This window comes from Centruroides sculpturatus, unplaced genomic scaffold (assembly GCF_000671375.1).
Source record: "Centruroides sculpturatus isolate CEXI.00-Female unplaced genomic scaffold, Cexi_2.0 scaffold627, whole genome shotgun sequence".
Lineage (NCBI taxonomy): Eukaryota > Metazoa > Arthropoda > Arachnida > Scorpiones > Buthidae > Centruroides > Centruroides sculpturatus.
The window spans coordinates 1-127,965 of record NW_019384929.1 but is presented as its reverse complement, the minus strand read 5'-3'; the positions used below and the strand labels follow the sequence as shown (position 1 = coordinate 127,965).

Genomic DNA, 127,965 nt, shown 5'->3' with positions numbered 1-127,965 from the left:
ATATTACATAACACACTTGTGTCCTAAAGTACTGCATGCCTAATGAGTTTATATGAATCAGCAGAATTTTAATAAACCTATAATAAAGATAGCATACTAGTGATAAGTAATAACAAATACAGAAGAAAAATAAAAGCTGCAAAGTTTGGTTTACTTTAATTTATTCTTATGCAACAGACATGTACTGTACAATACAATACTGTATGACTTTAGCTGTGTTAGAATCTGCAGTGCTATCTCGGAAGCTGATAAATGATAAAGATCAAAACATTGGTCAAGGTGTTTTCTTTTCTTGCTCTGTGGCCTTTTACATTTTGTAAATAAAGGTAATTTTGTATTACTAGTTGTACAAGTCATGTAACTAATTCTAGTACTTTTGTGTAGTTTTAAAAGAGCTTCTAAGTTCTACATTTTGTTTTTATTCAGATTTTACAAGTTTAATTACAAAAAAAAATTCCATTTTCTGCTGTATGAAACTAAAGTAGAAAAATAATCAAAATATTCTTACCTAGTAAATAATTCCTAATTAACATATTTTATTAAAACTTCATATAATTTTAATTTTACTAATATTTAATCTAACAATTTATATTTTAATTTGTTGTATGAGGTCTGTTCAAAAAATGTGTGGACTGTTTGAATTGCACGGCTCCAGTTTGTTCCAGGGGAATCAGCTTGGTGTCGCTATGTTTGTACAGATCATTTGGTGATAAAGCTGTTTCCCAATTACAGATATCTTTATTTGTCGATTAGCTATGCGGTTTTTAGTGAAGTGTGATTTTTTCATTTGTCGGATTTCAGAATGAATGACCTGATGGAGCAACAACTTGCAGTGAAATTTTGTGTTAAGCTTGGAAAACCTGCAACTTAAACATTTGCTATGCTCAACCAGTGGGTGGGTGAAACGTCCCCCAGACCCAAAAAAGTTTGCCAAGTTCGATCCAATGTCAAGGTGATGCTGACAGTTTTCTTTGATGCTAAGGGTGTTGTTCACCACGAGTACCTCCCCAAGGCACCACAGTGAACCAGACTTTCTACATTGAAGTTCTGAAACGTCTGAGGGACGCCATCCATCACAAAAGGCCAGAAATGTGGAGGAGTGGTGATTGGTTTCTCCATCATGACAATGCTCCAGCCCATTCAGCCCTCAGAACTCATGAGTTTTTGGCTAAACACTCGATCACTGTTCTTACCCACCCCCTAATCACCTCACCTTTCTCATTGTGACTTTTTCTTGTTCACACTTAAAAGACCCTTGAAAGGAAGAAGATTTGAGACGATTCCCGAGATTAAGGCAAATGAGACAAAGGCGCTGAAAGACATTACAAAAGAAGTGTACTAGGACTGTTTCAACAAGGGGAAACACCGGTGGGATAAGTGTACACGTTGGGAAGGAGAGTACTTTGAAGGGGACCCAGACATGTAACTTCTACATAAAGTACATTTTGTTTTATGATGTCAGTTCACATATTTTTTGAACAAACCACGTATGTATAAAACCAAAAACTTATCAGACAATTTATTCTTGTACCCTTCTACATGCATTAAGAAATTGTTAACCAAGATAAAGAATATATCAATTCTCTACAAATTTATTATAATAATCATCCAAAAACAATTCTAGGTCACCTTTTCTTACATTAATAATGTACAAAATTCAATTTTCAAACTAAACATGTTTGAAAATTAATAATTCAATATTGCAAATATTTAAGGATTGTTTGAATGTATATTCATTTCAACATATACAAGCAGTAATTTATCAAAATAAATTTCTCACTGACATACTTTCAACTAAGAGAATGTTAAAAAATGAGATAAGCAGTTTTGTTTCTACTCCAGAGTAATTTGAAATTTCTAACTCTGTGAATTTCTTACAGAGTTACGTAATTTGTTCAAATTAAATGAATTATGAAACACCCCTATTTCGATACTACAAACTTGAAGAAAACCCAGAAAACTCCCTCTGGCCAGTCTGTTGGCCAAACTCGAACCCACCATCAAACTATCAGTGTTTGATGGTTTTATCTACTCGGTTACTGGTGGCCAAAACATACAAAACACCGCAAGAATCATAAAGACAAACAACATATAGGTTACCATTAACCACACAGGAATTACAATTGACTGTTTTTCCTAAGAAAATTATATATTTATTGTAGTATTTTTATAAAATTAATAATGTCTCGATAACTTTGAGTCATCATACTTACTTTTTTGTCCAAGATAAAAGCAGTTTTGAAATTTCTATCGACAAGAACTCTTCTAAGACAGGAGTCGAGAACTATATAAAATACAATGTTTCACAATAAAATATAAATAGATACAGAATAAATTTGTTGTTGTTATATTTTATATACAGTTGATACATGCTATATAAACATTATACAAACTCTTTTTCTTTCTATATATAAAGTATTCCTTATATATGTATAAGGAATTGCTATGTTATTATATATAATCTTCAGAATTTTATTTTATTATAATGCTTACAGCCTTACTTAACATGCATTTAATGATGATGCAGTTTAAATTATATAGTTTATTTAAAAAAATATAAATTAACTTACTCATAACTAACTTATATAAATATCTACATGCAGAATAAAATCCCAATACTTATAAATGATTTTCCTGATAATTTTAATTAACTGTAGTGAAGTTACAATTATTAATTTTAAACCTTTTAAAAGTTAATTAAAAATGATTATTATTAATTAAAGATAATTACCAAAAATTGTATAAAAATTCATAATAAATTTAATCAAACAACCACATGGCCTTTGCACATTTTATTATTGTTGAGAAAAAACAATCAATTTCAAATCATGAATCGACATTCATCAGCTGATTGGTTCATTATTTGTATTCAAATTATACAATACGACACCTGTCGTCGAAAATATATATATATATATTACTTCTGTTTAAATAAATTAATAAAATTAAAGATTTTAACAGAAAGTTGATTGATATGTGTGTTTTTTTTTTACATTAATAAATTTGCTATTAAGAAATAATTTCGTTATGGAAGAATAGATTTTACTATTGTCTCATGAATGAAATTTTAAATTTGTTTGAAATTCAGTTTTGTTTAATGGATGTATATACTGTACTTAATTTTAAAATAAAAAGTAATCTGTCAATATTGTTTATAGATATATTTCATTCAATATCAATCAGTTAAAAACCTAATTAGCCATATAAAAAAATTGCCACTAGATGGTGTTCGTACGAAACATCCAAAAATTTCTATATATAGTCTATATATGTTACCGGCAAAGTTCGAAATCCGGCATTCTATAGAATGCCTAGGCGCTGTATATAATGCCTAAAACTAGCCGGCAATCTATGAAACGATTCATATTTTACAAATTTCCTAGGCATTCTATAGAATGCCAAATGAGAAACCGGCAAAGTATGAAATACATCTCCATTTCTTTTCGAATATCACGTGGCAAGGCACGTGACTTTTAACGCACGCCCCAGGCTTAGAATTTGTCAGTTGCACTTTGCGGTTTGTTCGGGAGTGTCAAAATACGCAATTTTACTTAAATTTGTTCAACAAAAAATTAGTTTGAAAATGGAGGAGCAAGCTGTAGTGTTGGAGAAAGTGACATGGTCTATAGACATGAAACAACGATTCGACGATGAACTGTCCAAAATTCGAGTTAATGCTGAAAAAAAAAAAAAAAAAAAAAAAACAGTATTTTCTTAACCAAACCTACTTACCAGAAGTTAATAAATGATGTACAAAAAGCCAAAATGACTACTAAAAAGGAACCCAGGAACTATTGGTTGCTGAATCGCTATGATGTGATGATTGTAAAAAACAAAAGTAAACTCATTTATCCTGTTAAAGAAGGCGTCAGTGCTATACAGTACTGACTCAGAGTTATTTCACGTACTTCATGAAGCTCACTTGGCTATTGGACACGGAGGACGTGATAGAATGTTGAAAGAACTTTTAACCAAATACAAAAACGTTATACGTCATGATATTGAACTGTACCTTTGCATCCACCTTTGTGAACCTTGCCAGAAAAAACAGAATGGTATTAAAAAGGGCATTATTGTGAAACCTATGATTTTTTCCGAATTTAATTTCCGTTGTCAGGTAGATCTTATTGACTTTCAGTCTCAGCCAGATAGAGAATACAAATTTATTATGGTGTACCAAGATCATCTCACAAAATTTGTGATTCTTAAGTCTCTAACGTCGAAAAGAGCTGAAGAAGTAGCCTACAACCTAGTGGACATATTCTCGTTGCTTGGAGCGCCGTCTATATTACAGTCTGACAATGGTAGGGAATTTGCCAATAATGTGGTGACCAGCTTGAAGGAGTTTTGGCCAGCACTGAAGATCGTCCATGGGAAGCCTCGCCATTCACAAAGCCAGGGTCGAAAGAGCTAATCAAGATATCGAAAATATGCTCTGTACTTGGATGCAGGACAACAAATCTGACCGCTGGAGTGAAGGACTACGTTTCGTTCAATTTATGAAAAATAGAGCTTATCATTCTGGGATCAAAAGAACACCATACGAAGCTCTTTTTGGCTGCAAACCTAAAGTAGGGCTTACATCGTCTTTTCTACCAGAAGATGTTTTAAAAGACATAAATACAGCGGAGCAGCTAGAAAAGGTAATAGAAAGCGTCAAAACAATGGAAAAAGGTGAAACTAATCAGATTATGCAAGAAAAGGAGCCTGTTTTAAAAAACATGGATGAGATTAAAGTCGTTAGTGGATTAAACCAACATGATGAAGACATGCTTACCGAAGAGATTTCCGTTTCTGATACCTGTTGTGTGTATGTTTAAAGGAAACGAGTGATGAACTTTCATGCAAAAAATGTCAAAAAATTCATACCTTCTGTGGCCATGCTAGTAAAGATGATGAAATGGATATTTTGTGCACCCTTTGTTTCAAAACTGAAAATGCTATTGAAGGTAAAATAAATTCTAAAATCAATCTGGAAATATAAGCCAAAAAAATGAAAATGAATTCGGAAAAAATTTCCCACTGCTTCTTTGGGAACTACTGTGCGAGTTCCTATTCCTGACATCGGCAAGGAGCGAGATATATTAGCAGTTGCAGTCGCGCAATATATTAGCAGTTGTAATGAGTGTGACAGAGTATGGTCTTCTACCGACTTGGAACTTCTGAAGGAATTTTAAAACAAGTATATACGAGATCACAATTCACTTCATGCCCTAAGAACTTGCTTAGAATTGAAGATATTCCTGACCATGAAATTCCTCTCAGATCAGTTGCAATTGCTCAGTACAGTGGAAGCGACCAAGGATTCGTCAAATGGATGTATAAAACAAAGTGCCAAAACATGAAATGTCTTTGCGTGAAAAATGTAATGAAATGTAATTCAAAATGTCATTCAAGCCTACCATGTTGCAATAAGTAGGTTAATTTCAATTTCTTACTTTTTATATGAAAATTTTGTTTTCCTTAATAAGAAAGGCATAAATTTTGTTTTGTACAACTTTCATTTTTCTCATGTACTTTGAATAAATTTTTTTAAATGGCACTCTCATTATTTTTCAGAATAACATTTGTATTTTCGAGGAATGCACGTCATTTATATAATAGCCTTATCGAACCTTTTTTCATACTTTGCCTAAATAGCATTTGTCATTCTATAGAATGCCTAGGGAAAGTATGTAATAATTCTCATATTTCATACATTGCCTAAAAACGCCGGGCATTATACACAATGCCTAGGTATTCTATAGAAAGCCGGCTTTTCATACTTTGCCGGTAATATATATAGGCCTATATTTAATTCTGTACATAAAAGTTCCGTGATTTTGTTACAAAGTGCTATCAGATTACTTTCACATAAAGAAAAATTGAGAGTTAGACTCGTTTCCCTGTTTCCGTACAATATATAAAAACCTAGCCTGAAGTCGTAAGTATGTGTGTAACATAAGTAACGGTGTGAACACGTGTCCTAGAGGCACGTGTTCACACCGTTGTACTCAACTGTTTGTAAGCGTAAAGATCATTTACATCGCTGCACATATATGGGTAAATTGGTCGTACATCTAGGTTAGATTAGCCTAAATTTAAAAACAAAACATACAATTTCGATTGGATTATTTGCATACGTCAACGCAACACGTGAGCGATCTGGGTGTCCCGGGAGGACTTTATAAGAGAAGCCAGCCCCTATTTAGATACTACAAACTTGAAGAAAACCCGGAAAACTCCTTCTGACCTGTCTGTTGGCCAGACTCGAACCCACCACCAAACTATCAGTGTTCGGTGGTTTTATCTACTCGGTTACTAGTGGCCAAAACATACAAAAGTAAGTTTATAAACACGTGCGATCTCGTAGTAAACAATATGATTGAAATTCAATTTCCGTAATGGAGGCGACGAGACTCTTAAATTACAAGGAATGTCGGTACTGTTTTTGAAACAGTGATGATAAATGTCTCGTGCTGTAATCTCGGGATGTAATTGACGGTCCATGCTTTTGCTGAACGCGATTTTTGGAAGAAAGGGATTGTCTGCTTTTTCTGAAATTGGCTTCTTGCCCACAATCCTTGACCTCCAAGATTTGCTGACTTTTTATCACTCAATTATATTCAGGTTGGATAATTATAATTTTAGCCTGTCGGTGTGTTTTTCAAATATATTATGAGAATAACCATATTCTATTTTTATATTTTAATTGATCCTCTTGCTTAAAATGTGTAGCCGTTTCTGAATAACTTTCATTTCATTCAACAAACAAAATTTATAGTCCAAGAGTGCTTCATTAGCAGCACAGAGCATTTGCCAGCGGTGTGTGTTCGATTAAATCCATAGAACAAAAATGCTATGATTAAACGACAGAAATTACCACTGCACAATTCTGGTAATTTCTTTTGCATCTCTGCAATTGATTTGATGTGACAGACAGATGGTAACTATATTATTCTTTGCTCCCACATTTACTATTCAAAAAACCACCAGATGATCGTGCCCGAGCATACCTGGTACTTCTTTTTAAGCAGGGAATCACTTGAACATTGTGGACATCTAAGTTGGACTTCAAACTATGCATTTCGGCCAAAAAATTGAGAAAATTCCTTCTTGCAGTTTTTAGCCCGTAAAAAATGCCATAGACGATAGAGGTTCAAACTCGGAATGGCATGACACTTTTTAATTTACGACTATACCTATTATAGCTAAGATATTAACCTACTGGACAGGAAATCCAAGATTGAATTCACGTAAAGAACTCCTGGAATTATTCATGAGTGGTTTGTCCCGCATATAACGGGCCTTACCGTCACTATCTGGCCATCCTCATTACGGGCTTGGTCGAATTCATGGTAAGTGTGATTCTTAATATTTTCTTACTATCCACGGATGCAAAAAGAGACTCACTTATGTGTACTAAGAAACATAAAAAGTAAAACCAAACATTATTTATCTACCCTCAGACATTACACGATCTAGCGAGCATTATTTTCTAAGTTTTTAATAAATTGACCGTCAACAATTAACGTTTTTCTCCTAATCTTAAATTACGGTTAGTGTTTCTTTGCGGAATGTTCGCATTCCGAATAATAAATGCATAAATGTCCACACTGTTATCAGCGACTTTTATAATGCAATAAAACAGAGGTGGGCAAGCAAGAGTTCGGGTGGGAGCCGAAATGTAGGTTTTGCAAAATGCATGGGAGCCGCAGTTCTGTACTTTTTTATTCTGTACCACAGTTCTGTACCGCGATTTTATTATATAATATAAATATAATATAATATAAAACAAATATTGAATTTTTTTAATAAACATATTTTCACAAAATTGTGGTAATAAAATTGTAAAAACAGTAATAAAAAGCAGAAATTAACACTTTCAGAAAGAGCCGCATGTAACTCAAAAGGAGTCACATTTGCCCATGTCTGTGTTTGTCACACAGACATGGGCAAATGTCCTATGATGCCGAAGGGCCCCCTCTATGCTTCGGCATCACAGGACCGAAGGGTCGACATTGCGTCGGCGAAGACTGCAATGACAAATTTATCAAGACTGACACCACTGTGTCTTATGGGTAGACACAGAGACCGTTACGTACGCGTTTACGCGCGAGCAGTCGCGTCTGTGGGCGATTGGACTCGGGATGGAAACCGCTTGAGGAAGTGCACCCAACACAATTCTAACAATAAAAAAATTCATTTTTTAAACTAGTTCTACAAAAGGGTATTTATCTTAAAGTTTCTTCGCGAGAACCGAGTTGGAGAGAGAGCTTACATAACATCGCGGGTCGTTATAAATACCTGAAGCACTACGTACGGATTTCCAGATGTCTGTGGAGTCGTTGGGGAGCCTTGGGAATGTCTCTGTTGCCTTGGATGGCGGTTAAAGTCTATCGAAAGTTGAGATCCATTGGTTCTTCGTAGGTGTTCCCGCAGAAACACTGGATATTCGGGAAGAGCGCGCGGTGACGAGCGATGATAAATCCTTTCGGCTGGCACACAGGGAATATTCTCGCGGACTCTCGACCCCTCTCATTGTTCCTTCAGGTCTCCTCTTTATTTCCAAGTCACGTTGTCGTTTTCCACCAATAGTGAATTTTTTGTTGTAGTTCCCAGAGACACATTCTGAGTTCCCTGGGAAAGGAAACGACTCCGGGAAGAGAGATGCACTCATCCTCCGGTAATAAAATGTAAAAGGTTTTTTTCCCTCTGAGATTTAAATAAATTTCCTTTTCAAAACGAAAAATGAATTTTCTTTCAAAAAATTCTCGAATAAAATTGTGGGTTATTTTTCCGAAATCCGACCTCTCACATCTGCAATAAAACCTTTCTAAGACGAATTCTTCCAAAACTGAAAAATTGGTCATCAAGGAGTGATCTTGTCAAAAGTGTGACGAAAACAGTAGTGTAGTATATATATATATATAATGATAGAATATATATATCATAAGTTATTTAAGGCGGAGAATTAGCGAAGCCTCTTCTTTGTGACTTAGAAAATCGGGTTCGTTCTCTAAATCTGTTTTATCGATTCTGATAAAACTTTGACATTTTCTATTAATTACTATGAAGAATTCAAGAATGAAATAAAAAATAGTGGTCCATGATTTCGTTTACGAGATACAAGGTCCTGACAAGATCGTGTGCGACAAAGCGATTCCAAGGTCGCTGGCATGGCCTCTATGGTGGCTTAAACTTATAGAATTGAGTTCGTTCTGAAATCCTGATGGGCCAATTTTAATTAAACTTTGCCATTTTATATTGATTGCGACGAAAAATCCACAAATGTAATAAATATAAATGTAAAATATAGGTGTCCGTGTCCTTGATTTCATTTTCGATATAAAGTGGGGTCAAAGTGACATTGTGCTCCTTGAGCACGCCTAACGAAATTTAGGAGTCAAATAAAAAAAATAGCATTGTGAGCACCTGAAGGAAAATAAACGCAAAAAACGAACAGAACACAAGAACAACGTATTGATTGCTTTTAGTTTTGATTTTTTCGAATACGGCAAGGCGTTTCGAATACGCATGGGCGATCTGCGAGAGGAATCTTCTCGGGAGATCCTTTATGGAAAACTGGCTCCTATTTATGTGTTAATAAAGATCCTCATACACAACAAAATAACCATTTTAACAAGCAGACTTCAAAAATTAACGTACGTTACGCCTAATCATTTTCTCATTTATCAACCAATATCCTGTACTGCAGCGGTCCCCAACCTTTTTATCGCCGCGGACCGGTCAACGTTTGATAACTTTACCGCGGCCCACTGAGGGGGGACGTTGATTGTTCATATTTTACATTGATTTAATTTAATAATTTTAATTTAACTGTATTTAAACGTGCCTTCAAAATAAAATACAATTACACCAAAAAATGAATATAATGTAATTTAACATTTTAACTCACCAGAACGCTAAATCAATGAGAACCCTGAGCTTGTTTCTTTGCAACGAGACAGTTCCATCTGGGAGTAATAGAAGACAATGACACTCGAAGTGTGTTTCTTATATCCAGTTTATTCCGCTGTTCCGTTGTCTATTAAAAGTCGCACAAACCGGAGACAAATACACCATAGTAAATAAAATGGAAATAATTTAATGTTCTTTGGGCGGCCCGGTACCATTTGATCCACGGACCGGTACCGGTCCGCGGCCCGGGGGTTTGGGACCACTGCTGTACTGAAACCATTGATACTAATAATCTATATAACAGTCTCATCGCGATTTGTGCAACGTACAGTACAGTACCTTTCATTTTACCAATTTCCATTTCATAATAAAATTACTCTATTTCTGCATGGTCAACATAACGTCAAACACAGACGAATAGATTAACAGAAATTTCCAAAATTAAGAGTAAGAGGTTTACTAATTACAATCCAGTCGGTCAGGCCTATAATGGGAGTAGCCAGGTGATGAGAAACAAAGCCCGACATATTCACACAGACCTGTCATAAAAAAATTCCGAAGTTTCCTGTCTCGGACTCGAACCCGGATCGACTGAAAACGGAAGATTAACGCAGTCGTTTCAGTTTAACGATTGCGTTAGATTCCTTTAATACTACTTCTCAGACTGGATAAATCCTTGGAGGACGAAGATGAGGATCGCTTTAATATTGCCTACTTTTGTAAACATTTTCCCCGTTTCAAACATTCAATCAAAAATATTTTAATATTTCTAACATTTTAGTTTATAAAATGTATTCAAAAATTTTTCTGGTAAAACGAACCGTAAAATTTTTCGTGTGTAAATAACATTAGCGAAAACGAAGAGACAGAAATTCCCTGAATAAAATTCTACATGATGATAGTCTGCTTATTTTAATAAAACAGAATACAGTAGTACCTCGGTATACGTCTGCTTTAGAATATGTCCAATTCGGAATACGTCCTGTTTGGACGAAACAAATTTTGCTCGGTATACGACTTTTGTTCGGTATACGACATAATTCAATTATACGCGCCATCAATGAACAAGTAGCACTATCGGTGTACTAGACCAGACTAGACGTTCGCGGTGCAACGGTTTATAACTTTGTTAAATTTCTTCTGATTTTAATTCGTAAGTAAAATTTTATTATTTTTATTAATCACGAATCGCAAAAAGGCAAATGAAAAGCGACAGAAAACTAAAAAAATGACTAGAATCACAATGGAACTGATAAAAGAGATTGTTGAGAAATACGAAGGTGGCACGCGTGTTCGAGATTTTAACTGTTGCCTACCGTATTCCGAGAACGACGATATGGACAATCGCGAAAAATAAAGACATTATTAAATGTGCTAACGTTGCGAAAGGGGTTAAATTAATTTCTAAACAGAGATCGAAGACATTAGATCATGTCGAGAAATTGCTTTTGCTTTGGATAACTGAAAAACAGTGCTGGAGACAGCGTATCGGAAGCAATTATTTGCGAGAAAGCTAAAAAGACACACGCTGATCTTACGAAAAATCAAGCAGGAACTAGCCAGGAAAGCGAGGTGTTTAAAGCCAGCCATTTTTTTACACGAGAACGGATTAATCATTTTTACATTACTTCTTATGGGAAAGGTTGGTTTGGTATACGTCCAATTCGGTAAAGTCCAAACATCGGAAACGGATTAAGGTCGTTTACCGAGGTTCCACTGTATTTGAGAAAGTACAGAAATGCCCAGGCCGGATGACCGAGCGGTCAAGGTGGCAACTTACCGCTCTGGGTGACCCGGGATCGAATCCGGACGGGTCGTTCGGGGATGGTGTGTCTAGATATGCTGGACCTCGTCCCTCATCACCCGGTCGCCCCATTGTGGGCCTGGCCGAACCCATAATGGGCCTGCTATAAGAGGCCCTCCTAGTGCCCACAGGGCAGAAAGAGTATTAAAAAAAAGTACAGAAATGCGCCTCTGGTGGCAATTAAATGCAATACGATTACCAGAAAAAAATAAAAGTTGAACGGAACACCTCTGGTGAGAATTAGACAATTTTGAATTTACGTAATTGTGAATAGTTAATTAACATAACATTATTATTATTAATTTCATCTAGCACTATTTTAATTAGTTTACTTTTTATTTAAATAAACCGAAGAAGAAATACAAGTTTTATGAAAACATTTTATAAGTAAATAAAATTTTACATATTTTTGCTACTGAAACAAATTTTTAAGTGCATAGTAACTACCTAATACATTAAAATAAAATTTACAGCATTCCGTATAATTTAATTATTGCATTTAATATTTCCTGTGTAAATTAGTACAGTATATAACATGTATGAATAGGTATGTAATCCCGAACAGTGCTGTAGAAATGAATAACTGTAACGTGGGCCTCACTACAGTGACTCATTCCTATACTTAAGGTCCTCCAGAGTAGCAGGCACTTTTACTGCCTATTTTTTGAAAATTATATTTTTATTATTAATTAATCGCTAAATTTTACTATATCTGTGTCGAAAATAAAAGAATTTTAAAGAACATTTGATGATATGCATAACTCTTACTGCACTTCCATTTATACACCAAGTTCGAGCCAAAAGTGCGATTATTCATTCTGATGAATATTCAATCTCAAATCAAAAATGTAGAAAAGAGTTTTTAAAAATTAATTATATACTCAAAATTTCCATTATTTTTGCAAAAGCACGTAAAGCAAGGTAATTTAATGTTATTAATTTTTAATACAGCATGATATTCATTTATATTGCCTTGCATTATGCAAAAACATGAAAACTATAAACTGTACTTTCTAATTTTAAATAATTTAATTGTATATAATGAGTTTTTAGCTTAATATTTCTTTATATATTCGGTTTTTTATTTTAAAAAAAATGATGATTATATATGAAAATAAAACAGAACATACTTCGGACATACAAAAGTTGCTAAATCATTCTCTCATTCTCATTTATCAATTATTTTCAAGAAAATTGATATTTCCCTCTGTCTAAATTTAAAAAAAAAAAAAAAAAAAAAAAACTTTAATAAACTTAAGGCAGAGGTGCCGACATAGATTTTTTCAAGTCAAGGTTTCTTACACGCGCGCCAAAATAAACAATCTTGCGGCTGTAAACTTTACATTTATATATATTTAAAACGTGACGCACTAATGACTGTTCGCATTATCATTACAGAAATGTAAATTTTAATTAAAAACTTTTCGTATTCCCATCCTACATACGAAACAAAAAAGGTTATCGCCGCATTTGTACGGGATTTATTGCGATTTTATTCGCTGAATTCTGTTAACTAATTAAAATATTTCCGGTTTTTTTTTTTTTTATCTCGAAACTACCAAAAGTAGAAAATGATCTCGTTGTAATAAATAAATCACAGATTTAAATCGATAAAAATCGGAATCGTCAAAGTTCCATATCAATAAAATTGCTACGTTACCGAATCATGAATGAGTAAAAACTATCATTTTGTAAAGCTTTCCACAAAATGATGGGTTTTTGCTTATTCATTATTTATCAAAATAGTTAGATAAAGGTTTATAAAATGAAATTTCAGTCATTTATGATATTTTAGGTGATATTATACACGATATCGTCGGTATCGAATACGTTCATTCATGTAGAATGATATTGTTAAAAGTGGAAGCATTTTTAAACGTTAATAACAATAATTATTATTATTATTATTATTGTTATACTCCAAAGCATCAAGCCTATATAATTTACATCAAATTTTTATTTTTTTAAAAAATAAAAATTTATATCTTAATTTATTTAATTAATTATTAATTTGAAGGCTGGCAACATTAAATCTGAAGTATTTTACTATTGCCATCTGTTGACTAACAAAGTAAATGTCGTGCAAATTTTTAAAATATTAATAAATCAATGTATTTTGAGTGGTAAAAAAAATAAATAACATAATAAATTATAATCATGTTTCAAATTTAATTCCCGTCATTATTTTTATTGCTAAAAAAATTCCTTGTAAGTGTGTTATCGGGGCAAAGTTTTGAAATTAATTTACTGGCAAAAAAAAATATTTGTATTTAAATTTTATCTTAAATAAAATTAAATACTGCTATAAAAATTATTATTTTAATTATCATGATAAATTAAATATTAAAATTAATGTAATGTAAACAAGTAATTAAAATTGTTTTTAATACGACTAGCGATATTAAAAGCAATAATGTTTCCAACAGAATATTTTTGTGTGTATTTTTTTATGTATTAATTATTATAATTAAAAAATATTAGCAGGAAAAATAAATTAAGCAACTTACTTACGGAGTTTCCGGAAAGTTTTGAATGGATAGCGTGATGCATATTATAATGAACATGGGACGAGATTAGTCCGATCACGTGACTAATTGCCTATTGGTTGAAATTTTAAGTATATTTAAGGTCAATATACAAAGAAATCGAACCGGTTTCTACTTATATATTTGTCACAATTAATATAAAAATAGATTTAATTTATTATTTAAATTGTTTTGTCAATTTTTATTTAGATTGTATTTTCTTACTTCTTTCTTAAATATTATTACTAATTAGTATGAAAGAAGTATTAGTAAATAATAAAAATGTTTTCATAATTAGTTTTGTAATTTAAACACGTTTAAGTCACGTGACTTGATTTCAGTTTAAAATGTCTCTTCATGTTTTTTTATTTTTTAAATTTAAAATATAATTACGTGAATATAATTAAAATCAATATTTTAAATTTATAATTATCTGGGAATTTTCGAGTTACAAACACTTTTATTAGGCAATTTTATCTAATCTACTTAAGCTAATATCACGTGACTAATTCGAATTCGGACCTGGTATTCCAGCTTTATCCGTAAATATTACAATAGAATCACGTGACAGATTATTTGAATTTCAGATTTATCTACGTACTGTACGTTAAATAATTGCATGACAAAATTCCACTTAACAGCAAATAATTTGTTTATTATTATTTTATAACAAATTACATGAAGTTTTAAATATAGTTTATAAATATACAAAACATTTTTTTTAATAAAATTAACCATTGAAAATTATAAAATCGATTTTAATTGACTATAATTTTTATAAATTATAGCCCAAGTTGTTTTAATAGTTATTATTACAGAGGATAAACGATTTTTAAAATTATTATTGCATTTTTGTACACATGAAAATAAAATAATATGAGTAAAAATGTTAGTTGTTCACCTTGATCTGATGTTTAACATATTTTCTCCTTTCAATATTTGATTTTACTTCAGATAACTTGTCTAAATTAATAAACACTATATAGTAACTAATGTTTAACATACTCTATACAACATAGATTTAAAGTATGTGCACTTAGTTCAATGAGATAAACATAAGTAGAAGAATATATAATGCCCAATGTATACAGTACTTATCTAGATTGTGTATTAGTACAGCGCAGTATATACAGGAATTTAATTATTCTATTTAGCATATATGTACTCTCTTATATACAATCATGTTGCTAATATATACGTTATTAAATTCTGTATTAAATTCCTTTATGTTTCAATGTGAGTTGTATTTGTTGCATAATTATAAAGATCAATATATGGGATCGTCCATAAATTACGTAACGCTACTTTTATACTTTTTACTAATATCCTATCTTTCCTAACGCTCCATAACTCCTCGTGTATAACACCCCAAAATTACATAATGCATATAATACATAGCATGGGGTATTAAACGTTATGTAATTTTATTAATTACACAACCCCAACTCTTGTAACGCATCGTAATGATTTTCTGCATATCCTCCCAACCATATCTGCGTTACGTAATTTACGGACATTTCCAATATTTATAAAATAGAGAATAATTTAAAAGTAATCGCATTGGTTGGTTACGGGAAACGGATATTTTAGGGAAAATATTGTAGAATTTAAAAATTTAAAAAGTAAATTTTGAAAGGTTGAACTGTAATGAACCTGGATGCGGCGCCATCTTGGAAAAATTTTAAGTCTTCCAAGCGAGAGAGAAATAATGGCTGCACTTCCGGTTTGCTGGAGTGCGATGTTTGACTTGTATTATTGGCAGATTATACATCACGTGTCACAGATGAAAATCTGATTGTGATTGGCTACGTGAGACGTTTTTCGATGTTTCCTTCTTCCTTTATTTATTTATAGATAAGTATAGGCCTATGTATTATTATCCTATAAGCAAGATCCTTTGTGTCCTCGAAATTAATAGGCCCCAAATAAGAAATAATTATGCATTAAATTTCATTTACTAAATATTAAATGGAACATTAATGAAGGTGAAATTAGTTTAATGTTAATTTGCCTGTGAATATAACGTTATATATGTCGAAATTTATAATTGAACTAGTTAAGAATACATATAAACTATATAGAGATATGCTGTATATATTTTCTAAGACAATAGAGTAGAATTGATCCCGGTTTTACGAACTAATTCCCGGGAATCCCGTCGTAAAGCGAACCGTCTTGTTTCCCATAAGCTACGTGATAAATTGAGATTACATTCGTGGAAATTAAATATTTTAACCACATAATACGACACTTAAATATGGCGTTTTTCAGTGGAAAATGTATAAAATTGGGTATGTATATTTTATATAAATTTATATTAATACATATTAATACAGTCGAACCTCTGAGCAGCGGCCACTGACGAAGAAATAAAGATTATCGTTGTTAGGAGGTTATTTTGTATGCATTTCAAAAATTCCTGAAAAAAATGGTCGCCGTTTAGAGGTGGCCATTATTGGAGAAGCTCAACCTATAAAAAAATTCAAATTATATTTAAAAAACCGGATACATAAACTTGTTTGTGCTATGTTTTTTCCCCGTAAAAACCTAATGTTATAAAATACTTCTAACCTTATAAATACAATTGAATTTTTCTAATGCCTTTTTAAAATTTAATAAATGAAGGGAAAAAAATATATGTAAATATCTTATTTATATAATTTCCGGTTATATCCCGACGGGATAGAATTTCATAAATATAATAACTGACACGAAACCATTATCATTTGATAAATTTCTAGCTTTGAAAAAATCTCTGACTTGAAGATGTATGAAGGCTGTTAAATAGAAAACTACGCTATTATATAAAAGTTAAACGCTTTAGTTAAAACAATAATACCTGATGTGTGTTCAGTGCAAAGTACACATTTATCAATAATTGGCATTATACTACCGTATCTGTAAATACAACTTAGCAATACAAGCTAATAAATCATAAATACTCTGATACGATAAAGCGTTGTAGACAGACACAAAGCATTCTTTTTTTTGGCGCCTTTGTGCTTTATGATCTGTTCTTTCAGACATGATTGGTAATATAAAAGAAAAAGTATTAGTACGTCAAACGATTATCTGACCTTATTTATACGGCCATAATCGTAGTTTCTTCTAAGTAATGAGATAAAAACTTTATTATATCTGGAGAATCAATCTGTTAAGCAGACAATAAAACAGAATTACTTACATAAAAACATTTTAAAAAAACGAAAATATTACTTGTATTATGTGTTTAGAGATGTAAAAATAACAGAAAAAAAATAATAAATAAAAATAATTAGGCTACATCAAGAAAAACATTTACGTAACAGGATATTAAATTTAATCTTTAAATATTTACAAAATTTAATTTACTAATTGGTCCTTTTACTGTGTTTATTGTGATAATTCATTAGAATTAGTTTATTGAAATTACAGGAATATTTTTTTTCTTTTTTTTTCCGCAAACAAAATGTTACAAAATACAATTCGTATACAGGTATTTAATTTAAAAAAATAAAAATTAATTGTAATTAAGAATGATTATTCAAAAAATAGTAAAATAAATTATAATACAAACAATTACACAGCCGTAGTGAAGGAGTCATTTCCCAACTATGGAGGACTCAGGTTCGAATCCTAGTCTGAAATCTCAATAATGGACAGTCTGGTTCTAACTTTCATCAACTAACCGCCCAAAATGGATCCAATCAATCGTGAATTGAGCCAGGCAAATAAGTGGGCCTGGCTGAACTCACGATTGGCATAGAAAAAGTCCGTCTTAGCGCCCATAAGGCCATTTAAAATATTAAATTAAATTAATTACTATTTTTTGAATTTTACAAACTTCTCTTTAACTGAAATTTGTACAATTAAAAATCTAATTTACGCTTTTAAAAAATCTCAATTATAATGAAGAATGATAAATAAATTTATAAATTATAATACAATTAAATTATAATTTATAATTTTAATCATCATTCTTGATTACAATTAACACATTTTTAAAAGAATGAATTAGATTTTTGATAGAGTTTTAAAAGTTCTCAGCTTAAAAATCAAGGCATTGACTTATCATTAGTTAAAGTTATATTTTTAGATATAAAATAAATGTTTTTGTAGACTTTAAAAACAGTAGCTTAAAAATAACATTTCGTCACACTTCTAAAGATAATAAACAAGAGGTGTTTTTTTTTTAAATTAATGCTATACTTAATTATAATTAAAGTCTTAAAATACATATATAAAATATATTATACATACTCCATAATAGAAAGATAGTTTTAATTAAACAATGCATTAATTACTAATACTTCATAGATCATGTACAGGTACTATACAGTGAACTTAATGTAAAAATCCAGCAATAACTTATAGTGACTTTCCCGGCGAAAAATTTTAAATTGTGTGGCGCCATCTGTTACGATATTTTATTTTAAAACTTTTTATATTTTTAATTATTATAAATTAACAAAATGCTTAATTTTGTGGTTAGGAATGAGTTTTATAATAATAATAAAAGAATTGTAAATGCTAATAACGAATAAAATCTTCATTAAGTCCGACCCCACTCGAGATATAACACGTGACCCCTATCGCCCCACTTTCTCAATATTTAAGCATCAAAATCTAACAGTATCGATCTCCCTAATAAAGAAACCGCCCTGAAAAATTTCAGAAATTTTCGACAAAAGGCACGAGAGTTATTAACCTTCAAAATATGTGTACAAAAACGTGTCCGTCTCATACACATACACACAAGTGTGCATGTGTGCTTGTACTATACATTCATACAGGGGAGATTTCTGTATGTACAGTACATACAGAAATCTCCCCTGTATGAACACACAGAAAAAACCCAATTTTTTGCATTTCTGGGTATAAAAATATAAAATTCTTCGAAGGGGTCATGTTTTGACCCATCGCCATACTTGCCCTCTGTTATATATAACACCAGGAAAAGTAAAAATGTTGACAAATAAATATATTTTAAACCAATTTTTAATAAAACTGTAATTCAAATAATTAAATTTTATATTGTATTAGATATATGAGATAGGGGAAATAATAATAAAAGCATTTATTATTTATTTATTTATTGTAAATTGAATCCATCTCTTATATATTTTTCCAATTTAAAGATTCAAATATCCACAATTTTTTTAAATTTTATTTTAGTTTTTTAAAATGACGGAAACATAAAATCGATATTCCGCCATTTTGTTATCGGATTGAAAAGAATTTTTCCTTATTTTCTTGATAATTAATTATTATTTTTATTATTTTTTTTAATTTCAAAAATTGATTTATTTTATAAATTATTTTTCTAAACAATTTTCTTCTCGGTAAAGTATTTATCAATTTTCACAGGAATATTCCCTAAGTGTTGCATGCATATTTTTATATTTCTTCATACAATTTTCCCTGAAAATATTTCAGGGAAAATATTTCAAAAATCTTTCTGTAAATTACAAAATTTTATTTATAAATATTTCAAAGTAATTTTATTACAGGAATGTTATTTCTTTATCAGAATATTTTTCTTGTTCCCAGAATTTTATTCGGGAAATATTTATATATTAAATATAAATTAAGCTAAATAATATTTAAAAATGCTACTGACTCTTTCCTAAGTATCACGGAAATTAGAATATTCCCTATATTCCCTATAATAGCACAAATATTTCCTATCCATTATGAAATTGGGTAAATTTTTCCCTAAACCTATCTGTAATTTTATCTGCTGCTTTTTCCCCNGTGAATTATTCGCGGTTGAAGTAGAGCAGAACGCAACCATTTCCACCTAACTGGGAACAAAAAGTCCATTATGTTAGCAACACACGTATACTAACATGGCGTTACACCTACTACACTACATAAACAGAAAAGTTAATGGAAAAACCATAATTTTCCCATTAACTCTCGGCGTTTAACCTATAATTATTCGATAATTTACACTTCCTAGTAAAGTAGAACGGGTTAGAAAATTAAGATTATCCGTGTAAACGATGAAAAATCTATGCAATGTGAACGATTAATTTGTATTGTATTTTTAACGGGATCTATAAACTCGTCATAGACAGTGACCTCTTCTCAAGGCCACTCAACTTCCATTCAGCACTCTCTCTCCTCTTGCAGGTGTGGGGATGAGTCATAATAGAGTTGTGTGTAAGAAATTCCACAGTCACAACTTTTATAGTAATTTGATATAAAGGTTATTCACCTTCTATACGAACAATAGTATTCGTGTTTTTATCGAATTCCCACAATTATAATAATAATAATAATGTAAATATATTCGTTTAAAAAAATTCATTTATTCTACATTTTATTACTTCTATACTTTTGTTGTTTAGTTTACATTCTGAATTTAAATATATGTACGCGACATGATAGGTTATTGTGGTGGTGTCATTACTTCCAGCCAGATAAGTACCTGTTGAGTAGAGTCATGTAAGTTGAATCTGTTTTTTCCTCCCTCTTTCATAAAAAAAAAAATTCTGATTAAAGCTCAAATCTCTGCATGTTCGTAAGCAATAAACCTTAGATAATTAAGAAAAAGCACTGCCTAATCTCCTAGCTATAACTGTTTATCTTAATTAGAGGAGTAATTTCGTTTAATTAAAAAAAAAAATGTTATATCTCTTCATCTAGAGCAACATTTATCATCTTTAATAATGAACGTTGAATTAAGAGATTAGTAATTTCACCACAATAAATGATGATAGCATCTCTGTAAGATCTTCCAGCGACAATCATGGCAAACGATAGCATCCCAGCGCGATCTTCTGCACCTGGTCTGTCGAGATGATAAGGAATGCAACAGCTGTGCCTACAATATGTCATGACTCATATTTCCGGCCTATTTTCACTAGCTTGACTAGACAGCAGGTGACCGAATTATGGACATGATTCTAAAATACACTTTCTCCTTTAAATGTCTTTAACAATGAGTACGTTCTGTTTGTTATTACGAGCCTCATCTTTTAACTAACAACTTAAAAGAGATCTCGTTAACTGCAACCTAACCTTAATGGTGTGTGGCATAACACATTCGCATTATATAATCAAAAATGGACGGATGTTATCGTGTGTACACAATCTTAGGAACTACATTTTAAAATTATTCGAATATATATATTTGAATAATTTATTATTTTAAATTAAATTTAAAATGTTATGTATATAAAGATGAATTTAAAAAAATTGAGTTGTATATAAAAATAAATTGCTTAAAAGTATAAGTTGTATAATGGCTCATGTAAAAAGTTCATTCATTAAATTTGAAAAAATATTTTTAAAAAATTACAAAAGAATGTATTCATAGTAAAGTTTACAATGAATGGATTTTTGTATGTATTCTTTTTATAAAAGTCTTGCTTTTTTTAAAAAAAAAAAAAAAAAAAAAAGAAAAAGCCTGGACGATGATGAAAAAGCCATGATAATTGCATCAACCAATCAGAATAGAATATTTTAAATTTCAAATATTTAAATTTAGTCACGTGGTTATTTTATTCATATTTTTAATGTATTATTTTCTAAAAAAAAAAAACTTTATTTATTCTTTATATTGATTCGTTTTATTCAATAAGCAATAAAAGTTTTCACCGATTATGAATAAAATTAATTTTAAATGTTTTGAATTTTTGTTATCGTTGTTACGATCGATAATACGTAACAAAATTTCAAATATTCGAATTCTGTAACGTCATTACTAATCCGCATTAATGAATAAATATTTTTCTGATTGGTTTATTTTTAAAATATCAAAAACGAACAGGAATTAAATACAAAAATTTTTAAAGTAATATATTATTGTCATTAATCTTAATTAATTATTAATTAATATTTTAAAATTGTAACAAAATTTAAAAGTTTTAAATACGTAAACATTACGGGAAGACAATCTAACATTTGGCACAATTAACGAATCGATTGGTTTAATACTGATTTTCATTTTATACTAAATGCAGTTTATTAAATTTATTTTCATATTGGAAAATAAAATCAATAACAGTCTCTTCTCGACGACGGAATTGCATAAAAGAAATGCAGTCACGTGATTTCTCAAGAAGAAAAATAACGAATTTTTTTTTTTTTCTAATCGTGATTGGTCAATTTGAAATATTTACAATTAAATAATACTTTCGAAATGTTAGAAATATTATGCGTGATGTATTAATAAATAGAATGAATTTTTATGTATTAATTACTCTCTCCAGATTTTTTAAAAAATATATATGATGTTTACGTCATAATTTAAGCCAGTTACACAGAATTGGAAGATAAAATTTACGATTAAATAACTAGAATTCTAAGTACACTTTGGTATAAACGATAACTTTAACAACTGCTAAACTTTCCTTGGGCATTTTCTTATTTCTTTATAAATAATTTGTGTAAAAACTGTACTAAAATTATATTCCTAACTTTTTTCAACCGATATTTGGGCTATTGATTATCGTTCGACTTGGAAATATTCTTAATGTAGTAAACAAACAAAATCCATAAATAAAATTAAATTATTTCCTTAAAAATTACCATAATTAATAAAATTAGTAAATGGGATAAAATTAAATTAAATTCAATTATTTAATTATCGTCTGCTTAGATTAAATACGTCATCTTGAAATAACCAATCAGGCGTGAAAATCGTTAAGCGTCAGAAAATTTTAAAATTTCAAATTAAACTTTATTTTTACTTATTCCAACGACCATTTCTGTTTTCTTTCTTGCTATCCTATTAGTCTATAAACTATTATAATGAATTAATAAATTATTTACGGATTTTCTAGGCACTAAAATACTGTATCTTCTATTCTATTACGCACACAATTAACATTTTTTTTTTAGAATTTTTTTAATCCACTGTCCTAATGTATAATTATTACTAAATCTCCACTTACACAATATCTACTTTATAAGAAATAATCTCGATTTTTATAAGGTATAAGTAAACCTTTGTTTACTCTCTGATAATCCTTATTTAACTCAACAATTCCAACTTTTTCCGGCGTGTGCACTCCTCCGAACCCATTCAAAAAATCAATTATTCAGGTACTAATTATTGCTATGATATCCTCACTTGTTTTTTTTTAAATACATGTTTGACGAGAACATAAGGAGAAATTCAACTATTCGTACCATTTGGACCCCATAATTTTAAATGACTAACTGTTTGAGCAAATCTTTTACGTATGTACCCTGAAATAATTCACTCCTCCATAGATACCTTCAGGAATTATTATTACTATTGTTTAATATTATTGAATTCCTAAATAATATGATCCAATTCTTACGGTAATTTCAATGGAAATTACCTTGTTTCTCGTTTAAACTCGGTAATATACTGTACATACATGTATATATGTGTGAGTGTATGTGTATTCATAAGCTATAGATTTGATCTTCTTGGTAGTAATATAACTGGGGATGTTCTTTTAAAAAAATGCACAGAAGGTAAGATGGGTACAAAGTAATTTTATTAAGCAACGTGCCCTCTTAGAAGAAGAAAAAGAAGGAAAAAAAAAAAAAACTAGAAAATCTTGGAATCTAAACGAAATTGCCAAAGTAAAACACATTAAATTATCTCCAGGCCAAACAAAAAAAAATTTACAGCTACTTAAGTGTATTAATGTGGAATAGAAGAATATATAACTGTTTAAATCCGTGGATATGTTGTGATGAGTGCTTATTCTTGATCAATAGTTAGAGATAGAGAGAGTTAGAGTTAGAGGCAACCTCTTAGAATTAGAGGCACAAAATACATTTAAAGCTTAACTGAGGCACTACAGAGTAAGTCAACTTGATTTAACAGGCTAAGGTTTTAAGCGGTAACAAAGCACCTTTATTGCTCAATACTTCACAACTAGATATTGATCTAGCAGACACCAAGGAATTGAATTAATGACTCCTTTGTGTAATTTGCAACATCACAAACCATTAAACTTAGGTTAATCTTTGAAAGACGTTTTAGTTAGTCAGAAAAGGGAAAAAAAACGCGATATTTTACTTCATGTGATAAAAACCCGATCATAAACTACTAAGGGATGCTACCAGAATAGTAAAAATGTGGAAATATATTAAATACAATATTTTAAATTATTTAATTTAAGTAAAAATTTATATATATAACCTATATATTTTATATATTGCATCACCTGTTGATTTATGGGATAAATGATGAAGAATTTATTAATTTAAAATTTTTATCACAGATTTAATATAACGTGATAGATTTTTTATACTGCAGAAACCCAATGTAACGAATAAGAGCTAACTCAAAAATGCAGGAAATCCTTAAGCTTCGCTTAATTTCCTTCCAGCAAAAATATTTTATATAAATTTTTAAATTATAATAAAAAAAATAAATACGAATAACAATAAATTTCGGAATTGTTCAAAAGATTTTAATTGCTTATGAGTAAGATTCGTTTGTTAAAATTGCTTTACTTAGTTAGAAAAGAAATATTATCTGAGACGTTTCTTGTGGAAAATGGCTTTCATCAATCATTGCCGTAATTTCCAATCAAATTGGGTTCCTCCCTGAGTAATTACGGCGAGTGAAAAGTCGATAATGTTTTCACTTGTTTTATGAAAAAGAAAAATATATTTTAAAAATTTTTCAGCTTTATCATTTAAAATTGCTAAATTTTTTCTTTCTTTCTTCATTTAAACAATACTCACACCTTTCTCGGCTCGAGAATATAAATTATGTTTAAATATTAGTAAAAGTCAACTTAAAATGCATCTTAAATATTAAAACTTAATTTAATTTACGATTTATTGGATGGTTTTTATGAGTTTTGCTTCATAAAACTAAAAATATAAAAAAAAATATCCAATTGCCGCCGCCGATGATAATGAATGAGGTAAGCCAATTCCTTATTAGGTTAATTTAGAGTTTTCTGGTTAGGTTAAATTAGTGATTTTGTTGCCGCTCGTAGCCAAGTTATCGCGTATATATATATTTCCCCCCCCTCTCTCTTTTTTTTTTAATTTTTTAGTTAACTTAATTCACGTTGACTTACTCTGTTCACTATTTTCAATGGAGATATGTCCCACGAGTTTCTGCCACATCAGGTTCTTCTCTTTCGGGAATTGGGAATAGATCTGTAGAAACAGACCTTACATAGCTGTGACGTCTTCGATGCCTGCGCCTTTGACGGCGAGTAATGGAAGCCCATGATGAAGTCGATGATGGTGGCCCGTCGGGCGAAAGTTTGGAAGACGCTGACGACTCTTCTGCATTTGGGACCTTGTGTCTATGAAGGACACATTTGGCTTGAGAACAGAGCGGGGTATCTGCGGGTGCAGAATGACTTCTACCCAAAGGTCTCAGTGGTGTTCGGGGTGTAGCTCCTTTGGCTCGTCCAGAATTTTTTAACCTTAATATTTTGACCCTACAGACTTGGCATCTTAATGGTAGTTTGCGTTGTAGCAGGGCTGTTTGAATGCTTTGGACTAGGCATTTCCTGCAAAGCACTTTATGTCCGCACGGATGGGTTTCCATCGTTGCCTTAGATGTGATGCATTGAACACACTAAAAGAAACAAAGAAAAAAAATATATATATACTTAATAGAAATTTAATTATTCAACAAGCTATAAATATCGCATATATGAATATTTTCATTGGTAACCATACCGCCATGTTTAATCAAATAAAGCACCAAAGAGAGAGGAATGATAACAAAATCCATTATTCTTAATAACTTGTGAATGTTTTAAGTTAAAGTAACTAATAAACTTAATGCATCGACGTAACACTAAGAGAAATAATAATTAAATAGAAATGATTTAGAAGCGCTGTTTATTGTTAATGATAAAAATGGATGAAGATCGCGTCGCGGTGTGTCGTCACCATTGACAATGCGTTAAATCAATCATTACTCTCTCAAGGGACGAAAAATAGTAACTACAACCTCAGTCGAACCGACATCACTAATGATCGGAAGGCGTTCTCTACTTTATTATTGTTGAAATCTCTCAACCAAAGCGGGACTGCAATCTTCACATTCCAATTCATAGTACTTCGAATTCTAACGCTTTTTATTGATCTAAACTGTTGAATCTATTTCTACAATAACAAATTTGCATTTTGAATCAGAAATATCTGATATACGATATCTAAAATGCTTCGTATCAATAGACAGAATAATGTTTTAAATATCAATCGATTTTTTTTTTCGATGAACATTTTCGTAAATATCAGGATTTTTCAATTTTATTTCAAGAAAATCTTATAAATATACAATATATCCCGTTTTAATTCCTAATAATGCACTAAATCTAATATTTAGACCCTAATATCGTGTTTTATTCACTTTTTAATAATTAAAAAAAGTCATTTTTCGTCTACATCAAAGATGGCGACGGTCAACGGTGTAACCTGTATACTTTTTTCAGAACAAAAAGTAGACGGCTCCCGAAAATGTTTAGTGTCTGTTATTAATTTAATAATAAATTAATATTACTAATTTTAATATTAATATTTGGGTATTAAATAAAATAAAGTGAATTATAATTTTTATATTAATATGCAAATCCTCATTTGTTTTTATATTATTTAGCAATAAATATTAAAACCGGATTAAAATTCGAATAAAGTAGAAAATCTTTTATGTAATTGCTATTATAAATCCAAAAAATAACAATTAGAGAGTAAAAATCGCAACACAGAATAGTTAAAGCGCGTCAAATTAATAATGGCAGAGTGATGACGGTACAGAAAAAATACTTTTCAGTAATTTAAATTATAAAGTAGGTTTTATCAACGCTTGGATACACCACTTAAATTCAGAATTCATTCGCCCATAGATTAAAATAAATACTCGATATTAAAATTCACTTTTATAAATATTAATTCGCAAATACAGTATTATCCTTTCTTATTGCGCAATCCGTTAGCAGCAAATACTGAAGACGGGTTGAGAAATTTATTTGAAATGCGAGTTGCTTATGCAAATATTAATGATAATAGCCTACTTACAAGTTACGGATGTTCACTAACCCCTCAACCAACTACATATTATAGGTAATATAAACACATATTCTAATATTTGCAAATAAGTTTATCCAAAATATATTATTAGTTTTTGTCTGAGATAAAAGTTATGTGTTTGTTTCACACATAATTAACACAAATAAACACTGAAATTTTCATTCAAATATACTCAATCGGGTGTTCGGTAGTGTTTTTGACAGGTGGGATTGATGGAATAAGGCAGCGCAACCTTGGGCCATCTGCCAAGGGGAGACCTCATCAAGGAGGGCTTTTTATTGGCGAACTGGCGGCCCCATGAAGAAAACGCGGAAAATTCCACGTGCCAGCCCGTCGATCAGGAGAGAATCCTGTGTTTTTGTTAATTTGGAAGTGGCATAAAGAATAATCATGGCCGTTGAAGGCTTATGTGGGGTCCGAAAGTAGAGCAGACCCGTTTTGCTTTTTTTTTCTTATTTTTAATAAATGAAATGTGTAGAATGTTTCCTCATTAATAAAAGCAGTCTTAAAAATTTTATCTTCTATTAATAAAAATTAACACTAATTCATAGAGGCATGAAACACTAAGGCCCCTAAGTTTCCTTCAGGCCCGGGGAAAATTCCCCAGCTTTTCCCTCTGAGAGTAATGTGATGTTTATGCAAATAACATAAAATTTTGCCCTCAAAGGAAAATTAATCAAAGAATCTCTGCAGTGTATTGTCTGTTTCGGAATGACAATATCGCCTCGGGTTTTTGAACATTTTCGATAGCTATAGTGGATAAAAGAAATAATGTTAAATCCTTTATTGTTCTGAAGTCCGTGATGTTCCTTACACCCTATTTCTTTGGAGAAAAATGTCCAAAACTACTTTAAATTGTAATATAGGCTGCATATATAACAATAGCTCCTTTAATATTTACATTTTTCGAAACGAATTTCAGACACGCTACCTCTTTGCACTCCATTATCATACTAAAACCACCTCCTTTAACCTTTTAAACGGGAATTTCACGGAGCGATACCGGCTTTTAAACCCAATTTATAAAGATTCTACGCGATAAAAATGTTAAATTTTTGTATAAATGATCCTACTCTTGCCTCGTAGATAAAGGCTTATGTATTTTTATACTAACAATTAATAAAATGCCAACCTCCCCAGAAAAAAAAAATTATCTGACGAGTTATCGTATAGAAACTCCCTTATTTTTGCTCAGTGGGTGGTGCAACTAGAGAGATCTTCAAGACCCTACAATGTGTGTACCTCACTGTAAATTAGCAACCACGTGATAAAAGTTCACCCCTTTATCCAGCAATATGTAGTTTTACTGATTGATTGATCAGCCTTTACTATTTTAAAAACCCTTAAAACCTTAAGTATATCATCCTTCTCTGACCTCCCTTATGGCAGAAACTGAAGTCAAGGGACGATAAAGATAAATTACAGTTTTAAAGAAGATTTCACTAGGTAAATAAGATAACACGATAAGTTTAAATTGAGTTATGTGATATTTAAAAGCAGGAAATATATAAAATGTCGTAAGACCGCGAAGGGAAAGTAAAAAGAAAAAAAAAAAAAGGAGTAGCGACTTGATAAATTAAGATATATAAAAAGAGGAAATTCCATTATCTTCTGATCGAAATTTCGTGTAGAAACCTTTTCTACTATTGGTTCTTATCTCTAATCATTTCTTTTCACCATTTAGAGACTTAATTTGAAGACGTCAACAGATCTTTACGGGTTCGACTCCTCGTCAAAGGAAATAAAGAACGAACACATTCAATAAACCTTTTTACCAATATATACACGTTATTATCGTCATCCATGTTTAATTTATTAAATCTGATAGCTGCAAATTGATTTATAAATTTAATTGAAAGGATAAACCAAAACTTATACACGTATTCCTCCATATTAGCGTAATTTCGATTAATCTAATTAAACCTAAAACGGTATCTGTTCGCACTCAAATTGAACCTAATCTGTTGAGATTGTTACGGGCATTTTTAATGAGATTATAATCAATCATTGTAGCAGATGTATGTCTGTGCGTATTTATATAGCTGATGTTAATTAATTAGTTAGAAATAATCAGAGCAATAAACATTACCGAAAATGCATTAAGAGAGGCCATGTTTAATTGATTGGCAAATGTTTAGTTTTCCTAATGATTGCTTCTGTACCTATTTTTGTTCACTAAATTAATCTGTAGGTGGTGTAGTGTTAGTGATACATTATTACCCATTTATAACACAACTAATTTGTTCATACAGTAACACGGCGCAACTCGTTAGAGGATAGTGTATCTGTTATTTTAGATAAACAAGAGTTGTGTGTGTGCTGTAAATAACAGTAGATGATCTATAAATTTTAAACGGAGTAATAGTTTTATAGGAAATAGCTAATAGTAATAAAACAGAAGTAGAACTTAATCCTTAAGAACTAAACACTAGCCCAGAAACCATTTAGTGGCCTTAATCGATCAATTTACTTCGGCCTTCAGTGATCTATTACACATAATAGCTTACTTCCCAATCGGAAATTTACATTTAAATCCTTCCGCCTGTAAATCTTATCAAAACAATACGAATGTTAAAAACAGTATTGTCTTTTTAAGACATTAATACTGCACTCGGTTGCTTCTTCAGTTTGAAGGGTTACATGTCATATCGTCTGTCGTATTCTCTTGTCAACGCGATATGTCCGACATTGTTAGTGTCTATACGAGTGCATCACGGAGCAAAACAATAATATGAAGCTGATTGAAGGCGAATCGAAGGTAAATATACAATTACAGATAAAATAATCTTGTATGTCACTGCAGTGACATACTACTCTTGTTGTATCTGAAATACCAAACTTAGTATCTAGTACTTGATCAAAATGAGCTTCCAAATGGATTTCGAGTTTATGTATTGTTTTAAAAACACAGAAAATTTTTATTTTTATTTGCCTTCTTTTTATGTATTATTACTCCGAGTAAATGAATAGAAAAAGATAAAAGTAATTCTTGTATGACGTAAGAGTGGCGAAAGCATTTTCTTTAGTAGTAACTAATAGTTTATTTAAATGATCATGTTCTGATGGAAATGGTGTGCTTCTCGAGTTGAAGAGAAACCTATTAATATCCTTTTACATTCAGAATCATTTGCCTAAATTGCCAATACATCGAGGTTAATACGTTTAATGTATGTTTGTATGCGTGTTGTGACAACTACCGCGATTATAGCTAATTACTTTTTATGATTAATTATTCATGTAATAGCATATTATACGAATTTACTAATATGTTAATCCCGTTAAGATTCTTAAACTGTTTGGCCTTCTACAAATGTAACTATTTGGTGTAACTTCGATACGCTTCTGTGATTTTCTAAATGTTATGTAAATGTTTATGAATACGATACGACTCTTATCCATTATTTTATACTTAAAGGAAATGGGACACAATTTAATCAATAATTTGACTGTAAAATTTACTTATTTATTTATTTATTATAAAGAATAACTTATCAAAGCACTGAAATAATGTTATTAAAATGAGAACAACTGTTTTCGAACCCATTTCTATGGGACTGACCTGAATAAATTGGGTTTGTATAAACCTGTAATAAATTTTGTTTTAGATTAAATTCCAATTGAAATCCTTGAAAATTATAAAATTTAGTTTTATTTTTAAATTGAAGAATTGTTTTAAAATCTACAAATTGAAAAAAGTGCATAAATATGGATGCTACTGGCCCAATAGACTCTACATTGGAGCGTAAATATGACGTTACAGATTTCAAAGACTGTGAATTGAAGCATAAACCTGGATGCTACAGATCCTAAAGACTCTGTATATTGGAGCATAAACATTTATGTTACAGAATCCCATAGATACACACACACACACACTCTCTCTTTCGTATGTGTATATAGATATAAAGCTTTTAACCTTTATAGTAATTTTTATACTCACTAAACTCTATAAAATTTATAAATTGTTATAACCCATATAACCCATAGAATTGTAAACAGTATAAGTATACTGGAAAATATTATAGACCGTAAACTTTTCCAAAAATTATGAGTATAACCTGTCTAGCCCCATGTAAAAACTTTATAGGTTTAAAAAGTATATAAGTGTTTATCGTGTGATAAAATTCATATTAAAAAAGTCGTAAAATAATATAAGATTATAAAATTTAATACAAAATTATGAAGGTTATAAAATTCAATAAAATTTTTGATAGCTATTAAAGCTCGAAACCATTTTACAATTGCGATGCTGTATAAAAAACAACACGTAGAAATTTTGCAGGATTAAAATTTTAATGTTATAAAAATCTTAAACTATATTATTTTATAGAATGCAAGCTTATAAAATGCTCACAAAATTAAATTGTTTAAAAATTTGAAGCCCTTCAACATATAAAAGGCCCTTCCTCCCCTACCAAATAATATATTTAAAACAGAGGCCTTAACTGTGTATGTACAGCTTGAGGCCTTAAGCTGCAGCTTATGTATTCCTGCATGTTGAGATGATGAAACCGTTGCTGTATTATATACAGCACGCACAGTACAAAAGAAAAATATTATTTTTATAATCATGTGTGTTACTACTTTGTTACTACAGTAGTAATCTATAGCACAGTTGAATAATATTTTGTCAATTTTCAAGATCACAGTTCTGTTAATGAACACGCAAGTTCGGTTAACATTTTTTTTTTTTCTTTTGTACGAGTATAATTCAACTTGTCACGCGAACGCATGCTTTAACGTAGACAATGGCAAGAATAGGAACCTTTTTTTGTGTTTATTTTTTTTTTTAAATATTATAAAAATACAATTTTTTGCATGCTTACATATAAGAAATGCATAATTATATATAAAATTTTAAAATTCTTTACATAAAAGTTCAGAATAACATCAGCACTTAGTAGCTGCACTGTATTTACTGTACTTTACAGAAAATGTATCCAAAGTAAATCTGGCTTTTATAACCTAGAAATGAAGCTTAAATTTACGTATTTAGAGCATTAAAATCACTAAAATTTCAACATCTGATAAAATTAATACGCATCATCGCTCCTCGATACGATTTTTTAAAATATTATACTGGATAATTATCCGTTAACATAAAATATCACGTGTTTCTATCTAGTAATTTATCGGGAGGAGAACATTGCATATGGAGAAGGTTAATTAATACGCAATTTACACTTTATCGCTTCTAATCCCCCAGAGAAATTATGTACTGATAGCATAATAATGATATTATAAAAAGTAATTATATTTCGACGCATCTGTTATTTTAAAAATCGGTGGTAACCCCTCTACAGTAACAGAAGACGCCATTGTTTAAATGCTAAACACCTAACAAAGAATACAAGGATCAAGTGTAACGTTAAAATGATTCATCCTGTCCTAATTGTTGTAAAATAATCCCATCAAGTTGTACTGCTGTATTAACAAATTAGTAGAATATTTATTGTATTATGTTAGAATTATAACAGCATTAATGCACTTTTTCTAAACAAAATATCATGTTTTATTCTCACGTTTTATGTCCGAAAAAAAGAACTGCCAATTTTTGCCGCGGAAGTTCAAGAAAACACTTTCTTTCGAAGTCGAACAACATTTTTCCATTCTCAAAAATGGCGGACAGTACATTTATCAATTTTTCTCTTACGTTCAAGCAACTCAGCTGTTGTTTATTATTAAAGGTAGCATATGCCAGAAGCGTTAACAGTTTAATGATGCATAAAATGGGATGAAATCGTAGAAAGTGTATGAAACATTCATGAAACTATCCGCATTTTAACTAGGAAATAATGTAACTAAAAATGAGGAAGAAAGAAGGTTGATGAGTTATTCTGAAGCACGTTTAATATTTGATAAACTTTAAAAATATTCAAAAAAAAAAATATATATATATATATATTGAAGGGAAAAAAGTAATAGCAGTATCAATAAATATGACATTATGGAGGTAGCAGAATCGGAGAAGATCAGTCGTGTCGTCGAAGAAAATTTATTTTATTTTTTTATTTTTTTCAACATAAAATTTTATAAATGACTTTCTATATTACAGTAATAAGAGTTTAAAATTTTTTCAACAATTTCTAATATAGTTATATAAGTTATTATTATTTTCATCACGAAAAGTTTAAATCATATACATTCACTTTTACAGTTACGCTTCTTTGACTATAATAATTTACTTTTTAACAATTTTCTGCAATAACAATTTTCTAAATATAATTTTCAGTCATTTTTATGTAAAATACATAAAAACCTGACTTTAGAATATTTTTCCCTATAGCTAAATTGAATTATTACATAAATAATTTATTAAACGTAATTAAAATATACGTACATTAAGTTAAAATATTTTTCCAACCGCTTTAAACGTAATATAATTGAAGCTAATTAAGTCATTTCAGCTTATTTAAATCGAGAATTAATCGTATTTAATTTTAAACGTGTTTAAATGCTTCGTAATTGAAATTAACATCGTGATTTTAAACATAATCAATGTGTGATTGAAATCGACAGCGTGATTTTAAATATGTTTAAGCATCTAAACACGTTGATTTAAAATATATTCTATTTAATTATACTTAATTGTAATTAACGGCGTGATTTTAAATAAAAACATGAATGTAACAATGTGACCAAACACGCTTAATTAAATATGAGCTACGGTAATTCACATTAACAGCATATACTTTTAAGCATAACTAAAATTCTGTTGGATTGATATATTATCACCTAAAATAAATCATATTTATTTTAAAATGCGCTTAAACGTTCCGTAATTGAAATTAACTCACGCTTTTAAACGTGCTTAATCATCCTAAGCCGTAACTGACAGAGCAATGTCTAAGTGTATTTAATCATCCTGTGATAGAATCGGACACCGAGATCTTAAATATGTTTAAATATCTAAATGACAATGACAAAATAATTTACAATATATTTAAATTAATTATATTTAATTGAAAATAATAGCATGATTTCAAACGTAACACAATGTTTTAACTTTGTGATTTAAATATGCTTAAACACGTTCTAATTAGAATTAGCAGCATATTTTTAATCATAATTGAAATTCAGTTCGATTTTAAATTCGTTTTAAGTATGCCAACATATAATTTAAATTAAATGTATTTAAGCAGTCTAATTGAAGTTAACATTCGAACTATGCATCCTATTTTTACGACTAAATATAATCGAAGAAAAATAATGTGATTTTTAAATAAATCTAAACAGGTAATTTGGAATATATTTAAATGAAATATGAAACTTATTAAGTAAATGTATTTAAGCACCGTTTAACTGAAATAATCTTCATTAATTTAAATATATTTAACTACGCAGTTGACACTAATACATTAACATGATTTTATTACACATCATCGTTACAGTGGAACTAAGAAAGTGATTTAAATGCATTTAAGCTATTAATTGGAATTACTGGAGTGATTTAAACGTGTTTAACTGTCAAATCGAATCTGGCAAAGTGATTTAAATACGTTTAAGCATTTAAATGAAATTAGTAAAGTAATTTAAACGTGTTTAAACATCAAATCGAAACTGGCAAAGTGATTCAACTGCATTTAAGATAGTTGAAAGTAATAGCACGATTTAAATATGTTTAACTGTCAAACTGAAACCGACTAAATAATTTAAATGCGTTTAAATACGTAATCGAGACGAACAACGTAATTTAAATACCTTTAAAAAATTATTCTAAAACTAAAATAAACATTATATAATTTAAAATTTAAATTTAAAAAAAAAAATTTAACGAAGTTATTAAGGCGTGATTTTAAATTTATTTTAAATATCCTCTAACTGAAAGTGGCATGATATTAAATTAATAAATAAGAGTCAGAGGAAGGCACAACCGGCGCATTAATATTAATTAATTTAATTAATATGTTATGCATTAAACAGCATTTTTTAAAATAAAAATAATAATAACTTAGATTTTAAAACTGGGATACAATAAACAATAATATCATTCTCAATAAAATTATTTAGAGTTAATGTTATTAGGGACATTTGGAGCGCACGCCCAATTGAACAGAATTGAAAAAAAATGTCGTAGAAGTAATCAATCAAAATTATTTTTATTTAATAAAAAAATACTTTAAAATATATTTTATTAAGGTAATAAATATTAATTTAATTATATTATATTTTGGCATAGGAATATGATCTATTATAATAAAGATAATTACATAATGTAAATAAATTTAAGCGGCAGGTTTTTTTTATTATTTTTTTATTATTATTTTTTTAAATATTCTTTCTTATCTTTAATATTATAAATTTCGTTAAGTAGCATTTATGTAATAAATGTAATTTTAATTATATTTAATAAACAGATATATGACCGATTTCGTTACCGTTTCAAATGTCTCATATCAGTTAAATTATGGCAAATTTAATAGTTTTCATATCAGAAATTCATCTTTTTATACCTTTTTTTAAATGATAAGAAATTATAAAAATTCGAAATATCCTTATAATTTGTTTAATTTTTATAAATAATATTTAAATAATCAATTAAGCTCTGTTCTTCCGTTTTGTTTCTAGTTTATTTCTATTGTTAGAAATATACAGCTTGAAGTATATTTAAGTCAGTTAACCGAGTTGTTTGTAAGTAGCATGCTAGCTAACAGCATTTTAAATCTACAACGGTTAATCGATTTTTGGGCCTCCCTGTATATATATATATTTATATATATAGAGAGAGGGCCGGATAGACAAGGTTAAGGCCTTCCTGTGTGAGGGAGCCCGGGATCGAATTCTGACGATCATAAATTCCGGGAATATTCCGGGAGTGGTCTGACCCGCATTTTTCGGGCCTAGTTCTCATCACCCGCCTACCCGTTTATGGACCCAATTAAAAAACCCTCTTAGGGCCTACAAAGAGAAAAACAAAAATTTTTAAACTGTTGTCCGTGTTTAATCATTAGCATTAATTTTTGGCTACAAAAATTTATTTATTTTCTAATAATTACAAGATTTTCAAGCCTCCGATGATAATAATTCGATTACTTTTATACAAAGAAAATTAAATAAAAAAAGAAAATATTCTAGAGAAATAATTATATTATATTTCTTATATTAAATAAACTTCATTATAAATTAAATTCTTACATTTTTATTCACACAAGTTTAAATATTTTCCTTTCTGAAAGCATCAAATTACATTTGGAAACTCTCTCGACACTCCAAACGAACCTAATTAGGATTTAAACTTTTGAAAATTATTATTATTATTTTTTTTTTTTAAATTGTTATATACGAAACGACATGAATTAATATAATTTTCTTGTAAGTAGTATGCTTTTAAATATAAATATTCTTACTTTGCTGGGCGGAAAAATTAACAATGTTTCATTCGAAAGTAATCAAAAGGTTATTATGCTTCGGCGGTTTTGTAATATAGTGTTAAAAGACTCGAACAAACGTAGAAGTTTGTTCTTTAAATATGTGTTATAAATGGAAGAAAAAGAAAAGTTACATAGTTGTGATTCAATCACAATTCGTTTTAAAACAGGATGTCACCTACGGCAAGCTGACAAATGCCAAGGAAGACAGGAAATTTTATGAAGCTGCTAGAAAATTGCTTCATTGGCACCGAGTAAACCATAAATGACGTTTTAATGAAGACATTTTCCAAACGAAATTTTACCAATTTTAAAATATTATTTTACAAAATTTATTGCAAATTACTAAAAATTCTTTGCTTGTGTGTATAGGATGACATAGGTTTTTGAAGCAGTGAAAAATGAATAAAAACCTTGTCTTATATACAAGTAAATANATAATAATAATAATAATAATAATAATAAAGATTTAATTAAATTCATTGTTTTTCTTTAGTGTCTAATTGAACCTAATATGATTAAATATAAGAATCGAACCTAACCCGAGTTAATTTGCATTGTATTATTTATAAGGTGGTCGTATGAATTTTGAAAGGTTATAGATCAAGTTAATATCGTGTTACGATGTACGAGAGGGGTGTTCGCGTTGTAAACAGTTAAGATTTCTTTGCGAATATGTACTCAGGACATTTTAGCAGTTTCGACTCTCTTCCAGGTCAGTCGGAAGCGATCTGTGGGAGAAGAGATCGATACTCCGTGTTAGCAGGTTCTGTTGTTTCTGTTATAGAAAGAGACAAGTTTTATCACGCCAGGAAGTAATTATATAATTAAGATGACGTCATCTATTCATCATATACAAAATTAGTTTCCTATATTCGATGATAAACGAGGCAATTCTCTCAATAATAATCTTCGGCACAGCCTAAAAAACCCCGATTCGATCGTTTATTAACCTTTTTTTTTTATAATTGGAGCCGTGTATGGGCTTAACTTACACAGAGACTTTTGTGTCGTGTATCATTTATCTTATATGTTGGCTGCAGCACTTTTTGAAATTCTCCATCTCCAGAAACTAAATATTAATGATGTGCCTGGTAGGAAAAATATTGTTTGTTTCGGCTAGATGAAAGAATGTGAGTTGCATGTTTAACTGAATACACTGTGTATAAATACAATATAAAGGATGGCATGCTTATAAAATACTGATATAACTTACAATGAAATCTATTGCCTCGAAGGTATATATTGAGGAATCACCCGCAAGCATTTCTATCCGCATACATCTTTGATAACGTGTTCAATTCTCTGATAGTTTGACATAAATTCAAAATATTTCTGATATAAAATTTAAATACAGCGGCACCAAACCATATTTAAGTATTTTCTCTACTGGAAATACTTTAATGAAGATCCTGAGGTGACGTATGCAATTCTCTACTGGAGAAAACTGCATTGTATGTCTTGCAATTGTAAATTCGATATCTTTTTTAAGGATATAAGAATCTAATCATTTAATTTTCTGTATATATTATAACAAAGACTCACTGAGTAGATCCTATTTCTACAGCATTTATTCTCTATTTACGCTCAGCATCCTTTTGTCTTACAGCTGTCTGATTCGGAATTGTCTTTATCAATCCCGAAAGTCAAAGTAGTAAACATGTAATCATTCTCTTTCTTCACGACACTCTTCCACTTTCTTCCTGTGAACTATTCCTTCAGTGCATTAGATTTATGTGGTCTTTCCTCAACGCTTTTCCTGTTCTTCCTTCCTTCAGTAGTGTCTATTACAACTGGATATTTCTTATAAATACCGTGTTGGTGGAAGGATTATTATATGATGAAGTGTCCCTGAGGGATCTCTCCTCGACTCGAGTCCTATCATAAATTATATATCTATAAATTAGCTTTGCAAAAGAGTATACACTCCTACGTAATCCTTCAACTGTACGATATTAAGTGAAGAGCTCTTTGCTCCTGATGCAACTACTCAACGCGTATGCTTCAAGCATAATCCGCACTCCAGAACAACCCGAGCCAATAATAAATATTGCTATAAGCTGCAAATTTTCGAAATTTATTCATTATAAAGGCTAAGAATCGATGACGTAACACGATCGTTTTGATGTTCATCGTATGAATGAACAGTAATATCTATTTTTAAACCGTTTCAACGATTTAGTAGAAGATCGATATTAAATATTAATCCGGAGAAAAATCTATACCTAAAGAATTTCGTTGCAAAAATCCGTTTCCTAGTTGTGTAAAAATATAAAGAAGAAAAAAAATATATATATATATATATAAGGAATTTTCAGAAAGAAGTTTCAAAAAACTTACAGCTTCTTCTTTGGTCAATGCAGTTTCTGGTATTTGATCTTCTAAACTTGTCAATAAAACGTCCTAGATATAAGCAAAAAGAATAAATTTCAAATCCAAGAAAATACCCTGATGTTACCAAAATAACAATTCACTTAAAATTCCACTAAACACAATTAATTCATAAACACAATTAACATCGGATCTAAATCATGATTACCGTTACATATTTAATTATTTTTCGGGACAAAATTTTTTTCCGCGCAAACTGTAACACCATTAAAATTAATTTTAATTTTTAATTATTTACTTTATCTTTAATCATAAATTTAAATTTATTTTGTCGTGTAAGTGATGACCGTTGGGCCCGGGGGTACCATAATTCTCTTTCAAATCCCTCTAAACCCAAATTAGTAATGTGGAATTTAGTAGGATCCGGTGATAGAAATTGAATTTTTCTGGGTTCTCCGGCTTCAATGGATTGTTTTTTTTTTTAAAGATAATAAATAAAATTTTGATGCCAAGACTTAAAAACTCTTGAGACTTTCAGTATTGTTGAGGTGACTTTACGTGAAAGTCCTCTTCTAGTCGCGGATTAAGTTGACAACCGTGGCTAATCCGCGGATTATCCTCTGGGATTTTTATTTTAAGAAGTTCAAGATGGAATTTTTTTTATACCTGATGCATTCTTTTATTTCAAATTGTCTTCTTTTACTTGAATATTCTTTCAGAATTTAAATGGCCTCCTGCCAGAATATATCAAATAGAAACAAAATCGGAACTGCCAAAAAGTTTCTATTAATAAATTTCAAATAAAAATGAATTATTTGTTTCACAAAATCTTTAAACTTGACTTTTACGAATAATTTTTAGCTTACGATTCACATTACTTTGTTGGTGATGATGATTGAGAAGATATCTGAAAGTTCTCAATGGCATCTTCAACGTGCCAATAACTTTTTCTTAAAAAATCGTATTTTTTAAGGTACAAAACTCTGAATTAGTGATGATGCAGCTCTTCAAAACATATTTAGAAGCCTTTCACTAGAATATGACAGCTATAAATCCCTGTAACTGGATCACATCTTCAACCATAAAAGTCCCTGGAAGAGCGTAAAAAAAAACTGCATATCAAGTACCATAAAAAAGATTAGAAGCAATCTTGCATGACAGGTGCCATTTTTATCGTGTTAATAAGACATTTTCGTTATAGAAAAGCATAAAAATTCGAAATTCTGTCCGGATTAAGATAATGAATAGTTATAATCATTAGTGTTCTTACTGATGACCATACCAAGGCTCTGTGGTGGTATTGGGATAAACATGAGAAATTCTGCACTGAAAATGGATACTTTTGAGGGCATTTAGGTGGTGATATTTTACTGGAAAAACTTATCAAAGAACTATATCGAAGATGTAATGACCCATTTATAACTCGAGTCACATATGACTCACCAGAATAACTAACTTTAAATGGAGTGACGAAGTGGAAGAAGATGCTTCGAGGAAAATAACAGCAAAATGCATTCTTTTAAGTGTTTTCGAAGAAATTCATTTATCAAAACACTACTAAAAACTTTAAAAAATCCTCCAAACGTCAGAAAATCTCGAAAAAAACAGCGCATTTAAGAAAAAAATCCGGAACAGAAATGCGCCATTCTTTAAAGGTAAATCCTAAATATGTTTTATTTTTTATTTATTTATTTACTTTTTTATAGCTTATCGTGGGAGGATGATAAATTCATCATGGGTACCGTAAAGGAAAGCAAATCCATAAATCTCACTGTAGACTATATTCGAAATAAGTCACGAAGGAGGATAAACAGACTTTTGCCTTTATCAATTCTATGAAAGATGAAATAGAAGGGGTAAAAATACGATGCGAATGACCATGCAGACAACTAGATATATCGAACACATTAACCAAGCTTCTTCCATTCCCGACTGCAGCAAAATCGATAGCAGGTACTGTCTCCTGCCCTTAGGCGGCCCCTCTCTTATCCTGTCTCCTATTCTCTTGTGACTTGTTAATGTAGGGACTATTCATCATACGCTTACAACTTTGGATACACCTCCCTTTTTCGCCCCTTTCTACAGAAAGTATGACCCCCACTCATTGCTTACAATTGCTCTTTCATCTGTCTCATTCTCTTATTTTTTCTTCTTTGAAAAACTTGCTGTTTCTTATAATTGAACTTGTTATCTTAACCAGACCCGCTGTTCCTTTCAGCTGCATCTTGGATAATTGTGAAGAAGAAGTACGCTCCGAGCTAAACCGTCATTTATCTGTTTAATAATTGAAAAGAATAAAAAGGCTGGTGATTAGCTTTACAAATGGCATCATCAGCATCCCTCTAAAATTATCGATACTGGAATTTTTTACGTGGTACCCCCAACTTTACGTGCCGCTCTCACAAGTATTTTCACTTCAACACTTGCTAATCTTTCGATTAATTATTGCTTGTTACCTTCCTCCTCTATTGAAAATGATAATACAATGAATCAGTATCGGTATCGAGCGTTAACGATCGTTTTAATTCTACAAAAACGATAAAACTAATCAGTATCGATGGCACAATGAAGGCGTCACTCGAGAGAGGGAAAAAAGGGAAAAAAAGAAAATCTTTAAAGGGAATCACTCCACATTATTAAACATAGTTCAACATCCTTTTGGGCTTAATAATTACTGACACGTTACATCAGCATCTGACTCCGGAGCCATGATAGATGGATCTATATATCACCACTCTTATATCATCGATGTCATCAGGAAATGTTAACACAGTGTCAAGAGTCCCATACATTAACAAGACGGTAAATCACCATACAACTATTAAAACAGGTGAAGAAAGTTGAGAGGACGTAGCGAAATATATAAAGGAGAAATATCTTAAAGTTTATCCCGTCGGCAGCAATATGATCGATACTACATCAATACTGCACACAGCCAAGCATTTCTCAGATTCTCTACCAAAAAATGGGACTGTAATGTTTTTACAATACGTTCGCTGATAAAGGGAGACATTTATGTCCTACACCACCGTTTAAACAATAGAAGAACTATAATTATAACACGAAAACCAGTGTATTCGTAAAGGGAGCGAGTTGTAAGTTAGAACAATCTGCTCCCATTTTTATTTGTCAAGTATTATTTTAGTGTTTTCTTACAGTTCTGCTTTGTGTACGTTTCCAGACATTCAGGTGTTGATTTAAGGCATTTAAGACCATTTTTTAAGATCTTACAGCGGCTCCGGTGTTTCGAGACAGGTCAGATTTATCCCCTCTCAAATTTTACTCGATATTTTTAACGGATTTACAGATTAGAACCATGAAAGATTCAAGCAGCCAGGAAGAAATCAATGAATGAGTGGGGGGATGTCTACACACTCTCACACACACACAGCCACCGAGTTACTGTACCGTAATGTAATAGCCCCAAAGGAATAAAGTCAACGGGAACACGTCCTATACTCTTGTCCTGAGTGTAAATTCAATTATCCATGCCACCAAATCATCCATTCTTCTATATCATTGCATCCCATTGAGGATTATGCGATTGGGTATCAAACACATTTAGATTAACCGAGATTTATGGATTGAGGATTCGAAAAAAAATGAGTTACACGAAGGTATGTTACTTCTTCGGCATCGTTTCTGCATAGAAGATCGATTATTTCGAGTACCCAACTGAAAACTCTAATAAAAATTCTTTTTTTTTCAAACTTTAAATTCCTCCGAATCCATAAAAATTTAATTCCATTCCTCTAGACTAAATTATGAATAATTACAACACGATATTTTCTGTAACGAGGATGGGAATTAATTATTTTCGAAAGTTATTGATAAAAGAAAAGTTTTGTTAGATGTACAGTACTTACTATCTTATGGTGCAGTTGTGTGAGTTCCTTTTCTGTGACCTTCCTGTGACTTTGCTCTTGGTGTCTCCTCTTCAATTCATTTATTTTGTAAGCAATAAACATGCCAGGGAAGGCCAATGTCATCAATGACGACTTGAGCAAAGCGGGCATCTCTCACACCAGCCTACAGGCATCCCGTCCTCCCTTCTGCTCCAAACACGAAGTTTAAATGGGACACGTGACGTGATCGATACAGTGACGTTTGTGTGCGGGCATCTGCATGGAGCATGTCCGAAAGCTTATCGTTTTGCTGTCACTAGAGATTTTCCACGCTTAAGCTTAATTTCCATTGGGATGGAGCCTATTTGTAGTTTTCACAACCAACTGCTTGCTTGTTACTTTGTCTTTTGCTCCTACCCGCTCTTAATTATGGTCTAGTGTTCTTGGACGGTAGAAAAAATTCATGTTTTGCACCTGCATGAAGTAAGCGTGCCGCTTTTTATGCTTACTTGCAGCTAACAAAACTTCATTTTTTAAGTTGGAATTCTTCCTCTTTTCGTGCAAATTTTAAACGAGAAAAAAATTAACGCTCGATTACTCCTGTCCGTCCGTGTGTCTGCATGTTTTCAACGAGTAAAAACGCAAATAAAATGAGAATAATCCCTAAAATAACCCTTCAGTAATGGAATTTGTGGTCTGTATGGACCGCCCATTGAGAGAAGCAAATTACTACTCGTCAGCTTTACTGATTGGAGAGTCAGTTAGGTCTTTGAAATAACTCCAAACATCATTCGCCAACTCGAACACAAAAGGAAAAATTAATAAATTCTCCAATTATTTCAATCAGAACAACTGAAATTTTTGGCTTAAGAATAAAATTATAAAATANAAAATACATAAAAACCTGACTTTAGAATATTTTTCCCTATAGCTAAATTGAATTATTACATAAATAATTTATTAAACGTAATTAAAATATACGTACATTAAGTTAAAATATTTTTCCAACCGCTTTAAACGTAATATAATTGAAGCTAATTAAGTCATTTCAGCTTATTTAAATCGAGAATTAATCGTATTTAATTTTAAACGTGTTTAAATGCTTCGTAATTGAAATTAACATCGTGATTTTAAACATAATCAATGTGTGATTGAAATCGACAGCGTGATTTTAAATATGTTTAAGCATCTAAACACGTTGATTTAAAATATATTCTATTTAATTATACTTAATTGTAATTAACGGCGTGATTTTAAATAAAAACATGAATGTAACAATGTGACCAAACACGCTTAATTAAATATGAGCTACGGTAATTCACATTAACAGCATATACTTTTAAGCATAACTAAAATTCTGTTGGATTGATATATTATCACCTAAAATAAATCATATTTATTTTAAAATGCGCTTAAACGTTCCGTAATTGAAATTAACTCACGCTTTTAAACGTGCTTAATCATCCTGAGCCGTAACTGACAGAGCAATGTCTAAGTGTATTTAATCATCCTGTGATAGAATCGGACACCGAGATCTTAAATATGTTTAAATATCTAAATGACAATGACAAAATAATTTACAATATATTTAAATTAATTATATTTAATTGAAAATAATAGCATGATTTCAAACGTAACACAATGTTTTAACTTTGTGATTTAAATATGCTTAAACACGTTCTAATTAGAATTAGCAGCATATTTTTAATCATAATTGAAATTCAGTTCGATTTTAAATTCGTTTTAAGTATGCCAACATATAATTTAAATTAAATGTATTTAAGCAGTCTAATTGAAGTTAACATTCGAACTATGCATCCTATTTTTACGACTAAATATAATCGAAGAAAAATAATGTGATTTTTAAATAAATCTAAACAGGTAATTTGGAATATATTTAAATGAAATATGAAACTTATTAAGTAAATGTATTTAAGCACCGTTTAACTGAAATAATCTTCATTAATTTAAATATATTTAACTACGCAGTTGACACTAATACATTAACATGATTTTATTACACATCATCGTTACAGTGGAACTAAGAAAGTGATTTAAATGCATTTAAGCTATTAATTGGAATTACTGGAGTGATTTAAACGTGTTTAACTGTCAAATCGAATCTGGCAAAGTGATTTAAATACGTTTAAGCATTTAAATGAAATTAGTAAAGTAATTTAAACGTGTTTAAACATCAAATCGAAACTGGCAAAGTGATTCAACTGCATTTAAGATAGTTGAAAGTAATAGCACGATTTAAATATGTTTAACTGTCAAACTGAAACCGACTAAATAATTTAAATGCGTTTAAATACGTAATCGAGACGAACAACGTAATTTAAATACCTTTAAAAAATTATTCTAAAACTAAAATAAACATTATATAATTTAAAATTTAAATTTAAAAAAAAAATTTAACGAAGTTATTAAGGCGTGATTTTAAATTTATTTTAAATATCCTCTAACTGAAAGTGGCATGATATTAAATTAATAAATAAGAGTCAGAGGAAGGCACAACCGGCGCATTAATATTAATTAATTTAATTAATATGTTATGCATTAAACAGCATTTTTTAAAATAAAAATAATAATAACTTAGATTTTAAAACTGGGATACAATAAACAATAATATCATTCTCAATAAAATTATTTAGAGTTAATGTTATTAGGGACATTTGGAGCGCACGCCCAATTGAACAGAATTGAAAAAAAATGTCGTAGAAGTAATCAATCAAAATTATTTTTATTTAATAAAAAAATACTTTAAAATATATTTTATTAAGGTAATAAATATTAATTTAATTATATTATATTTTGGCATAGGAATATGATCTATTATAATAAAGATAATTACATAATGTAAATAAATTTAAGCGGCAGGTTTTTTTTATTATTTTTTTATTATTATTTTTTTAAATATTCTTTCTTATCTTTAATATTATAAATTTCGTTAAGTAGCATTTATGTAATAAATGTAATTTTAATTATATTTAATAAACAGATATATGACCGATTTCGTTACCGTTTCAAATGTCTCATATCAGTTAAATTATGGCAAATTTAATAGTTTTCATATCAGAAATTCATCTTTTTATACCTTTTTTTAAATGATAAGAAATTATAAAAATTCGAAATATCCTTATAATTTGTTTAATTTTTATAAATAATATTTAAATAATCAATTAAGCTCTGTTCTTCCGTTTTGTTTCTAGTTTATTTCTATTGNTGGATTGTTTTTTTTTTTAAAGATAATAAATAAAATTTTGATGCCAAGACTTAAAAACTCTTGAGACTTTCAGTATTGTTGAGGTGACTTTACGTGAAAGTCCTCTTCTAGTCGCGGATTAAGTTGACAACCGTGGCTAATCCGCGGATTATCCTCTGGGATTTTTATTTTAAGAAGTTCAAGATGGAATTTTTTTTATACCTGATGCATTCTTTTATTTCAAATTGTCTTCTTTTACTTGAATATTCTTTCAGAATTTAAATGGCCTCCTGCCAGAATATATCAAATAGAAACAAAATCGGAACTGCCAAAAAGTTTCTATTAATAAATTTCAAATAAAAATGAATTATTTGTTTCACAAAATCTTTAAACTTGACTTTTACGAATAATTTTTAGCTTACGATTCACATTACTTTGTTGGTGATGATGATTGAGAAGATATCTGAAAGTTCTCAATGGCATCTTCAACGTGCCAATAACTTTTTCTTAAAAAATCGTATTTTTTAAGGTACAAAACTCTGAATTAGTGATGATGCAGCTCTTCAAAACATATTTAGAAGCCTTTCACTAGAATATGACAGCTATAAATCCCTGTAACTGGATCACATCTTCAACCATAAAAGTCCCTGGAAGAGCGTAAAAAAAAACTGCATATCAAGTACCATAAAAAAGATTAGAAGCAATCTTGCATGACAGGTGCCATTTTTATCGTGTTAATAAGACATTTTCGTTATAGAAAAGCATAAAAATTCGAAATTCTGTCCGGATTAAGATAATGAATAGTTATAATAATTAGTGTTCTTACTGATGACCATACCAAGGCTCTGTGGTGGTATTGGGATAAACATGAGAAATTCTGCACTGAAAATGGATACTTTTGAGGGCATTTAGGTGGTGATATTTTACTGGAAAAACTTATCAAAGAACTATATCGAAGATGTAATGACCCATTTATAACTCGAGTCACATATGACTCACCAGAATAACTAACTTTAAATGGAGTGACGAAGTGGAAGAAGATGCTTCGAGGAAAATAACAGCAAAATGCATTCTTTTAAGTGTTTTCGAAGAAATTCATTTATCAAAACACTACTAAAAACTTTAAAAAATCCTCCAAACGTCAGAAAATCTCGAAACAAACAGCGCATTTAAGAAAAAAATCCGGAACAGAAATGCGCCATTCTTTAAAGGTAAATCCTAAATATGTTTTATTTTTTATTTATTTATTTACTTTTTTATAGCTTATCGTGGGAGGATGATAAATTCATCATGGGTACCGTAAAGGAAAGCAAATCCATAAATCTCACTGTAGACTATATTCGAAATAAGTCACGAAGGAGGATAAACAGACTTTTGCCTTTATCAATTCTATGAAAGATGAAATAGAAGGGGTAAAAATACGATGCGAATGACCATGCAGACAACTAGATATATCGAACACATTAACCAAGCTTCTTCCATTCCCGACTGCAGCAAAATCGATAGCAGGTACTGTCTCCTGCCCTTAGGCGGCCCCTCTCTTATCCTGTCTCCTATTCTCTTGTGACTTGTTAATGTAGGGACTATTCATCATACGCTTACAACTTTGGATACACCTCCCTTTTTCGCCCCTTTCTACAGAAAGTATGACCCCCACTCATTGCTTACAATTGCTCTTTCATCTGTCTCATTCTCTTATTTTTTCTTCTTTGAAAAACTTGCTGTTTCTTATAATTGAACTTGTTATCTTAACCAGACCCGCTGTTCCTTTCAGCTGCATCTTGGATAATTGTGAAGAAGAAGTACGCTCCGAGCTAAACCGTCATTTATCTGTTTAATAATTGAAAAGAATAAAAAGGCTGGTGATTAACTTTACAAATGGCATCATCAGCATCCCTCTAAAATTATCGATACTGGAATTTTTTACGTGGTACCCCCAACTTTACGTGCCGCTCTCACAAGTATTTTCACTTCAACACTTGCTAATCTTTCGATTAATTATTGCTTGTTACCTTCCTCCTCTATTGAAAATGATAATACAATGAATCAGTATCGGTATCGAGCGTTAACGATCGTTTTAATTCTACAAAAACGATAAAACTAATCAGTATCGATGGCACAATGAAGGCGTCACTCGAGAGAGGGAAAAAAGGGAAAAAAAGAAAATCTTTAAAGGGAATCACTCCACATTATTAAACATAGTTCAACATCCTTTTGGGCTTAATAATTACTGACACGTTACATCAGCATCTGACTCCGGAGCCATGATAGATGGATCTATATATCACCACTCTTATATCATCGATGTCATCAGGAAATGTTAACACAGTGTCAAGAGTCCCATACATTAACAAGACGGTAAATCACCATACAACTATTAAAACAGGTGAAGAAAGTTGAGAGGACGTAGCGAAATATATAAAGGAGAAATATCTTAAAGTTTATCCCGTCGGCAGCAATATGATCGATACTACATCAATACTGCACACAGCCAAGCATTTCTCAGATTCTCTACCAAAAAATGGGACTGTAATGTTTTTACAATACGTTCGCTGATAAAGGGAGACATTTATGTCCTACACCACCGTTTAAACAATAGAAGAACTATAATTATAACACGAAAACCAGTGTATTCGTAAAGGGAGCGAGTTGTAAGTTAGAACAATCTGCTCCCATTTTTATTTGTCAAGTATTATTTTAGTGTTTTCTTACAGTTCTGCTTTGTGTACGTTTCCAGACATTCAGGTGTTGATTTAAGGCATTTAAGACCATTTTTTAAGATCTTACAGCGGCTCCGGTGTTTCGAGACAGGTCAGATTTATCCCCTCTCAAATTTTACTCGATATTTTTAACGGATTTACAGATTAGAACCATGAAAGATTCAAGCAGCCAGGAAGAAATCAATGAATGAGTGGGGGGATGTCTACACACTCTCACACACACACAGCCACCGAGTTACTGTACCGTAATGTAATAGCCCCAAAGGAATAAAGTCAACGGGAACACGTCCTATACTCTTGTCCTGAGTGTAAATTCAATTATCCATGCCACCAAATCATCCATTCTTCTATATCATTGCATCCCATTGAGGATTATGCGATTGGGTATCAAACACATTTAGATTAACCGAGATTTATGGATTGAGGATTCGAAAAAAAATGAGTTACACGAAGGTATGTTACTTCTTCGGCATCGTTTCTGCATAGAAGATCGATTATTTCGAGTACCCAACTGAAAACTCTAATAAAAATTCTTTTTTTTTCAAACTTTAAATTCCTCCGAATCCATAAAAATTTAATTCCATTCCTCTAGACTAAATTATGAATAATTACAACACGATATTTTCTGTAACGAGGATGGGAATTAATTATTTTCGAAAGTTATTGATAAAAGAAAAGTTTTGTTAGATGTACAGTACTTACTATCTTATGGTGCAGTTGTGTGAGTTCCTTTTCTGTGACCTTCCTGTGACTTTGCTCTTGGTGTCTCCTCTTCAATTCATTTATTTTGTAAGCAATAAACATGCCAGGGAAGGCCAATGTCATCAATGACGACTTGAGCAAAGCGGGCATCTCTCACACCAGCCTACAGGCATCCCGTCCTCCCTTCTGCTCCAAACACGAAGTTTAAATGGGACACGTGACGTGATCGATACAGTGACGTTTGTGTGCGGGCATCTGCATGGAGCATGTCCGAAAGCTTATCGTTTTGCTGTCACTAGAGATTTTCCACGCTTAAGCTTAATTTCCATTGGGATGGAGCCTATTTGTAGTTTTCACAACCAACTGCTTGCTTGTTACTTTGTCTTTTGCTCCTACCCGCTCTTAATTATGGTCTAGTGTTCTTGGACGGTAGAAAAAATTCATGTTTTGCACCTGCATGAAGTAAGCGTGCCGCTTTTTATGCTTACTTGCAGCTAACAAAACTTCATTTTTTAAGTTGGAATTCTTCCTCTTTTCGTGCAAATTTTAAACGAGAAAAAAATTAACGCTCGATTACTCCTGTCCGTCCGTGTGTCTGCATGTTTTCAACGAGTAAAAACGCAAATAAAATGAGAATAATCCCTAAAATAACCCTTCAGTAATGGAATTTGTGGTCTGTATGGACCGCCCATTGAGAGAAGCAAATTACTACTCGTCAGCTTTACTGATTGGAGAGTCAGTTAGGTCTTTGAAATAACTCCAAACATCATTCGCCAACTCGAACACAAAAGGAAAAATTAATAAATTCTCCAATTATTTCAATCAGAACAACTGAAATTTTTGGCTTAAGAATAAAATTATAAAATAAAAAAATATCGATTTTTAAATATTTTCGATAAAATAAATAAATAAATATTAATTACATGTGGCTAAATCTTGACGTCACAAAAGAAATTTAAAAAAAAATACGTTTTTTTTTGTTTAATTATTGCGTCATACTTTACGTAGTAACATAAATTACGAATATACGCCCCTTTTTATTTAAATTATTGTGTCACATCTTACGTAACAATGTAAATTATAATTATGTAAGTTTCGCATTTTTCAAATTTTTAAATATTTTTTTAAAATAAAAATTATGCTAATAATGTTTAAAAATGGGAGGCCATTATGACGTAACAATAAAAGGCCCATCCTTTAAATATTAATTATGTTAATGAGACGAAACTAGGCCTTCGAATACTATATTTACTACGAAATTTAATTTATTATACGTAACACTATGCTCCTTTATGGCGTCATAATCATAATTTAAATTATGTTAATATGACGAGCCTATAATAATTATCATTTCGGTTATAAAATTTTAAATATAAATTTTTAAACAGGTTGAAGATTATTTAAATATTGTTTAAAGTTAAAAATATAATATAAATTTTTATTTTTTAAAAAAAAGAACAAATAATGATAATTACAATAGCAACTATCTGTTAATTAGGAGAGGTCGTTGAGTTTAATGCAGTCATTACTTTACGATTTCAACTCAAATATTTAAAGAATGCTTGGATTTTAACAGGATATTTGCTGAATTATGTTGAAAATTGCAAATTAATTACCATATTTTCCCCTGTTTTTAATTAATTATTACACGACTTAAAAATTTTAAATATTTCATGAGATGTAACGTCTGTTCTCGATGACGACAGACGTTGATCGCATATAGATCTAAATAGCAAAATTGGGCGGAGGCCACGTGTTTTATACGTTTTCTCCTTCCAAAATACAATTTAAATTACAGTTCATTGTTTTCTACGGGGAGGAATAAACTGTGATTTCATCGCTTACGTAACTTTCCATTATCTGCAGGACTTTTAAAATCCTTTTGTTACAGGATGAATGAGTACCATTTTCTAATGTATCCAAGCATATTTGAAAAATCCGTCAACGCAGATTAGTATTATTGATAATTTCCCTTTTTTAAATATACATTTGCACACCTACAAACCGTTTTCTTGTTGTAGAATGTGCTACTTTTAAAGCTGTCTTAGGAGCAATGATGTCTTATAATGCATTTTCGTGAAGATAGAATGACTTGAGCTCTACGTTTTTATATATTATACAGATCGAAAGTCGTATTTGTTATTGCTCCATACTGTTATAAATTATTTGAACTCCAAGAAAAAGTACACAAGCAATACGTTAAATTTTGTTTTGTTATAAAGAAAAAATCAAACCACCCCTACTTACGCTTTGATTGTAAGATGCCATAACTACAAAATTTCTATTCTGGAATATTTTATGGCCATCTGCCTGTATAAAACAACACCTTTCTGCTACTATTATTATTATTTACGACTCAATATAGTGTTACAGATATAAATTTAACCCTCTTTGTTAGCACAGAGCCTTAAAGAATTTTATATTCTTCGTTAACTCTTGATTGCTGCACCCTCAGCAAGCTGCTACAAAATTCAACTGAAATAATTAAGTTGTATGCCCAAAAATATGTTTCACACAATGCTCTGCAACTCGGATTTGTTTCTTTGACAATGTTCAAGAGCATCTTGAACAGACCAGACCTTCAGCAGCCTTTATTATATAGAAACATATTTGTAGTTGCTCACTAAATGCAATTTTATGTTCGAATTTGTGAGAGAATATCGAACTATGCATATTTTTCTTGTAAGATCCAGCTCTATAGCTGTCATTGTTCATATTGTCGGCTATGAGAGGTTAGTAACAATATTCGATGGATATATATAGAGCCGTTGGTAGTATTTTAGTCATTCATTCGTGATTTTATATCTCATAAAAGTTACAGTCTCTTATGATTTTATATAATTTAGTAACTATTTTTAGCAAATGTAAAAATCCACGATAACTGCACATCACTCCAACTTCTGATTAATTTCGATCGCGTTTTACACTCTTAAACCTCATTACTCATCAAGATTATTTTTTAATATTACGAATTTAACACGCCATTTAAAAAATTAACATAATTTATATCGCAATGAACATAATATATGCAATTCTTTAAAAAAGGCGTGGAATTATGTTAATTAGCCGAATAAATTATGTTAATTTACGTACCGCCAGGCGATTGGCGCATTTAAATAATAAGCCACGCCCATTAACCAATAAATTTTTTATTTTTGCATAAATTATAATAAATTACAAAATAAAAGAAATAATTTAATTTTTTAAATAAATGTCCACCTTTTATGTTGACCTTTATTAAGAGGAGGAGGAAAGGAAGAAAAAGAAGATTGTCCTAAATGTTAAATGGCTCTATCCCAAAAAATTCTTCCTTAAACATAAAGGTTAATGTTTAATAAACCCTTATATGATTATTTTATTTATTATTTTAAAATGGCGCGAATATTCCCGATAAATTTAATTTTCTTTCCTTTTCCCCCCTTCCTCCTCCTTTTTTCTGGAAGGGTGCCCAAGGTTTTCAATCATTACTCTTCACCACATTTCACTCAAAAGAAGAAGAAAGAAACAAAGAAAAAAAAAGAGTGCAAGTAGAATATAAATCTAAAATAAATGTATTTCCTCTCAAATGTATAGTTATGGACTGTATCACTTAATTCTGTTTCACCTTTTCATTTTATATAATAAAATATGAGGCCTGGAAGGATACGTTCTCCCTTCTCACTTATATATCTTATATTTATTAACGCATAAAATATTAATAAGGCGTCTGAAGTTTTATACATTGAGCCTACTTGCTTACGAGGTCTAAAATATTCACGTTTTTTACACACCTCATAAGTAATTGACCTTCTAAACATTTACGCCAACTTTCGGCAAAACTGTTTACTGTTTATTGGATGCATAATATAGATTAAGCTGGCGTTAATTACTGCTAATTTTAAGACATATTTAATTCCTAAAAAGTAACGAGTAAGTTATAAAATCAAAAACGTTAATAAAGCCACACACGTGCACTTTAAATTTTTATAGAAAATTACGTAATTAGAAAAAAGTAAGTTAGGCAACATGTCGCGCCATCTAGCCCGAAGAGTAAAATTGATAATTTTAACTTGTATACATTTTTGTTTAGCATATTTTTTACTTGTGTCGCGGTATTCAATTTGTTCGGACTGTCTGAAAAAATTTAATTAAAATTTATTACGTGAATAAAAATTACAAGAAGGAAAATGGATGCATTGAATTAAAAAGGGACGTTGTAATTAAACGACTCGACATGAGTTACAAACGAGTTTAAGAGATGATTTTTTTATANGAGAGCAAGGTGTCCAGCCAACACAGGCAAACCTAGTTTATTAATATATCACATGTAATTTTGTGTAATGTACACGAATATGTAATACGTACAGTCTGGTAAGTTTAAGTAATCTGAAAGAATGCATTTACTTTCTCTGTTTTAACTTCTTCAATAAGATTGTTTGATATTTGAAGTAATTACTGGGATAGCTTTTCTAATCAAAATTTTATTTATTTTTAAAACTCTCATTCAAGAAATATATAATTAATAGAGACTTACCTATTTAATAAGTCCATTTTTAATTTGTCAAAAATTAACTGGATGTCATCGATATCTGCAGTCGGTTCTTGAGTCGTAGCCAAAGAATTTTCATCTAATAATAAATACCAAAATTATGCTAAAGATGTCATCTATTCAGAAAATTGTTATAAATTTCATAAATTATTTTAGTGTCTCAATAGCTTTAGATTATTTTAAAATTTGTCCTGTTTACATCACACAACATGGCTGACTTTCCTTTGTACACTCTTCTCATCTGAACATACAAAGCCATTAAAACATTATTCTGTAGTTAGTACTGTATAATTAAAAAAAAACAAAATCACAGCAGACCCACACCAGAATACGAGAAAAAGAAACTGTCTTAGTGTTTATAACAAAACTTACACATTTATCGCTAGTATTTTCAATAATTATTACATTATTGTCATCATGTAAAGAGAATAGAAACAGAACAACCACAGTAACTTGTATCACAATACTAACCAGAAATTTTTTTGACTATTACTGTTATTCAAATTATATTGTGTGATATAATGTTCCNAATTAACTGATACACATATTATCTATATATGTTACATATTAGTTATATTATCTATGATAAATTATAAGAGCCCAATATCGAACAAATGGACAAATTCCTTTATTGTGCTATTACACTAAATAATTACTTATAAATAATGTGAGATCTGAATAGACCCTGTGACTAATTAATAATTTGATTATAAAGTTAAATTTTTAATGGAAAATATTCTTTAATTTTGGTGAGAAAATATCGTTTTTCTAAACATGGGAAATTGATAAAAAGTCACTTGCTTTAACGGAAGTTGAAACATCCTTTTGTTTTACCCTTATCTACTAACAATCTCAGCACCCTGGGAACTGTCGACCCCTCAATCAATCCCCTTTTCCTCTGTTCACACGAGAGAATCCAAAATGTTGATTGGATGAAAATCATGAGAAATAGAAATGATTTTGCATGATTCGAGGAGTACGCCACGAAATTCCATAGAAGGAAGATGTATTCCATATTGGCTCCCTAAGGCCAATGCCCTTAGTTAGGAGTATGCTGAGGAATCTCATAGAAGACAGACGTATTCCATACCGCATCCCAAATAGCCGACGCCCAAGTCGTATCCCGCAGATTTTAATAATGAGTTCAAGTTAGTAAGATAGGAAAATTTTTATTATGTACCATTCAAGACCTTACCACGAGCTGAAGTATATGAACTGCAGGAATTAAAGTATAAAGAAACTAAAGATAAAGTAGAAGAGGAAACCTACAGAGATAGTATGATTATATTAGAAAATTGTGAGCTCTCTCTCTCAAAACTTTTAGATTAATTATTTCATTGTGTATAGTTTATTCATCTGTCTTATTAAATTTGGTTTTATTATTGTTAAAGGAATGTCTCAAGTGTCTGAATCAAACATATTCCTTCAACGAATCAAATGCATGTTAATCCGCGTATCTAAATTTGATTAAGATATGGTGTCGGGAATCCTGACGAGGGAACGAGTGATTACAAAATCCTCTAATCCCACTTTAAAATAATCTTAAATCTGTAAGTCCCTCCGCACTCGACTTTCTTTGAATAGAAAACCATCCTTTTAGACAAACAGAGGGCTATTCTAAAGAATGGTTGCTGATTAAGTGATACTATGGTCATAGTTACTCAGTACCCATGGCTAGCCCTCACAATATAATTATACATATGACTCATACCTTGTATATTAACTCTATTCTCCACAACGTTTAAAAATATTTGTCAAACTTTCTAATTGCATCCATTTTCACTGCTAATATTATCCTTTATCGATTCTTTGTTGCACTTTCATCCTTATTAGCCACAAATTCCCTCTTTTGATTACTCATTTTTGTAAAATATGACTACAAGTGGAAAACAAATTGTTAAGGATTTTTACAAGAAGTGAGAAAGAAGACTGCTGAACTGTTTTCTAGTAAGACATTTAACATCTAATAGCCATTTGTTTACAATGTGAAACTCCAATTACTTGGCTCATTATTTATTAGTCATTTAAACACTTATTGGCAATAACTGCGGTGCAAGATAAAAAAACATGGATTCAAAAATGCATGAAATAATGTCATACAACAAATTCTAGTGGCTTTCACTCAGATAAATTTAAAATTTCAACACAAGGTTTGATGTCTGTGCATAAACTGAACAACAGACATGCAGCAACTTTGAAAGAAGAGATGCAAATGGACACCAATCATGATGCACATCTATTATTTAGTCGTTTGTGGACTAAAGCATTAGCAGCAAAGTCTGTACATTATGCAATTATTTACAGTTACTACAGTAACTAAATTTCACATATATTGAACTGCATAAAGCAAGAACAGCCCGTACTGTTTTTTTTTTTTTAACCACGCTACATTTAAATCTCACACATCTTGTTTTTATGTAAACAACTTCTCTACTTCCTCTCTCAACAGAGCTTCCAGACGAAGGAATTTCTCAAGAAGAGAATCCACATTAAATTTTAAACCTTTGTGGTTAAATATAATTTTTTACACAATATAACATAAAATGCATTTATGTTATGAGCAATATTTAGAATGTTTTAAAAATATATCATTAATTCTTTTCATTAATTGAATTTCTCATATCTTTTTGTATTTTTATTCTAACTCTTTCTGCCCTGTGGGCAGTTAGAATAAAAATACAAAAAGAGCATCTCTTTTCAGCAAGCCCATTATGGGTTAAGCCAGACCCACAATAAGGCAGTTGGGTGGCAAAGGAGGGGCTCAGTTATCTGAAAAGACCACCTGCCAAAAATCCTCCGGGTATTTTGACCTGTCCAAATTTGATCACAGGTCCCCCACGGTGGTAGGCTGCCATCTCAGCCACCAGACCTTGCAGTCATCTCAATCTTTTTGCATCTGTTAAAGTAAAGACAGAATGGATCATAACATACTCAAGCATCATCATTTGTGCATAATGAAACTAATAAGCCAGGATGACTCCTTTATTGGAAACTAACTCTGTTATATTTCTTCAAATGACTGAAACACAAGGTCAAATTTTAAACAGATCATTCAACTTAGCATATTTTTTGCTAATATATTGCATATTTTATTTTTATTTTGCAATTATTCCCTTCAGCAATACATTAATCTAACAGATTCCAATTTAAAAGCAGCTCGACTATACCAGCCAAGTGAAATTTGACAATGCACTGACTTGATATAATTTACATCCTATATTTAGATATACATCAATTAATTAAGGTATTTAGTTTTTGTTTTATTATATGGCATTATTTAACACACGATACATTTAATTAATTGGATATTTTCAGGCTACAATAATAATGATTCAACTAACAAATGTAGTCTAATTTGTATATCTAAGTCAAATTTGTTAATAATCAAACAATAATGCTTGATCCATTATCAGGCTATAACATGGCTAATTAAATATACAAGTATTACGTAATTTGGACTTAAGGAATACTGTAAATTAATTAATATAAATTTAATATAAGACAGTGACTTAATTGCCTACCTTTACTCAAAATTACATAACATCTGATTATGTAATTTGGTTACATGTTATCATCTAATTATGACTATATAATTTGAGTTTGGTTTACTATATGNATTATTTTAAAATTTGTCCTGTTTACATCACACAACATGGCTGACTTTCCTTTGTACACTCTTCTCATCTGAACATACAAAGCCATTAAAACATTATTCTGTAGTTAGTACTGTATAATTAAAAAAAAACAAAATCACAGCAGACCCACACCAGAATACGAGAAAAAGAAACTGTCTTAGTGTTTATAACAAAACTTACACATTTATCGCTAGTATTTTCAATAATTATTACATTATTGTCATCATGTAAAGAGAATAGAAACAGAACAACCACAGTAACTTGTATCACAATACTAACCAGAAATTTTTTTGACTATTACTGTTATTCAAATTATATTGTGTGATATAATGTTCCTAAAATGTGAAAAGGACTAATTAAACATACTAAAGTTGATCGTCGACCAGGTTCACAGTGGGACAGCCAAATGATGAGGAACAGAACCCCAATGTGTCTAGACTGACCACTCCCCAAAAAATTCCTGGGGTTGCTTGACCCGTCTCGATTTTATCCCGGGACCCAACAGCATTAGGCTGCCACCTTAATCACTTGGTCATCTGGTCTTTATACTTGCAAACTTACAGTCAGACAATTCAGAAAGTTATGATTTCCTTCAAAGTTTGATTCTTCATTGCTTTCTATAGAGCAATTGCATTTGAGGATTATTTTTTACACTACAGAAATATTGTTGTCATCAATAATAATAAACGTAAATAACTGTTTCTTAAATTAAGCTTTTTGTATTAAATTTAAGTATTGTATATACAAAACGTGTGCACAAGCCAAAATATTATGATGTAATGTAAAAAAAATTAGTAGTCAGAAATAAAATTAAAGACAATTTTATAAGATTTATATTATAATTATATAATACATATATTAAAATATAACACTTAAAAATATGAAAATAAATGAGCAATTATTTATTGTGACATCGGCACAATGCTGGGCTGCAGTTTTCAATCATATTTTTAATTTATTTAATTTAAATTATAAGCTCTCCACCTCAGATCAGTAGTGACTTGCCTCTGTACATCATACTTTTCCATTAACAATGAAATTGTGCCAGTCATCTATCTAACTCCTTTTGGAAGAATATTTTTGAATTGAAATAATGTGACTTTCGGATTGCATCAGATGTTAAATCGCAGCCTCCTTTCCCTAAGCTTCCCATATCTGGTCTTGAATTTCATTTATCTAACACTGTTTTCAAGATTAAGGAAACACAGACAGCCAGATGGACAGATGGCTGACAGTGAGAATTTATAGGTTTACAATTTTTTTTGTAATTTAATAGAAATACTTTCTCATGCATCATTTGCCATTAATTTAATTTAAAGAAACATTTAACAAAATGTTTCCAAAATGCTTTCTTAAGTGAAATATGCTTATTATAATTCTAATACCGTATCAGACCAAATATCCAGCAAACTTGAAATCAGAAATTGTTTCGATTCAGGTTAAATATATACTTAAAATTTATAGTAAACAATAGAAAATAAAAACAAAATTGTTGTTAACATGTATGCCAACAGTCTAACTGGAATTGTGTGAAGCGTCGACAGTAGCACAGCAAACTACAGCTATATAACATCCTGACAAATTCCAAACTAGACAGTTTCAAAAAAAGCCAGTTTTCTGATAATTCCAGATTTCCGGAAGTTGGATATTTGGTCTGGTACTGTAATTATAATAAAACTCACTTTTTTTAGTGTCTTCTTCTTTCTTTGCTTTCAATATATTGCATTTCATCTGTTCGGGAGGAATAGGACGAGCACCGCCACTATTGCAGTGTACTTGATTATTCGGTACTACCACTTCTTCTTTACTGACTGTAAAGGAAGTTGAACTCTTCGCTGGTTCGTCCAATGACTTTAACTTTGAAGTTAAATCTTCCGCATCTGTTGAAAAAAATATCAGTTTTGTTCAATTTATTACAAATAATCAATTATCAAATTGTGTTGCTAGTATTTATAGAAGATAATGCGTTTATAAAAACTATACAGTGTTACTCCTTCAAAAAATTAAATGAAAGTAATAAATAATTGCTTAAGCAACAGTAAAAGAAGACAGAATTTTGTTAATTTAGTTATTCCATTCATTAAATAATTATATATACAAAGTTAAGAAGAGTAATTATTTTTAATAAGTATATTAATCATTGCTGCTCCTCACTATATATTGTGATTTGAGAGACTAAAATCTTAGCCTAAAATTTGTTAAATTTGTTTGTTTCTCATAGTGTAAATAATTTAATTTAATGGCCTAATTAACAGTTGTTAGAGCTAATTAATAATCTCATACTTTAGATTTTCAATTATGTAAATTTAATGTATTGCTTAATTCTTTTTTTGTTTAAAAATTACATTATTTAAAATATTAAATATAATTAAAAGTTGAGGTTTTGGAATTTTTTACCAATACAATTTGATAATGTATATCTTAATAATTAGAAATTAAGTGTAGGATGCATAAAAATCACCTTATGTTTAACAAAACTTAAATGTTCTGTATAAAAAAATAAGTTTTAAAAATGAATGTTTTCTTTTATGAATAAATTAAGTACAGTAGAACCTCTTTAAGATGACCATCCCAAAACTTAGGGAAAAGGGCATTTTGATGGGTGGTCTTATCAAAAGGACATGATGGAAATATGCATAGTACTATAAAGCATATATGGTATTCTAATGTAAAACTATCCAAGCCATGTAGGCAATACGGCAAAAACTATTTTAAAACGTTTGTATTAATTAGCACTATACTGGAAGAGAATTCACTAAGCGAATTTCTGTTAGCAATGACTGATATTTGTGTGACGGATAATTCCTCCAAAACTATTAACATACCAAAATCATTTTTTGCATACAAATAAAATCATCTCAATTTAGGTCATGAGACAAACATTTCAAAATTCAACCTGTGACTGGAGATGTAGTACAGTAGATACAGAACAAGGTCAAATTTCACAATGTTAAATTCTATGGGTGAGGAGAGCAAGGTGTCCAGCCAACACAGGCAAACCTAGTTTATTAATATATCACATGTAATTTTGTGTAATGTACACGAATATGTAATACGTACAGTCTGGTAAGTTTAAGTAATCTGAAAGAATGCATTTACTTTCTCTGTTTTAACTTCTTCAATAAGATAATGTCTTCAATAAGATAATGTCTTCAATATTTCATTTCTATTTGGTCTTACAGTCCAATCCCATTAAAATCTGTCATCATAAATCACCATTTTATCTATTTCTATTAATGAGAATATTATATTCATTGTCTCTATCATATTATTTAGTGTAACAGAACAACCACAGTAACTTGTATCACAATACTAACNGTTGACTAAAGGAGGGTTAAATTTGGTAATCTAAAAGGGGTGGTCATCCAGAAAAGTTTTACTGTTTTTAATTATATTTAAAAAAATAATTTAATACATAATATAATTAAATTATTTTGATAATATTCTCTCTCTCTCTCTCGATTCAATAAAAGAGAAGTTATTTACATAGCTCTTCTCCCATTCTCCATTTCTCATATTGGTATTTAAGAGCTGATCCAACTATTAATGGAAGAAAAACAGAAGAATGATAAAAGTGAAATCAGAAATTTATGATAGAAAATATAGAATTTACAGAATAATTTCTTTTACTAATAAATATAAGCAATTTTTCATAAAATCACCTAATGTTTTTTCTGGAATGGAATTCTGTTTTGATGTATTAACAGCTGAAAATTCGTTTTTAGATTTACTCAGAGAACTCGCTGGAATTTTATCTTTTGTAAGAGATTTTATGAGGCTGTCTAATCTCTCCTCTGCAGTTTTCTTATCTTCAGTATCCAATTTTGGTAACGGTGATGGTGATTCTTCATCCTGAGGTGCAGTTGCAACCGCACCAATAGTTGTTATATTAGTGACAGGAGCTGGCGGTTCACTGATGCTGAATAAAAATAATTTACACTCAATTTTATTACTACTTTATCAACATAGTTGTTCTAAGAAGTTTTATTAGTAAATATAAACTTTTTCTACCTAGTAGTTTCCACAGATGGCACTTCATTCCGAGTGTGATTGGCCATTTCTCTGTTTCGATCGTGAGTTGGACGACGGGAATATCTCTGACTCGGTCTACGTTCCACCTGAATGGTTCGCCGCACTCTGTTATGCTGAATTGTCTGAAATTCCGTCTTCCCGCTTCGAAAGATTTTGAAAAGCAATATTATTATTATATAAAAGCAACTTTTGTAATAATTTCATTATTATTATTATTCATTCTAGAATTTTATAAAAAGTATTCTAAAAGGACTATTTCTACCTATATCTAAATCTTGATCCCATACGAAAGAAATTCTGTCTAGTATTCACTCCTCTTATGGGTTGTTGTAAACGAAAGAATCCGTGATGTTCGACGGCACACTTCCACAAATGTTTGCATGCTTTATTATTGACTAAGCGAAACACAAATGTATGTTCTTGTTCTTTACCCTGAAAATTATACAAGAGACCATGATTGTGCGTCTTGAAAAATTTAATACTCAAATGATCTGTATGAAAGATGGAAATCTTTTTAAAAAGATGGTCAAACAACATGTGAAAGGGCCAAATTTTCTAGGATTTTAAGATTTATAGCCAGCGTGGCCCAACAAGTCAATTACAATCAACCAGACAATTGAAAAAGGCTGCTAAAACAGAAAAAAAAGTGCATCAGATGACACAAAGAATTGGAACATAATAAAAAGTTACAATAAATCTAATTATATAACTGTGTATCCAGCAATGCTCAGGTTATCTTAAGAAAATATTGAATAAATCTGAAAGTTACATACAGTTTTGTTAAATGTTAGCATACAAGGTAGTCGGCAGTCTTATACATGAAATAATTGCTTCCATTGCAACATTATGAATTTCATTTTTCTTTTGATCCTCTCTTATTAAAATAAATACTGTTTTATTTTCATATCTTTCTATAGACCTCGTTCCATTGTATTTTACAGAAATATTCACAAAAATTAAAACTATTATTCTACATAATTTTCCCAGTAACATATATCACCCCAATTCAATCACTAATGCCAACTGAACTGCTGGATTATTAAATAATCCAGCAGTTCAGTTGGCATAATTCAGAATATTCTGAATTTTAATTAAAATTTATTTCTAATTATTAAATTTATAATTAGATGGCAGCTGAAATGCCTACTTATAGCCAAATTCTATATCTGTAGCTTTACATCTAATCATTAAATTAGCTATGTTACAGCTTAGATAATCCAAAAAGGTAGTAATTGATGCCAAATGTTCAGCTGAATTATTGAGCCATCTTAATAACTAGTTACTAATTAATTTTATTACAGGTAGGCAAATGTGCCACCATCCCTGCACAGGGTGCTCTTTACTTCCTAGCTATATATATGTTACCGCTAAAGCTCGAAATCCGTTAATGTGCGCATTACCTAGATAATCTGCAGATTAACTAGGGTGATCCGTTAAAGCTGCGAAAATTATTCCATTTCTCAAATTACCTAGGTAATGTTCAGATTATCTAGGTAATCTGCAAATTACCTACTAGGCACTCGGTAAAGTGAAAATAAGATTTTTGCTGGAACAACAGCAACGTTTCTGTACGCTTAAATTAACATAATGTTATTTATTTAATTTTCAATATCTAAAGAATCAAGTTAATACAATCAACAAATTAGTTGATTGAATCAATCATCAATCAATTAAAAAAACTTTAATACAAAAATCAAACGGTTTAAAATATTACTACAATTAGGGAAATGAATTTGCAAAACATATGATAAAATTGTACTTACTTATTAGTGCAATCTAAAGATTGGTGACACTTTGAATTACGTAGCAATTGGTTTTTGCGACAAGCACGCCTATTTGTGGTACATTTAGATTTGCAGTCACATTTTCTGAAACCCTGCCCAGTACCAAGGGATTGTTTTATTGCTGTTTGACGTAAAGATATTTCTACAGCAGGGACATCCATCTTCTTTCGTTAAAAATCTCTCTTTGCAAACACTGAATTCAGATTTTGCATACAATTGTTTTAAAATACCTGTTTTAGTATCAAGTTTATAAAAGCCATCCTCTGTTTTACTAAGAACCACAGCTAAAATTGAACGTGCATCAGTTTTTGCTCTGTCTTCTTCGGGTACTTTAATTCTCACAGCGAAACCTTCATCGACGTTTGGGTGCTTTGCATTAGAAACTGCTAACATTTTCTTTGCTTGCTTTTCTAAACATTTCTTGGCTTCATCACGCTGTATTTTCTGATCCATATTCTTTTTACAGATGATGCACAATACATTCTTACCATACCCTTCCTCTTTAGGATCTACTTCACCACAAACTGCGTGAACAAACATATTACACGATTTACACTTGTGAGCACTTGATGCTGCTTTTGAGCAAACAATACAGACTATGTCTTGTATAGTGCTCTTTACAGGCTCCGTACGAAACTGTGATGGCGATTCTGCTGAAGTTGAGAGTAACTCAGTGATGACTTCTTCAACTTGCAGAGGCGATTCCTTGGAGGTGCAGGGTAACTGAATATTCTTCGTGACTGCATCATCAATCAACGGTATAGAAGGCAGTTTAAGATTACTATCGGTAAATTCTTGTATTTCTATAGGTGATTCTGTAGAAGCGGGGGATAACGGAATGTCCTCTTGAGTAAGATTTGACTGTGATCTCATAATCACAGTCTCTTGTGAATCTTCTAATTTTTCAAGGTCTTCTTCAGTTTTTATCGAATGTCAAACAATTCTCCGGCATGGACAAACTTTTTCAAACCTTTCTCGCGCATCTGACAACGGCTCAATGAGTTTTTCACAGCCTCGTACAGTCAACACATCACACCTTTGAATTATTTGATAATCTCGAGATGATTCTTTCTTCTTGGAAACTTTTATTTGCTTTACATCTTCAATTATGGAATCATACTTTGGTTTGTTATTAAAACACTACGTATTATATTTTAAATCTTCGCTAAAGAGGTTTGCGAAGAATCTTTTCTTGATTTTACTCACCAATTCGGTGCTTGCTTGCATTCTAGGATTTAAATTTATCTACGTAAAAAGAAGGAGTGGGGAAAGGAAGTGAAAGAAACAAACTTTTGAACTTTAACGATACGGAAGCCGTTAATGTGCAGATTACCTAGATACTCTGCAAATTACCTAGGTAATTTGAGAAATTGAACATTTTTTGCAGCTTTAACGGATCACCCTAGTTAATCTGCAGATTAGCTAGGTAATGTACACATTAACGGATTTCGAGCTTTAGCAGTAACATATATATATATATTTTTTTAATCAAACAAAAGTTATATTGTCATGGTGAGTTACATTATCTTGCACTATGAATACAGTAGAGTGTCAATTATCCAAATCAATTGGGGACTGGGGTTGTTTGGATAACTTATATTTCGGATAACCGATTATGTACGAAAAAATAGTTTAACGTATCCGATGTTGAAATTTTTCTCAGTTACGTGTCGCTTCACGTTGAATTTTCGTCGATGTTAAGACTAACGAAGACTATTGTATCATTAAAAAGTATTTTTTTTTACTTTGTAAAAACAAAATAAATATATTGAAAAATATAAAAACAATAAAAAATTATACTTCAGAAGTTAATTTAGTATCAAAAACGTAAAATATTTGAGTAGCCATAGATTGCAACGCCAAAGATAGCAGCGCCACAGCACTAGCGAAAATTTAAATTTGTCGACTGGAATTCTTTCGGATAATTGACTCTCTACTGTATGTATTTTTGCCAAAACTTTCCAAGCCATTTTTGTCTAATGGTTTATCAAAGTTTATTCAATTTCTCACAATATTGAAATGCATTAATTATTTCTCCATTATTTAAAAAATCAAATAACAGAATTTCTCTGCAATCCCAAAAAACAATTGCCATGATTTTCCTTTCAAACTAAACTCATTTGAACTTTTTGAGAAGTGGATACTAACAGTGGCACTGAGTCAGGGAATCTTACCAAGACTGTGATCTTGCACCACACAGATAATTGAAAAAAATGCTGATAAAAATGGAAAAGAAAATTAGGTTTTACTATTATATAGTATTTTTTTACTCTGTCTTGTGAGCACAAAGTGGACTTTTTTTTCTGGAATATCATGTGTTGGGCCAGGTTCACAGTGGAGTAGGTACTGTAGGTGGTGAGGGACAAGGCATGACACATTCCCAAAAAATTCTGGAAGTTTTTGTCCAAAATGAATTCACAAGTCAGGAAAGAATTGTTGGGTACATATAAATATAACATTATTATAAACTACATTGGAACAATGAAGAGAACATAAAAAGTGATAGTCAAACAGCATTGAAGATTTACAAACTTCTTTTCAAACATAATATTAAACTAATACAAAATATTGGAAGTTTGTGCTCCATTATGGATGGAAGAAGTATTGAATTAAGTAATAAGAGATGGCGCATAACACCTTCCTCTAGTGACTTATCATTTAGTTATTAAATAAATATAATTGCAGAAAAGTATCCCGATGTAATCCAGTACTTGTTTGACTTCTTAAATTTATTGGGTTTCACGAGGTTTGTTTATGTATTTATAGTAATAATTTTTCTTCCACCAAATCATAAGAATGTCTTCACAATATGACAATTAATTCATACCATGCATGAATTAAACTGTATTATTTTAGAGGTCATTTCCTCAATATTGCTAAAACTAATCTAGTAAAACCCGTATATATTATTTCATTTTCTATTATGATCTATTTTATTTACTTAATTTTTTTTTATAATAATTGTTTGTATTGAATTTGTTTTTATAACAGTCTGACATGAAAAGGCTTTAATTAACAAAAATATTTAATATTAATTACAACATGCATTAGGGTATTTTGATTTATTTTATTTATTAAAATGATATGAATATATAATTAAAAAATTTATTAAGTAAGTCTCTTCCCGTTAAACTTCCAGGAAGATTTTTACTTTTACCTCTTCGTCATCCTCCACAACTATTAAAGTCAACCTCTTGTTTTTAAAATTCAGTTTGGTGATTTTTGGCCAAAAGAACAGTCCAATTTTTGTATTTCCTTCAAAGACTAGTATTCCTGTTGGTGTTAAGCCCAAGGAATATGTATTACCATCTTTACCCTGGATTACAAAAAAGTTTGTAGTCATGAATAAAAAATAACATGAATTATATATAAATATTTTTAATAAAACTCACCATAACATAATGATTATCGACTCCATACATCTCCAACCATTTTGCTCTGTTCAGATAATTTATCTCAGCTTGTGCTGGAGTTTGACCCCTGAAAAAATTATAATTTTACATAGTATATAAATATTGATAAGTTCATTTTAGATTGTTTTAATAAAAAACTGTATTTACAATATATTTATTAAGTTTAATAACATTTTATTTAATACATTTCTCTTGCTGGACTATTATGCCTATACAAGGTGGTCCAGAAAGTATACAGGGTGTGTAGTAAAGTCACTCACTATATAATCACATAACTTACAAATGCAGATAGCTAGTCACAAATGTGATGTATAGTTATAATAGAGTGACTATGTGCTATGAAAGGCTTTGAACTTCTGAATTTTACCACTAGGAGTGCTTCACACTCCTAGTGGTAAAATTCAGAAGTTCACCTATCTCAAAAATGATGCATGATATGGGAAAAAGTCAATTAGAAAATTGTAAAGTAGGACCAATCTATACTAATATTATAAAAAGGTAAAGTTTGTAAGTTTGATGTAGGAGGTAATCTCAAAAACTACTCATCCAATTTAAAAAATTCTTTCACCAATATTTAGAATGGTACTTCAGGGTGAACATAGGCTGTATATTATTCTATTAAACATCCATGTAAATTAAAAGATATTGTCTAGGATTAAGGCTTTTATGTCCAACAGATGGCACTAACTCCGCCAGTACGATGACCTAAGTTTGCTTTTTTATGCAGCATTATGCTTTTCTCTGAGGATGAACTAAAGCAGATCATCTTCTATCTATCTATATAAATAAAAATATAATGTTCGTTTGTTCCTACAGATTCCTTTGAAATTTTGACACAACACTGCATTTGAATATGCATGTGTTTTTACATAATATATATATCGAAATTCCTTCCACTGGGGGGGGAGATGGACAGGATTAAGACTTACCATGAAGAACTCTGCTTCTATTTATACTATTTCAGATGAGGTTTTTTGTGTTTTAATAGGGTACATCAACAGAATGTACACTAAGAAGGGATTTTTCGAAAAATTCCCCTCCACGGGGAAGTGTTATACTTTTATAATCAGTGCCGTAACTAGCCATTCCTGTGCCCTGTGCAAGAATTTGCATTTAGACCCCTTAATTAATTAGGTTTGGGAAAATAATAAAACAAATACATGCATTTTGGGCCCCCTTCCAGGTGGGCCCTGTGTGGGTGCACCTGTTGCACCTGCCTAGTTACAGCACTGTTTATAATAGATACATTTTGACCACAATAATGCATAGCAGGGTCTGCTAGTTTAGTACAAAAGGGTACCCTGCATATGTAAATAGCCTGAACAGAAAGCATTAAATGCTGACATGCATGTCAAGCACAGACATTGAAATGTATATTTCTCATGTGTTTGCATTCATTTCTCATATATTTATTTATTGTATTTTTCATTTTCCTATGTCTTCATGCTGCCTTCATTACTGTTTCTTGTCTTGTAAGTTGTGCATCAATCACATGTCAGCCTATAACGACTATACGATACACCCTGTATACCAAGTTTGAAGCTTTATTATAAGTGGATGACAAGGTATATAAATCTTGCTAAAATATTCAAATTACCACTTGAAGCCATTTTTATTATACAGGTAGCACTCGGTTTATGCCGCAGTTCTGTTCCTACAAAAGTCAGTGCAAATCAAATCGGCATAAAATGAACCCATATTTACAGTGAGGTATAGGGTTAGGTTCTACATAAGTGAAAAATAAGCAAATAATTTTGTTTATTAATACAATATAATACAAAATACATATAAATTTAATTTTTAAAATGTATTTTATCATAAAATAAAGTGAAATGTTTTTATTAAAAAAATTTTAGTTTTGGATCTCTTACATTTTTCAGGAAAAAGTATCCATCTTTAATTGTTTACATTTTTGTTTCCTTTCATTAAGAATTTTGGAATATGGTTGAATGGATGCGATGATGCTCCTTTTTACATTTGCACTTCACTTCCAATCATTGTCTAACTCACAAAGTTCATCCATCAAACTTTCCATAGTTGAAAGGATATGTTAACCCGACGTAGAGCTACAGATGAGTGGAGATTGGTTGACCACCAGTCACTGTAGCACATATATAAGGTCAGTTTGAGTGGGAAAATTGAAGGTGGCTAAGGAGAGATAGATATCGTCTGGCTAATAAAAAAGTATTGTCTGGCCAACGAGAAGTAGATTTGTTTCATTAATAATAGTTTGTGATTGCCAGAAGTGCTACTGCGTCTTAAGATGTTTTCCTGAATGAACTGATATGGGATACATTCATTGGCGCTATGGATTCAGATGCCATTTATTGGACTATTAAATTTAATAATTTGACTCATGGGTACCTAAACGTTTAGTATTTTAATATTAATTTAATGCAAATGTAATAATATTAAACAGAAAAAATAAATATATTCAATAAAAATCTTTGTTTTAACGAATGTACAATGTCGTGGCTCAGTAAATATGTCAACACTGAAATGAATATCACTCTAGCGTAGGAAAAATTGAAGAATTATACTGCGAAATGGCAAATTGCGCAGTAGCATTATTGTGAATCCGCATAAACTGAGGGCTACCTGTAATGTGTTTAATACATTCACTCTCAACTTCAATCTATTGCAATCTTACTCCAGTTTGATATCACATTTTGAATACTCTCTCATAGAATATCAGATTTAATACTTAATGAATGACTTGAGCTCATTCAAAGTCTTTGGATTGGTCCTAGAGGTATGTCCTGATTGAAAAGTTATTTTCAATTAGGCATTCATAAATGTTTAGATAACTTACTCAGATTTAAGTAAGACAACTTAATAATAATAATAAATATCAAGTTAATATTTAACGTTCTTACTTGCAAGTTTTGAATTTTTCCAGAAATTGGATTTCCATTTCTTCAGTTTGATCAGGTACAAATCGGAATTCAGATATGACACCTGCCGTGTGCTGTTCAGGATCATAGTCGCCCAGTTCAGCTAAATTTACAGTCAAAAATTAATCAAGTAAATAACTGTAAGCATTATCTTTATTTAACTCATTTATAAATATAATGAATGGATGTTTTATTCTTCCATTAAAAATACTCTTGTATTTCATAATATTAGAATTTAAAGATATTTATTAAAATGAACATTCATATAAGTAAAAATACCTGCAGGTTAGCATTAACTAATAACAGACCATACATACAAATAATGTTCTGTGACATTAAATGGGAGCTAAAAACTGTAGCCCCCCATATCTTGTCTAAGTCTAAATATATGTAGATACATACTTACTGTATCATTGTATTTTATATGACTACTGGGACAAAGCTACAGGCTATCTTACCTTTCCAATGTAGGTAAATTCTGCTGAATAGTTGACAAAAATCACACCACCAAAAAGTACAAGCATTTTATATATATATATATATTCTCTTAATTCCAACATATATATGTATATGTTAGAAATTGGAATTAAGAGAAATATAGCAATAGAAAGAAGGGGATGAAGATAAAGAACAGAGAGAGTCAGGAAGAGAAGCAGCCATCTCAACTGGTATTTTGTATGAACTAATCAGTATCAGCCATACATGCCAGTCAGAAAAATCAGCCTTCACACCCCCTTGCACCAATGATTAATGTCTAAATGTGGCCATTCACTATATCAGTTCTGTTCTTAAGTAATTAAATAATTATGTTCTAATTTTTATCTTAAAGTTAATTTCAACTATAAATTAAATGATATGGAAATTATTGACCTGGTTTCATACTGTTTCAAATCCAGCTGGCTATCAGCCAGGCAATTTTACATAAATTTATATAATATCAATTTTTAAGTGGCTATGCCAATTAATTCATTAATGTGTATGAGAAATTTAAGAAATATATTTCACTTCCAACATGTAAAGACGTTATTTTATTAAAGTTATTTTCATTAATACATTTTTTCCTCATTCATATTCAAGTTATTTATTTCTTGACGAGCAAGCTTGGCACCAAGCCATTCGTTTTTGGATCAAATCTTACAAATTACTCTTTTTGCTATTTTGTAAATGTCATAATAATTACTTATAATGCCAGTAATTAATAATTACATATTAATTATCTTATCATCATAAAAAACCCTTTTCTGAAGATTTTATTGTGATTATAATTTACCAGAAAATAATTTATCATCAAAGAATTATAGCCAAATATACAGAAAGTACACACACAATATGTTATTTAATATTCTACACATGAATAAGAAAATATTTCTCTACAAAGGCTGTCCATCGATTACATTATTTTGAGCCATTTTTTGCCTCCCTTCTCTTTAACTGTGTACAATAGTTTGCAGACCCTCCTGACATTGACAACATGACTAAAGAAAGTTCTGTAAATATTTTCTAACAAATAATTTATTCATATGATTGGTAAATAGACTTATAATGGCAAATTAACATGCCAATAATACCAATAAGAACTCCATGTAGACAATGTATTGCCCTCATCCCTCCCTTGTTGTGTACAACAATGTGCTTTTTGTAGTCCCCTACCTCTAAATTATAAGTTATCCTGGCAATTCTACATCAAATCATGTACAGTAATGTTAACTTCATCTTTAACACATAGTTTTGCAGATATGTTTAAACATTATTTAATGATGTTATAAATGATGATGGATGTTTTCTCTATCAATTACCTTTTAAATATTATAATAAAATAAAGAAAGGAATAGTTACTAAGCATGTTATAATGTAAGAAATGTAAGAAACATTAAGTCATTTTTAATTTCTTTATCTTTTTATATAGTATAAATTAGCTGGGGAGCTTTAAGAAATGCTAATATGATTGATGCTAGTCACCTATACATGACCAGCCACAATTTCATCCAATATAATGACCTGCTATGCAACAGAGGTGACTGAATGGCATATGTAAGATATATACACCCTAGACTCTTGCTAATCTGACCATTCTTTATATATAATACCAGATTAATGAGAGTGTATAGGTTTAAAGTATGCCTAAAGGCAATGAATAACATAACCTGTTGCAGTTTGGTATGGTTCCTTTTTGGAAACAAGCAGAAAAAGACATGGCTTGCCAACATGCTTACTGCACAAAGAAATGAAACTCTAGTAAGCAGGAAAGCTGGATGTGTGATACGACTACAATTCCTCGGAAACAGAAGCATGGGCAATCACACTGAAATTCTGCCAAAAAATTGAAAGGTTACAACAAGAACATACCATAAATATAACAGGAATGTGGCATTGTTTTCTTGCATCTCGTATCACTAGGTGTCAGTCAAATACCTTAAGTCCTATGAGATGTCAAAGTTTAACCTTTGATACTTCATAGAGCATTACAATGTCTGCTTGATGATTAAGCACCATCTGCCTATTTTTAACTTCTTTATTAGCATGCCACAACACAGATATAAGAGCATCATAAAAAGTTGCAAAACATCGGAGTCGAACCTCCAAAAGGCAATTGGAATAGAGCACAGTATCTTATAAAATTAAATCGTTTAATATCTTAAGAATAAAACTTGAGTTAAAATTTTTGTACTAATTTAGAAAATTTTATAAAATTTTACATTAATAGCAGTTTAAATACAAAAAAGATTAATGTGTCTAAGGAAAATCTAGGCAAGTTATTATTAACATTATTCATCATTATGAATTATTTATGAATATATACTAATGATTACTAATCATTAATGCATTAATGATTCAGTAAATATTAATCTGTTTGAAAATATAATTATTATGCACATACAGACCAAAAAAATTTAATTAATTAATTAAATTTATTTATTTTTGAGGACAAAATTTCCCAAATTAATTCCATTTGAAACCTTTTTCTTTAATAAAATAAAATAAACAAATTTAATAAATTAAAACATTTTTATGCTTTTGATAACTTTCAGAAAAATCAGGATGTAAAAATTCTCTTAACAGTATATGGAAAATTAACTTTGTGCAATGAAATGGAACAATAATCAAGTCTAAAATAATAAAAAAAATGTAAAGTACATACACATCATTTGTTTACAGTTAAAAAAAAAAGCGAGAAAAAATTTGCATTTAACTATTACCTCCCACTGATTTACTGTCAGTTTTTTTTAAGTATTTAATTATTAATTTAAATGTTTTAACAAGTTTGTAAACAAACTTGAACTAACTGTAATGTTCAAACCTATATTAAAATAAATGAATAATAAAGCAAATGATAAATTTATGATAATTTTAATTTTGTAGTATTTCAAAAGGCATTTGATTAAATTAATATTTTATTTTAATATTTTAGAACAATAGTAAATGAAAATTTATATTAGAGTGAGGACACGAATCATCTTTATTTTATGGGGGAAATAAAAGCATTAATTTTTCTACTGTGCATTAATTTAATAAATTCACAAAGAAAATTACTTTATTAGAAATCACCAATCAACATTTATATCTAAAGGTATTTAGACTCTAAACACCTTCAAAGAGAATTAATCTGAAAGTATTTGGGAATATTTTATATGTTGATCTGTGACTTTAATAAAGTAAATTTATGAAAGTTGGTATGTTTGATAAAAGAATTTATTACTTAAAAATAAAACACTGAAGCATTTAGACTCCTAAATATTTTAGTGTTATTTTTGATAAATTTTTAATGAGGTCATACATACCCAAATATAAAATTTATTCATGTGTGAAGTTATATCTTTAAATAAATAATATTAAAACTTTTATATTAAGTTAAACTTAAATATTTAAATAAAATGAGATACTTTAATGTAAATTAAATCTGTGTTTAAACTGGTTATCATTTAAACTAGATTAACAAATGTCTAAATATACAAAAGCTTATTCGTCAAAAATTATTAATTACAATTGACTTTATTTTGAAGCCAAAAGATGATAATTCAACTGAACGACAATTGTTCAAAACAAAATTTAATATTTAATAAATTTCTGACTTTTCTATGCAGCCCCATGTGCTGCATAACATTTATTGAAAAGTTAATCTTGATTGTATGGCAGAAACATGCATAATAATTTCTGATTAATGGTTGGTCGCACATTGGTTTATCTGATGAAAATAATTTAACTGAGAACTGTTACAACAGAGTTGTTACATTCAATGAGACAGTTATAATGTCAGAATTAATACATATATTTCTATAAATTAAAAATTTAATATTTTCCTATACAGTTCATGCATCCATAAAGAGATAACATTGCATGTTAGAAATACAACATTGATTTGTTTTAAAATTTACTTTTTTAAATCTGCATTAAAAGGTTTTAAATATAATTATATTCAAATTAACTTTAAGGGATAATGCCATTTTTTCCATCCAACTGTGTATCGTTAATTAAACTTTTCATCAATTCCTTTATTTTTTATGAGATCCTATTTAATTCATATAAATTTATGAAGTAAGATTCAACATTAATTTCTTCAAATTAGCTATATCTTCAGTTATTAAAATTACATACAAAGTGCATGATGATAAATAATATTCTATAGTAAAAAAATCCAGATATAAGAAAAATATTTATGACACTTTAATTATTTATTTGTTTATATTTTAAGACTATTGCTCTCTTTGAGGTGCTGTCTACCTGACACTGTTGCATAGTTATCTGAAATTAACAATAATCTGAGAGTAATTGTAATATTTAGCATTTTTCTTGTGGGAAGTAACTACACTTAAAATGACTGGCTGATCAAAAGTTCAATAAAAAAAATTTAAAATGGAATACTTTTAACTCAATTACAAACAAAAATTCTAACATATGACCTTGATAACCTATTATACATGGAAACAGAGCAGTATCGAATTAAGATTACCAGATTATTGGAAATAATCTGGTAATCTTAATTCTGGTAGAAAATGCTGAATAATTAAAATAATTGAGCACAAACAAATTTGACAGTGTGGAGTCAGCTGTTAATAATGCAGCAAAACAAGCTGGACTATTTTTAAAACACCCCAGCATGCTACTGTCACCAGTAATTGACATTGCCAAATTAGTGAAATCTCCTATATTCAGTGAAAAATGGATGACTGAGAAATTTAGTGGAAGGTAATGTATTTTTGGTGGAAAATTTCAGGAGACTGATTTTTATATTTATACCATATTATGTCATAAGATACTGTACTATTTTGAGCAGCCTAAGACAATGAGCATAACAATCTTTAATATTGTGTCCAAGCCCAAACACTCAAGCTTGGGAAATACATCATGCCATATTCAGTGGGGTGTTCAAATTTAATAAAAGTTTGAGTTTGAACTAGTGGGAAGCTCATCTAACATCTGGCAACATTATCAGTAATACCTAATACTCTGTTCGCACTGAGCATTTCGATCTAGATTGTGACCAAGGTCGGCGACTATGCAGCGGTGCAACCTCTCTCGACTGTTTCAATCTCGACTGAAACGAGGTTCAATCACGATCAACTCAAGAGAGTTCTTGAAACTAGATCCAGTCATAAGAGAAATCCCACAATCCCACGCACACGAGAAAATACAAGATGGCTGTGGAACATGCGTCGGGCTATCAACAGAGAAATAAAAAAGACAGATGTCTTTTTTATTTCTCTGTTGATATGACAAGAGAAAGTATTTATTTCTAACCAAAACTTCCATTTTGTTTGTTGGTGTTCATGACTTATCGTGTAGTTACGTCAGTTTTATCATCACTTGTAACAGCCGGGTTCTTCTCAAGCGGACTGCCTGTGCGAACAGCTCAACTTTTGTCCGGTGACAGTTACAATCCAGATTGTAGGCAAATCGAGATCGGAGTGAGTCATGAATTGTGCGTGAATGTAGTATAAGAATCAACTAGTGTTGGATTACTGGATGTGTTAAACTAGTAAATGGCCAGATTACTAAGATTGTACTGTATTATAAATAAAATAAAAATATTAGTTTGTTTAAAAAACTGCAATGTAACACAGTAATCAACACATGGCATAACTCATTCATTTATTCCAGCTTTTTGTTGAGACGCGTTTCTACACACGTTTCGGGCTCCGTTTTTGCCCCTCCTCAGTCAACTAAAACATATAAAAACTAATTATATACATATTATAACCCGACATATGAATTAAAAAACAACAAAAATAAAAGTATATTTCGTTGGTATATACAAGTAAGACCTAACATACCATTTTTTAAATAAATTCCTTCGCTGTATGTATTTTTTCCTTGAACGGGAATCATACTCTATATACTTGATTATTTCAGATATCAGTTTGAAGACCCAATCTCACTTCTTCACGTTTCAGACACAGACTGTCTTATCTAAATTCTACTATACTTTGAAGACCATAAAAAACAACACAATTAGTGTACTCAACATGTAGGTATTAACAATATACAGGATTTTTTCTTACATACTTAGTCACAGTAGAGTTCTTGAAGTGTCACAAAGGATTACAATGGACATGTGGCAGAGTTCTTCTTTTTCCGTATGTTCCTTATAATTCTTCTGTCTTTATCCTCTTTGTATCTTATTTGTTAGTGTTTGAATATTAATACTATTTTATGTACAATTAATATTAAGCTTTCTTTCTATTAATAGTTTACTATTATAACATAAAGGTAAACAGATCTTACCTAAACAAATTTGCCACACTTCGCAGATTTTAGTTACTCTATTTTTTCACGGTTGTTTGTATCACTATACCTTCCTCTGAAAAATTTTTCGTATAAAAATACCCCAGAAGAACTCAGTTTTTAGTTGAACCTGAGTATTAGACGATATTCCAAATTTATCCTTACATACTCATTTACTTAGGTTTTCTTAAGTATCTGCGAGGACCTCTAATGAGTTTCCAGCACATTTTTTCTTCTTTAATATTTATATCGATACGAAGTAACTAGGCCTCACTTTCTTAATTCCGTTCTTTCAACTCTTCGATTCTAGAGGCGTTTCCATTCTATGATGATTTACATAACCATATGGTTTCTGGTAGGCAAGATTTAATTATGTTTCGTATTTCTTTTAAATACCACTCCAAAAAATTTTTTTCTTTTTTATTTTCCAAAAATTCTCTTTTTTCAAATAATTTTTCTTTCCAAATTCTTTTACAGTATTTTTAGCCAATTCTCGTTAATTTTTAAACTTAAGTTTTTATTTATACAATGTTTATTTTTTATAATTTCTATACTCTCTTTAAATTNGTTCAAGGAAAAAAATACATCCAGAGAAGGAATTTACTTAGAAAATGGTATGTTATGTCTTACTTGTATATACCAACGAAATATACTTTTATTTTTGTCGTTTTTTAATTCATATGTCGGGTTATAATATGTATATAATTAGTTTTTATATGTTTTAGTTGACTGAGGAGGGGCAAAAACGGAGCCCGAAACGTGTGTAGAAACGCGTCTCAACAAAAAGCTGGAATAAATGAATGAGTTATGCCATGTGTTGATTACTGTGCTACATTGCAGTTTTTTAAACAAATATAAAGATACAACACGGTTTCGAAATATGAAAAAATATTAGTGCTATTGTCAAATAATTGCTTGTAATTATTTAACTAGATCAATTTCATCACTTTTAGATCAGATTTTCCAATTTTCAATCCATGCTTCAACCAGTCAGTGATCGATTTATAGGCAGTAATGTTATTTCTAGATAATTAACAACTACAACAACAGATACACAGTTTAAAGTTTCCACATCTTAACATAATGTTAACTTTGAACAATACACCTGCAGTTATAGAACTTTATTACATTTACCTTCTAGAAATATAAATTAATGCACAACTTACATTGTAAAGCATAGGCAGATAATTCAACAGCCGTATCTGAGGGGCAAGGTAGTTTACCAGATAATATATCTTGTTTCAGTTGTAGAAAAAATAAGTACCTATAAATAAGTTTAGTTACTAAATACAATACATTTTAATTATAGTTTATTATACTATTTACTTCTGTTGTATCTGCTTAATGATTATTATAAATGCAAGTAAATCTTCTTAAGAATAGTCAAAAATGTTACAATACCTAGTTAATTCTTCACGTAGATTATTTGGTTCTGAAGAATAAAATTTCACTCTCAACCACAAAGTGTAAGGAGGACCAACTGAAAAAATATAAAACAAAATATGATTTTTTCTTTCTAAAATTGTAACAGTAAAATATTAACATTTGTCTTATTAGTATATTATTTTCAGACAGAGAGAGAGAGAAAAGAGATATAGATGATAGGAAATTTTCTTAATGGGGGTTGGTTTTGAACTTTCTAAAGCAAACCATGAAGATTTAGATTTAATTTTTGACTGAAACTTAATCCTTTGACGAATACTCCCATAAACATACATGACCATGTGACAAACTAACAGTATGCACGTATATATTCATCCAAGTTTTTGTCATTGTAGTATGCTCGTGTATTTACTGACAAAAATGAAACTTTACAGACAGCTAGATATCTGTTGACATGTATAGAAAACTTTTTTCAAGTGGTGTTTGTAAGTTCACGAGATTTAGCATAGAATTTTCTAGCACAAATACAAATGGGGCACATAGTCATCATTCACACTCAGTCTCCTGCCAAATTGTTGGAGTTATTCGACACAATTGAATCTGAAGAAGAAAATACAGCCTAGTGAATTAAAAAAATATGAAGACACTTTAGATTAATTTTATTATTTATTCCATTTTTGTGAGCATTTGTATCATTTGTGATGAGTGAAGGATTTCTGCTGGTTCTTCAATCATACTAAAGAACTATGAGGATCTCTTGATAACTGATATGATATCCTTTTGAGTATTTAAACCTGAAACCATAAGCTAATGCTTACTGTACAACCTTCTGGATCTCAAAAATATGAAAGTGAAATCAAACAATTAAACTGTTGCATGAAGCTTTACCTAAAACCATCCTTTAAATTTGAGAAAAGTATCAAGAATTTAATTGATTTTTATAAACATTAAACTTTAAAACTGTGATTTTTCTGGCATTAAAAAAAAATATCTAGTGTATAAAGCATATAATTAAAAGAAAAAATGTTCTTATTCAACCAGTGATCATATGCAGTAGCAGTGATTTTCCAAACCTACTAGATTTTTCACACTAATTTTTTACTGAATTGACCTTGCTGTGCTTCCACAATATCATCATGCTATTCATGATCCATCTGCCTGTTTAAAAATTTCAGTCAAAAAAGTTCTCTCTGCTTATCATGGGTCCTCAACAAACTGTTGTGGAAATTTGACACCTTGTGTGTATTCTCCCGTACAATTTTTTTAATGTAACCATATGCATAAGGTGACAGTTTTCTATTTGGATGTCACTTCTCAATGCAGTTGGTGATGCAGATTTCTCAAGATTGCCACAAAAGAGAATAGTGACATTGTGATATGGCAGTTAGCAAGTCCCTACGACCTTGAATGCTTGTCTCCGTGAGTTAGCCTAGAGCATTACAACTTTTGACAATTTAAATTTTTTTTGCAGCTTTATTTCTTGCCCAAAAAATATAGAAAAATCATTTTCTGGTTATTCTGAGAAACACTTCAGCCTTCCTATAATTCATTTCCAGCCAAACTCATTTCACAATACTCCTTGCTGTCACAAAGAGAAGCTTTCTGTGGGAGAAGACAGGATTTCATAAACAAAATATCTAGTAAAATAAACATATACAGCATAATTATCCATAAAAAAATCCAGTGGAAAATTACCACCTTATGCATACAGCCATTCTAATACTGTAAATCTCGCAGGTTAAAAAATATTAGTTTTTAGAAAATAACTAAACAAGTCTGGTTATTTTCTAAAAATTTATTTGGGTATTTCACTTTGTCAAATCATTCTAGACATATACATATGTAAACTAGAGATAAAATAAAGAATTAAAACAGAAGCATAGACAGTGAACTTTGATATTTTATTGTGAAAATGATATATTTATTTGCATTGTCTTTATATATTAAATAAAGATAAAGACCAAAATATACAGTACCAGGTTTCAAAAGTTGATTTTTATATGATACTGTAAATAAATTTATTACGATACAAACATAATTTTGCTTTTTCTTAATATATTTTTAATTGAACCTAATCTGGCATGTGTTGGATTTAAACTAATATATAATTAAACAACTTTTTATCCCTTCAAATTTTGTATTTTAAATTTATCATCAGCAAATACAAAATTAAGTTTTGTATCTAAAGTATTCAAAAAATAAATTTTAACTTTTAAACTCATAATTATGATTAATTGGAAGAATTATAAGTAAGATTTAAAGCTAACTCTTTATATTTATTTTTAATAAATAAATTTTTCATATAAAAACATTTTGAATTTCTACTGCATTAGATATATCTCTCACACTATCAAATTCAACAAGTAGATAATGTATAATAAATGAACTGATTAAGAGTTCAGTGGAAGGCAATAAAGTTTATCTCATAACAAAAGAAACCCGAAACATTTTAATATTTTGCATATTTTCTGCTATGTGAGGAAGGAGAGTTTTAATTAAGTTATGACCTTGTACCAAATTGTAAAATAGTAAGAGCAGGTGCAAGAAGATTAAGTGTGCAAAAAAAATGAATCAAACTAGGCTAATTAATAGAATAATTTTATTTTTTTGTCATTCATTAATCATATATCAATTATGTTTACTAATTTATTAGAGTTTTGCATAGCTTAATTATTCAGAGTGTTTATCTGTTCTCTGTTAAACCAGTTTTCTTCGTATATCAGTGCACATTATCACTATCTAGCAAGATTTTGTTTAGTAGCCTTGACACAACCTCCACACTTTAAAAAAAAAATATGGAGTAAATTCATACTTTCCCTTTATGGCATCATAATTTTTTTTCTCATTTTAAAGCCAATTTGTGCATATAAATTAAATAAAATTATATATAAACTGTGAGAGATGAATCAGAACTTTAAGGAAAATAAAGTTTTAAAATATTTTAGTAAATAATCCAACTCGTATTGATAAATTCAGTCGATAATAAAAGTTTTTCCTCAATTATGTTACGAAATAAACAAATTAAGTGGATTTATTTATTGGGTCATTGAAACTAGATAAACAAGGTTAACTCAATTTCCATTTGTGTAATTATGACTTCATTTCTATTTTTGAAAAGTTTAATACTAAATCACTGCTTTGAAATCTGGAAAATATAAAAATTATGCAACTGAACAGTAAAATTCTTTCTTGAAGGATTATAATCATGCCAATTATGTTTGAAAATATATTTGTACAAGTTTAAACAAATAACGAGAATAGAATAAAAGACCTTGAATCAAAATTTAACAATCTTTTATGAGAAAATTCCTTTTATTGCATTTATATTGGCAAATTATTAAGTTAACATAATACATAAAATTTGGCTCATTAGTCGAAAACATTAAATCTGTTCGGTGCTTAAATAATAATAATAATATTTTTTTAAACAGATTAAATTTCTTTTTAAATTTTAAGCCTTATCTAAAAGTTATTTTTGATTAAAATGATATAAAATATTCAATTCTTGTGTTTATAAAATCATAAAATACTTCATTCAGAAGCTTTTTAAATTCTTATTAGTTTCCTGGCTGTTATAAAATATAACATACGAAAAATGCAGTTACTATTCAAATTTTTTATTTCCCCAGCTTTTTTCTTTGCATTTTGTAATGTTTTGACACTCCAGGAGACAAAAAAAAAAAAAAATCCCTTACAAAATTGTGTGTGTGTTTATTAATTTTTAGATCTCAAAACAGATGGTGCCACAAACAATATTAACTTTGAACTAGTCTTTTAGCGTTTTTTGAAAGTTAAATTTATCATCTTTTTAAAATATTTCTCATAATTCAACAAAATTATTCCTTTTAAGTTTTCATCATTATTTAAATTTTACATTGTAGTATAATTGAAAATTATCTTTCCAACCTCCTTCATGTTCAGGGAAAGTTCAAACAAGACTCCTTGCCAGTTTTTTTAAAGTCATTTTAATTGAAATTTTAGAAAATTAAAAAATATTCTTACATTCAAAAATTCCTATTGTTAATGAAGATGAGCAATGAAACTATAATTTATTTATAAAATACTTTCCTTAAAGCTGCATGTACATCATACACTTTTTGGCTAGATTTGCTCTCTACATAGTGTAAATGTTAGTGAGATTGTTCTAGTAAGACTTATATCAGCTATTGCCAGAGTGATAGTAGTCTAGCTATAGTAGTAGTGTAAACAATACATAGATTGCTGGCATAGACTTGTCTAATTCTATTTGTTTGTACAAATAGATATATGCACTCTCAGTAAAGTTTTGTTCAGCATGTGTACTGTGTCAAGTGAAGGTAAAGATCACAAGTAAAGCAGAGAGGCTACTCTGCTATTAATTGAACAATATGAAGTGTTTCCAGAACTGTGCAATTTTTCATTAAAAGAGTACCATGAGGAAATGAAAACAGCTAGGACCTTAAAAATATACAATTTTTAAACATTTCTAAAGTGGAAATTATCCAAAAATGGCACAACTTAAGGTGTCAAATGAATGCCAAGTTAAGGGGGTTATCAGAAAAAGAAAGTGGAGATGGTGAAAGTGATGTTTTATGAACATTTTCTTAATATTTTTCTTTTGCTTTATTAATACAATAGTAGCTAAGGAAACAGCTGTCTTTTTTGCAAAATTTTTATATTATATTAACTCTAAAATGCTCTGAAGTCTAAACTGATAGTCTTTACATTAAAAACACATTGCAGTACACACAAACAATAGATAAGTCTCAGTAATGTTACTCTAGCATTACCTAGTGGGAGCAAATTACCACACAGTATATATAGAACGGTTAATGTTTTTAAATGTATTTACTCTAATAAACAGCACACTGTCCATGGGCAACTGCATCTGATTTGATTAAAAGTTTTACAAACTATAATTGTAAAAGTGAATGAGATATTATATATATATATAATTAAAAACAAAAATTTAAAATAAAAGCTATGGGATCGGTTGCAATAATTCTTAAAAAATGTAAATCTAAAAATAAAATATCTTTAGAAAAATTAGTAATATAATACTCATTCTATCTGATTTTGAGAGATTTTTTAGGGCAAAATAAACAAAATAACAATCAGATACTAATTATTTATTTTTACTTTTTTATCCAAATGCATTTTGCCGTTCACTGGCCTCATCAGTGGATACAGTATTAGTTTACAGAAGTTCTTTTGTGCTGGAATATGTTGTCCCAGCATGCATCTACAGCCATACCCATATTTAAATTTATCACATTTGCATGACTCTGTATACAGTAATGCTCAATAATGCATCTTTTTACCAAATTTTTAACTTTATACAGAATTTTAACATTATTAATTTTACATTTATAAACATTACAGAAATAATGTTTGTACCAAGGTGATTCTTGCTGTTTCAATTGTACTGCCGCCTCATTTTCCTTTAACCTTTTTTCCAGTGTTCTACCTGTTCCTCATATGTAGCATTTTGATTTAGGACATGTACATAATATTTTATAAATCACTCCTGCAATCTCCAAATTATCCTTGAATTTTTTAATTTATAAAATATTATGTACATGTCCTAGATCAAAATGCTACATAGGAGGAACAGGTAGAACACTGGAAAAAAGTTAAAGAAACATGAGGTGGTAGTACGATTAAAATTGCAATAATAAAAAATAGACAAAAGCAGTTTATATTAATTACAAGTTTAAAATCTTATTATTTTGCTATTACAAAATTTCGTGTCAGTCTACGAAATTTTTTGCAGATTGGTGGAAATTTCCATGACCCAAGGTTGAAGAGTTGAAGAACACTGTTATAATCTACTCATGCAAAAACCCAAATAATTTAATAATTAAATAAAAATTTGTCACCAAGCTTTGCCATCCAGTAAAATTTTCTGCAGAACCCATGACACTGTCAACAGCATTTTTCATCTTGCAGCTATACTATTTATTAGAGAGTACTTACTATTAGCATGAGACTATTATTCATCTTTGGGAATTAGACGAAACTATTAATGGTATAAATCTGATAATTTGAATTAATCTGAATTTGAACCTAACCAAACATATATAAGCATAAACTCATCTTTCATTTTATGAAATTAATTTGTAGTGTATTTTTTTTAATAACTAAACTGATGTTAAAATCCAAAGAACAACCTGAAAGCTGTTTCTGATAAAGATTCACAATAGTATTGGAAAGCCTTTCTGTGTGTGACAAGAATATAAGAATCCAAAGAATCCAGCTTGTAGGATTTTCTTCATCGTTTGCTATTAATTTCATTGAAATTATTTTTTAAAAGTATTGATTATTTTATTGTTTCCATTCATAAATGTTTTATTGAAAATTCTTCAGTTCAATTAACAGATATATACACTAGTATATAATATCTGAATTGTAAACAACCAAGTTTAATATCAAACAATTCGTTTATTACTGCAACTAGGCTTTTATCCAGCAATAATATGCAAATGTCTGTTTTATGTTAGTTCAAACACGTGTGAAAACTTTGTAAGCTAAAAGAAATTGAAACTGTGATTATGGAAATTCAGACATATATGAAACCTTTGTAATAGCACTCATAAATTTCTATAATTCAGGTTTCTATTTCTTACATACAAAGATTTCATGGGTGTCTGAATTTCCATAGTTGCAGTAAGTTACTGTAGTTTCATATATTTTGAAACCTTTCCTTCAAAAATACAAATTTTCTTTTTAAAAATCTTCTAAACACACAAAAAATGTATATTAAACTATACATCAACAAAAGCCGAATATTTGTTGATGCTTGTTTGCTGTTTGTTATTTGTTGATGTTGTATAGCTTTAAAACGTATAGGGTGTAGTAAGGATGTTTGATTGTATATTAAACTGGAAAACTAATATATTTTGTCATATTTGCTGTATGTACTGTACATGACTAAGTGATATACTATAGAAGTTGTTTTATGAATTTTACTATATTGAAAATATACATTACAGTACAAAAATAGCAAATTCAATTTCACTCTGAAATATAAATAGTTAATTATTTCTTAATATAAAAATTAGAAATTGGTATAAATTCTTTATCAATTATTGCTTCACTGATCAAGAACATGTACTGTTCACAGCTCCATAATCTGCCGGGATAGAGTTACGGCTGGCTGAGAACATCGAGAGCTGCAGACAACAAAATTCTTTATTGTGTTTGAAATAAATTACACGACTTAAATGTAATCTTTATATAATTAAATTTATTATACTTATTATATAATAAATGTAGATTTGATTTAATCACATACAAACAAGATTTCAAAATAATGCCATTTTAACTAAACAACTATCAATTGGGATATATTTGTGCTACAACCTAAGTTATTAACAAATTTGGCACTAAAGCTAGATCCTGCAGCCATCCTGTAATAAATTTAATAATTGAAACTTTTTAATTAATAACAATTTAGAAACACCTGGAAGAAAGGTTTATCTAAAGATGGACTCAAATCAACAACCAGGTTGATCATTTATTCTGTTGGATTGATTATACATTTAGAAGTTAACTTTTAAGTGAGATAAAGTAACAAGTTATAGTTTGTTATAATGGCATTCTGCTACACTAAATAAAAAAATAAAATACAAAATTTATCAAAGCACAACTAACAAGTAAGTAATTAAAATGATGCTTACTCTTTACTTGTTTCTTAACTAATTTTGTTGGATCTAGCCAATGCTGAAAATATAAGATAATTTTTATTAAAACACAATGCAGTATTATAAAATAGTTTGTCATAATATACAATTCTAAATGCATACACACTAATCTATTATAGAAATAAATGTTTAGAAATTTACAAAAAATCTTCATGAAATCATCTATTTCAGACTGCTTTGATAAAAATTTAGTGTCTAAAATACTAAACAGGAGTTTCAAGAGCAATTTTTTAGTAATAATTTCCCTGAGATGAATTTAATTGATTCGAAAGTATTTGGGAAGATGCTACACATTGATTTCCGATTCCAATAAAACAAGTGGTTTTGTGAATTACCAAAAAGATGGAGTGTTTCATGAATTTTTTAATGAATTTTCTTTACATAGACCAGCTATAAATGTATTATGCAAATATAATGTATCATCACAAATTTTATTACAATTATAGAGGAAGAGAAATATTAAATTCTTAAAAAAAACAATAGCAAAAAAGCATTAAGTCATTCATTATAAATATTATTTAAATACATATCATTCTAATTCAATAGCTATTGTCGAGACTTAGTCAGCAATATAATGAAAAGCCAGTTTATTCTATGGATGAGGACAACAATAATTAAAAAAATATAAATATAATTAACAGTTATTTGGATAACATAAAGTATAAAATTAAAATACCTGCACTTGATTTGCATCCATAAACTGTAATCCAAAATAGTCTTTTTCCACAAGATCAATGTGATAATACACTTGCTCATAAAGATCTGATCCAAGGGCTTTTTTCTAAATATAATAAATTATCATAACTTTAACTTATGTTTTAATTTTTACATATTAATTCCACAGAGTTTCTTAATATTTAAATGAAAATACCTGTATCATGTTACATTATTCTACAGTTTAAAGTAATCTGAAACTTCATATTGGTTCACCTTCTGATATTTTAATTAATTAAGGTCAAATTATTAAAATAATTCAGATATTTTTGTACATAAACTCAAATAAAGTTTTGTCTTTAATTATATAAATATTTACATATTTTAGTTGATTTTATATAAACTTCAATAACTGAAAAATAGTTTATTATATACAAATAAAATAAATTAGAATTTTATTATATAAATGTTTTCGAAACTTGTTATAAACACATCATTAGTCGAAAGCTAATAATCTCAACAAATGTCATTTTATCTCTAGTATAGCGTTACCTAGTTCCGTGCGTAAAAAGATAATTTGAATCACTGGACCGTGAGTTGTTATCTTGCTAAAAATAATATAGGATATTAATTTGAACTTATACATTATTCAAAATTTGGAATGTTTATGTCAATTGAAAAATAATTCCAAGCATCAGAAAATGGAGAGATAAATTAAAAATACAAAAATTATTTACAAAAATTAAATCCACAGTAGTAGAGTATCATATGTCAAACTAATGTTTGTTATCTCAGCATACAATCACATAAATTTTATAATTCATGTATAAAAATTAAAATAACTTAACTATTAGGAATTTTTTAAAAAATAATTATAAAAAAACTGCTCAAATTTACATAGTTTGTGTTTTATAGACTGCCTTAGAATTGAAATGATAATCAGAATTTAAGACTGCTTCATTCTGAAGATGACTTTGTTTTCAACTTGAAAAGCTCATCAGAATTAAAGCAAATCTGTAAATGTATTAAAATATACAAATAATTAATAATTGGTAAAAATTTTAGTCTAGAAAAATTATAGATTAAATTTAATATATCTGTGCATTTCTATCTTATCTTATAAGAATTGCTAAACATGATGTTAATGAAATAAAAAATTGTGATAATATTCTATATTCTACTTTATGCATATACAAAAGAATACTACTATGTAATATTGGCTTTAAATAATATTAAATATAATTTTTATAATAAAAACATACCTTTTGCATTTTAAGGAAATGTTCTAATTTTTCATTTTTGTTTGTCTTACTAGTAAATAATAATCAGGGCTGTGGAGTCGCGTAAAAATCTACCGACTCCAACTCCTGACTTTTCCTTACCATCCGACTCCGACCAGGGCAGACTTGTTTCCGAAAGAAACCCGGAAATTCTGATGTCATCACGTGACCTCAGAATAAAAGATTCAATAAATAGAGTTGTAATAAAGATAAAGCGTAGAAACTTTTTATTCCAAAGCTAAAAGACTTCTCTAAGTAATATATAAATATGTATTCGATAATTTTTACTTTTCCGACTGTTATATATAACAGAGGAAAAGTGTAGCACTCGCTCAAAAAATGACCCCTCCCATATTTTTACATTTTTGGACTCGGAACACCTTGAAATTTCGAGATATGCAAAAGATTCAAGGTTTTTTTTTATATGTGTGGATGTTAGACTGTGTGGAGGGCATGATTTTGTTCACTCTGTTTGAAGCCTAATAATTTTTGTGGTCAGAGTGGACAGAATCGGAGTCAGATGGTTTAACACAGAAGTTAGTTATTAAGCGTTAAAGTGGTTGAACTAAATTGTGCCCCCATATACATTCTAACATCTCAGGCGAGAACATCTTAACGGGTTTTACTGTACTATTATAAAATGGCTAAATAGCTTACTTTGAGGGTAGAGAGGAGTTTTGTTATATTTTTTTTAAATTTTGAATGCTAATAACTAGTAAAATATTCATTAAGAGATATGACACGTGACCACTTTTATGCTTCACCCTGTCGACCTTTAATTAAGAATCAAAATTTAATAGTATTAATGCCCCTTTATATGCAAACTACAGTGCCACAGTTTGTTTCTTAAACTTTACCCGTTCTGAGATATTGTTTAATATCTCAGAACAGAAAATAAAAAAATTAAACAAATTAGACGCCAACACACGCGCGTGCAAATTTTTCTCCTTTATTGACTTTTTTGAGGAGTTTGGGAGGTCTCCAGACGTGTAGATTTGCAAACAAAAACTTGGAGGGTCAAATTTGACACAATTTCAATACTTTTCTGTTTTATATACATAACAAGTTGGTAAGTAAAAAGGAGTCAAAGTTGGCGGATTTTTTGACTACTCCGACTCCGGATAAAACACCAAAACTCCATGACTCCGACTCCACAGCCCTGATAATAATACTAAAACATTCTGTATAATAGAAAAATAATTCATACACTGAATCTTTATATTAGTGGATGCACACATTCATTCAGATATACAGTAACCTATACATGGGACCATTCAGAAGATATAAGAGCACTTAACATTAATTTATAAGTGAAGAAGCATTATTTTTACTAATAGGAAATTAAATCTTTAGGATTGCTTTTTATAAATAAACGAACATCCTACATATTTCATTTGTACAAAAAATGAAGGTAAAAAGGTCCCCGTACAAGTTCTTGACAACCACATACAATAAGAATCCACGTGTTAAAATGCATTTGAAATAAGTGCTATACTAATCAAATATTGAAAGATCTATTTAGAACTTTAAAGCAAGTAAAATCTGAGTTCTTAGCTGATATATTCTTTAAAAATTACAGGTCTTCAATATCACAAAAATCCTAAACAGCAAATGTAGTTGCATTAGAAATGATGATTATATATATTAATAAAAATAAAAAAATTGAACAAATGAAAACAAACATTTCTTAAAACTTGTTTCTCACATTTAATCAGTTGGATTAATTAAGAATAAATTTTAATTAATTCAACTACTAAAAATGTTTAATATTATCATTTCTGAAAAGTAACTTAAAGTTACGTATAACAAATATATTTATATACTTATGTTAAACAGCACAGGTTTATAATTTTATCTTTCATACACACTCATAAAATGAATACATGCAGATGTCTGGTATAAAATTACTTTTATTATTTAATTAAGAAACACATGATACTGTCTGGAAAATCTAACAATATAACTGTAGCATTATCTATATGCTTCAGTAACTTTTATTATAAGCAACAGTACAAAAGAATACGAAAATCCTTAAATTTCAGTTCAGTGCACTTCAATATTTAAATTGATTTTATATAGCATACAATATTTAATAGAATAAAAAATAAAATTATTTCAAATATATTTATAAAAAAAAAAAGCCCCATCTGTGTGAAATTAAAATACAACTTCAGGAAAATGTTTATTATAAGTTGTCAGAATCACTTTCAATGTTAAATGCACCTTCTTTAAAAGAAAAATACACAATAAAAATAAAAATTTGATGTATATTTTTACTGGTGTCATTTTTCAAGTGTATTTAGAAACTAGGATAAATGCTATCTTATATAAAAACCTACTTACAGTAGTTTCCTTTCAAGTCATAAATAATTTATTGCGCAACTTTAAAACGATCTTATAATTAATTTAAATCATTAATAAAAATACAATTTCTATTTTTTTAATATTGTGAAAGAGATGTCATCTGTTTTTTATTTTATTCTGGCTTCAATTTCATCTCATACAATCTATATTGATTGTAATCATTTTTATTACTTTTTTAATGTTTTATTATTACAATATTTCATAAATATTGATAAGCATTTTAACTAATAAAAAATTCATTTATATAATATTTACTTATGAGACAGACTAAATATAATACAATCACATGATTTTGAGCTTATTCAGCTATTAAAGATTTCATTATTAAATTACTATCATATTAAATTACTATCAAACTTAGTACTTCGAATTAAAGATAAATGCTAATGCTGGAACAATTGACATTAAAAGCATAACCTTTCATACTTTACCAGCTTGAATTTATTTAAGATAAATAAACATTTTCAGTTTATTTATAAAACTGCTTCAGATCTAGCATTCACATTTTGAAAAATGCATTATTCTGAAAATTAATTTCAGAACAATGTTCATTTTTCGAATGTGAATACTAGATCTGAAGCAGATTTATGAATGAACCAAAAACATTTGTTTGTTTATTGTAAACTAGCTGTGGCTCAAAATGTATCTTTATAAATGTATAACACTCCCTGTGAGAAGAAATTTCGAAAAATCCCTTCTTAGCGTACATTCTCTCGACGTACTCTATTAAACTGCAATCAAAAACACAAAAAACCACATAACCACATCTAAAATAGTATAATAGAAGCAGAGTTCTTCACGGTAAGCCTTAATTTTGTCCCTCTCCCCCACAGGGGGATTTCGACATCTGTATAATATACAAGTTCAGACACATGCACTGCGTATCTCACCAACAACGCGACTGCACCATGCATATCTCATATGCATCTCATCTGCACCTATCTCATATACATATGAGTCTTGCACCTCGCCACCTGCTGATACCAAAAATATAACGCTTACCTAGATGATATCTTTTAATTTATATGAATGTTTAACAGAATAATATACAGCCTATATCCACCCTGAAGGTCCATTGCAAATATTGGTGAAAGAGTTTTTGAAATCGAATGAGTAGTTTCAGAGATTACCTCCTACATCCAAATTTACAAACTTTATCTCTTTATAATATTAGTATAGATAAACTCAAGCTGGAAAAGTATGAGAGGTATGTTTTTAACATTTACCTTTATTTACATATTAATATAATGCCAAATTTTATCAATAACTATGATAACTGCTTACTGCTATCATAAAAATTATATTTTTGTTAAAATTAAATTTTTTAAACCAAAGATCACTGCTGTAATCAGCTTTGACATAGTAGTACACACACAAAAATTTATATATATATCCCTTAAAAATGTTAAGTATATAAATAATAAATCAATATTTTTTTAAAAATTTCTTACTTAAATAAATAAATAACAATTCAGGAAGCAAAACCTTTAATATAAAATTTTTTTTATCAATTACATGAAAATCTTTAGCTAAAGACAGTTATATAATGACAGACACATTATTACATATTAATAATAATCATGACAAAATGTTTGTTACAGTATGTTCTACTTAACATTAATATTCAATAACATAAAATTCTCCATCTGTTTCTGGGAAAATGCAATTTACGCAATAAACTAAAATTATCTTTTCTTTAAATAATATAATAAAATGAAGAGAAAGAATCTATTACATTATTAAGACCATTATCTGAATATATAGAAAAAAATCTAATGTAGCTAGTGGAATCAATGTTATACACTGTCCAATGAATGAAAACAATTTCATTGTTATCAAGACAGATTGAATAATCTTTAATTACATCATATTCTATCTTCAATGACTTTGCTCTAGTTCAATGAATTGCTCTATTACTATTGAATTGATTATTCTGACCGATTTCTTAGGGAACAATGCAAACTTTGCAATAAACAAGAGAAAGTATACAAAGATATAATAGCCACTTGAGATTGTATTATACAATATTACACAATTAATTTTAGAACTGTGTCGAAAATCAATTTTGATGGAATTTATAAACCTACTAAATTTTAAAAGCCTAACCAAATGCAAAAAGTTCTCAGCTTTTATTTTTCTGTAATTTAAAATTATTTTTATATGAACAATATAAAATAAAAGAGATAAATAACTAGAACTAAAGAAAGTAAAAACATCATTCTTGAATAGTTTTTAAGTGATGATAAACTTAATGTTACCATGAAAAGCCTTGAGCTTTTTGTAACATTATTGAAAATACAATAATAATAATAATAATAATAATAATAATAATAATAATAATGTAATATTTATCATAATATGCATATAATCCATTAGTGTTTTAAATATGCATAAGATGTGTAAGACAAAAGAAAAAAATAGAAAAGTCTGGTTGTAAGTTCAAATGCACTAAAATACAGTAGTTATAATTATGGTATGATATACATATTGGCTAATATAATGGGAACAGGGACTGAGAAAAGTTAAATGAGTTTGAATCAGTCACAAATGTGAGGCTCTCACTCTCTAAAAACTATTAAAAAAACTCAATAAAGCAAAATTTTTTACCCACTTATCAAAACACACTTTACATCATTTTCATGTTTTACATAAAAGACCACATTGGGGAGCTAATCTGTAAATTCTAGCAAAAAAGCCATGTTGACCATCCTCTATCTGCTTGATTGAGAATGATATTTATATTCAGATAGGAGATTGATATTTTAAAAAATGTGTATCACCTATAACTTGAAAAGTGATAAATAATGTTTTAAGATTTAAAGTAGAATTTAAATTAAAAAGCTTCATTAATTACTTATTACTTTTTAGAATTAGCAAAAGTTACATAAATGGATCATGTATGCATTGCATACAGTTATATAAAATTTATTTCTAAAACAAACACAAAAAATAATTGAAGAGATTTAAGAAGTCTTCAAAACAATCTTACAGTGGATCTGATCTTTTATTGTAGGAACTTATCAACCTCAATATGTAAAACATTGAAAATAAAATTTCCTTTTTATTGCTTTTTTTAAAATAAATTGTTGTCTTGGCTTCTATTTTTTATTATTAAAATTAATTTTACAAACCATTACTAGAATTAAAACTATACTGATGGGTTATAGGTCTAATGACACAGCAGAAAACAAATTCATAGCATTAACTAAAAATTTTATCGTTAATATTTGTAATATTAGAACCAAACAGGATAATTCTACAATAAAATCAAATGTAGGCTACTTTTAACTAAAATATGTTTATAAGACTAACAAACATATTTAATTAAAAATATAAACAATGTAATGAATAATAATTAAGAGACTTAAGTNAAAAAAAAAAAAAAAAAAAAAAAAAAAAATCAATAAACACATACAGGAGGGTTGAATGTATTTATTTGCTACATCATGCCTCATGCTTACAATCATTAACTTTTAAGAAAGTTAAATATCAGTCTACTTAAGAGAAAAAAATTAATTAGTATAATTTTTTGGGAATGATGTATTCTTTTTCTTTTTTTAAAAATGGAATTTTAAATAAGTTTTAATTTAAAAAATTAAGAATATACATCCGTTGAAAGAAGAAGAAAAAAAATTTTTAAAGTTAGATTTACTTTCATAAAACAGATTTTGTCACTATGTTTACTAGTATAAATATAAAATTTATAAAAAAAAAAAAAAAACTATTTCATTATTCTGTATTTTATAAATACAAAAATAAAATGCACACACACACGTACTGTACATCTGTATATAAAATTAAAAATTATATATATTTAAGTAATTTTTTTAAAGTAAGACACTAAACAGTAATGACCATACAAAAATTTTTTGGGTAAATTTAAGCTTTTTTTTATATTCAACCAGAGACAAATATATTTGTATATAAGACAGTAAAATTTTTATTTTTATTTAATTATTTTCAGAACAGAATTAAAACTAACAGTGTTTTATAAATTAATTACAAAAAGAATGCTGACATAGTAAGAGAATAGTAGTATAATATTATGTATGAATAAAATATACATCTTATATTGGCAACAATCTAATGCTGTCTAAATTGCCAGCATTGCCATTTGGACAACATATTTAAAAAAGCTCTCAAATGAAAATCCAATTCAAACTACTTTTCTCAGAGTAAAACTTTTAGGAAACGCTAACATTTTTAAGTTATAATTTTCCCCATTTGTGTTGTAGGGAGGGAGAGCAGTCACAAGGATAGAGTTTTGTTTATTTTTGTTTTGTCACAAGGATAGTGTTTTGTTTATTTAATGTATATTCATATTAGTGCAGTTTGTTTAACAGTGATCTATATATTCTTATTTGCCTTGTTTACTCCTGATGACAAGCATAGACACTAAAAGTTCTATTATTTTCTTAAAACTTATCTTTTCAATGATTTCTTTAATACTACAGAAAGTTCACTGGTTAAATAAAATTACAAAGTAAAATAATAATTCCTTTCACATGCATTCTTATCAATAAATAAGATAAAAGTAATCCCAAAATATAAATAGTTAGTTTTAGCATTTATGCATCACTTTTATCAAGAAGTTTGGATCCTCTCTTTAATTTGTAATATACGAGTATTATTTGTAATATAGACAAACTTCCATATTACTAAACTTCTATAAATTTCTTCATATAATGAAGTTTTGCATTGTACAGTGAGATTTTATTTCAGCCAAAAAATTATGTAAAATTGCTTTTAAATAACAAAGTTAAATTTCTACATACATTCTTTTTGAAGTTGTAAGGACTGTCGATCATTAATTAAAAGTCAATTACTCTGTTTGGGTCAAGTTCAAATTTAGGCTCAATTTCAGGTATAAATCCGTAAACCCTTTGTAAAATCGCAGCCAGGTATGAGAAATACTGGTTGTTAAAACCATCATATAATCTGCCTTGGCTACTGATTTTAAAGAAGGGAAAGAGAGATTATCTGTCAATAAGGAAATTTGGACCTAAACAATTTACATACAATTAACAAATGCTAAATAAGAAACTAAAATCACATTTTTGAGGTTAGTGAGATTTTATTTAACAAGTCATTCAGTTGAAATTTCAAGAACTGTTAATATAGTGCTTAAGTATAACTAAAAAAAATTAATGTGTTCAGAGAAGTTGATAATGGCTGAAAAAAAGAAAGTCATTGTAGCAAAGTTTGGAATTCCTGCGAGTAGTTTATCAACCATAATAACAAATTGCGAATCAATGTTGAAATTAGTCAATGATGCAAGACCTACAGCAAAATCTGTTTACGTCGATGTAGATGAAGCAGTTTCAATGCTCTTAATAAGTCTGAAGCATATTGAGAGAACATTTAATTTTTAATTGTTCTGTGCAACAAAAAAATTAGTTTAATTACATTTTCTTAGGGGAAAAAAAAATAACTTGTATTTTAATACTTCAACGTAAACTTACTTAAAATGAGCTGTTATTTATTTTGACATCATCACAATGTCGGGCTGCAATTTTTAACCATTTAATTTGTTTAATTTAAAATATATGCTCTCCACCTCAAACTAGTACTGTAGTATCTTGCCCTTTTACATCATACTTTTCCTTTAACAATAGAGTTGTGGCAGTCATCTAACACCTGTTGGGAAAAAATTTTTGATTTAAAACAACATGACTTCTGATTTGCATCAGAAATTCATAAATAGTGAATCGAGGCCTCCTGCCCCTAAGGTTTCCATATCTGGTTTTGTCTTTCATCTATCTAACTCTTTTTCCAAGATTAAGGAAAGACGGGCAAATGGATAGATGACAGTGGAAATTTATATGTCTACAATTTTTTCAAATTGCAGCCCAATTACGTTTATATTACATTATNGTGGAGTCGCGTAAAAATCTACCGACTCCAACTCCTGACTTTTCCTTACCATCCGACTCCGACCAGGGCAGACTTGTTTCCGAAAGAAACCCGGAAATTCTGATGTCATCACGTGACCTCAGAATAAAAGATTCAATAAATAGAGTTGTAATAAAGATAAAGCGTAGAAACTTTTTATTCCAAAGCTAAAAGACTTCTCTAAGTAATATATAAATATGTATTCGATAATTTTTACTTTTCCGACTGTTATATATAACAGAGGAAAAGTGTAGCACTCGCTCAAAAAATGACCCCTCCCATATTTTTACATTTTTGGACTCGGAACACCTTGAAATTTCGAGATATGCAAAAGATTCAAGGTTTTTTTTTTATATGTGTGGATGTTAGACTGTGTGGAGGGCATGATTTTGTTCACTCTGTTTGAAGCCTAATAATTTTTGTGGTCAGAGTGGACAGAATCGGAGTCAGATGGTTTAACACAGAAGTTAGTTATTAAGCGTTAAAGTGGTTGAACTAAATTGTGCCCCCATATACATTCTAACATCTCAGGCGAGAACATCTTAACGGGTTTTACTGTACTATTATAAAATGGCTAAATAGCTTACTTTGAGGGTAGAGAGGAGTTTTGTTATATTTTTTTTAAATTTTGAATGCTAATAACTAGTAAAATATTCATTAAGAGATATGACACGTGACCACTTTTATGCTTCACCCTGTCGACCTTTAATTAAGAATCAAAATTTAATAGTATTAATGCCCCTTTATATGCAAACTACAGTGCCACAGTTTGTTTCTTAAACTTTACCCGTTCTGAGATATTGTTTAATATCTCAGAACAGAAAATAAAAAAATTAAACAAATTAGACGCCAACACACGCGCGTGCAAATTTTTCTCCTTTATTGACTTTTTTGAGGAGTTTGGGAGGTCTCCAGACGTGTAGATTTGCAAACAAAAACTTGGAGGGTCAAATTTGACACAATTTCAATACTTTTCTGTTTTATATACATAACAAGTTGGTAAGTAAAAAGGAGTCAAAGTTGGCGGATTTTTTGACTACTCCGACTCCGGATAAAACACCAAAACTCCATGACTCCGACTCCACAGCCCTGATAATAATACTAAAACATTCTGTATAATAGAAAAATAATTCATACACTGAATCTTTATATTAGTGGATGCACACATTCATTCAGATATACAGTAACCTATACATGGGACCATTCAGAAGATATAAGAGCACTTAACATTAATTTATAAGTGAAGAAGCATTATTTTTACTAATAGGAAATTAAATCTTTAGGATTGCTTTTTATAAATAAACGAACATCCTACATATTTCATTTGTACAAAAAATGAAGGTAAAAAGGTCCCCGTACAAGTTCTTGACAACCACATACAATAAGAATCCACGTGTTAAAATGCATTTGAAATAAGTGCTATACTAATCAAATATTGAAAGATCTATTTAGAACTTTAAAGCAAGTAAAATCTGAGTTCTTAGCTGATATATTCTTTAAAAATTACAGGTCTTCAATATCACAAAAATCCTAAACAGCAAATGTAGTTGCATTAGAAATGATGATTATATATATTAATAAAAATAAAAAAATTGAACAAATGAAAACAAACATTTCTTAAAACTTGTTTCTCACATTTAATCAGTTGGATTAATTAAGAATAAATTTTAATTAATTCAACTACTAAAAATGTTTAATATTATCATTTCTGAAAAGTAACTTAAAGTTACGTATAACAAATATATTTATATACTTATGTTAAACAGCACAGGTTTATAATTTTATCTTTCATACACACTCATAAAATGAATACATGCAGATGTCTGGTATAAAATTACTTTTATTATTTAATTAAGAAACACATGATACTGTCTGGAAAATCTAACAATATAACTGTAGCATTATCTATATGCTTCAGTAACTTTTATTATAAGCAACAGTACAAAAGAATACGAAAATCCTTAAATTTCAGTTCAGTGCACTTCAATATTTAAATTGATTTTATATAGCATACAATATTTAATAGAATAAAAAATAAAATTATTTCAAATATATTTATAAAAAAAAAAAGCCCCATCTGTGTGAAATTAAAATACAACTTCAGGAAAATGTTTATTATAAGTTGTCAGAATCACTTTCAATGTTAAATGCACCTTCTTTAAAAGAAAAATACACAATAAAAATAAAAATTTGATGTATATTTTTACTGGTGTCATTTTTCAAGTGTATTTAGAAACTAGGATAAATGCTATCTTATATAAAAACCTACTTACAGTAGTTTCCTTTCAAGTCATAAATAATTTATTGCGCAACTTTAAAACGATCTTATAATTAATTTAAATCATTAATAAAAATACAATTTCTATTTTTTTAATATTGTGAAAGAGATGTCATCTGTTTTTTATTTTATTCTGGCTTCAATTTCATCTCATACAATCTATATTGATTGTAATCATTTTTATTACTTTTTTAATGTTTTATTATTACAATATTTCATAAATATTGATAAGCATTTTAACTAATAAAAAATTCATTTATATAATATTTACTTATGAGACAGACTAAATATAATACAATCACATGATTTTGAGCTTATTCAGCTATTAAAGATTTCATTATTAAATTACTATCATATTAAATTACTATCAAACTTAGTACTTCGAATTAAAGATAAATGCTAATGCTGGAACAATTGACATTAAAAGCATAACCTTTCATACTTTACCAGCTTGAATTTATTTAAGATAAATAAACATTTTCAGTTTATTTATAAAACTGCTTCAGATCTAGCATTCACATTTTGAAAAATGCATTATTCTGAAAATTAATTTCAGAACAATGTTCATTTTTCGAATGTGAATACTAGATCTGAAGCAGATTTATGAATGAACCAAAAACATTTGTTTGTTTATTGTAAACTAGCTGTGGCTCAAAATGTATCTTTATAAATGTATAACACTCCCTGTGAGAAGAAATTTCGAAAAATCCCTTCTTAGCGTACATTCTCTCGACGTACTCTATTAAACTGCAATCAAAAACACAAAAAACCACATAACCACATCTAAAATAGTATAATAGAAGCAGAGTTCTTCACGGTAAGCCTTAATTTTGTCCCTCTCCCCCACAGGGGGATTTCGACATCTGTATAATATACAAGTTCAGACACATGCACTGCGTATCTCACCAACAACGCGACTGCACCATGCATATCTCATATGCATCTCATCTGCACCTATCTCATATACATATGAGTCTTGCACCTCGCCACCTGCTGATACCAAAAATATAACGCTTACCTAGATGATATCTTTTAATTTATATGAATGTTTAACAGAATAATATACAGCCTATATCCACCCTGAAGGTCCATTGTAAATATTGGTGAAAGAGTTTTTGAAATCGAATGAGTAGTTTCAGAGATTACCTCCTACATCCAAATTTACAAACTTTATCTCTTTATAATATTAGTATAGATAAACTCAAGCTGGAAAAGTATGAGAGGTATGTTTTTAACATTTACCTTTATTTACATATTAATATAATGCCAAATTTTATCAATAACTATGATAACTGCTTACTGCTATCATAAAAATTATATTTTTGTTAAAATTAAATTTTTTAAACCAAAGATCACTGCTGTAATCAGCTTTGACATAGTAGTACACACACAAAAATTTATATATATATCCCTTAAAAATGTTAAGTATATAAATAATAAATCAATATTTTTTTAAAAATTTCTTACTTAAATAAATAAATAACAATTCAGGAAGCAAAACCTTTAATATAAAATTTTTTTTATCAATTACATGAAAATCTTTAGCTAAAGACAGTTATATAATGACAGACACATTATTACATATTAATAATAATCATGACAAAATGTTTGTTACAGTATGTTCTACTTAACATTAATATTCAATAACATAAAATTCTCCATCTGTTTCTGGGAAAATGCAATTTACGCAATAAACTAAAATTATCTTTTCTTTAAATAATATAATAAAATGAAGAGAAAGAATCTATTACATTATTAAGACCATTATCTGAATATATAGAAAAAAATCTAATGTAGCTAGTGGAATCAATGTTATACACTGTCCAATGAATGAAAACAATTTCATTGTTATCAAGACAGATTGAATAATCTTTAATTACATCATATTCTATCTTCAATGACTTTGCTCTAGTTCAATGAATTGCTCTATTACTATTGAATTGATTATTCTGACCGATTTCTTAGGGAACAATGCAAACTTTGCAATAAACAAGAGAAAGTATACAAAGATATAATAGCCACTTGAGATTGTATTATACAATATTACACAATTAATTTTAGAACTGTGTCGAAAATCAATTTTGATGGAATTTATAAACCTACTAAATTTTAAAAGCCTAACCAAATGCAAAAAGTTCTCAGCTTTTATTTTTCTGTAATTTAAAATTATTTTTATATGAACAATATAAAATAAAAGAGATAAATAACTAGAACTAAAGAAAGTAAAAACATCATTCTTGAATAGTTTTTAAGTGATGATAAACTTAATGTTACCATGAAAAGCCTTGAGCTTTTTGTAACATTATTGAAAATACAATAATAATAATAATAATAATGTAATATTTATCATAATATGCATATAATCCATTAGTGTTTTAAATATGCATAAGATGTGTAAGACAAAAGAAAAAAATAGAAAAGTCTGGTTGTAAGTTCAAATGCACTAAAATACAGTAGTTATAATTATGGTATGATATACATATTGGCTAATATAATGGGAACAGGGACTGAGAAAAGTTAAATGAGTTTGAATCAGTCACAAATGTGAGGCTCTCACTCTCTAAAAACTATTAAAAAAACTCAATAAAGCAAAATTTTTTACCCACTTATCAAAACACACTTTACATCATTTTCATGTTTTACATAAAAGACCACATTGGGGAGCTAATCTGTAAATTCTAGCAAAAAAGCCATGTTGACCATCCTCTATCTGCTTGATTGAGAATGATATTTATATTCAGATAGGAGATTGATATTTTAAAAAATGTGTATCACCTATAACTTGAAAAGTGATAAATAATGTTTTAAGATTTAAAGTAGAATTTAAATTAAAAAGCTTCATTAATTACTTATTACTTTTTAGAATTAGCAAAAGTTACATAAATGGATCATGTATGCATTGCATACAGTTATATAAAATTTATTTCTAAAACAAACACAAAAAATAATTGAAGAGATTTAAGAAGTCTTCAAAACAATCTTACAGTGGATCTGATCTTTTATTGTAGGAACTTATCAACCTCAATATGTAAAACATTGAAAATAAAATTTCCTTTTTATTGCTTTTTTTAAAATAAATTGTTGTCTTGGCTTCTATTTTTTATTATTAAAATTAATTTTACAAACCATTACTAGAATTAAAACTATACTGATGGGTTATAGGTCTAATGACACAGCAGAAAACAAATTCATAGCATTAACTAAAAATTTTATCGTTAATATTTGTAATATTAGAACCAAACAGGATAATTCTACAATAAAATCAAATGTAGGCTACTTTTAACTAAAATATGTTTATAAGACTAACAAACATATTTAATTAAAAATATAAACAATGTAATGAATAATAATTAAGAGACTTAAGTAAAATGAGATCAGATATTGAAAAAAAAAAAAAAAAAAAAAAAAAAAAAAAAAAAAAAAAAAAAAAAAAAAAAAAAAAAAAAAAAAAAAAAAAAAAAAAAAAAAAAAAAAAAAAAAAAAAAAAAAAAAAAAAAAAAAAAAAAAAAAAAAAAAAAAAAAAAAAAAAAAAAAAAAAAAAAAAAAAAAAAAAAAAAAAAAAAAAAAAAAAAAAAAAAAAAAAAAAAAAAAAAAAAAAAAAAAAAAAAAAAAAAAAAAAAAAAAAAAAAAAAAAAAAAAAAAAAAAAAAAAAAAAAAAAAAAAAAAAAAAAAAAAAAAAAAAAAAAAAAAAAAAAAAAAAAAAAAAAAAAAAAAAAAAAAAAAAAAAAAAAAAAAAAAAAAAAAAAAAAAAAAAAAAAAAAAAAAAAAAAAAAAAAAAAAAAAAAAAAAAAAAAAAAAAAAAAAAAAAAAAAAAAAAAAAAAAAAAAAAAAAAAAAAAAAAAAAAAAAAAAAAAAAAAAAAAAAAAAAAAAAAAAAAAAAAAAAAAAAAAAAAAAAAAAAAAAAAAAAAAAAAAAAAAAAAAAAAAAAAAAAAAAAAAAAAAAAAAAAAAAAAAAAAAAAAAAAAAAAAAAAAAAAAAAAAAAAAAAAAAAAAAAAAAAAAAAAAAAAAAAAAAAAAAAAAAAAAAAAAAAAAAAAAAAAAAAAAAAAAAAAAAAAAAAAAAAAAAAAAAAAAAAAAAAAAAAAAAAAAAAAAAAAAAAAAAAAAAAAAAAAAAAAAAAAAAAAAAAAAAAAAAAAAAAAAAAAAAAAAAAAAAAAAAAAAAAAAAAAAAAAAAAAAAAAAAAAAAAAAAAAAAAAAAAAAAAAAAAAAAAAAAAAAAAAAAAAAAAAAAAAAAAAAAAAAAAAAAAAAAAAAAAAAAAAAAAAAAAAAAAAAAAAAAAAAAAAAAAAAAAAAAAAAAAAAAAAAAAAAAAAAAAAAAAAAAAAAAAAAAAAAAAAAAAAAAAAAAAAAAAAAAAAAAAAAAAAAAAAAAAAAAAAAAAAAAAAAAAAAAAAAAAAAAAAAAAAAAAAAAAAAAAAAAAAAAAAAAAAAAAAAAAAAAAAAAAAAAAAAAAAAAAAAAAAAAAAAAAAAAAAAAAAAAAAAAAAAAAAAAAAAAAAAAAAAAAAAAAAAAAAAAAAAAAAAAAAAAAAAAAAAAAAAAAAAAAAAAAAAAAAAAAAAAAAAAAAAAAAAAAAAAAAAAAAAAAAAAAAAAAAAAAAAAAAAAAAAAAAAAAAAAAAAAAAAAAAAAAAAAAAAAAAAAAAAAAAAAAAAAAAAAAAAAAAAAAAAAAAAAAAAAAAAAAAAAAAAAAAAAAAAAAAAAAAAAAAAAAAAAAAAAAAAAAAAAAAAAAAAAAAAAAAAAAAAAAAAAAAAAAAAAAAAAAAAAAAAAAAAAAAAAAAAAAAAAAAAAAAAAAAAAAAAAAAAAAAAAAAAAAAAAAAAAAAAAAAAAAAAAAAAAAAAAAAAAAAAAAAAAAAAAAAAAAAAAAAAAAAAAAAAAAAAAAAAAAAAAAAAAAAAAAAAAAAAAAAAAAAAAAAAAAAAAAAAAAAAAAAAAAAAAAAAAAAAAAAAAAAAAAAAAAAAAAAAAAAAAAAAAAAAAAAAAAAAAAAAAAAAAAAAAAAAAAAAAAAAAAAAAAAAAAAAAAAAAAAAAAAAAAAAAAAAAAAAAAAAAAAAAAAAAAAAAAAAAAAAAAAAAAAAAAAAAAAAAAAAAAAAAAAAAAAAAAAAAAAAAAAAAAAAAAAAAAAAAAAAAAAAAAAAAAAAAAAAAAAAAAAAAAAAAAAAAAAAAAAAAAAAAAAAAAAAAAAAAAAAAAAAAAAAAAAAAAAAAAAAAAAAAAAAAAAAAAAAAAAAAAAAAAAAAAAAAAAAAAAAAAAAAAAAAAAAAAAAAAAAAAAAAAAAAAAAAAAAAAAAAAAAAAAAAAAAAAAAAAAAAAAAAAAAAAAAAAAAAAAAAAAAAAAAAAAAAAAAAAAAAAAAAAAAAAAAAAAAAAAAAAAAAAAAAAAAAAAAAAAAAAAAAAAAAAAAAAAAAAAAAAAAAAAAAAAAAAAAAAAAAAAAAAAAAAAAAAAAAAAAAAAAAAAAAAAAAAAAAAAAAAAAAAAAAAAAAAAAAAAAAAAAAAAAAAAAAAAAAAAAAAAAAAAAAAAAAAAAAAAAAAAAAAAAAAAAAAAAAAAAAAAAAAAAAAAAAAAAAAAAAAAAAAAAAAAAAAAAAAAAAAAAAAAAAAAAAAAAAAAAAAAAAAAAAAAAAAAAAAAAAAAAAAAAAAAAAAAAAAAAAAAAAAAAAAAAAAAAAAAAAAAAAAAAAAAAAAAAAAAAAAAAAAAAAAAAAAAAAAAAAAAAAAAAAAAAAAAAAAAAAAAAAAAAAAAAAAAAAAAAAAAAAAAAAAAAAAAAAAAAAAAAAAAAAAAAAAAAAAAAAAAAAAAAAAAAAAAAAAAAAAAAAAAAAAAAAAAAAAAAAAAAAAAAAAAAAAAAAAAAAAAAAAAAAAAAAAAAAAAAAAAAAAAAAAAAAAAAAAAAAAAAAAAAAAAAAAAAAAAAAAAAAAAAAAAAAAAAAAAAAAAAAAAAAAAAAAAAAAAAAAAAAAAAAAAAAAAAAAAAAAAAAAAAAAAAAAAAAAAAAAAAAAAAAAAAAAAAAAAAAAAAAAAAAAAAAAAAAAAAAAAAAAAAAAAAAAAAAAAAAAAAAAAAAAAAAAAAAAAAAAAAAAAAAAAAAAAAAAAAAAAAAAAAAAAAAAAAAAAAAAAAAAAAAAAAAAAAAAAAAAAAAAAAAAAAAAAAAAAAAAAAAAAAAAAAAAAAAAAAAAAAAAAAAAAAAAAAAAAAAAAAAAAAAAAAAAAAAAAAAAAAAAAAAAAAAAAAAAAAAAAAAAAAAAAAAAAAAAAAAAAAAAAAAAAAAAAAAAAAAAAAAAAAAAAAAAAAAANGAATTCAAAATGCAATTAAATTTTAACTTCTGAAAATAGAGACTTCAAAAAATTTATTTTGATGTTAAAAATTAGGCCCACACTCCAACTATAAAATTAACCCCCTCCAAAAAATTCAGTTTATTGTATTTTCTTCTTCAGTTTATTATTATCATGTTCATAGACTTAATTAAAAATATCTTTTTGTAATTCGAGATAAATACTGTTATTAATGTTAACCATCAAATGTGTTAATTTATGTTCCCCCTTGTAACGGGAATATCCCATATTACGAAAATAAAAATTATTATTATTATTATTATTATCATGTTCATAAGGTCATTAATTATCACCTATACAGAGAACAGACATTTGATATACATTTCATGGCTAGATGCATTTCCTGCAACAAATTCTTCTTTTATCTAAACTTGGAACTAGATAAAGTGGAAGGATTTGTACTGAATTCCCAGTAAAGATAAACAATAGCATCTAATATTCTGTATGATCTCCAAACAGAAATATTTGGATTCTACTGTATACTGCTTAATCTTCAGTGATCTAATGACAACAAACATGTTCAGTGACTACTAACTATTGCTCCTATTTCTCATTATATTAAATTCTTAGAATTTAGCACTAAAATGAAAGTAAGAAAGAGTAAGATTTTAAAAATAAATTAAATAATAAGCAAGACAGAATACAGTAGATAAAATCAACAAAATAATGTTTGCACGAGGAAAAACAAAACAAAAAAGTATAGTTAAAATAAATTTTAAAATTTTGTGTTCAGAACTATTTTAGAAAATAAATATGTTTTTGATTTTAAAGGAAAAAGTTTTTATTTCAATTTAATTTACATTATGGATATTCCACACACTACATAAAAATAAGGAATAAATAATGTGAATGAAAAACTAAAAAGATAAAGAATAAAATGCAGAGTTCACTTATTTACTGGAATATGAATATAGCTCTAGATATCCAGGACATTTTTTTATTTTTTGCTAAAAAACATATTCAAAATTATAAATTATATATAAATATGGAAACTAAATTTCCAAAGCATCTATATTTGTACAAAATAGTATATTATCTAAAATGAATAACAAAAATTTTGTAAAAAGTCCAGTTGTTCAATGCACAGCAACAAATAATTCATAAAGGAAAACTGAAATAAAAAAATTTTTATTTTCAGCTTTTTGATACAAAACAGAGTTCAAGAGGATTTTGATACAAGAGAGTATTAGACAACACATAGATTAATTATACAAAAAAGCAAAGTGTAAACTGTACCAATGCACATCCAGGAAACTTTCTTAACTAATGTTTGTAAATAATATAAAAATTAATACTGTGAAGAAAAGCAAAAACACATTGAATTAAATATTGCCACCAAGTAATTACATATAACATTATAAAGAAATTCTTTAAAATACTGATTTATTTTCTCTTATTAAAATGATCAAATTATATGAAGAAAGAACATAATTCAAATAATCACTTCAAACAAGAAATAATCATTTAATCATAAAAATCTTTAATTCTCATTATAAATTTGAAGAACAGCTGTATAAAATAATGCACTGTAGTAGAATAAAGCATAAACAATTAGATATTTAAATCAGAGAAATTCAATTTATATACATGATAATTGTTCAAACAAAAATCATTTATTCTGTAGATAATGTGATATATTAGATTATTTTTACAGCTATAATTTTGATGATATATAATTAAGAGGAAAAATATAAATCTATAATAATGATGTCAATATAAATAAATTTCTTTTAGTACAAAAAAATATAATAATATAATGCTCACAAACAAGTTTGAATCTTGTTTGTATAGTAGCTTTAGTACACTTATATAATTAATCTAATAATGATAAGATGCTATAAGTTTCCAAGAAGCTTAAGTCTTTGTTTAAAATCTCAAAGTCTTGAAAATTCTCAATGATGTTAATAGCCACTTAAGCTTTATGCTTCTGTTAATTTTGTCACTTATATTTCAGGCATCTGCTAATAATCAAACTTGGTAATTGAATTGCATTTTGGCACATTAGTAAATTTGTGATAATTTACACAAAAGCTTTCCACATTAAAAACATATTGGTACTTTTCTAAGAACATTTTCCTTTAATTAATAAAACTAGCAAACGAAGATATTAACATTCAAATCAGGATTAAAACTTGCAATCTAACAACATAAGGTTTTTTATAAAATATTCCTGTGTAAGGAAGTACTATACATTATTACACTAATGACTACACAAGATTCTACTGAAAAAAAAATTACTTTAATATTTTGTATAACATTAAACTTCTTAGTTATTAAAAAAAATTAAACAAAAATAGACACTTACACTTAAAATATAAAGAATACAAATAAATCATAATAAAATTTATTTTAAAATTGTTTATAATTCTCACTGGAATAAAAGTTTTAAAAATTCATTACAAGGCATGCATTATAAGAGAGAGGAAATCAATGAAAATATGCAAATAAGTGTGTTATCTTTTTTCCTGGAAAATAACCAAATTATGACATCATTCACTACATTACATTAAGTGATTCAATCCTCACAAGAGTATGCAAATATATGACAAATACATCCATAATTATACACAAATGCAAAAGTAATGGATTAGGTACTAAAAAACTGTAAAAGATTTTTTACATTGCTAGGTAAATTATAACATCACCTAAATAAGCAGCAGAGAAATTATTGAGCTCTTGGTTTAATTAAAAAATACATAATTTATAAAATCATTTTCTTTTTATTTAAATATGGTAGCCTATACAGTAGTAAATAATGAGATGATATTTTGCATAATTTAAAAATACATTTATAAATAATTTGGGAAATTCATTTTAATTTAGTAAAAATTTTTGATAATTTCTTTTTCATTTTCAGTTTAAATTACACAAAATATAACTTAAATTACTGATAAATGCTGCTAACAAAAGTAAAAAATGTAGATAAAATGTGATACTGTGGTCTGGGTAATGTAAAAAATTATAAGATTTAATATCTAATATCCGTGTCTATATAGTAAATATAATTATTCTGAATGTTACTGAAACTAAAATTAATATTAATTGTTAAGGAAGTTGCTTAACTCCTTTAAATATACATCCAATTTTCTCAGAACAAAGTTTTTAAAAAATTCAAATGCATTCTGGCTTGATGCCTTTGGGGCAGTATTAGGTGTAATGTGGCATTATCTCTTGATGATTCCTGAAGTTAGATATAAATCATGCAACTCGAGTTTCCTTAACTGTAAGAAAATGCAAGTCATTCAGTAATGACATATACAGAATAACAGATTATTTTAAGGTAAAATAATGTCATTCTATCAATCTGGAATGATTTTAACATGGAAAAATTCATCAATAACAAGATAAAATTTTAAATATCACTTTATTAACGTCAGAGTTAATAATTAATTATAAAAACTATTCTAAATAATTTCTAGTTTAATTTATAGAATTTTATAATTAAAAACTTAGTATTAAAAAGAAAATTGAAAATTTCTAAAATCATCAAGTATGAAATAGCAATAGAAAACTACTTCATAAATTAAAAAAATATATTTAATACTATAATTAAAAGTATTTAAATATTTATTAATTAAAAGTATTTAAATATTATATTAAAGTTTAAGAAACAAAAGTTCTAATATATTCAGACTTATATGAATTATCAAGGGTGCCTAAAGGAACATAGAACAGCCATTCCATAACAGTCATTTATAGCACATTAGGATCCTATAAGCATTCCTGACAATAGTTAATGCAAAAAAATTACAGGTTTTGTTTCTTAAACAGCATTAAAGCAAATATTTCTTTACTGATTCCAAGCTCTAAAGTGTTAAATTACTAAATTTATATTTTATAAAATTCAATACAATATTTACAATGTATTTTAAAAATATGAGCTACAAATTAATAAAAGAAATAATTAAATATATAATAGCTACAGAAAAATTATTCAATTTTAAATTTTATAGAAACACTCAATAGTATACCAAAACATTGATTAATATAAAGGTTTACTGTAAATAAACAAATGCAACATATGGCATTCGGCACATAAGCTGCCATTTCCAATTAAATTCAATACACAAATGTACTGTTTAAACTTCAATATTAAATTAAATTCATAGATAATCCATAAAGATTTAAATTGAACAATACTGATAAATGAGCATATTTAATGTCTTCAATAATGTAGCAAAGCATATACAAATTGAATATAATGAATAGATTCGATACTTTGTCTCAAAACTTACACACTGTATATTAATTTTATTAATTACAAGCATTTCAAACTGCTCCAAAACTTCTTTAGTGATTAATTTGCACTGTCTCTAGGAGTTTACAGGAGTAGATTGATGAGAAAAATTCATAAATAAAATTATAAAAGTCTTTTACTAAACAAACTTCATAGTTTTTGTTTGCTAACTTTTCTGTAAAGGGATTTCTAAACAAAAGATTTTACAGTACATAAAGTTTAAACCGTACGAATTATACCAAGTTACTGGTGTGTTAAGGGCATATTCGTTTCATTTACAAGGTTAATTTGACAAAAGCCTGAATTAAATTCAATTAAATTTAATTAATCTTGATTGATGGCTGTCCACGTTTGAGAGTTGATCTAGTTTGTTCGCTTCCCAGTTTAATGAATTATCTTTCTTCGCAAATAAATACAGCTAAACAGTGAATAATTTGCATTTTCATAAGATGATTACGGGTTATTTTCTTTCTTTCTTCCCTCCGAGGAACGAAAATTTTCCGCTCGAAGAATTACGTTAATTGTTGCTGCGGTAGCATTTTCATTCATACATGGATGAAGCACGTAACATCACGTGACCCACGAGCAATTTTCAAAAATTCAAAAGAACGGCACGTGACCCCAACGTCAGAATTCTAGGAAATAATTTATTTGGCCTCGGGATAGCCGATCGGTATTTTTAGAAACGAAATTCATCGAAAAAGTTATCGTCATCGATCGAAAGATATTTTTCACCTTTCCTACACCCCAAATTACTCGTAACGGCAATCACGTGACGGTTACGTCACGCCAGAGTGTGGGGGTAGCTCTTACGTTAACCGGCAACCATCGATATAGATTATTCATCATACGTTAAAGCCATTTCGGAGCTACAAATGTTGTAAATAAATCCATTAAATTGTTACTTTTATCTAAATTTTATAGCCAAAAAATACTTATTATTAGTAGGGAAAGGAAGACGCGACCATATCTGTATCACGTGACTGGCATTCTACTGTTGTATTTTTGCGCTAAAATAAAATAAATAAATATGTTTTTAAACTATTTCTTGTAAAAAAAAACACTCGCCATAAATGAAGCTAGGGGAGGGATACAAGATTAAAAAAACTGTGCCACATTTTATCACGAAAAGACTGTGGGACATGTTGCAGCTGCCTCTTTCAAGGGTAACTACTGACGTCTTTCTTTCTACACACGAGTACACAGCTTCAGAAACACTTCAATACTGATCGAATGCCTATTAGCCAGACGGTAAACACCTAGGAAAGCGCCAAATTCCACGATGCAGATGACTCATCGTTAGTGGCATACCGGTCTAGATAGAGTATTAGTACACACAGGGTCAAGGTACGCATGTTTAAAAGTGTGCAAGAAACATTTAAAAAAGCATAGGGGAAAAAAGCCAGGCTGTCATCCTATACGCTACACACCAGCCGTATCATTTCAAGTAATGTTTGAACACTATCTGAAACACAAGAAAAGTGATAAATTCCACACGACGATGAGTCATTGCACGAATGGCATACCTGTCTCTAAGTGTTAACACACTTAAGCGCGTGTGCAAAAAACACCAGCCATATGTCACTTTGTACGTTACACACCAGGTGCCAAGTCCAGGCGTACAAACAATTCCATATGGAGTGGCCCCCCTTCGACGATTTCAATACAAGAACACAGTACAAATGTTTTTAATAATTATTCCTACACCAGTCTAAATACAACTGTCGAGTGTGTAGCACAGTACAAGAACAAACGTGAATGCCTAATGAAGCAATATAGGAAGAGGAAATTAAATATGGAACAATTACACGCGCTAAGGTTTATATATATCTGATTCATTAATTATACACTACATAATCTTAGTTTAAAATACTTTTGATGGGTGTCGTGCCTAGTTGTCGTTTCCGGAGGCCATATAATTAATTTTATAGTCTAGTGTCACATTAAGTAGACGTTATGCCTCCAGCCGGTATAATTCACTGGTGATTGTCCTAACGCTCAAGAACAATTATGTCATAAAAAAGGAAGACACTATAAAATATTTTTCTTCCTTCCAAATGAGTTTATTTTGTAAAGTTTGTATACGCACGATTATATATTATTTCGAGTAGACGTTATTTTAATGGTGGAATAATAATATCAGAGCGTTCAAATTTTAAAAACTGATTAGCGGTGTGTGACGTCCCTGCGGTGGCTCTAAGTTAATTAGCGTGTGATCCGTGTAACAGAAAAGCTGGCATATGTAATGTCGCAGATCAATGTTTCATTTATATCACATTAAAAATATTGTCATTTAATTATGCTATTGTATGTCCACGTAATGTGGCATCTCCTAGAGAAAATATTGTATTCCGGATTATTGTAACGTTACGAAGAAAATCCTGTTAAAAAATTAATGAACAGTCGATACGTGAGACATCAGAAGAGCCCATTTTACGTATGACATCACAATAGGCAAAAAAAATGGCACACCGCATTCACTGTGACGTCACAAACAGCATCAAAAACAGAAATCGTTCTATATTCCAAACGTGTGATGTCATGAAGGAAAACCAGACAAAAACAAGAAGAAAGCAATTATCATCTTTCACTAACACACGGCTTACATACATTTAATGAAACTACAGGAAGCTACTATTTTAAAACGATTACTTTAGAAACAATTTGTGACCCAAATCCAGATAAAGCCGTGATGGGTGTGTGTGTAGTCGCGAGAAGGGTCAGGAAGAAAAAGGATTTCGGTCAAGGGAATTACACTATATGGAAATGTGACTCGTATTGTCGCAATGACATGTTATTAGCAGCACTACACGGATAATTACAAAAAATAAAAATAATATAAAAAAAACGAGTTTTAAAGTAAACAGTAATCGCCCAAGCATACTCTAATCTACTGTGATAGCTTCCAAGAAAACTCCCATTTTTCTTTAAGCTTTGGACAATTTAGAGGTTGACAACCTCCCAGATACGTTAAGCTAGAGAGAAATTAATCACTTAAGGGATTTAATTATCTTTCACTAGGTTGTAAAAAATAATTATGTTTATATCTGTTACAATTAATAAGACACAGTGTTATATAAAGCAGAACGAGAGGAGAAAGTGGTATCAGTGAGTGCTTTACATCAATTTTAAGAGGGTGGACTATGTAACATTATCCCTGTTCTAACATAAACATTAAACCATGATACCGAGTGTAGCACAGCATGAAATTATTATTGATTAAATTTCACGTTTTTTTAGTTTAGTTTTGAACATGTTAATATATATATAAATTTATTTATTACAGATAATAAATTTTAGTCTGAAATACTGTGTAGAATTTCAAAACAGGTAACACTGAATGTTATTAGTTGATTTAATAGTATTCAAATATTTAGTATAAATTTCTTATATATTAAATTATAAACAATATCAAGAATAATTTAGGAAGTTAATAAAATTTTTTATCACCACCACCAAAGCTTCAGCACACAAATAATATAAATAATTTACTATAAAATTATTTATATTATTTGTATATTTGTTTTAATTCTTCATATAATATACAGTACAAATACATTATATGAAAGATTAAAGGAATTTTAATTTTTGAGACATTACAAAATATATTTGTATAATTTTTAAAAATATTTTCAACTGAGTAGTGTTTACTATTTATCTTTTAACTATAACAACAATAATAAACAAAATAAATTATTAAAAACTGTTTATAAAGTTACATTAATTAACAATACATAAGAAAAAAAATCAAGATTACTTTTTAACAGTAATAAAAAAAATTGCTTTACACAAAGATTTTTAAATTCTACAAAGAAATAAAGTCTGGTATTTAATCTATATGAAGATAAGATTTCATTCGGCTTCACACAGTTAGGAAATAGCTGTTCCGATACAAGTACACAAAGATAAAAACGTCCAAAAACAAATGAATTTTGCAAAAGTAAAAATTTATTTACAAATTTCCAAACTCAGAAATACCGAAATACAAAATGGAAAGAAATGTTTCCTACATTTTAACAATAGGAGGAAAAAACTCATGATTTTGATTTTGCCGTGTCTGATTGTCTCTTTTTAACTGGCTGGACATTTATTTGTGCAATCAGTCAACCATCAATAAAGCTCACTCTCAACTGCTTATACTGTTTATTATATATAAAATTATATTTTTGTTGTTTCTAATATTATACTACTGAGTTACAATAATATATATATGTCACCACTATGTGTAAATCACCAAGTGTATAAATACAATATCAAATTATCTAAAGAAACATATTAAATGAAACAAAAATAGTCACAACTATCCAACCTGTTGAGCAATTTTAACAAGCACAATATAATGATAAAGATATTATCGGTATGAATGGTAATAATAAAATAAAACTGATCTATTTATATACATTAATTCTGATGTTTTAATGTCAACCTATGCATTCATTCCTTTCATATAGGAAAATCACTCTGTCAGGATGTATAAAAATCACAATGAAAGATTTCCGCGTTAAAGCGCGTGCATACACGTGTCTGACGTTTAGCAGTTAACACGTGGTTTATTTATTACGAAAAAAACCAAGTTATCTTACCGTTAAATCTATGGAGAGATCGGTGCCATCTAATAGAATTACTTTACAAGGTAGGACATGTTTGGAAGCCTTTGAAAGTGGCCGAGTGGCATTGTTCCCAGTTTTGGCATTCCTGGCGGTGTTACGACCGAATCTCTTACTGAAGAATCGTAGCATCTTCCTAAGAATCAACCACTAAAGTCGTTTTGGTATCGGTTTAAGTTTCATAACCATTTAAGATAAATAATTCCATCGACTTTCACTAACACATCCATTCTCTTCGGTTGCACTTCTCGACTGTATTGCGCATGCTCGCATAACAGTAGCTTTCGATCTCGTCGTCTCTCATTTTATTTTTTAATTTTTTTCCGAGTGGCGCCATCTTTCATCATTTTTTTATTTTCTCCGCTTTTTTTTCTGTTGTGATGATTTAAACTATTTATTCCGTTCGAAGTAGATTAAAAAAATTTGTAAAATATGTTTAAAGTATTTTTGTTTTGAGAATTGTTTTATAAATCGAACATTTGTTATTTTTATAGAATTTAAATTTGGTGATTTGTAGACATATAATGGCTTACAGAATTGCATTAAAGAACATTAAACTCTTTCTGATTCAATTTTGATTGTAGAACATTTAAATTTTTTCAGATAACGACAATTCTGCTACGTCCGCAGATGACTTTAGATTATAATACACATATATTTTTTTATTTATTCAAATGTTTAGAGTTTAACGGAAAATATTCTTGTAATAAATTAATATAATAATAATAAATTATAATAAATGTAATAAATAAATATAAATTTATTAATATAGAATATGTAAAAAGTTTTAACTAGGGAACTTAAAATATAGAATTAAGTCGAATTCAAAATGCAATTAAATTTTAACTTCTGAAAATAGACACCAGATGGCCGAGGTAGTAAAGACCATTCCGTAGGATTTGGGTTCGAATCTGAGTTGAATATTGGTCCATGTATAAGATCTTTAACAGGGCGAGGTTGTTTTTTAAACACAATTTTTTTATAACTATTCTAAGTTATTCAATATAAGTACAGTATATACAGTAATGCGATACAGTGTACTAAAGAGGAATTGAATTGCTGAAAAACAGTGTTTTATTAATTAATATATCTTAATACTTACCAAGCCGATACGTCAGTCCTGTTTTCATCATTTAAATATTCCCATTGTGTGCTGGCTGAACCTATAACGGGGACAGTTTAAAACATTTAAAACTGCCCTCTTAGTATCGTCGAGACAAAAATGAGGAAAAAAGTCTTCGGGAGATTAGTAATATGGTCTATATTCTTACACTATAAAAGATACGGGTTAGAATTTTGTTCAGATACAGTTATTTATTATACGTTATCCTGTATCGCTCCCGAATCCTTGCCAAACGTGATCTCCCATAACGGATCGGGTCTTCTCATAATGGGCATGACTGTAATCGATCATATAATCTGCAATATGCTGACACCTCGCATTAATTAACCAATCAAGCAACACATATTAAGAATATTAAGTAAAAATGGTTGAACTCGCGATGAGTATATGGAAGAAAAGTCCTTATAATGCCCACAGGGCCAAATGTGAAAAAATATATAGACTATATATTTGAATTCCCGTCGGAGTTTGGTCTGGAACATTGAAGAAAATAAAATGGTGATCGTCTGAGAATTTTTAGAATGATTATGTCTTTTATTGTATTGAATATATATATTGTAATAATTTGAAAATGTATTTTAGCACTTAGGGTTTATTTATAATGTAGCTGACATTTAATTATTTTCATAATTACTGTGTATTTTGTCTCGTTAATCGTAAAGCTTATTGTTTGTTTATATTTATTTTATTATGATGATTTTTTTACAGGTGTTAGAGATGAATAAGGAAAGAGGAACTACATTGGCGTAGGCTCCGAAGAATTAGTATACTGGTGGACGTTTCTAGAAAACTTGTGGAAGGAAAAAAGAAAAGAAAGAAAATGATTGATGATTTAAGATTGTTGCAGTTATTGTTCGATCAAAAACCAATGCAAAAAGGAACTGAAAGAATTCTGACAATTCTTAGGACCTGCTTGAGTAACAGAACATTGGAAAGAGGAGAAAGAGTTAAAGTTAAATCCATTAAAATTGAAATAATAACATAAATCTGTATAAAAGCTCGCTTAATTTTATTATTATTTGTAAATTAAATCATTTATTTCAGATATAGAGTTAAATGATTTTGATTTGTCACTGTTCTCTGCTCATTAATTAAACAAAAGGTATGATGAAAGCAGGAATGGAGGGGAGAAAGAATAGGAGTAAATGAAGAGGAGGGAAGAAAATTGATTTGAAGATGAAAGAAAGAAATGAAGAGATGATAAAGAACATCGAACATCGACTCCATACAGTACATGAGAAAGACAAGAAAGAAAAGAATTAATATTCTTTTATAGTTTACTACTTGATATAATAAGCTAATTTAAGAGAAGCTAAACATCTTAAACAAGATGAAATAACTAATCATTTTTGAGTTATTCATTTGTAAGTAGATTAATTTACTGCACTTACAAGAAATTTTATATTACTTTTGTATAATTTTACTTTTATACAAAAGCCTTTTATATATTATGCATGAGTCAAATGATCTTATACATTTTCTCTACTTAGGCCTGTATATAGAGTAAATGTAACATATCTCTTAATTTTCTTTACATTCAGTTTAAAAAGTGAAAATTAAGTAAGTTGGAGTAATAATAAGAGATTTTATAATTAATTTAGTTTTTAATGTTTAATTTTAATGATTGATCAAACAATCCTCTAATGGTTATTGATGATTCCATAAATAGGCCTACTTGTAAAATCAATATCTATACTAATGCTTACTAATTTTGTACTATTAAATCTTACTTAGAAAGAAATAGGAAAAATCTATAATTATAGATTTCTGTGTTCTATATAATGAGAGAAAAATTATTCAGAAAATATTATTTATTTTATATTCAAAGGAATATTTTATCTCAACACGATTGCTTAATATTTATCTTTAAAATAAAAGTAAACTTTCATATTACGTTTATATATATATATATATAAGGTGAAATTTGGGGGTCTCTCATTACCCGAAGGATGGATAAATCTCTGATGCAAGCCTGTACTCGATACTTGAAAGAAATAAATTACAAAACAAACACTCGTAATTTCTCATAATTATAAATCCAATAAAAAATAAGAGTTATTTCCTGCAGGGGTATTAACTACATCGTGATTACAATAAGCATGAATCGAAAATGATAGCATTCTATTGTCATTCGATTATAATATTTTGTCGCTTGTTAAAATGCGTATGATTAATATTCAAGAGTTACACATGGTTCATCGGCCCGAATTTATAAGGTAAATGAGTTTAATCAATAATTCTTTTTATAAATTTATTAAAATTTATTTAAAAAAAAATAAAACATGTATTTATGTTTGTCTGGGTATATAAAGTTAATAGTAAATGTCAAATTTTTTAGACAATACAAACTATTGTCTAAAAAATTTCCAGTTATTATATGTTAATTATGTAGCATAAATGAGAGATGAACTATGTCTAGACCTAAATTATCGATGATAAGTTATGGTCTGGACTGGGTTCTAACTCTTCAAGGATGTAGTTTAATCGTTTAGAGCAGTGGTTCTCAACCTTTCTGAGGCCACGAAACACCATTTATATACTTTTTATTACACGGAGCATTAGCATCAATATACTGTATTCAGAAATTGATAAGCAATTCCATGTTTACTATTCTCAGGAAATAATGAAGCAATAAACTAATAAATTTTAATAGCCTATATTGAATAAAATAGAAACATGGAATTGTCTACGAATATAGCAATGATAGTAAATTTGAATAGAAACTTTAAAATATTATCTTTCGTGGAACACTCGAGATAGGTTTGCGGAACACTGGTTAAGAACCACTGGTTTAAAGTGCGGCCATTTGGCTGACATATAAACACTGAAACGATTTTTTAACTTTTCTAGGTTTATTTTATCTTTTGTCTATGACAAAAGAAAAATTATCCAACCGAGACACTTAAAGTACCAGATTGGATTACATAGGATTGATCGAAAAAAGCAACGCAACATATGGACGATCTGCCAAGGGGTGCCACTCGGGACTTTCTACGGACAACTGAACCCTATTTAGGAATTAGACACATGAGAAAAACTAGGGAAACTTCACGTGGCCAACCTATTAGTCACGCACGATCAATGTTCAATGATTTTATCCGCTCGGCCATTGGTGGACACTTAAATATACCAGTTTGTCATTATCACTCTGGGTGAAGTGAATTTGGGTTCGAATTCGGATTGGCTCAGCAATTTTCATAGAAAGGTTGGGTCAGATATGTCGGGTATCATCATCGCCCAATCGTTCCTATTATACATCTGATTGAATACACGATAAGCATCCGCAGAATGGAAGAAGTAAGATATTGCATTGAATAACATTGTTAGAAAACTGGAATAAATGTTAGTTCTTTGTATCCTGAACTGCATGCTCAGGAAAAGGATAAAAAGTATAAACTACAATCAAATTTAAATGCCTCTCTGTCCTTAATTTATTAATTTAAACTTAAAACATCAACTAGGACTTATCTATTATTAGGAATTATTATGCTGAATAACTGGTTCTGCAAATTGAGTAAACAAAGTCAGAAAAACAATCTTTATTTATCACTTTTATTTACTTAATTTGCAGAATCAGTTATCCGGTATAATAAGTCCTAATAATAGACAAGTCCTAGTTGATGTTTTAAATTTAAATTATAAACTACATTGCTTATGAAGATTTGATAGATCAAGATTTTTCGATACAAAACCAGATACAGCGAGATCGTTAAGAGGAAGCTGAAGATTCAGTAAGCCCAAGGTGAAAATATTCTTTGCATATTAATTAATTATTCAAAAGGAGATTGAATTAAAAAAAATGGGTCAGATTAATTAAGTTAAATTAATTAAATGAAAAAGAAGATACCAGAAAAATAAAATTAACATTGTAATACATAGTTTGAATCTTGCAGATAATGCAAAAAAGTTTGAAGGCTCCGGGTTTGAATCCGATGCGTGTTTTATAATTTATTTTGAATAATTTCAATCGGACGTCATTTTTTGTTCTTTAATTAACATAATTGATAACCGTAAGAAAAATCAGACTAATTCGCAATGGGAGAAATTGGGACTGGAATGTAGCCTGCAACAGATGAGTTGCTGATTATATTCCATACAAACTGATAAAGAGTTCGAAGAGCAAGAAATAGAACAAGAACAAGATTATGCCAGCCGCAATTTCATGGTTGCAGGTTAAACATATGACATGTTCATTTTTATACAATTTTTATAATTATATTTAGTGATTAAAGACATGTTCTCTATCATTTAACAATAAAAATATTGAAAAGTGAATATCGAAAATACTTTTTACTTATCGGTTTGTATAAGGAAATTTATTAATCATGATGAAGACGTCTTTGAAGACCTGAAGAAACGAACATTGATCCAGGAAAAAAGTAAAAAAATATTTTAAAATTCAAACTCTTCGAGAAATACAATTTTTGGTTTTTAATTTTAACCAAAATTAAAGAAAAATTTTCGTATTTTTTGACGAATCAACGTTATGGATGCAAACAGTTGAAAGCTAATGCCTGCTGAGTATTATCAATGCTTATTATATTTGTTTTATTATGAGAGATAGCTCTTAAGATAAAAGCTAAATTGTGTAATTAATGTGAGAAGCGGTGCATACTTACTAGAGAAATGATGCTACACTGCTAAACGTATGTATTATTATTTCTACTTAAAAATTAATCGTTGGGTATTTGTTAAATTTATGGATTTTATAACATTATTTTCTCTTATATATTGATTAATATGAAGTGTATAACATAATCTCAATGGTTTTCTGCAATGTCGGTTGTTTTATTCTCATTTTTTGATTCTTTTCGCTCTATGGGCACTAAGAAGGTCTTTTAATCATACCATGGGTTCGGTCAGGCCCATAATAGGGATAGTCAGGTGAGGAGAACGAGATTCCGATATATCCGGTGTTTATTTCCACTCGAATTCGATCCCGGATCTCTCAGAGCAGTAGGTTGATACCTTAATTGCTCGGTCATCTGGCCGAAATCAATGTTTACAATGATCTGTGTTCGTGTTATATTTATTCTCCAATATGTATACAAAAAAATTACAAACATGAGCGGAATAATAAGGCGCTGGATTACTTGCATTTCGGATTATCGGGTTTTGGATTAACGAACTTCTGTTACTATATTAATTCCTTTATTTACTATTCGCTCTGACATTAGTATTGTCTTTGACTATCAATATTCTTTTCAATAGGCTTATTCCTATTGAAATAAATCACAGAAAATTCAAGTATAAGTATGAATTATGTATTCTAAAATATAATTAATAGACTATTAAATTAAATATTGAACGTTGTGAAATTATTTCTAATTTCCTAATAATTCACTGTATCGCCTATAATATTCTAACATCTGTATATGTGTCCCAAATGCCATTTGGAATTATTTTCCAGTGAATAACACATGGTAACACCTGTATGATTCACATATAATTTTTATCGCGCACTATATTTTTCAAACTTGTACTATGACGCTGAAAAACCAGATGTGTTTGAAAGAAATACTGTATATATGTAAAGTTAAGTGAGTATTTTATTATTTACTTTTTATGATAGAGAACAAACTGTTGATTATAATTTATAATTCTTACAAACAGAAAATATTGTGTCTATGTACGTTGTTATGGGATTACGCAATGCGAGAGCGATTTGCCAATGTATTTCTCGAAAAGACTTTCTATGGTAAACTGGACATTATTTAGATGTTACAAACATGAAGAAAATCCGGATAACTCCACGTGACCACCCGTTGGTGAGGCGAGAATCCGCGATCTAGTTTCATGAGTTTATCCACTCGCTACTAGCAATATATAGCAATAGCATATCTAGGATTTTAAGAATAAGGGTTCTGCTTGAGGCAGATTTGGGGCGAACAAGCAAATGAAAGGACACGCATTGTTATTCATTCCATTATTCGCTGAAGAGGATATTCCTACCGCATGTTTTACTTTTTTTGTTTTTAACCGTGAAATTCCACGAAAACCCGTGCTTTGCCATTGACATAAAATTAGCACAAGTGTACTCCGACTATCCAGCACATACTTTAATTGGAACTAAATTAGAACAACACTTAAAATTCTCGCGACTGACAGACTAAATTTTTGAATATACAGATGGTTACAGCGCGAGTTTTTTCGTGAAGGTCTACTTATATTTTAAGTAGAAAAATTAAAAATTAACTCTCGCGAATATTTCTCAACTAGTCGTTCAAATTTCTTGAATTTTTCAGGAATGCTGCTAAGAATGTGTACTTTAACAAGATGAATATTTAGTTTAAAATTTTTTGCTTTGCTTAATTTTAAAATTAAACAATTTCTAGAAGATTATGGTGATTTAAAGTCACAGGATGGACATAATTAATTAATGAATCAGGAATGAATTGTTTATTGTTATGTGATGTCTGTTGATTCAGTAAAACAGGTAATTAAGTTAGAATTTTGAAACAACGCTGCCGGAAAATCGGTAGTGTATCTGTGGATTCAGAAATTTTATTATTTACGTTTATTTATTTATTTATTATTTTTTTTAACTCTTTTCGCCCTGTGAACACTAAGAGGGCCTCTTTTAGCAAGCCCATTATGAGTTCGAGCCAGTCCCACAATGGGGTGGTGGGTGGTCGGGTGGTGATGGACGAAGCCTGACATATCCGAATAGACAACCTCCACGAATAGACATCTGGTCCGCAGAGCGCTAGGCTGCTACCTTGATTACTCGGCCATTCGACCTGATTTACGTTTATTTGTAAAATGTTTATACAGTCAAATCTCCGAACAAAACCGATATCGTAAACGTAAAAAAAAAATAAAAAAATAAAATGAAGACTGTTCGTAGATGGCAGATATTTGAGGTCATTTTGTATGCGTTTTTTTTCAAAAAAAGGTACTGAAAAAGTAGCAGCTGTTAGAAGTGGCCATTGTTTGGAGGTTTGAATGTATTACTATTTATGTTTTTAAAATAGTAATTTTTATAGTGTCTTCCTTAGAAATTAAAAATTATTATAAAATATATTAATATATTTTCAGGAAGCTCTATCAACAATGATCCGTCTCATTACATTACGGAAATTTTATTTCATGTTGATGATTTCTACAGGAATTATATTTATTTTCATAATGAACGGTCAACATATACCCACATCTTACTTACAAGCAATTGTATCAGATACTTCAAGCATCTTTAATAATTCAAAATTGAAGCATCTCAAACAATTAAACTTGTTCAGGTTACTGAACATAAATCAATCTATAAAAAACAATATTCATGAAACCACAGAAATATCCAGTGTACATTATGAAAGGTATCATCAAACAGGTTACTACAGTTCGTGTTTAGAATATAAAATTAATCAACCGAATAAATGCAAGCAAGTTAACTATTCAATAGCCTTTATAATCCCATCAACTGCTGGAAGAATCTCTGAAAGAAATGCGATTAGAGAAACATGGGGTGGTTACGCTAAGGAGGCTGGTATACCAGTATTATTCCTGCTTGGGAGACCATTTTTGCAGCATCAACAGAAGTATATCGAGATGGAAAACGCGCTGCATCAAGATATCGTTCAAGTGAAATGCATAGATACGTATCGTAACTTATCACTAAAAAGTGTGGCCATGATGAAATGGGTTTCCGAGTATTGCTTTAACACAGCTTATATTCTGAAAGCTGACGACGACATGTTAATAAATGTAAATCGTTTGTTACAAACTTTCTATAATGAAAATTATAAAAGGACAATATTTGGTAGAATTATGAGTGACCTTGCTCCTCATCGCCTCAAGAAAAGTAAGTGGTATGTTTCTGAAAAAGAGTATAAGGATAATTTTTATCCAACTTTTACTTCTGGTCCTTCTTATCTTTTTACAACAGATTCTGCTAAAATTCTGTACGAAACTAGCCTCGAACTACCTTATCTACATTTAGAAGACGTTTTTATGACAGGGGTAGTGGCAGATAAAGCAGGCATTAAACGTGTTGCTAATAATGAATTTAAGAACGATCATAGAAGATTGACTTTTCATAGTTTTAATAGGCTTATATCCGCTCACGAATATTCTCCTCGTACGTTACATCAGATTTGGAAAACTGTAACTCGGTTTCCACAGTTATTTTCTTTCTTTTCAGATCACAGAAAAAATTAGTAATTACACAAAGAGAATCAATTAAGAATAACATTATTTTAAAAGTACATGCCATTAAATATGCCATCACATATGTACAATTCATGTCATTTTCTGTAAGCATTTTGTGTATATAAGTACTGTACATATATTATTTGTATTTCATAAATTTTATGTAAAAGTAAATACAAATGACCTCCCTTTATAACATTGTTCGAATTTTTATGATCAAATAAGGATATTGATCATAAGAATTCCTGTTTTAGTACATTTTACACAACAAGTAAAGTCAAACCTCCAATAACGGCCGCTGCTAAACATACAAAATAGCCAAACAACAGCCATTTTTATGCTTACCTCAGTGGCCGTTATTTTCAGGTTTACCTGTAAATATATTTATACAGACTATTTTAAAAAATATTTTGTATATTTTTACTGGTAATATATTCTTTGATGTTAAATCATGTACTCGTTTTGTCCATTTTAATCCCTTTCCTTCTTATTTAATAATAAGAACAAGGTTGAACCCAAAGGAAATGGGAAAAAAATCATATTTTATTCTTTGTAATAATAGTGAAATGACGAAGCGCGTCGTCACCTTAATTAAATAGTTAATTTTGTTAATNTGGAACTCCCTGTGTATAATTACGCATAGAAAGAAATTTTCATTTTTAAACAATACAGGATAGGGCAGAGAAACCTATTTTTAAATGCATATCATGCAACCAGTTTTAATGGTAAATATATTTTATTAATCCAGAACCGATCATCGTTACACGTCACTCTATTACGCACGTCACTTGATTGTGACGTGTAGTGATGATGAATATGTGTAATCGGTTCAGTATTAATAAATTATGTTAAGAGTTAAATTTTGCAGTGTTATATACGTTTGAAAACAGTTTCTCTGATCACCTCGTATAAATAGAAATATAAATCAAAATAAGAATCATGAATTCTGAAACGTCATGATTTAACCAAGTTATTCAAAATATAAGAACTCTACTTTTTTAAACAAATAATCTTTAAAATTCTCAAAGGAAGAACTTTTAAAAATTATAGAAGAGAATTAAAGAGAATAACTCTTTGAAAATAGAGAAATACTCTATTTTCAAAGAGTTATTCTCTGTTAAAATTTGCTATTTTTATAAACATAATAAATCTTCTTGAAACATTATGACATATGGCAAAATATATCAGAATGGAGAATTTGTATATTTATCATCAAATTTTGCAGATTTTTATTGATTCACATAATTTAAGATCTTATAAATTTGATAATATATATAATAGTAAATATAAAAGTCATATAAATATATATACATATTTTTTTGTTAAAGTAATAAAAGTCTTATACTGTACTTGTATGTATTAACTCTTGTAGAAATACATTTAAGATAAAATATTTTTTCACTGAAATAATAATAAAAAAATGTGGTCCAAAAGTCGGTTAATCATTTGTATTACTCGAACAAGCTATGAAAGATTGTTTAATATGTTAAAGCGTTGTGATTATAAGTAGTAAAGTATTTAAACAAAATACCAATTACAATAGTTAACTAACTTTTGAACCACTTTAGTTTATAGTTAGTGAAAGACACTTTAAATTATTCAGCAAATAGTGAAAACCACAAGATATTAAGTTAATATTTATAATGGTTAACTGACATTTGAACCACCTTAATTAAAATTACATTATTGCTTTATGCTTATTTAAACGATCGATTTATCGTGTATATCTAGATTTAAATTTAATTAATAATAAATTAAAATGAAATAAATTATAACCATTTAACTGTGTATTGCCAAAGTTTTTACCGGGATATAACCTGAATTTACAATATTACCCTATAAGAAGCTGAGGTTCAATTTACGTCGGCTCGCTTAACGACGATCTTCCAAGAGCCAAGCAGGTCATAAAAGTATAGAAATATTTAAAAATATATGTATTTATTATTATTTAATTTTATTATTTAACCAGTTTAAGAATTTTTCCGTGAAGAAGGTTTGACAACAGAAGAGTTTTGTCAGTCGTTAAGCGAGCCGTTGTAAATCGAACCCTCGTTTTCTTTAGACGAAGCATCATAAATTAAGATTCTGTTCTTGTAAATATAATTTTAATATTTTAAACGTGACATCTTCGTATACGTCGTAAATAAGGGGGGTCGTAATACGTGAATTCGCTGTACTACTATTGCATACAGAGTACCTCGATAGTTAGAATATAAACATAATAATAAATAAAGGAAGTAATGTTACACACGTGGATGGAATAACACTTTCAATCTCTTTAAGATACCTTCTAAGATTCATGAATAAAACAGATATGGAAATGGATTTTATTAAATCAAATAAAAGAAATTCCGTTGGTTTACTGGAGTCGGAATTCATATTTTCAAGTAGATAATTTCTTTGCTACGATATATGAAAATTTTTATTTAATTCTGGATGTTTTCTTCGTGTACAAGCTTTAATGTCTATGTCTATTAGTAAGTTTTCAAAAGAAAAAATAGAAAAAAAATCCAGCAAAGAGTTGCTTAACTTTCCCGGTAATATTTAAAATTTTAAAATAAAATCTATTATGAGATTTTATTTTAAAATTTTTTAATGTTACTAATTAGTATAAAATGGCAAAAAGCTTAATCTTGAGAGTAAGCAGCATGGGTTTATAAAAAATTGTAAATGCTAATAACGAGTAAAGTCATCTTTATGTCCGACCCTACTCGAGATATGACACATGACCCCCCTTTATTTCCTGACCTCCTCGACCTTTAACCACCAAAATTTAATAGCATCAATGTCCTAATACAGGGTTGGCGAACCTTTTTGTGTTAGCGTGCCATATTGTAAGCATACTTAGCTTTAAAGATGTTTATGCGTGCCAAAGTTTCAGATTTCGAATAACGATATTTAAAGAAATTAAACGAATAGACTACGCTTTAATTAGAATAAATGTAAAAAAGCGGATTGAAAAAAGGATATTCAGGTGATAAACGGAAAAGATGATTGAAAAAGACAGAAATCGTATGATACGTTACGTGCCAGATGATTTCTCCTTACGTGCCACAGGTTCGCCACCCCTGTCTAATACATGAACCTCCATACAAAATTTCAGAAATTTTGGACGAAAAGCACGGGTGTTGTTAAGCTTCAAAGAGGGTGAACAAAATCGTGCCACACACCCACCACACATATACACGCACTAATATCCATACATACAGAAAAAGCTCCTAAATTATTTGCATTTTTTTGAAGTTTTAAGGTCCCCGAGTCCAAACATGTAAAAATCTTGGGAGATCATTTCTTGACCGATCGCCGTACTTTCCCTCTGTTATAGGCTACATAAAAGAGCAGAGAAAGTAAAAAATAGAAAAAATAATAAGATAAATAGTAGATGTGTATTATATACTTGGCTTTGATTTTTAAAATATAAAGAATATTTTAGAAAATGTGTGTGAATAATTTTTCTCAAAATGTAAGATACAAAGGTGCTGTTTCGTCTCGTATCCAAGAGATACGTATGGTGCTGCAGCACCTCTTGATACCAAACCAATAAGTTTTACTACTTTAAAATATAAATAAATATAATAATGCACATTGCGTGACTTCAGTTAGGTAACTAAAGTAATTCTATGGTAATTGAGTAACGATAAGCCCGTGACTTGGTTCCTCCGAATCTACCTTGAGGAGTATCCATATTTTCAAAATCCTGTTTATACAACTTGCTTACTGTAAGCATCTGTAGAACTGAATTGATGAAGTTTCCTCTACCCAATTTATCAGAAGCGTGTATTATTCAAAACGTAAACACACTCGAATTGATCTGATTGTATAACACGGATGTAGCAGCAGTTTCATTCATAGCTAAGAAGATAAAGTGATAGGAAAAATGATCATGATCGGTATCAACTACTTTCGCTATAATCAGCGATTCTTTCACTGCCCATTCATATATAGATGAATAAATAAAAACTCATTTACTGTACTTGTATGTATTAACTCTTGTAGAAATACATTTAAGATAAAATATTTTTTCACTGAAATAATAATAAAAAAATGTGGTCCAAAAGTCGGTTAATCATTTGTATTACTCGAACAAGCTATGAAAGATTGTTTAATATGTTAAAGCGTTGTGATTATAAGTAGTAAAGTATTTAAACAAAATACCAATTACAATAGTTAACTAACTTTTGAACCACTTTAGTTTATAGTTAGTGAAAGACACTTTAAATTATTCAGCAAATAGTGAAAACCACAAGATATTAAGTTAATATTTATAATGGTTAACTGACATTTGAACCACCTTAATTAAAATTACATTATTGCTTTATGCTTATTTAAACGATCGATTTATCGTGTATATCTAGATTTAAATTTAATTAATAATAAATTAAAATGAAATAAATTATAACCATTTAACTGTGTATTGCCAAAGTTTTTACCGGGATATAACCTGAATTTACAATATTACCCTATAAGAAGCTGAGGTTCAATTTACGTCGGCTCGCTTAACGACGATCTTCCAAGAGCCAAGCAGGTCATAAAAGTATAGAAATATTTAAAAATATATGTATTTATTATTATTTAATTTTATTATTTAACCAGTTTAAGAATTTTTCCGTGAAGAAGGTTTGACAAGAGAAGAGTTTTGTCAGTCGTTAAGCGAGCCGTTGTAAATCGAACCCTCGTTTTCTTTAGACGAAGCATCATAAATTAAGATTCTGTTCTTGTAAATATAATTTTAATATTTTAAACGTGACATCTTCGTATACGTCGTAAATAAGGGGGGTCGTAATACGTGAATTCGCTGTACTACTATTGCATACAGAGTACCTCGATAGTTAGAATATAAACATAATAATAAATAAAGGAAGTAATGTTACACACGTGGATGGAATAACACTTTCAATCTCTTTAAGATACCTTCTAAGATTCATGAATAAAACAGATATGGAAATGGATTTTATTAAATCAAATAAAAGAAATTCCGTTGGTTTACTGGAGTCGGAATTCATATTTTCAAGTAGATAATTTCTTTGCTACGATATATGAAAATTTTTATTTAATTCTGGATGTTTTCTTCGTGTACAAGCTTTAATGTCTATGTCTATTAGTAAGTTTTCAAAAGAAAAAATAGAAAAAAAATCCAGCAAAGAGTTGCTTAACTTTCCCGGTAATATTTAAAATTTTAAAATAAAATCTATTATGAGATTTTATTTTAAAATTTTTTAATGTTACTAATTAGTATAAAATGGCAAAAAGCTTAATCTTGAGAGTAAGCAGCATGGGTTTATAAAAAATTGTAAATGCTAATAACGAGTAAAGTCATCTTTATGTCCGACCCTACTCGAGATATGACACATGACCCCCCTTTATTTCCTGACCTCCTCGAGTTTATTGTAGATTACTACCTCGAAATAACTCAAATTTCTTCCTCCTTATTCAACGCCATGCTTTACGTATAAAAGAAGAAACAAAGATCAAGGTAACGGCTGTGATTCCAGACTTGGAACTCCCTGTGTATAATTATGCATAGAAAGAAATTTTCATTTTTAAACAATACAGGATAGGGCAGAGAAACCTATTTTTAAATGCATATCATGCAACCAGTTTTAATGGTAAATA

At 28.7% G+C, this 127,965-nt stretch overlaps 4 protein-coding genes across 9 annotated transcripts in view; 1 reads left to right on the top strand and 3 right to left on the bottom strand.

The window, feature by feature from the left end:
- Positions 1-14,307, bottom strand: part of LOC111631944 (putative sodium-dependent multivitamin transporter) — a 38,527-nt gene extending 24,220 nt beyond the window's left edge. For 2 of the 4 annotated variants that reach the window (XM_023376288.1, XM_023376291.1), the window contains exons 1-2: positions 2,732-2,866; positions 2,214-2,284 (exon numbers count right to left, since the gene is read on the bottom strand). The gene's annotated coding sequence lies outside the window, so the exon portion shown is untranslated. Of the gene's footprint in view, positions 1-2,213; positions 2,285-2,570; positions 2,590-2,731; positions 2,867-14,211 lie in introns of those variants that run through there. The other 2 variants (XM_023376289.1, XM_023376290.1) reach the window with 2 other exon arrangements.
- Positions 14,308-23,220: 8,913 nt separating this feature from the next.
- Positions 23,221-42,975, bottom strand: LOC111631950. The gene is made up of 3 exons (XM_023376297.1): positions 42,773-42,975; positions 38,916-38,978; positions 23,221-25,747 (listed from the first exon to the last, which is right to left on the bottom strand). The coding sequence occupies exons 1-3, from the start codon at positions 42,920-42,922 to the stop codon at positions 25,250-25,252; spliced, it is 711 nt and encodes a 236-aa protein (XP_023232065.1). The 5' UTR covers positions 42,923-42,975; the 3' UTR covers positions 23,221-25,249.
- Positions 42,976-53,867: 10,892 nt separating this feature from the next.
- Positions 53,868-113,351, bottom strand: LOC111631943 (band 4.1-like protein 5). 3 transcript variants are annotated; one of them, XM_023376285.1, is made up of 14 exons: positions 113,061-113,351; positions 86,126-86,230; positions 85,426-85,468; positions 77,786-77,864; positions 77,551-77,648; positions 69,647-69,767; positions 66,750-66,837; positions 66,515-66,673; positions 61,836-62,005; positions 61,553-61,714; positions 61,204-61,460; positions 61,028-61,081; positions 59,224-59,421; positions 53,868-53,985 (listed from the first exon to the last, which is right to left on the bottom strand). In XM_023376285.1, the coding sequence occupies exons 1-14, from the start codon at positions 113,214-113,216 to the stop codon at positions 53,888-53,890; spliced, it is 1,788 nt and encodes a 595-aa protein (XP_023232053.1). In that variant the 5' UTR covers positions 113,217-113,351; the 3' UTR covers positions 53,868-53,887. The 3 variants fall into 3 exon arrangements, with proteins under 3 accessions (XP_023232053.1, XP_023232055.1, XP_023232054.1); XM_023376287.1 differs by lacking the exon at positions 113,061-113,351 and adding an exon at positions 86,321-86,344; XM_023376286.1 differs by lacking the exon at positions 61,028-61,081.
- Positions 113,352-121,263: 7,912 nt separating this feature from the next.
- On the top strand, positions 121,264-122,641 carry LOC111631949 (beta-1,3-galactosyltransferase 1-like). Its single transcript, XM_023376296.1, has 2 exons — positions 121,264-122,005; positions 122,090-122,641. The coding sequence occupies exons 1-2, from the start codon at positions 121,297-121,299 to the stop codon at positions 122,359-122,361; spliced, it is 981 nt and encodes a 326-aa protein (XP_023232064.1). The 5' UTR covers positions 121,264-121,296; the 3' UTR covers positions 122,362-122,641.
- The last annotated feature ends 5,324 nt before the right edge of the window (positions 122,642-127,965 follow it).

Excerpts from the sequence above, each read along its gene's own strand:
- LOC111631950 (XM_023376297.1), bottom strand. The coding sequence starts at position 42,922 with ATGCCCGCTTTGCTCAAGTCGTCATTGATGACATTGGCCTTCCCTGGC. Across the intron at positions 38,979-42,772 it reads CACAACTGCACCATAAGATA|GACGTTTTATTGACAAGTTT; the intron begins GTAAGTACTGTA and ends GCTTATATCTAG. Across the intron at positions 25,748-38,915 it reads CATTGACCAAAGAAGAAGCT|TGTGTTCAATGCATCACATC; the intron begins GTAAGTTTTTTG and ends TGTTTCTTTTAG.
- LOC111631943 (XM_023376285.1), bottom strand. The coding sequence starts at position 113,216 with ATGCTACGATTCTTCAGTAAGAGATTCGGTCGTAACACCGCCAGGAAT. Across the intron at positions 77,649-77,785 it reads CTACGTGAAGAATTAACTAG|GTACTTATTTTTTCTACAAC; the intron begins GTATTGTAACAT and ends ACTTATTTATAG. Across the intron at positions 61,461-61,552 it reads CCATCTGTGGAAACTACTAG|CATCAGTGAACCGCCAGCTC; the intron begins GTAGAAAAAGTT and ends ATTTTTATTCAG.
- LOC111631949 (XM_023376296.1), top strand. The coding sequence starts at position 121,297 with ATGTTGATGATTTCTACAGGAATTATATTTATTTTCATAATGAACGGT. Across the intron at positions 122,006-122,089 it reads TCCTCATCGCCTCAAGAAAA|ATTCTGCTAAAATTCTGTAC; the intron begins GTAAGTGGTATG and ends TTTTTACAACAG.